The sequence below is a fragment of the Anas acuta genome, chromosome Z (genome assembly GCF_963932015.1).
Source record: "Anas acuta chromosome Z, bAnaAcu1.1, whole genome shotgun sequence".
Lineage (NCBI taxonomy): Eukaryota > Metazoa > Chordata > Aves > Anseriformes > Anatidae > Anas > Anas acuta.
In genome coordinates this window covers 47121309-47243514 of record NC_089017.1, presented here as the reverse complement: position 1 = coordinate 47243514, position 122206 = coordinate 47121309, and the positions used below count along the sequence as shown (strand labels likewise).

Below are 122206 nucleotides of genomic sequence, written 5' to 3'. Positions count from 1 at the left end.
CCTTTTTGGCCAGCAAACTGACTTGTGCAGATTGCAATAGGGAGTCTCAGGATTCTCTGAACACTTTAATTCTGCTCCTGGCCTTGCACTGTAAAACAAAGCTGTCAGGTGGAAGGCAGCGTTGTTCCAGTCGCTTTGCTGTGAGGAAAGGCTTTGGGCAGTCCTGACACTGCAGGCACGCCACCACAAAGCCACTGAGACAAGGATAATGTGCCTGGCCCCCATGCTCAGGACAACACATCTCTGCGGCCGAGGGGAAAGCACAGTGCTGCCTCATTCCCCATTGCTCCCTACCAACACCAGGGTGATCTCAGCCTTTCAGTTTCCCAGCACCAGAAACAACAAAGAGAGACAAATCCTGTCCTCGCAGCAGAAAAGTAGGTCCAGGCATAAAGCATGATGCGTCCTGGCCTGGAGCTTTCTCCATCTGGCTGCCCTGCTGGCAGTAAAGCAAGGGCGGCAGCACCGGCCAGCCTGGAGCCTCCATCCAGCAGCATCACCCCGTGCTCCTCCCAACAGGGCCATGTCACACGGAGCTCACAGCACTCTTCCTAGCCCAAGCACCTTCTCTCTCACTGCTTTCTGCTCCACATTCACCCAACCCAACCACTGCCATGCTTGCTTTCCACCCATGCCACCCTGCAGGAGAACAAGGCTCTGCCCATGCTTCCACCACCTGGTCCCTCAGGTCGCGCTGAGCCCTGGCCCGTCCATCTCTGGATGCACACCACGAAGCGTGGCAGCCCCAACAGGGCAAGGAGGAGAGCTGAGGGGCTTCACCCTTCTCCCAGCCTCTTCTGAGGAGCCGGGCACTTGTCTGCCCCCATGCTGTTTTGTCCCATCTGCTTCGTGTGCCTCTGAGGCCCCAGGAGCCAGCGCAGGGGCACGGTCTGCGGATTCCCCATCTGTGCCACATCTGAGCTGGCTAACGCAGCGGAAAAAAAAACACCCAGTGTCTGGGTCTCCGAGGAGGTGATTTGCGCCGTCTGCCTCCTCCCAGGCAAGGCTGAGGTAATGTTGGTGCCGGCCAGGAGGCAGCTGGAAGAAAAGACACTTTTTTGGTGGGGGATGTAGGGGCTGGTACCACTCTACTGCACGCAACTGCTTGCCGCCCAGACCTGGGCGCATAGGTGGCAGCTGCGGATGCTGCACTTCGATTTGCCTTTTTTTTCCTATTTGTGTTCAGTTGAGAAGAATTTGACATTTTCTCCCTGGGCCTGGCTTCTGGCCTGAGTCACCCAGACGTTTGGGCTGTCAGGAATATGCTCTGTGCCATAAAGCTGGGAGAGGAGAGTGTTTGCTGGCTTTGGGGAGGATGATCCACAAGCCTCCGCCACGCTGGCATCTAAGTGAGTTTGCTTCACTGCTAGGGAGGGTGATGGGATTTGGCACCACCCGCCCCGAGGTTTGCACAAGGGAAGGCGATATTTCTTGCACCATCAATCATCACTTCTTGCACCAGGGCCATATTAAATCCCAAAACATTACTATGAACAGGCACTCATCAGGGAAATGGGACGTTTATAGTGTTTTTATGAAGGAAATTATGTTTTTTTGTCCAAAAGCTTGATGTAAGTTTTCAGTTAGCTACATCAAAAAATGATTGCAGCAAAAGCTGGCACAAAAAAAAAAAAAAAAAAAAAAAAAAAAAAAGCAGTTATGAGTGCTGTCATATCTACAGAGTGCTCTGAATTGCTTAAGGATTTAAGTTCAACCAAATGGCATGTATTTTAACACAGAGCAATCTAGGGGGAAAAACAAGAGGGAGAGAGGGAGAGAGGCAGAAATCCAGCAACCAACCTTTGTGGAGGTGGCAAACAGTCAACTCAGCATGAATTTGCAGCCTGGTTTAGTGGGTAAGCTGCTGCAAATCCCACAGCAAAGGGCACTGACACCACCCCCAGGTCCCCATGCCGCCAGCTACCAGTGGCAGCAGGAGCAGCGCAGGTGAGCTGGAGACATGCAAAATGTGAGGGCAGGCGACCCGGCTGCCAGACCAGGACACAGGAAGCTGGAGGTGAGGCCAGGAGCTGTGGGACACGACGGGTGGCAGCATGAGAAGCTGATGAAAGCACCAGGAGGGATGGCTGGATCGCACAGGGGAGTCGTGCCAAACTGCACAAGGAGATGCTGGGGGGGGATGGTGGGGCTGGCATTGCTGTGACAGTGCCTGTTCTGGGCCTGCTGGCACTGTCCTCCTCCCATGGCTGCCCAACACAAACATTGATCTTATGGGTCAAAAATTCACTGCCGAAAATACCTTCTCTCACAACCCTACCCCCTCAGAAATAAAAAGAAAAAAAAAAAAAGGAGTATTTCACAATAAGTGGTCTGTAAAGAATAACCAATGCACAACCTCTGTAATCTTTTGGCTATAAAGGTGCTCTCTTGCTCATTATTCCCCTCTCACGGGGAGATGAGAGGAGTACAGGAAACTCACTTCCAATTTATTCCTCCTCATTCAAAGGGGAAAAAACACATGTAAGCCATCATCCAGGTGCTCGCCAGAAAACAGCTCAGGACATTGCATTTCAAATCAAACAGAGATTGCCTCTTTCAGTGGGGGAAAGAGAAGGCTAGCAATAAAATAATAATAATAATACAAAAAATAATAATAAAAAAAGAAAACGCCACCAGAAACACCATTACCCACAGATGGAAATACTGAGTTAATCATTTATTGGATTTTCTCCTGTGTGTCTGGACTTCTCTGGAAACAGCTGCGAAAACATATTTTTTTTTCTTGTTTTACTCAGAAGAACAGTCACAACCCTTTCTTTCTGACTTAAGCCTGGAAAAGTAGCTGTAATGGCACAAGGGGAACAGCAGAAACGGAGGTAAGGTCCACACTAGGAAAGAGCTGGGCATGTGAAACCTTTCTATTATTTTTAAGAAAAGACAGGCAGTGGTAATAAATCATTACAGTAAAGTCCTGGGTGGCAGCCATGGCCGGTGCACACATGGCAGGTTAGCTGGTGTTGTTGTGGGGAGTGGTACTGAGATCTGTGCCAGCATCATCACGCTTCACCCAGTTCTTTCCTTGCAGATTCTCCAGCAGGGCTGGCTTTTCACTCAAAACGCCTGGAAATTTGTCTTTCAGGGGTTAACTGATTCTTGCCTTGCTTCTTCCCCCATTGACAATTCCCTAGAGTCTCGCCATGCCCAGGACTCTGGGAAATGTGATTTTTCCAGATCCTCCATCTCTTCTCTCCAGAGATTTCACTTCCCTCCCTCCTCCATCTGACATGTTCCTTGGGAGGAAAGGAAATGACAGACATTCCCTGCCTGCACAGCCAGATAGTGATATTTGCCCTTTAACTGGACAATATTAGAGCTTTTGATGAGAAATCTCATCCATCCTCTTTGGAGATCTCCAATCTGACATTTCTCTCTGAAAAACCTCACAGCACAGGTACCTCCCCTGATGTGCCTGTCCTGGTCCTTCAGAAACGTCCTTGTTAGCCCCAGCAAAACTGGACGACGCAGAAAATCCTGATGAATGCCCTGCTTTGTAAGGTTCATGGTTACCTCCTGGGACTCTGCTGTTATTTCCTCTCTTAATCTTTTCCCTCCCTCACCTCAATCAAATCTCTTTCTGGCCTTCTCTTCAGCAAAAAGGGCTCCAGATCAGCCTGTCAGCACTGGGTCTGTCCCTCCTGAGCAGGCCACTGGTGACAGCTGAGAGCACCCTTCCATTTCCTGGGCCTGCTGGAGAGCTGGGCAGGGAGGAACCTTATTGAGGAATCTTATCAATGTGTATAAACATCTGAAGGGAGTGTGTTAAGAGGAGGGGGCCAGACTCTTTCCAGTGGTGCCCGGTGGTAGGATGAGAAGCAATGGGCACAAAATGAAGTACAGAAATTCTCATCTGAATATGGAGAAAAGCTTCTTTACTTCAAGGGTGACAGAGCACTGGCACAGGTTGCACAGAGAAGTTGTGAAGTCTCCTTCTCTGGAGAATACTCAAAACCCACCTGGACACGATCCTGTGCAAGGTGCTCTGGATGACCCTGCTTGGCAGGGGGGTTTCTGTGATTCCAGCACTGACAATGCATCACACCAGCCCCACAAGTCAATCTGACACACACAGCTGGACTAACAACCAAGAGAAGAAAGAATGTTTTCCATGAACATCAACCTCATCTTAAAAAGAACTTTGACACTAAGGAAAGTCCAGAAGTGTTCAAAAGTGCACTCAATCCAGCACACACAGGAGGGGACCACACTGCATTTGAGCAGAACAGAAAAGCTCCAGGTGGTCTTTTCCCCTCCAGAACAACATATAGGATTCTGCAGAATGATATCCTTTATAGGAAAACCTTAGCCAGTCTCACATAAATCATTCTGGTCTTGACCTCCAAAAAGAGATGCCAAAAACTGAAACTGTATGGTATGTCATGATCAAGGGAAACTTACATTTCAAGCCAAGGTACTGTGGCTTTGTGTTTTTGGTTTCCTGAAACACTGGGATCCTCCTGTAAAATCCCCCTGTATGGTTTTCCCCAGCTCATGTGTGCCTTCTTTCTTCTGCCACAGATTTTTCAGACTCGACTGGGACTGCACATCAGATACCAAGCCACCGAGAGTGGAGGGGAAGAGAGGGATGTGCTCAATGGGTTTTTATTTTATTTTTTTGGTAGGGTAAGTATCACCTTTTAACAGTACTAACAGTGTGTGGAAAAACAGAGTCTGAGGAGGATTGCTGCAGCTAAGGCTATGACTTCATTGGTATGCTACAAGCAGCTTTTAGAGTCAGGCAAGCATAAGACACCACCCCACAGTCCTCTGAAAATGGGATCATTATGTCCCACAGCTCTGGGACAGCGATGCAGCAGGCACTACCTGAAATGCTACAGCTGCAGAGTGAATTAATACCATTGAGAATGAAGCTATTAAAATCAACCAAATAAAGCAGCCTCACCATATTGGAAAGGTGACAAGAAGAGATGGGTTGGCCATCTATGTTTCATCTCACTGTCTTTACCACAAGCAGCAGGACTCTGCTTCTAATTGGACATGAGAAATTCATCCTCATGCAGGTATCGCCTCTCATTTTACTTCTTCAGTCCAACAAGCAGAATGGAGCTCTTTAGGCAAGTGAGATGTCAAACAGCCATGTTCAGCTTTCTCCTCTCCTTAGACAGAACAGCCATGGATGTGGGTAACAAACGACTACAAATGACCCTGTTCATCCACATCCCTCCTCGGATCTCTCCATACAGTGAACACACATGAGTCACAAACAATGGATGCAAGGTTACAAACAGACAATTAAGCAAATTTCACTTGGACAGAGCAAGCCCAGCAAGTGTGGACAAATTGATACTGATTTTGGTTGGAAGGGAAAGGTTTCTGCAGACGGTTCTCTTGACAGATTTTCTAAACAAAGAAAGACACAGATCCCACAGCAGAGAACAGAAGCCAAAGCCAAAGAAGACCTGAGCCGAAGGTATTATGTGTCCCATGGGAGAGTGACACCAGAGACAGGTCACGGTACCAGGTACAACACCATGACAACAGCCTCCAGTTTGCAGCTCACAGGGCTCTGTTGTCAGCTGGGGGGTATTGTATTTTCTCCTCTCCATAGCCCTTTTCCTGGAGGCAGTCTGCCAAACAAGGGGACTGCAGAGCCTGCTGGGTTAACATCGGCTTTATAGGGTCATATAAAGAGATTAAAAGCCCTAGGGGAACAAGAGCCAACAAGGCCATTCCTGGGAGGATATAGTGAGAAGCGAGGCATAGCTTTGCATCAGATGATGGGAGTGTATGCATAAATCACACACTGAAACTGTATGCAGAAAAGGAGCCACCAGAGGAAGACCTTGGCCTCTCTTCTCAGGCAAATCCCCTACAGTGTTTACTGGTCCTCTCCAAAGCAAGACCCAAGACCTCCTTTCAAACCCTTCTATGCTCTTTCTTCCCTTCCCAGGTGTCAAGCCCAGCATGTATCCCCTAAATTTCTACCCTCTCATGTACCTCACCATTTCCTCACAACACCAGCTCCTCACAACCCTGGCCTTCTACAGCACTCAAACTCGGACCCCAGCACAGGAGCTCTCAACTCCTCTGTACTCTTGTTTCATACCACTGCTGCCTCCTTAAGGAAGGGTCCCAGCCCTACTACCGTACATTTCCCATTTCCCACTCCCTATCTCTCATGCAATCACTTATCTGCTTAATATTGCTCTTTCCCTAGCTAGTTATTAATTTCCACCCTGCCCCTGGCCAGAGGTCAGCACTCCGTCAGTGAGATGGGAACACAGACTTGACAATCAGCATCCCTTTCTGCATAAGCAGCAGGAAAGCTGTAGGAAGCTCCCACCCACCCCACTTTTAGTCCTGACCACCATCTGGAAGCTGTGCCAAATGCCAGATCTATCCAGGCCCACTTTGTGCAAACAGAGTGCTCTACTCAAGAAGCATTACTTTCCATTTCAGCTTTACTTTCTACATTTCCCCCCCAAATGAATTGCTGCCATCACCTTTACTCCTACCCCATCCCCACCCTCCTGTAACTCAGCCTTTATTTTCCACCTGCAACTGGATGAAACAGCTCCTGCCTGTTCCTGGGCTAGCACTCAGGATTAGTTTTCATGATTTCCATACATCTTCCTCCACACCCTAGGTGGCTGTACTGAAAGCCAGGCCAGCAGGCTATAAAGCATCTGCCTCTTTTTGTCTCCTTACTTTTAGGAAATTCTCACCTGGACTGCAGAAGGCATGAAATGGACTACACAGTGCTCTAGCATACAGATCCAATCTCCTGTGAAGTGGGTTCTATCTCAACAACTGAGGGCGTCGGTGGACATTGTCTGTCATTTTCCATTCCATTCCATATCACTCACCATCTCCATGTGGATCCAGATGAAACTGATGGGCTGCTCCTTACTCCTTTGAATCCAAAAATCCTCCTTTGCTCCATTTCTGAGAGTTTGATTTTTTCTCCTTTAACATCATACTGAGTCTTTACAGCTCCATAAAACCAACTTTACTACTCCATAACTATCCCAAGTTCAAATCCAATTCCAAATTCAGCCCAAGGGAAAAAGCCACTCACTCCCAAAAACGTGTTCCTATCCTTCAAAATTTTTTCCATTTATATTTCAAATTAGGATACTAGATTTTTGAGAGCTGGTGCAGAAGCAACATGCTGTTTCTTGGATTTCAGAAGGACTTGACTCCTTGCCTGAAGAACACATTAGATTCCTGTTTTCTGAGAGAAATAGAAATGAAAAGTTATGCATGGTGATGAAAATATAAGTCTCTGAGACAGTTGCAGGAGATACAAATTTGGGTTGAAAGTCTGTTGGAGTCAGGGAAAGCTATCGCTTACTGCATTGGCCTTTGGAGCCTCCTGTGGTTCAAAAAATGTTGGATTTCTACTGGCTATCTTAAAGTTAAATTTTTAGTCTGTTTCTGATCCTGCTAAGGACATTTAACCTTTACTGCTTAGGGCAGTAGTGACAAACAGTCAGCGCTGCTCAGGATCAGGCTGTTGTGCAAGTGTTTTCAAGCGCAAGACAAACAATTGTTAATTATAGTTTTTCATACTGGCAGACTTCTCTGAAGTCCAGGGCACACACTCATGAATTAATCCTCCTACTTCACCTGGTAAAAAGGCAAACCCTAGCATTCTCACTTCTCAGATGAAACAACTGAGGTAGAGAAGTTAAATGACATGAATGACATGATCAAACCACAGATGCAAGCAAGTGTTAGAGTCAATATGAAAGGCCTGCTCTCTGCATGGCAATAAACCAGATGTCTTTCAGCGTGGCGCCTCTCAGTCAGTCCCTACTAACTACATGCTTCAGTCCCGCTGCAGGTAGTTACTTACCTGCATGAAGTTAACCAAGGCACACGAGTGCTTTATAAAACTGGAACCCAAATATCCCGGATCCATACTCACATTTTCAGACATTGGTCAAACACAATGCTGAGGCAAGAGCTCCAGCACATTTACCACAACCATAGCTCCACGAAATTGTCAGACAGCACAACTGTCTCAGGAGCCCACCTTGCTCAAGTGAGCCCTCAAGGAAGGCCTCCGTTTCCCTGTGTTGGCTGAGTCTGAGCTGTTGGAACTGGATGGAAAAAGAAGAGAACGATCTACTGCAGCACTCAGGTTTGTCTCTACTCCCTCCCTGCTTGAGTAAGCAATGCCTTTCAATCAGTGAGCCCAAACAAATAAACCCAACTCACAACTCGGATTTGAGTTTGAAGGGATTTGCTGAGCTGGATGAGAGCTCTTTATGTCTTTGAGTAGGTCAGTATTTGCTGATGAGCTAGCAGCCCCCTTGGAACCAATAAAAGACTGGTTTCCTATATGTAAAATAAAAAGGTTCACTTTTTCCGAAGAACTCCTCATGCAGCAGTTTTTTAGACACTCCTATGAAATGCAGCCATATTTACACTGGAGGTTAGCAACAGCCAAGAGAACAATAGAAAACCCTTCTCCTTCTCATAATGGGAAAGTGATTATTGCCAAAATAACTTGCTTAAATGATGGACTAGCTTAATTAATAGCTTTGATCTCAAACAAATGAAAGCAAATACTGCAGGCTTATGATAATCCAAAATATCCATATCATATGGTGGCATGGCAGCAATCCTTCTACCTGCAGGAAATGCAGGGAATCTGTTTTTGAAATGCAACATGAACATTTCAACAGGCAGTCTTTGTACAGAAGCTATGGGCCTCAAGCTATACAGCAGAACTTGATACAGCCAGAGGATTTGCAGGTACCTCACCAAGGATGTCTTCTGCATATAAAATATTCAAAGACATTAAAAGAAGAATTGTGCTATGTGCAGTAGGGTCACCTGGCAAAAAGAGACACCCAAAGATCCTTTCTTTTTTACATTTGGAAAGCCATGTTTGAAATTAATAAAGGCTGGAAGTTCTCTGGGATCCAAGGGATATTTTACAAGAATAGGGAGTGCTTGGCATAGACTCCAAAAGTCCCCTTTGGCCCATGTGTGTTCATGGAGATCTGGTAGAGAACGCTGGTGGAAGTGAACAGACTGACGTCTTCTGTCCTAACAGCCAGTGCAAGCATGAGTTTTCCGATATATCAGACCCTGTAAAAGGTGTGGGTGATGGTAATATGGTAACATACGTACCACACAACCTGTTGCTTATGACTAATGCATCTGTAGCCACCAAGATCTTCTCTAAAGTTGACAAGACAATCCACTGGTCAAAAACTCCCTGCATGGAGTGGAATCATTCCCAGGGGATGGGACCATGTAATTCAAATGATTTTGCTGTGACTGGCTGAACAAATATGGGGAAAACTCACAATCTTGGGATGGATTGGAGAATGAAAGCCACCCTGAAGAGCAACACAGTGGAATGCTTTCAAATACCAGAGCATATTGCAGTAAATAAGGTACACTAACAACCACCCAAAACTGTTCATACAGCTACAGTTTACCCTGTGGTACAGGAAAAAAAAATAATAAAAAAATAAATTAAAGAATGGTTTCTAACCATTGCTTCTTACCCAAAAAGGTCATAATTAGATGGGAATGACATTTTCAAGAGCTGTTGTTTTGCTATGAATCATATGAAAAGGAGACATTATTAGCTGTCCTGTAAGGCAGCACTTTGTACTGTGATTCTCCTGTTCTAGCTTTGCCATATCCTTCAACCCATTGCCTTAAATTCTCCTACTCCCAAAAGAAGGCACTGTCACACGCAGGAACCAAACCCAGTCCTTCTGAAATCAGTTCTGTTTTTCAGCCACAAGGCTGGTTTCAGCTCCTGTGCCCACAGGCTGCTGCTGCAGCACTGAACATAGGACTGGAAAGTATTCAACCAGACCAGCCAGGGAGAGTTTCATATTCACTGTGTGTCCCTAGGGAGTGTGCTGGATTTCGTCCCTTGGTTTTTGAGGTGAAGACTTTCTCTTAAGTGCCAGACTTGACCAATTCACAGGCAGTTGCAGCCTGATTAAACAGTGCTCTTTTTATCCCAGTTTTCTAAGAAAACAGAGCTTACGGGGTTACGCTACCTGTTATCTGTTTGTTCATCTGCCCCACCTCCTGTAGTATCTTTTGAACCAGTTAGCTAATTTCAAACAGAAGTAGGACAGAGGTCTCGGGGAAAATTAAGTTAATGGAAATCAGCACTTGATCAATGCTTGTTCTGCAGAAAAGACACGGAGAAGCACGTCCCTTTGGGCAGCAGTCAGCATTGGCTAGTGGTATGCACATTTAGGCAATATTCTTGCCTGCTATAGGTATTCACAAAGACACAAATGGAAGATGGGAAACACCGATAGAATTGCATAAGGTTGGGCTATAAAAGCGAGTCCATGGGAATGAAGAGTTCACGTAATGTCACACTCGTTACTACTGTTGGTTGAAGCTCCTTGCGATTTGCATGCACCACTGTCACAGGGGATTATTGGTGATGCAACACCAGCAACACAGCAGGTCCCTTTGAAATGCTACTGGCTCTAACTAGAGGACTTCTAAGAAAAAGAAGTGGCTACCTGGCTACCTTCCCTGGTTACCAAAGTGCAACTCATTAGTAAATACCCAGGGTGCTGCCCCAAAGTCTTGATGGTGCTTAGAGGGTGGGCCACAAGTGAATACATTACTCAGCACTTGGTCGAAGTGTCACCATTTTACAGAATGGCATATTTATTGTTATTGCCCCAACATCTGTAGTAATTTCTCAGAGCAGAGAACAGAGATCCGCCACTTCCCTGCTGGTTGCAGAGTTTCTTAGATTGTCTTTCCATTGCCTGCATGCCTTGTGGACTACTACTCTTGTGTCTACAGTCCAGTTTAAAAAAGGTAATCTAGCGCATACTTGCTATGTAAATGCATGATCACCATTTCAACCATTCCTAGTAATTCCAGGCCTGGATATCCTACTTTTTCCTGGCAATCTTTTCAAATGTTTCACTATCTTAATAAGTGGAAAACATCAGATCAAAATTTCCCTTCCTGTAATTTCAGCCTGTGGCTTTTATTTTATCCACCATAGACAAAGAGAACAGATTACACCTTTCTGTCCTGAAGCACTCTTGTAATTACCTGAATAGGGATCTCATAACCATCAGTACTATCTTCTCTAAATTAAAACAACATTGTTTTTTGTTCAGCTTTTCCTGTACACCCTGCTGCCTGTGTTGAGACAGACCTACCTGCTGGATAAAGCAAAAATGGAGAAGTCTACGTTCTCATTAGAGGTGAGCAGTGATTACTGGAGCTGCCTGTCACCAAGTATGAGGAAAATGTTCCATGCTTACAGACCACACATTCTGGGGACCTGGAGCTAGAAATACCTGGTTTCAAAGCCAAGTTCTGCTTTTGCCAGTCTGTCTGGTCCTAGGCAAATTGGATACCAGCGCACAACTCCTTCACTTGACAGACAGGTCTAGAAATAACAATTTGCTTAACTTAGCATATCATGACCAAGGTAATATAAAGTTGGAGACTGTGCAGATGTTGTAAAGTGTGGTGGAAGAGCTGATTGTTATGACAGACTTCCATGCTGATAGGTGTTCTCTCTTATAAGTTATTTTAAAAATTTTGTTCTGAAATACTACAGGTCTCTAAAAAAGATAGTTCTTCAAGACTGATTACATCAAACTGCTGGGATATCAGTAGCTTCCAAGTAAATACAGTGACGTGCAGGACTTCAGAATACCAGGATCCTATTGGTAAGTATTGATATTTGAAGCCCTTCACATGAATGACTAAACTAATTTGCCTATCATTGCTATGACTCATGGGTTTCCTAGTGGAAAGCCGATTCTGCTGGGAGGATTCTCTCTAAAATAGGTGTATTCCTGCACCCTAAGGTGCTTATAACATAAGGTGCTTATGAGTATCAGAATGCTTTCTAGTTCAGGCTGCTATTTTTAATTTTATTTTTATTTTTATTTTTTGTCACTGCAGCAGAAATCTACCTGGAATCACTTAAATGTTTACTGCCATTCAAAACTTTCCCTCCAGGTTGGAACTTCATATACAATCATTTTCCTTTAGTTGTGTTGGTCAACAGACTATTTATCAATGGTTTTTATGCAATTTTATTGACTTCCTAACATTAAAAAAAAAAAATAAAAATGTAAGGAGGTAAAAAGAAGTACTTTTTTTTTTTTTTTTTAAAGGAAATGGGCACTGATGTACATTACAGCGTCCAGGTGATCAAGTCCACCTGCAAATGTTTTTCACATTGCATGTCCATTCAGTTTGTACCCGCCTACCTGCAGTTTATTTGGGTGCTTTATTCATTTCTGCATGATATCAGGAGTGCTGAGGTATCTCACAGCTCTTGATGCCTAATACCACTTTAGAGATTGCTTTGAGAAACGTGGTGGCAGAACTTGTCTGTTCTGCTCCCAGTTTCCATCTTCTTAGCCTATCAGTTTATTTAGCCAAGTTATATCCTGCTCAGCATGTTCGACCTGTGCTCACCATAGCTCTCTCTGTCAGATGAGGTAGTCCAGCCTTCAGCTGTGCTTTCATTACACCAAGATACAGGTGGAAAGGAGAGATGTGATGAACAGACCGTGCTGGCCAGGTGCAGAGGTAGATGACGAGTTCTGCAACAGCTGCAAATTTCCCTGGTGTGATTAACAGACCTGCAGCTCATTACCATAAACAGCAAGAGCACCTCTTGAATTTTGGAAAAAAAAAAAAAAAAAACAGGTGAACTTCGCATTGAGTGGTACCAAGAAAAGCAGTTTTCTGGGGTGTCAGGGAAGAACAACTAAGGCAGGAAGAGAAGCCTATTATCAGTACTCATTTCAATCTAACTACAGGGAAAGGAAGCTACAAAAGAGGTTATTTACTGCAGACTGGAAGAGGGAGACAACTTTTCTAGGCATGTGGGACAAGACTGTGTTTCTACAGGAAAGAGATCTTTATCTATGCAAGGCATCAAAAAATAGAAGAGAGAGGTGAATTATTGGAGTTGATAATTTAGCCTTGCTCAGAAATCTAACCCATCATTTTGGGCTTTTTTGTTCAAAGCTTTCCAGGCCTCATTCCCAAACTCAGGAGATGAATTAAGGCAGAGGAGCTTGCTCACAATAAAATGACTGGCTGCCTAACTAACCCCAAGGTGGCCATACACAGGCATCATAGAGTTCCTTTCATTAACTGGGACTTGTGCTGCAGGCTACGTGGGACAATGCCATTTAAGTAATATTACTGGTATTAGAGAGAGACTGAGATGAAGAACAAAATACCTAGAAACCGCATGTTTGCTGTGTGCCACCACAGACGGCTCTCCACCCAGGTTAAGCAGGCCCACAGTAAATCAGCCACCCTCTGATGCTGCACGGATCTCTGCTGGGGCCAGGCTGTGCTGGGCAACATGAGGAGAAGCGGCCAGCTGGTCAGCCAAGTCACCCCAGCAGCACAGACAGCAGTAAGACTGACGGGATGTACTCGTCTGAGAGCAGTCTGCTTGCATTCATCTCCTATCCTTGTTGGGAGAGGGTGAAGGAAATCACCCAAGCAAGGAAAACAGGCCATATTCGCCTCCCCTGCCCTCTTAGGCCTTCCTAGGACCATGCCCGTTCTCCTCACCTGATCCAGGTATGGGATTGCAAGAATACCTGAAAGGTGCTTTCCACAGCAAACCTTTCTGTGTTGGAATCTATCTTCCCTTATCAAATCTGACAGAATGGGTACTTTTGCTTGTCTCCTCCATCACAGAAGGCCTCACGTCAGGACTCAGGTTAGGAGGCACAATGTTGTTTCACCCTCAGCTGAAAGAACCCTGGTTTTCTTTGGGTTAAGCATGTACAGCCTGCTTTCCTAAGCAGGCAAACATGACTTTAGATCACACGTGCAACCTGTGCTTGGCCAAATCCTAGAGAAAAAACTCATTTTACACCTCCAGAAATAAGCTTATTGTATGCAGCAAATAACAGACAGCAATAGAGAAATGTAGCTTAGGAAAGAAAAAATGGGTATTTCATTTGCATCTTTTGTAGGCTTTAATTTTTCAGGGGAAAATGTTAATTGAGCTAATACCTGTGAAGTAAGAAGTCAACCCAGCTGGGTATTCCCCATGTAAACCTTCATCTGCATACTCATGTCAACTCCTTTCCCGCACAGACCTTACAGTTCTCAGCTGCATTGTGCTTGAAATACCCGCAGTGGCAGAAGCCACCGTATGTCACCCCATCTGTGAAAATGTGCAAGCAGAGCATTGTTTTTTGCCTAATCAACTGGAAAGGGATTAACTAAAAGGAGTATTTAATTCTCAGATTTTAAAAATATCACTCATAAAATGCAAGGAGATATTCTGAGGTGAACAACTGTAATTACAGTGGTCAGGAAATAAGCACAACACATTAATAAAGTCCTTGAACTTAATACTTATGAGCTATTGATAAGGAAGGTTTTTTTTTTGTTTTGTTGTTTTTGTTTTTAAATCGGAGGTATGGAATAAAACTGTTTTACTATACAAAAAAAATGAAGTGATTAGAGGATTTCAATATGTGTGTCATCTTTAACATGTCCCTTCTTCTAGAATCATTATAGATTTCCCAGGGGCTACAAAAAAAAAAAAAAAAAAAAAGAAAAGAAAAAAAAATCATTTAATTGAGCTTTTAAGAAATATGCCTTCTATAAAAGAACAGGGAACACATCTGAGTGTTTTCTTCTGTACTTAATTCAAATAAACAGAGTGGTCCATCACTCAGTTTGTGCTATAGGTAGTTGGGTACTTGCAAGATGAGTGGAGAACATCTGATACCGTAAAATTTGTCTCCTCCTGGTGCTGATACAAACAATGACAAAAGGCACTGTGACACCCAATATCAGGCCCAAATGTTTATGAAAATGTATCACCATAAAGCAGCTCTCTAATTCCTTTCTAGATAGCTGTAAACCCCTGCCTTGCCGTATATCTTCTTCCCGAAGATCTAAGAGGCCAAGACAGCTGATGGACTCCACCCTGGCATGGTCAGGGGTTGCATCAAACATCAGCGCATATTCTGGGTGTGGAGTGGACAAATGCAGAGTGTGGACAGCAGGGACCTGCTTCCCAGAGAGACAAAGCACTGCATTGCCTTCTCCAGCAAAGGGAAAACATGACATCACTGACCAGAAACCTGAAGATGACTCTGGTTTGAGCATGTCCTCAGGCCCTGGCCACAAAGGAGCAGCATGGTGACTCTCACCAGTGGTAAGACAGGGATGGCACTGGTTTGGGTAGGTATTCCCATTGTTGACACACAGCAATTAACTATATACAATGCAGATTGTTTCGCTAGGATGAAGGTTGCAAAGTGACCGGGAAAACCATGGAAGAAAATACTGAGTTTGGTAAGCTGTCACTCAGATTTTCATATGGAATAGCTGAGAAGATGGAAATGAGAAGCTATTTACATGTACATGTTCTGGCCTACTGGGAAGACACCAAGAGGCTACATTATATTCAGGAATGCTGTATTGTTCACAAACCAGGAAATCACTCACTGCTTGCTCATCCAGGATCAGAACCACTGAGATGATGTGCAGCACACAGAATGAGAGATTTGTAAGAACAGGGAAAGTCTGCATGTTACACTTAGGCTAAATAAGCACCTTGTACACCTGCCTCAAGTTCTGCCAATGTCATGGAACTATTTAACCAGCTGTAGTTTTAAAAGAGCAGCAAGAAGCCCTATTGCTTGTACACTTGAAAATAGCCTTTCTGTGGAAAGAGCTTAAGCAGAAGGTTTCATGGAAGAAGAGAAGGAAAGCTCCTTGTTTCATCCTTTACACAAAAGGAAAATGAAAGCTGTGATTCACAAATTGGAACATCCTGCCTAGTGTAATAAGGACAGGTATCGTGCTTTCTCAGTTTCAAGAAGAGCTTAGCACTGATTTGCTTTCTTTGCATGTGTTTAAGCAAACATCAGAAATGAAGTTAGAGCTGCTCCTGCAAGTGTTAATGCCTTTGGTACAGATGGTTACCTTTATCTATTATCACCACCTCCAATTAGGATATGAGAGAGATAAAAGATATTACCCAGTGCTTGCACACACTCACAGGTCATTTACATATAGATCAGACTACAAATGTTTCCCTGTGCCATGGGAAAATGATAATCGATTAAAATGTTGCATGGAGGGAATACAACACATAAATGCAGTATAGCAACAAATCACTTTCTTGCATTTTGCCTCCATGGAGCTTTGGCTTCCACTGGTAACAAACATTTTAATAAACCATTTCTGCCTGGGGATCACTGGCAGCCACAGCGGCATGAATAGAAAACAGTATTTGATTCATCAACTGTGGACCAAAATTAAACATTCCTAACAGGTATTATGCAGCACTATTTCTTTCACAAGATCAACACTGTCGTTCCCATATGTCCAATACTATCTGTGAGCTGCGTTATGTCTGCAAAACACAGCTCCTATTCACCATTTTATGGAATGGTAAACAGCCCCATAAGTAGCAAACAGGCTGGATATACAGTCCCCTCACTCTGCCACGGTGGCTCTGCATCGTCTGTTTTGAAAGAAGAATATTCCCCTGGACTTCTAGAAGAACGTAAATGAGAAAATATCAGGAAATGTGGCAAACTCATGTTTGAGGCAAAAATGTAGAGCTGAAAGAACAGCTTTCTTAACAAGTTTTTTCTTAGCCACTTCATTAGCTGAACTCACAAACAGTTTTCTCAAAGTTATGTCTGTATAAAATCATTTGTCAAATAGTTTCAGGGAATCATTTTGGGCCTACAAATGAGTTCCACTGCTGTTTGTTGTACATTTTTCCTTTGCACTACATTGAACTGTTTTGCTCAAATAGAAAAATCACGTTCTTTTTTCTATTCCCTGACTACACCAAAGAGGTTTAAAATCAAAGTGTCTGTTTGACTGTTCAGGTTAACAAGAACAAAACCTGCTTTTTATGACTACTTGATTGAAATCCTGGTTTCATTTCTGACAAAGAAGCAAACACATATAAAGTTGAAATGATAAAACTTTTACAAATGTAAAGGAATCTCCCAGCACAACATGGCTATGAGCAACATCTATGCAACCATATGTTAAGATAAACAAAGGAAGACCTTAAATATTATGGAATTTGCCACTCATTCCCTGCCCTCAGCGGAAATACAATTTGTTTGTAAGTGGGGAAAAAAAAAAAAAAAAGAAAGAAGGAAAAAAAAAAAAAGATCTGAAACAGGCAATTACTGCATCAGCAATCACACTTCATATGTGCTTCTGCTATAGAAACTATCAAAATGATTCATGCCATGCTGCAAAAATGCTTTATTGTGTATCAAGCTCAGTGCTTTTAACATAAAAAATGTAACCATGGGTAACACTTGCACGTGTACTTACAACGCACTAACACACAGTGCAGATTCTTCATTTTTTCCACACCACTCTCTTAACGTGTCTGCTAAAACAACTTTTTCCTTTCTCATTTTAATTTAGACCATATTTTTTCCTGGGGTTGTTATTAACAAAAATTGCCTGAAATCAAGAGAAAAACCATGAAAGCTCCACACAGAGTAGCACAAGCAAGGCACAAAGCCATGATTTCCCTCTTCACCTTAATTCCATTATTAATTATATTAATTATATTGTTATTATTGTTATTGTTGTTGTTGTTGTTATTGTTGTTGATTTTGTTGTCATTGAAGTTGTTGTTATTGTTATTGGCTTTCACAGGCCACCCTTCACTGAAGCAGGATGTATATTTATTTGTTATTTATAATTTATCTTTATTATCAGCTGCACTGACACCAACACTCCCTTTGGGCCAGCGTTCAACCCTGCAGAGTGAGTCGGTCATCTGCTTGAGGGCAGGAAGGCCCTGCAGGGGGACCTGGACAGGATGGATTGATGGGCAGAGGCCAGTGGGATGAGGTTCAACATGGCTATGGGCCGGGTCCTGCACTTTGGTCACAACAACCCCATGCAGCGCTACGGTCTTGGGGCAGAGTGGCTGGAAAGCTGTGCAGAGGAAAAGGACCTGGGGGTGCTGGTTGATGCTTGCCTGAACATCAGCCAGCAGTGTGCCCAGGTGGCCAAGAAGGCTAACAAAATCCCTGCTTGTTTCAGGAACAGTGCAGCCAGCAGGACCAGGGTGGTGATTGTTCCCCTGTGCTCTGCTCTGGTGAGGATGCACCACGAGTACTGTGTTCAGCTTTGGGCTCCTCACCACAAGAAGGGCATCAAGGCCATAGAGCATGTCGAGGCTGCAAAGCTGGTGCATGGCCTGGAGCACAAGTCCTGTGAGGAGTGGCTGAGGGAACTGGAGGTTTTTGGTCTGGAGAGGAGGAGGCTCAGGGGAGACCTCATTGCTCTCTGCAGCTGCCTGAAAGGAAGGTGTGGGGAGCTGGGGGTCCACCTCTCCTCCAGTGATAGGACCAGAGGGAATGGCCTCAAGTTGCACCAGGGGAGGCTCAGGTTGGCAATGAGGAGCCATTTCTGCTCAGACAGAGCAGTCAGGCACTGGGACGGGTTGCCCAGGGAGGTGGTGGGGTCACCATCCCTGGGGGTGCTCAAGGACAGGCTGGACGTGGTGCCTGGGGACGTGTTTTAGTGGTGACACTGGTGGTACAGGGATGGGCGAGGAGCTCTGGGAGCTCTTTCCCAACACCTCTGCCTCTGTTACCCTACGATTCTGACTCCCTGGTCCCACCCCCGCCCAGCGGCCGCCCCGCTCCGGCCCAGGGGCCGCCCAAGGGCCCGCCCGCCGCCACCGCCCGCCCGCCATGCTGCCCCCGGGGCTGCTCCGCCGACCCCTGGCCGCCGCCGCCCGCCTGTGCGGGGCGCGGGGCCGCCCGCAGGTGAGGGCCGGGACGGGGCCGAGGAGGGAAGGGCCGGGCCGGGGGACATTTATGTGGCGTGGATGGGAAAAGGGCTCGCCAGCAGCCCTCGGGAGGCTGCCAGCAAAGGGCAAGGAGGCAGGGGTTAGCAGAAGGAAGCAATCTCTCCCCAGGCGCTTGCTGCTGGGCGTTTTTTGTGCCAGCGATCTATAAGCTGTCAATACCGATGTAAGGCTGTCATTAGGAAGCGTGGTGCAGTAGCTGGTTGTAGATGGGTAAAAACGCGATGCAGTCTGGCGAGTGTTGGGCTGAGCAGTGCCAAGAGAGCGATGCTTTAATGCAGAGATGCAAGCTGGTAGTGACATTTATTATTTTATGCAGTTGCACGCTGTAACTCTCAGCAAAATCAGTAATGGGCACTGGTTTAGTCAGCACTCTGCATTAAAATGTTAAATGATATGAAGAGTTAGCCACCTTTTTTTTCTTTCTTTCTTTTTAGAATCATAAATTATATTTACATATCGAAGGCATATTAAGAAGCGTATTACAGGGGGTGCTCATCAAGATGTCTGGTTCACTTTTGCATTCACAAGCAGCCAAGGCAAGAGCACGCCCTGCAGAGGGCAATGAATGAGTAACCTGGCAGGCAACACTTCCCCTGCTCCCATTCCTGTTTAGCTGGCCCTTGTCGCACGTGCCGTGGCAGAGGACTGGGTCATGGAGGCATACCCTGGTGCCACTGGTTCTGGGAAGACCCCATGAGACCCTGGTGAGGAGAGAAAACCCCTTCTTTTTTAATGGGTAATAACTAAACAGCTCATTTTGACAAAGGACGCGTGACGGTCCATTGCACTGCCAAAAGGAATTGCAGCAAATAGTGTACATGGGAAGTATTTCCAAAGGAAAAAGTCACAAGGTACTCATGCAGTGGAGGTCATGAAGTATTCCCTCTCCCGGTCCCTATTAAACAAACAAAGAAACTAAACAACAAACAAAAACCAAACACCTGTGCCTCACTGTAAAACAAAACAAGAAGTCTAGAAATGAGACAGAAGGATGGTTTTCTGGCTTGAGAATGTTTGTTATTTTTCTTAACATTTTCTCTTAGGTACTCGCATCCCTTGCTACAGGTCCCAGACAAAATAACGGCATTTTCTATGAAATTCGCACATACGATATTAAGCCATCGAGGATGAAGGAGTTTGTGGAACTGGTCAATAAGTACTTCCACCTTCGCACAGCTCACTCAGAGCTGGTGGGATTCTGGACTGTGGAGCTGGGAGCGATGAATAAGGCTGTCCATGTGTGGAAGTATGGTACGCTCGGCATCCCTCTACGTGCTCCGTGTGCCAGCGAGGGGACTGCTTATGTGGCTGGTGTTTGTTGCTCTTACGATAAGTAACCAAGCATCAGAAAAAAAAAAAAAAAAAAAAAAAAAAAAAAAACCTGTTACCATACTGATTAATGGAAAAAAAAAATGTAGGACAATTTTGACTTGTTGGGATGAAAGGATTACAGCTGTTCCTACAGGGTGGTCTTTGTGCCTCGCAGGTGTATGAGATGAGCTGCCGCAGAGTGCTTTTGCCTGTGGTAGGTGTCTTGCTTAGGGCCAGCTCCTGAACCACAGATGTCTTCACAATCTCAAAATGGATGGAAGAAAGTCTGAGATGTCCTCAATAAGATAATGCAGATAACTGCAGACAGCATATATGCAAGTGTCTGTATGTGTTTACACAGAATCATGCACGTATCATTGTTCCCAAATCTTAGATGAGCATGGTTCAAGTTTAGTTCAGTCACTCGCCTAAAACAGAAGAGCACACGGTTTGTGTGGTTAGGCTCCTGAAGCTATGCTGTGCTGAGCTGGAAAGCTGCTCCACCAGCTCTGTCATCCCACGTGTGTGAAGCGCTCTGTTGCTGCAGCGATGGTTGCAACAGGCTGCTGGTACTGTAACCAGCTTCGTACGTTGTTGGAGTCAGTGCTGTCTGCCACATGCATCTGTGGTTAAGAAATGTCTTGCTTCTTAGAATTTTCTGCCCTATTCTGTTGTTCCTTTTTCTAAAAAAAAATATATATATATATATATATATATATAAAAAATCTGAATAGTTTCTGAGAAACTTTTTAATGGAAAACTAAGGAAAAATAAAATTATTTTTATTTCATGGTTATGTTTATATGTGTAAGGTTCAACATCCTTTCTCCTTGTCTCATCAGCCCCCTTCTTAAATGTTGTTAAGTAATTAAGAAAAACTGTTACATTTTTCCTCTGAATACCAAAATACTGATATTCCTCAAAGTTCTTTCCAGTCTCTCATGCTACATCTTTCTCATACTTGCTGATGTAGCATTAAGTACATTTTTTCATATTTTTTCCCCTTTCTTACAGATAATTTTGCCCACAGAGCAGCAGTCCGGAAGGCGCTAGCCAATGACAAGGACTGGCAGGGAAAATTCATCTCTCCAGCCCTCACCTGTATAGAGAAGCAGCACAATGAAGTTGCTTATCTGGTACCCTGGTGTCAGCTTGGGAAACCTTCAAAAGAAGGGGGTGAGCTTATCTTCTCTTTTACTGATTAAAGATACTGATGCTGACTGACTGGCTACCAAAAACAGCTTAAAGTTTAAACCAGGTATTACACAATTTTATAACCCTTTATGTAACAAGTGCGTGTACACACACTCTGAAAGAGGTGACATAGTACAGATGAGGTAGAAAATTTTTAAGAATGGCTTTGTACTGACTTGTGTCAAACCTTTGTCAAACTTTTTGTCAAAAGCTACAGCCCCAGTTGTAAGGCTGTAAAAAGTTGTGTGAGTCACATAAACAAACATGCAGAATGACAACTCTGTACTAACATTCTGAGCAGTCATCCTGGACTCCCTTTGTCCATCTGTTAGCAAGAGGATGTTTCCTGGAAACATTTAAAAAAAGATTGTTCCGTATCACAGAGGTTTTTCTCATTTGTCAATTTTTATTTTATTGCTTCTTTTGCGTAATTGTTTTTAAAACAAGGACCCCCAAACCTACTTTTTAAAGGTACGTATAAGTCAAGCATACTTTGTAGTTCATAAATCAGGTTTAGATGTCCTGTCTCTCATGTCCTATCTCTCCATATTTTCTTTCTTTCTGTAGCAAATGTGACCGCATGCTTACTGAGAAAAATTTGCAGACTTTGTAGTCTGTCACCTGGAATAATGTCAAATAGGCCCTGCTTTACCCCTCAGAATATGTATGCATACAGTAATCTTTCTTCTTTATTTCTGAGAGATTATGAATTTTATGCTGTGTTACAATTGAATTTAAAAGCAGTCCAGTTTTCTGTTGAAATTGGGTACCTGGCTATTCTAACACTTCATTCACATTTTAATGTTTGTACTTTTTAAATCTCCAGCCTGTATTTGGAGAACAGTACCAGACAATACATTGCCATACGACAATTGTCCAGATTCCTATTAAAGTGTTAGCAAGTGTGATTTAGAGTAACGATGTGAATGGAAAGGAGGCAGGTAACATGTCTTTTAGCAAGACCAGTTTTTTGGGATATCGTGCTGTCTGTCTGCAAACAAGGCAGATTGTTTAGCAGAGCAGAGATGGCAATCTAGTCATGGTCTGCTGTTTATGACTTCCAAGTCTTGATGCAACCAGCTGCCAAGATTCAAAGGTGTTTATAATGTCATAAACCAGCTCCAGAAAACATCACTAGTCTTAGAAAAGGCCACCTCGCATAGTTCAGCCATCGCAAACCTACCAAGTATAAGTATTTGTGATTTCTGCAAAGTACATTGAACTGCTGTGAATGTTCGTGCGACCATTTCCCTTTAAACTGGGCTTTGTGGGAATCCTTTTGAACCTCTGGGTCCCAGAGCTTTTATGTAGACTTCAAACAGTTCTAGTTGAAGAGCCACTTCCCTGTGCTCCTCTGGAAGCTGTGAGATGATGTGTGTGTGGGCTGGGAGGAAGGGGGCAGTTTTGTGGGCTGCCCACCCCAAATGGCATGGAATTGCAGTGCCGGTTTCACAATGACAACATTGTGGCTGTGAAAAAATGAGAAACAGCACGTATTAAGTTTTATTTCCTTCCTCGAGGTTGTCTTTGTCTTCTCCTCCAGGTGTATACGAGTGGGTTACTTTCCAGATGAAACCTGGTGGGCCAGCTCTGTGGGGTGAATCGTTCCAGGCTGCAATCAATGCTCACATCAATACAGGCTACACTAAGCTGATTGGAGTTTTCCACACAGAGTACGGGTTACTTAACACAGGTACAAGTACTGCTCACTTTCTGATAAAGATTTGGGAATGGCGACTGGGGGAGAAGGGGTGGGAAAAGTGGGAGAAACCCTTGTCCTGGCTCACGATTGGATGGCTTGATAAAAAAAAAAGTTGGTATGGATCACAGAAGTCCTGTAAACAGTCCTTGAACCCAACGTTGTGTATTGGGTTATATGCTTAAGCCAGATGGTGCTCTTTTAAAAGGTTCTTAGATCTGATGTTCAAGAGTCAAACCTTTCAAAGGCTCAGCAACAGATTGTCTCTCCACATACTCGCCTGGTGAATCGTTTCTGCTAGATGCAAGGCGTGAGAGGGTGGAAAACTAGGACGTGCATATGGTATTACAACAGTAACAATATTTAGCTGCCTTTATTTGTACTTTTCAGTCCATGTGATCTGGTGGAATGAGAGCCCAGATCACCGGGCAGCAGGAAGGCACAGTGCCCATGAAGATGCCAGAGTGGTAGCAGCTGGTAAGCGATGTTGGCGCTCACTGCTGGTACTTGTATGCATGCTGAGAAAAGTATTACTCCTCATTGGATTTATTTCCTAATTAAATGTGTGTTTCATTGCAGTACGGGACAGCGTCAGGTTCTTGGAGTCCCAGCACAACATGCTGATGATTCCTATGGCATGCTCACCCCTGAAGTAACCTTCCCCTAAATGATGTGACCAATGGCAGAAAAGACAAGATGAAAGCACCGTCAGCAAGTACCGTCATATGGATCGTCATACCCTCATGAACTGTGTGGTTTGTTTTTCAGTTTACAGTGAATGGATGCAAAATGCTGATACACCAAAGAAAATTAGTAAAATCCTGCATGATAGTTTATGATGCTGTTTCTACATCTCCAGGAATAGAACATGAAAATTAGTTTTGCAGCTCTTGTAATTTAACCCCTCACTTATTAAAACTTTTCTGTGTTTACTAATAGGACCCACTAAGTAAAGTGTTGTTTTCCAAAGTTACAATTCAGGGTGGTATCATTTTCATAATGCACACTGGCGACTCTTGTAATCACTGCATCATGGGTATTACATACTGTCTTAAGAATGAATGCCCCTATATCCTCGTAACATGGTTATGTTTCATCAGACATCTCATTGGGGTGCCTTATATTAATTCTTCGTAATGTAAAATTTCAGTGTGGCTACAATTGTGCCAAGGAGGTGCTGCAGTGAAGCTGGTTAGGTGGCGTTCTGATGGAGTCTGGCCTGACTACGGTCCTTTCATTTTGTATTCAGTAAGCACTTCCACAAAGCTAGCTTTGAGGAAGTATTTTAATACTTATTTAGGGTGCTAAAATTTACAATCTTGTATCTCAAATTCAGCGCATCTATACATGCTTACATTCTTTGAAATAGTGTCTGCCAGATTGTTAAAAGCCAAATAAATTTGCATAAAGAATGAAATCTTAGTGTTTGCACCTCCAGCTCTTTATGGTTTCGACCTGTGATAAACCCCATTCTCCCAGGCACAGCCTTCTGCAGGTTTTGCATTCCGGTCATCAGCAGGCCTGGTAATAGCTGCTCTGGAGTCACTAAGCTGCTGTGTGATTTGCTGGAGTAGCAGCAGGGCAGCGGGCACACGGGGTGAGGCGTCACTTAGATTTTGTGTACAGTGAAAAGCACCCTCTGCTGAAATCTGAAGTTTATTCACTGACCTGCGATAAGCAACTGAGTTCACTTTACCAAAGTATCTTTGTGCAATCTGCCTAATGATGATTGTTGCTCCTGTCAAGTGCATTAAGGTCTCATCGAAAGCACTAGGAAAAAAAATATAACCAAAACGGCTGCAGGTAGTTGTGCTGGTGTCCAAGCTGAGTGGATGGGATCCAGCTACTGTGTAATGGAGTGTTAAGAGGTCACAGATCTTTACACCCACCAGTCTTCATCCTTTCTCCCCATGACAGAGGGACCTCTAGCGTTCTCAGGATGGACAGCAGACTAGTTCAGAGACCCCTGCCTTCTATTTTACAAATGAACTCCTAAAGGTATAAATGACTGATAAACCATCACTAGCACACTGATTTAGACTGTGGTCTTGTAGCAGTTAAAAGGGGACCATTCGTGTTTCTTGAACAAAAACATGTCACGAGGAATTAATAAGACTTTTTGCACACAAATGCAACAAATTACTTATATTTATTAACTGACATGAAAAAACAGCAAAGTATTACAAAAGGACTAAAATTCCATAATAAAACTATTCTATCACAAACACTTAAAGTGATGAATACTCAGAATGTTGGAGATGCACTTTATTCCAAAGTTTGTATTTTTTGTGGCACAAAAAGTTGATGAATAAAGCACACTACCCCAGTTGCAGACTGAACACTATTAAGGCAGCATAAACAGGTAATTTTAATTGGCTTCTTGAGAATAATTTTTGAGAAGAGTGTAACTCAATGAATTTGTTGGATTCTGGAACTTTGATATTGGTAGAAGAGGCAGTAAAAGCCAACATTTTTAAGTCACTTTTCCTTTCAGCAATCAGACCATTGTTCTGCTTTCATTTCTAAATTGCTGTTCAAAATCAATACGTTATTAACTTGAGGGATTGTCCTTTAATTTGATGTTAGCTAAGGTATTTCAGAGCCTTTATACACAAACATGACATTCTGCTTTGTCAGTGAAAACAGGTATTGAATAGCAAAGAGAACGAGCACTTATCAATATAGTTGCACCTTGCTGCACCTCTGTGATGGAAATATTCTGGGGTGCATGCCTGACAGATGATTTGAACATCCAGATAGGTCTGTGGTTCTTAGAAGCTCTATTTTTTTTTTTTTTCAGGATTTATTGGAAACCTTTTTACTTAATAAATTAAGAAGCTTGAAGTAGCTTTTGCGTTTCAAATCTTGGACCACTTCACTTACTTACCTGAAAATAGCAGGTGCCTCACAGTAGTATGTAGGAATACTTGAACTTGCTCATCAATTATGCATGAAAGTAAGACCAGACCAAAACGGGGCAAAATGAGCTTCTAAGTAGCACTTTTCAAGGGTGTATGCATAAATGACACTTCATAGACCAAAGGTGCCAGAACAGCTTTATTTTTTTTTTACTTAATACAAGGCAATTAGAGTGCCTTTTAATACTTCACATAACAGTTATTAGCAAATACAAATATATATACTTTTTTTTTTTTTTCGCTTTTAATGAAAATGTCCATTTAAGGATTTAACTCAGAAATTTCAGTTGTGAAATCTCACTAGATTTTTGCAAAGTTAATAGATATTCCAGTGCAAAAATAGATCCCATTACAGATAGCATAAAGTGCTTGGAATGAAGGACCAACTATAATTCAGGAGGCAAGGATAAGCGCAAAGTGGCGGTTTAACCATGGGGGAAAAGTGTAACAACTCTTACTGAAATACAAGTGTACTACAAAGAGGGATGCAACATTTCAACAGTAATACAGTTTAAAATAAGTTAACACCTCAGTGCAGCTTCATTATAATGAGTGGTTCATAATCATACTGTATGTGACTAGAGTGATTTTTTCCCTATAAACTGTTAATAAGGGTAGACAAATTGTTGTCTGGATTTACTCCATGACAAATCTGCATGGGAACTGTATTAAGCTGTCTGTTCAGTATGACTACAAACAAAATGGACTGGAGTTGTGAAACAGTTCAGTTAATATCCATGTTTACTGTAAGGTTTTCATCACAGATACCAGACTACCTGTGGCAGGGTATAAGCATGACAGTCACAGGGCACAGGAACCAATAATGTCTTTTTGGCCAGCTAAGGGAAAAATAAACTATTGTTTCCTGCTAAATTAATCACTTATATGAACAAAGAGCAAACCACAGCTCTTTTTTTTTGACCAAATCTGAATCCTCCTAGAACTTGTAGTTTTCTACGTGCACTAGATCTGTGCAGTGCAAAACGTAAGCCCTTCACTTCAGTCTCTATGCTGAGATTTTGACTCAATTCTGATTTCTAATTACGATTTCTAGCAGTGGTAAGTCTTCAATACATGCTACTTATTTCACTGATAAAATAACCTACCAGCAGCCTGCTATAGAAAAGTCATGGCTGTAGCTCAGCTGCTTGGTAGTTGTTCTGCACCTTGAAGTTTGGTGCATACTCATCCTCATGGGGGCAAGGATGCCATAAAGGTAATAACAAAGCATGTTTTAAGTGAGGTATAACAATCCCCGTTACTCTCCTTTCTATCCCCTTAGCAATATACAGATAAAAAATAATTAGTATGAAAAAGGCACTTGAGCAGAACATGTAGTAAGCTATTAACTTTATCCCAAGGTAGAACACAGCAGGGACTGGGGACTTGTGCTAAATCTTTAGCTGTCTATGCAATAAAAATGCTGAATTGGTCAATGTTACCACGTACGCCTGGAAATACGTAATCGGCCTTAACACTCATTCCAGCCTCCTCGCTGCTTGTTGGGCTGCTATGGGCATTCACAGAAGAAAGTGGTCCGTGACTCGTTCATGGCGGAGTAGCGTTAAAAACTAGTGCAGAACTTGTACAGGTACTTAAGGCAGAGGCACGACATACAGGAATAGCCCAGGAACTACTACACTTGGGTTCAAACCACATACTGAACCTATTTCTGAACTTTGTAAAAGCAAGACAGAAGGGCCCGTAAGCTTATTAACAAAAGCACACTCTCCCACAACTGTTCTACAGGATGAACAAGAATTGCTTGTTCTCACCACATCATCTCCCCTCTATTATTAATCTGTCTTTGTAAAACTTTAAAAACTCACTGATGCAATTTGTAGCACTACTACTTTGAACTATCTTGTTCAAGACAATTTTTTAATGAAGCAGTTTCTTGCATGAACAAGGGTGTGTTCTCCAGTTAGGGATCACCTAATGACTGAAACTATACTGCACAACAGAAGTACAAACTTGCACATTAATCTAACATTATATTAGCTTCCAACAGGGAAAACTTTAGGTCAACAACTTGCAGTAATTCCAGATAACAGGTTGATTGCAAGAACGTGGAACTCGCCAAGATCATGAACATAGCTATCACTGAATGGAGAACGAGAGCACAGCATTGCAGGCATAATGTAAAGAAATACTGTGGCTACAAAGATCAAGTGAAAGCACTTTCAATCCCTAATTATGCTACCTACGTATTTAAAGTCATATAAATAATACTGTTAAAAAAAAAAAAAAAGACCTACATTTCTAGTTTTATCTGGCAAAGCCAGAAATGGCAACACTTGTGCTAAGCAATAACTTTAGTTGATGGGTACCTTTCTGGTGCAAAGCAGGGGTTAAAGAGCAAACGTTACGTATCTGAGTGACGTATCATGATTTAGAACTTGCTCTTGGTATTAGCAGCTTGTACAACTACTGAGTTTGCTGCTGTGGTCAGAACCCTGCTTCTCACCCACTCCCTTCTGCTAGGTGTTCATGCAGCTGCTGCAGTACCTCGAAGGAGCAGGAGAGTACTCAGCTACACAAAAACCTAGGCGGAGTAGGTTACTGGTTGTGATGCTGGTGGGACAATCCTGTGCATTTGTAGGGTTCACAGTTCTACATATCCCCACCCTCTAAAACAGATGTATGGATATGATGGCCCATCTCTTGCCATCCCATCTGCACAGCACTGCTTTGTGGCCCCAGATTTGTCACCGACTGACCTACACCAGTCTAGGAAAAGAAGCTGGTCAGGTAAGTTTTTACAAATTCAGGCCACAAGGCTGGCAACTTTTCTTGCCACCGACTGTCCCAGTGCATTCATTGCCAGCAATGGATGTAGCACCAGGGAATTCCCACTCCTGACATGCATGTTTTCAAGAGTGAAACATGCATGTCTTTAGAATATCAATAAATAACCACTGGCCATGATTCCTTAATGAACAGTTTTTTGCAACCCTAGTAAAACATACTGTACAGGACAAGATACAGTATGGATGAAAGCCCGCAGCATCTGGTGGGTGCTTTACCACAGCTTCACAGAGTTGTACTGTAAATGAGCTAAATTCAAGTCTTTCACTTAAGAACAGTACAAGACGACTCCACGAGGCACTGCCCCTAAAATGGAATTTTGTTTTCATTGCATTGAATTGCATTGCATTGAATGGTTATCAGTAGAGTGTCCAGTTTCTCTCCCTCTAGCTTCTTCTTTGGGAGTAACCTATCCCCAGGCAAAGGAAGTTTGCATTCTGCTCATCACTTCTTGGCTGAAATTGGCTCACACGCAACTTTCTTTTACCTTCTCATCTTGCAGAAAGGAATTAAGGATTGCAATGTCTACCACAGTTTGGTTTTTGTGCAATGACAGGTCCTTAGTGTGGTCGTCGTCACTTTGGTCCTTAGCAAAATTTACAAATACCTGCAAGGAAAAAGGCCATGTGTAACATCAGTCTAGATTTTTGTTAGTTCAGGGCCCTTTATACACTGGGCTTTCAGGACTATACCTGGGATTCAGCTCTACAGCTTGCTGAAATGCTCTCACAAGACACGACTGGAAAATTGGTAGATTTATTCCTACCTCTGCTAATTTTGGCACACTGGCTACTAAAAACTTACTTGGTCAAGTGTGGTCTGAGAAACGGAGTAGTCTTCTATGTGGAGTCTCTTTTTGTTCTGGGAGAGAATACTGAATATTCTGGCCAGGGACGATGGTGAGGAGGGAAGCTGGTACTGCAGCATATTCCGATGCTTTTCCTTTAGGACACTTCCAGGGAAGGCATGCCCAAAGAATTCCTCAACAGGCTTCAGGTCTGGGTTTGCTCCTGCAATGCGCACCACGATCGTGTAACCGTCTCCAAACCTGTAAACAAGAGGGCCAGCAGAGCAATTCACATCAGTGGCTTTGAAACAGATGTGCAGCTTAAAACTCAGCAGCTGTTCCCATAGCCAGAAAAGCCATGGGAATGCTGCATGAGGGATTAAGTCTGACTGTATGTCCCTAAAAATGCGTACTGTGGTGGAAGTGAAAAGAAAATAGATACCTGTTCTTTAGATGCTGGACGCTGCCCAGGCACCTGAATCGCCCATTGACCATTATCGCCATTCGAGTGCACAAGGCTTCACATTCTTCCATGCTGCAGAAAGAATTAACTTCCTTAGCACTGTGAGAAGTGCTGCGGGGCAGAGCAGCTGAGCGTAGCTTTGCATCCAGCCCCAGCAGATGCAGTAGTGGTGGTGTGACACAGTTGGGTTGCTACTTGCCTGTGAGATGTAAGCACCACTGATCTCCCCTCTTTGATTACACTCAGAGCACAGTTCCACAGGAAACGACGTGCTTTGGGATCCATCCCTGTTGTTGGCTCATCCTGCAAAATACATAAAAAAGTAGGTTATGCTGTTCCGTTCCACCAACAAACGCCTCATGTCTGACATGACCTGGCCATTCTGATTATGCTTATTGGAAAAGCTGAAAATAACCAAGTTTGACTCATTTTTTAAAACGAGAAAACAATTTATACTCAAAAAGATGGTTGCTAATTTAAAAGTTGAAGAACTAAGTGCTGTTTATTTTGCAATTATAATATGTTGAAATAGTCAGTTCTAAACAAGTTAAACTCAGCTAGCTCAAATTTAAATAGAGCAGTAGACTACTTCTTTCTATACTATGAACTTTACTAATCCTAAGGTTTATTCTTCATTTTAATATAAAGACTCCTAAAACATTTATTTCCAACTTTCATTGAATTATTAAAAACACAGGACTGATTCTCCTGGATGGAAAGATTTGCTTGTGCCCAAAAACTGTAAAATGCTGCAAAATCATAATTTTTTGTAGGTATAGAAATTGTTGCAGCAGTGGTCGAGATGCTACAGCAGTCAGTAGTCTGGCATCATGTTTGAGACCCACATTTCCCCAGTGATTTTTCAAAAACAGAAGCCAGGAGGCACGTTATAGTTTTAACCTACATTCAAAGAGGGAAATAAAGATTCTCTGCTTACATTTAAGTGACTGATGACATATTCAGACATTAGTTGGTCATGAAATATTCAGCCTTCATCTAAGCTCGATTTCTCTGTATTCAGAGGAAAATATTAACAAGCAAAGGTTGCAAACTCACCAGAAATACCACAGGTGGCCCTCCAATGAGGGCAATTGCTGTGGAGAGCTTGCGCCTGTTCCCTCCACTGTAATTGCCTGCATATTTTTCTCCATACTTCACAAGGCCCAGTTTCCGAATTGCCCATTCGCCAACCTAAAAGAGACAGCACAACACCCTCTTGAATTGAGCACAGCTACATTTACACAGTGAGAGTTTCTTTACAAGCTTTAGCTTCAGAGTGATTTTTCAGAAGGGCCCTTATCTGATGCTCCAACCTGGCATGGATCTAGGTTTTGGAACACCGGGTTCACCTTCAGATCAGAAAATATAAAACCCTGCTCCTGGGAGCCCAGGAAATCCAATGGCTGCACCTCTTAGTCAGCACAAAACCATGGAATATTCTGAGTTGGAAGGGACCCTCAAAGATCATTGAGTCTAACTCCTGGCTCCACATGGGACAAATTAAAAATTAAGCCATATTTCAGAGAGCACTGTCCAAACACTTCTCAGATTCCAGCAGGCTCAGTGCCATGACCGCTGCCCTGGGGAGCCTGTCCCAGTGCAGGAAGCAAGCACACACTTCAGCATCAGCTGAGCATCGGCACAGAATCAGATGATGCTGCCCAAACCATCAGACACAGATGTCCTGCAGCAGTCCCTGTTCTGCAGAACCCAGGACACAAATGGTGAAAGCTGCTGACAACCCAATGAGCCAGTATTGAACAGGGTGCTGCACAGCACTGGCAGCTGTCAGTATCTGCCTAAAGACTGTTAGCGTAAGCTTATGTGTGAACGCTGAAACAGGAGCAATTTAATGACATGGTGCGATGACTCAAAAAGATGCAGACCACCACAATACTGTGTGTGTTGTGGGGAGTGTGCATGCAAGCAGAACAGTTAGTCACGGGGGTGGTCCCGTGGCGTTTCATTTACCTTGCAGACTTCTTTCTCTGGAACACCTCTGAGGAGCGCAAAGAACTCCAAGTGCTCTCGCCCTGTCAGCAGCTCATTAATAGCATCAAACTGCGGGCAGTAGCCCATGTTCTGATGGACTTCTTGGATGTTGGACAGAATACTGTAAAAGAAAAACTCCCTTTGTTAGGATTTTACAAATACACACCATTTAGATAATAAAAAGAGGAAGGTGAATCAGTGGGTTTGGAATCATTGGACTAACAAAAATACAGGATCCTAGAAGTCTGTCTTTGCCCGATTCTTTTTCTTTTCTTTTTATAGATGTGACATTTAACCATGGCAGGGCAGGTATTTAGAAGTGACTAGCAGATTAAATACACCTTCTTAAGTCGCTGAACTACTTGAGTAGACTCAGCAAAAGGCTGAAGCAGATACCAAGAGCTCAAAATTGAAAAGCGTGGCAGCATTTATACTTGCTGGAAGTGAAACAAAGGCTGTGAAGGTTGAAGGAGTAAGCAGCAAAGGATTTTTTTTTTTAACACAGAGCAAGGAAAAGATGCATGGTCTTTCACCTGTTCCCTTTCAGGAAAGCTTCTCCTCCTGTCACATCTGTATCACCAGTTAGCATCTTGAAAGTGGATGATTTGCCAGCACCATTTACTCCCAGGAGCCCAAAGCACTGGGGATATAAAAAGAGCAAATGAGCACAGGATCTGAGAACAGGGTTCAGTCACTAATTTTCACCACTGACAAGATTGAAGGTGACAAACTTGACTCTCAAGACAACCTGAAGGGGGACTTGAGTGCTTTTTCTGAATAAACTTCTAGACTTTCATTTCAAGCATAAATCTTTAGGCTGGGAAAAGGAATGAACTGTGGTGTCACCTCTGTGCAGTGCCACCACAGTGCATCTGTGCTAAGCCTTGGAGGGTGCCATAGTTCGGCCTCTGGTCCTAGAGGTAGCAGAGTTCACTATCATCTTCAAAGGCAGAGAAAGGCTGAGTGATAAACTGCTTCAACTTCCAGGCCATTCCCTTTGGTGCAATTTGAACATCACCTGCTTCTAATATCACCCTACTCTGCGTTGTGCTTTTAAATACTCCAGTAATACCAAAGCAATGGGTTTGACAAATAAGCTTACCTCTCCAGGGGGAATTCCAACACAGATTCTGTCAACTGCTGGCTTTCGCTTCATTCTGTAAATCTGAAAACAGAAGAGAAAAAAAAGGAACAACACTGTAAAAGAGAACTATAACTACAGCCATACGTGTTCAACACTTCAATATTCTCTGATTCTGATTCCATTAATCTCTGAGTGAGGATGCCGGTGAACTGCATAGCTTTGCTCCAACGTGTCTTAGAAACACAAAACTTTTATTACCTTTGTCAGCTCCTTGATTTCTAGGATGTCACTCTGTCCTCCTCCACTAATTATTCTCTGTCTCTCTCTGTTCACATCTTCATCTTCATCATTCACAGGAGGCAGCTTGGCATAGACAGGCCTGCAGAGAGCAACATGGTAAAGCCTCAACAGAATGTGACAGAGCCTCCACAGTTCACCTCCTCCCCAGTTCACAGCAGACACCAGGCAAAACTTCACCTGCCTGCTGTGGTGAGGTGGAGCAGACAACCTACCTGGGTTTGATGAAGAACCTGTACTGGATGAGCACGGTGATGAGGAAGAACACGACACCCTCCACGGCCATGGCAAAGAGGTTTCTTCCCACCAAGTCCCATGACAGAGGGGACACAAAGCGATTCTCACCTGTGAAGGTAAGAAGTGCACAGTCACCGTTCCAGAGCAATGGGAGCAGGCTACCATTTCTTCCTGCAGAGCTCACCAGGTCAGGCAGTGTGGGCACTGGAGAGCAATCAGTGAGAGGAGGGAGGGGATAGGCTACACAAATTCTGGCTGCATACACACTTCTTGCTGTAGCACAGTGGGGGGTGGGCAATTGCTCTTAGATGAAGGTGATGCGGGCCCTGAGAATCCAGCCTGACAAAGAATTGTTGGCCCACCTTATCATGAAGCACAAGACTCAGGCCTAGCACTTGCATCCCAGAAAAAAATAAAATAAAATCCAGCTCTCCAGAATCTCTGCGACTCCTTTCACTTGGCCTAATGATCTTCTCCATGCATACTGACCTCACGTATTTTTAATTAAGGCTCCTAATAACTCAAAGTACTGGGGATCTATCTGCCAGACCTCCTCATGCTCAAAGCCTGAACAGGACAGCTGAGGAGACCTACCAGCTTTGGTCAGCTCTGCACTGTAAACTGTACAATTTCAGTTCCTTAAAACTCAGAGGAGCAAAGGGTGCTCGTCTGCAGCAGACTCAAGTGTTCCCTCTCCAGTTCATGCCACTGTGCCTGCAACACACAATTTCACTTACCAAACCTCTCCAGAGCATCAGCCATGGCCTGGTTTTTCACCATGTCAATAAGTCCACGCCCCAGGCAGAAGTGGGGGAAGATGAGGAAGACGGACTTCAGGATGTCATTGATGTTGTTCAGCTTCTGTTAAGACAAAAACAAAGTGCCAGTGAGCCATCTGAGTAGAGAGCAGCCACCACCTGCTGAGTGTGACAGCATGTTGTGAGTGAACATCCACAGCCCACTAGCAGCACTACAGCCCCACAAAAAATCAAGGATTAGAAATGTTCTGCCAAGAGCCAGTTCCAGGGCTCCTCTGGACGGTCAATGTTGTTCTTTCTTTGCTCAAGATGCTATTATCACCAGCAAACTATACCAAGGACAGATTTCTCCAAATGCTCACAGGTAATGCTAAAAGGCAGTGCCTGCAAACAGCAACATACAGAAACGCTACAGGTTGTGGAGATGACGTGTGTGGTTGCACAGCCTGGTTGTCTCAAGTGGCTTTGAGTAGCCACTCCCCAGTCAATACTGGATGCTGTAGTCCTTTGCCTTCGCTATTTTCCATTTGTATTAACCCACAGGTCTGACTGACAGCAGCCTCTAGAGAGGTTTCTGTTCTGCCAGGCACTTATCTTCAAGCAAGTGCATGAGCTAAAATAGGCCTTGTGACAAAAGGGACCACCATCAAGGACTGCTGCCTTGTGCCCACGGCAGTGCAAATGTACCACAGGCAGTGGTACCATCAACAGGTTAATCCCACAGGGTCCTTTCCCTCAAGGAGTACTTCCCACCAATATGTGACACAGAGCCTGCTAAGATGTCTGGTGTTGAGGGAAAATCACATCTTCCCCAGGAGGTGCCTGGCTCTGGAAAAACTTAAGTAAGGTGCATAAATTCACAATACAGTCAGAGGGACATTTACCACTGGAGGCAAAACCAAACTGAGTGCTTGAAATGGCCTCCAGTAGACAGTAAGTGAGTAGGGGCAACATGCAGGAAATTCCATTTAAACATAGGAAATGCCCACGTTTAAACCCCTGCAGTAACTAAGGAGCTTCTGGGGAGACTTACATTGTTGGTGAAGAGCTCCAGGACAAAGGTGGCCACGCTGCCATTGATGCCAATGAAGAGGTTCACACTTGTCAGCACAACGTATGCGGTGCTGGGGATTTTGAACACAAAGGAGGCTGGATACATCAGAGGGGTGATAGACCACCTGCAAGAGGAAAGGCAGCACCATCAGATAAGGATCTTTCAAATCTAAGTTCCTTCCTAGTCATTATTCTGAGGAGAAATCCCTTACCCATAGAGAAGCAGAAGAAGAGCCAGTACAGGCAAGTTGGAGGAGGATACATATGATTTCTGCTGGAAGCAGATGAAGATGATGATGACTAGCGTGGCTGGAACAATGTAGTTGCACTGGAAGGTGAAAAAAAACAACAGCTTTAGATTTGTTTCTAGATGACAAAAATGAAGGTGTCTTTCTGCTCTGAACCTATGATTTTCAACATCCTGTAGTGTTCTCAAGGCCACTTGCAATGGGAGACTCTTAGTAGTGTCACATGTGTGAGATGCGGTGTAGTACATATGCATTTACATTTCTTGCCCCCCCTTGAAGCAGTTAATAGTCTCTCAGGGGTTCTGGACACCATGGGTTGAAAAGCCTGATTTGAATAAGCAGAACAAGTGGCAAACAAACATTCTGGGGCAAGTATTTTAAAGTGACATTAAAAATGCCAATGCTGCAGCTTATGGTTGTCTTCCTATCGTCTGTTCAGTGTTCTTTGTCCCAACATAGTCCCAAGAGGCAGAAGTCACAGTTGTCCACTGAACTAATGTTGTGCCCACTGGCCCCAGCTACATTTTACATTTCAGTGGACACCCTGCAAACACAGGATCGAAGACAAATTAAGCACAGTCACAAAGCACGGTTCAGCCCTTACCATATCCCAGACAAAGTTGGCAAGCCAGTAGATCACAGGCTTCACACCACTGATGAATTGCAAGTGCTTAGCCTTGCTGACACGTTCCTGGATGAGGAAGACCACAAAGCTGGCAGGAACAAAGGACATGGCAAAAATCACACAGATGGAGACTAGGACATCCACAGAGGTGGTCATCCTGGACAAAAAAAATAAAGAAAGCAAAGTGTTTGTATGTTGGTACTGGCTTCCTTGAGATGAGGTTAGGCAGCTCATGCAGGGCAGTACAGAAACTGGTTCTCCTGCTGCTGCCCTTGTTTTGCAGGGTAAAGGATTACCACACCAGGACATGTTAACTACAGGGTTATATGATCAAAGGAGTCCATACAGCTTGTAAGCACCTCAAAGACAGCACGAAAACCTGGAGACAGGTTGGTAACTTCAGCACGATAGCCTACTTTCTGCTTTCCTCACCATCACCCTATGTAACTTTGTTTCTCACTTAATGCACTTACTGGGGTTGGGATTTTTTCGCTTTTGTTTTTTAAGTTCAAAGAAAGGTATCTCTGACTGTCACCTGCCATCACTGTGCTCTTAAGATTTGACAGATGTATCTGCATACAGCTTATGACTCCTGATTCAGCTTGTGAACTCATCAATGCCTCAGTGATACTGAGTAAGCCCTGTGCATTACTGCATGCCCATCAGGCTGAGACAGCAGGTAAAACTGAACAGGATCTATCGATTTGTCACGTGGTGGCACTTTGGGACTAATGAATGACCACATGCATGGCAAGTCACCTTCTGGATATGGCTGAGAAAGGAAAGGGGCAGTTACACTGTTGAAATTCCCCAAGCAGCAGTGGATTAGAGGATTTCACTGTTTTTTTGAAGTTACAACTTCAAGGAACTACACATAGAAAGCTTGCATAGCACTGAGGAATAGGGAACTACCTTCATATAACAAAGATGTTCCCTTTCATTCTGTGACCTCTACAAATGCAGCTGCCTAGGGAGGATCTGTCACACTTTGGAGATAAACCACTGAAGCTTTGAGAACATAACAGTGTGGAAACAGTGGTGACAGGTTCTTTTTACACTATTTACACCAGCTACAGAAAGAGAGTAAGTGACTTATGGAACCCTTACAAAACCACTGCTGTCTCTTGTGTGCTGGTTATTCACCTTCCTTGAGAGGTGAGGGGTTCAACTAGCCTGCCCAGACCACAGAAAATTAGGGGAAGCATGGTAGAACCTCACTGCCACAAGCCACTGACTGCCCATCAATGATGCTACAGCACTGCACACGTTGTCAGCTTCCAGTAATCAGCAGCTGATGATCCCAAACCCATTTATATTCACATTAGGACTTACAGAGCCACTTCAGAGAGCTGCTGCTTGGTGAGGTTGAGTGGGTGATTGAAGGCAGTGATCCCATAAGCACTAGGGTTTTTGCCTTGCTGCAGGTTGGCCCGAAGGATGGCATTGTTGATCACATTTAGGAAGGAGGCAATGGCATGCCAGCCCTTGTTGTTGAACCACACCTGCAAGAGACCACATCAGCATCAGAAAGGCACCAAGTATATCAGCCACAGAACAGACTCCTGAGCCCTGCAGAATGTCCCTTCCTATGTTGAGGGTATGCAATTTCTTTCTTCTTCCAGCCAGCTTGCTCAGGGACCAGACATACAGTTTGACCAATAACCATTAGAGGCTGCTGGAAGCAAGAGCATGTGCCTTGAAACCAAGCCACTGATTCAGCACAGAACTCGTTCTGAGCCTTAGGCCTGAACAGGGACAAACAGATTTCAGTGAAAACTGTAAGAATATAATCTGCATCTTCTCCACTAGCAAATGATTTAAATGCAGAGAGCTCTAGGCTGCATAGTTGTCCAAGGCAAACTGCTGAGGCTTTGCTAACTAAAAATAAGCCCTGGTTACCAGAGCTTCAAGCAGCAGGCACAGCAGTGAGGATGCTTGATTTACCTTCACGTTGTTCTTTGTATCCAGGCCTTTCATGAAACTTGCCAAGCTGTTGAGAAATCGATCTCCAGAACTCCCCTGCAAACAGCAAAGAGAAAGTTACTTCCCCTCTTTTCTTACATCCTGCACTCTGGGGGTCACCCTAGGTTTTTCATGGCTCTGACAGTTTTCTTTCTAGTCTGCAGACTGTATCCTCTGAGACAGAGGTGGTAAGAAGGTTAGAAAGTGCAGCTTTCCCCTCACCCTTTTCCTTTCTGCAGTCCTACCAATAAGAGAGATCAGCCTTAGGCCTGTTTTGTTGTAGCTGTTGTTGTTTTTTGGTGTGTTTTTTTCTTCTACCCAGTGACAAGTATTAAACCAGGGTTGCAGAAAATCTTCAGTGACACCACAGCCCAGAGGCAGTCTCAGAAGAAAGCAGTGGACCAAGTTCTCTTCTGAGCCAGGACGGACTTGGCACAGAAGAACTTAAGTGAGGTTTTACAGGAGCTTGTTAAGTCCCTGAGGCAGCCTGCTCTTCTCTGCCACACAGCACTCAGAGGTGGCTGTAATCCCCATTGACTTGCAGATGGTGTTGGGCAGAACCTGCATCAGCAATGAGGGCTGTGCAGCTGAGTGCATTCCCAAGCCTTCTGCTGCTGCCCAACACCAGCCTGGAAAACCCCAGCTGAGAGGTGACGGGGAGAAGCCACTGCTAACACACAAACTATTCTCACTTTACACTTTCCAAGCCACCTCCCAAATAACAGAACTCTGTCACATGAACACAATCTGGGTTTATGGGAGACAGCTACTCACCTGTGCTAGCTCCAAGATTTTCTTCACCTGCTTAATGGCATCAGTGACTTCATGGCTTGGAGGAAGCATGAGGGAACTGCTGGCTCCCAAGGAAAAGCCACCATACCTGGGGGTACAGATGGAGAATGAAGCACACATCTGACTACACACCTCCAGAAAACACCACTTCTTCCTTCCCAGATGTCTCCTTTTCTTGCACTACAACCAAGGCACGTGTCCCCACTCTTACATAAAGGACAAACTTTGACCCTTCCACTTTGCTACTTAGCCCTGCTGTCTCCCACCCCTTATTTCTAGGGTTAAATTATCAGTTTATGACTACAGTGTGCTGTTTGTAAAGACATAGACCATGTTTAATGAATGCAGCTGTCCTCTGCTGCCTGTGCAGGCAGAGCAGGACATTCCTCTGTTTTCCTTGCTTGCATAAACAGCACCTCCTGTGAGACAGCATTGGCTGATCCTGTGAATCCCTACAAGCCAGGACTGCTCTCCATATAAACCAGGCAGGTTTTCCAGCAGTGTGCTCTGGGATTGTCCCAAGAGTATCCTTTGAAGTGTTCCTGGGACACTTGGCAGTTAAAAGCCATGCACAATAAACTATGAAACGGGGCGGAGCTGTCCTGAGAACCTTGCTCAACACAATGCACAGGGGGCAGTGGAAACAAACAAACTAGACAAAACGTACAAACTCACCTGAACTCATTCACCCAGATCTTATTCTTTAAGCTGCAGAGACAGAAAAGAAAGCAGATGAGTTACATATGGAAAAAGAGGAGACAACCCCTACTAGTGCTTCAGGCACACAGCCAGGGAAAAGGGTGCAATACACCCTCACATCTGGCATACGATCTTTAAGGTCCCTTCCAACCCAAACCATTCTATGGTTCTACGTCCCACCACTCCTCTCTGGTAAAACTCCTGGGGTTTGCACCCCGTTTTTCCCATTACTTTACCCACAAGGCTCAGGACATGCCTGCCTCCCCTCCCCAATGCCTGCCATAGCATCACTATAAAGCAGAAACACCTGATCAGGATCAGGACAGTCAGAGGAGCTAAGAGTTTGGGTTGCCAAGACCTATTTGGCTGAGCTGTGAAGCATCCCGCTGACAGCACACTGTGTTTGGTGGGGAGGTAAGGGACAGGGCATGTTAACAGCTACCTTTTTCCAATGATCTGCGCGTAGGTCTTCACTAGATAGTCTGAAATATTGCGGCCTGTCAGATTCTGGAGGATATCAGCAGTGTCTTGTTCTCGCTGGTGTCACCGGGGAAACACAGATGAATATCCATTAGAAAATGCAAGTGCCAAATCAGATAAATTTTGTTCAGTACTGTATAAAGTATTAATCACACCCAGCCACTCCGCTCTCTAGGACCATCCCACACTGCAGGACCCCTCAACTCCCTCCTACCTGTGGGGGTGGCAGCCCGCCTGCACCAGGGGGACACACAGGCAGCATCTTCTTGATCTTCTCATTGCTGCACTCGCATGATGGGGAAGGGTTCTCCATGCTCCAGTTGCCTTTCAAGATGTCCAGGACTGACTGTGGGACTGAAGCAGTGGTCCATTCCGTCTGCCCCACGGTGCAAGGAGTGTCTCTGTGTCAGGACAGAGGTAAGGCAACCGTCACCCCCTTTCCCATCATCCAGTGAAGATGAGCTGCAATTCTTCCTGCCTAGGCACAAACCAGCCTGGACTCTGTATATCCTTTCTACACAAGTGGCCCGGATCTTCAGTGATTTGCCCAAGGCCATGCAGCAAGACAGTGGCAGAGTTAGGAAATACCACCGGTGCTGCTTGGCTCTCCATCCTGTCTGCTGGTGTTTGTGGGGGTGCTAACCTGGATTTTTTTAGTGCAGCTGGAAACTGAGGATTGTGTGAATAGGTACAGTCAAGAGTAGAAGGTGATCCTGCCAATTGCAGGGGTGCTGGAATTAGATAAACTTTAAGGTTGCTTCCAAGCCAAACCGGTCTATGATTCTATGACTAGGTTCTTTTTTTTTCCTTTTTTTTTTTTTTTTTTTTTGGTTCAGAACTGAACAGTAATTTGAGGGAGAGACTACAGTCTCCCTTTTGGCTCCATCAGTAAGGACTTGCATTCAGACCCTGCTCCCTTACTATGCCAGGTGCTGGCACTTTCTAGAAGGTTTTGAGCATAAAAACGTTAATGTAATTACAACCCTTTTGGTTTAAATCCTGCCCTGGCCATGTGTAAGTATCATTCCCTGAAGCTGACTAAATCTACCGAGTGACCAGAAGCCAGGGCTGGGCTTCCCTTTCCCAGCACTGAGTTCTACTTACGGGATGGAGTGTCCTTGCATACAGCGTGTCCCAAAGCCAGGCTTATTGAGAAGGGCATCCAAAAGCCTCTGAGTGCCTGCATCTTCTGGAGCATCATTGCTATGGATATAGAAGACAAACACCACCGGGTCAGTGGGTTAACACACATGCAGCAAAAACAGCGGTGGAGTAAGGCTGAGAACACAGTGACAAAGCTCAGGAAAAGGATATGGGTGGAGGTTTCCCTTTGAAAAACACTTGGCCTAGGAGCACAAACACACTTCTAGTCTACATTTATTTTTCTGCACAGCATTACTGGTCATAACACCGTTCAGAAATGGATATGGCCTTGCTAGTAGTTAAGGATGGCAGTTAAAGGTCCAAAAAGGAAACACCAGCATTCCTTTCAAATTTACTTCTGAGCTAACCACAGAAAGCAAATTTAAACAATACAGTAAGGAATTCAGTACTTGGTAACTTAAGTTAGCAGAGAATAAAACAATTTTAGGATTTAGCACTATTTCTGTGCCAAAAAGAACATACCTAATAAAAGTATACTGCTCATCGTACATCCAGGGCTGCAATTCCAGGCTGGGGTACTTCCCAAAGGGAGGAACGATCAGGCTGAACATGAGAGCAATACACACGAAGACAGCTGGCAGCACAATCTGAAATTGCAAAGAAAGAGCGAGCATTTTTAAAGTGAATGTTCCAGTGGCATCATCAGCTCCAGGTGAGTCAATGGATCAAGACTTTTTTTCAAAGTTTCCCAGGAAGGTCTTTGTAAATTACCATGGCTTCTCTAGATATCAAGACAAGGCCTATCCTGACATGCAATCATGTCACTCATGTGGCATGCAGAGGACTCAGACCCCACTTGCTTCTCTTAAGGTATAATTTGGATTTGAATCTCATTTGTAAGAATTCCTGTGCAAGAATACGTGGTAACCACTTGGTTATCCTCTACCTCCTTTCACTTGCACAAGCCCCCTTTTGCTCACCTGAGCGAAGAAGCCTTTCCGGCTTCGCTTGGCAATAAGCAGCCTCTTCCACAACAGAGCCACGAACTGCTGCTGGGACAGCTTCCAGCCCTTCATCTGGTAGGAGCCTTTCCCGTCCATGCCACTGAGAAGGTCTGTCTCTCTGGATTCTGCTGGCAAGAAGCAAGAAACAATTAATTACAAGCTCACAAAAATATACCCTGGGCAATTCTGTGCTGGAGAAACAACGTGATGGCTGGACCAGTTACTCACTCACAAAAAAAAAAAGAGAGCAACAGGTTGAGGAAGCAACAGAAATTCACAAGAATTCCTTTATAGCTGTATCTCCTTGAACCTTGATAGGAGGTTGGAACAGGCTATGGATACTGCAATGCCTACTAAAGACAAATAAGCCACTAATCCTTTGGTACTCTCAGCCTTGTAATCTGCAATATTTATAATGTGAAAGAGTGTCCACAAGAAGAAAACAGGCTTGGGAACCCTCAATACCTGGATCTATGTCTGAATCATTAGGGTCAAATGCATCATCTTCTGTAAATGGACGAAGGCAGCTCTGTCTGTCTCCAAACGCACGCCTGTTCCTTCTGGCTGGCAATGTCCCATCTGAAAATAATGCAGTTACGGTTAGCTGAACTGCTTCCACTGATCTCCAGTTAGCACCAGAGAAAGCAAAGCAGTATTGTTTTCATTTTACATGATGCCCATCTGTAAACCGAGGAGCTGAGTTGGAGTGATTCCAGTACAGAAAAACCTAAAACCATGACTGTCACTCTGCAAGGTCATATGGTTTATGCACTATTCCATGTGTGCTGTCCTAGAAGCTTCTTCCAGTGCACTGGACATCTAATTTATTTATTTATTTATTTATTTTTATTATTTTTCACTAAGCCCAGAAACTGCAGGCTGTTCTCACCAAGAGAAAATTATTGTTTAATATGCACATGACACTAAGCACAACTTGCTAGCATTAGTTTATCAGGAAACACTGCCACAAGCATTTAGTTCAGTGAGCTGCTCTCAGGAAAAGAGAAAGAGGAAGTCAGAGGGTACTGTGACCCTGTCAAAAGTTCTTCCTACTCCTCAGAGTAGACAGCAGTGTCACTCAAAGTCACAACACACTCGGAAACTTGAAACTGCACTTTTCCAAAATGACTGTGCTGTTACTCAGTAGACAGAAAGTAACAGTAAACAAGCAGACTTTAAGCATACTAAGAACAGCTACTTTAGGTCATGAAAGCTCTCACCACAGAAGAGCTCTGCTTCAGCCTGAAATAGGGGCAATCACACCTGGGCATATGTCACTGTATAGCTGGACACATTGCCATACACAAAGGTCACCCACCTGTCCAAGGCTAACAACTGAAAACAGGAACGCTCCTCGTTTGATATATCAATTACATAATTTCTTCCCCAGGAAGCTAAGCCCTGCACTGAAACATTACTCCTGAAATATCTAGGCTCTGTCAGACATGTTCTTAAACAACACAGACAGGGTATACCCCTCCCTGAAGTCTCCCTCAATACTGTAGGAGACAACTACACTCACCTGAGGTTTCTGCATCCACACCGCTATCATCAGCCACTTTGAGGAAGATCTGAAAGGCAATGGTAAGTGTCAGCGAAAATTAGAAGGGATGCAATATTGTGGGGACTCCTTCAGGAAATGCCATGACAGAGCCTAAGACTGACATTCATATCATGAGAACAGAGGATACAGACTCTATCCACTGGGTGACTCGAGCATGGACTTTCTCTTAGCTTCCCCAAAAGCACAGGCTGTAACCACACTGCAGTTGTTCCACCTTTACAACATCAGTTCTCCATATGTCTTAAATGAACATTATTTCCTGTATCTGAGAGAAACACCTTGGTACTAAATGTGTCCGAACACAATCACAAGGATCAGCCCCCAAACCCTGACACGGGCATATGGCCGTAGGGTTTCTGTAAACAACAACCTCCAGTACTGAAAATGCATGTTTCCGGTTAAGTGCAGCACAAAGCATCCCTAAAAACACCTCAAAGGTATTTACACAGTCATTAGAAGCCAATTTGGGGCCAAACTTTACATGACAGACATCTCAGTGAAGTGCAACTGAGTACAAAGGACCTAGCTTGCCTGTATTACATTTCCATTTTTATCACAAATACTTTAATGGTACAGAATAAAATCCATTTTGGAGAGGAGGACAGAGCTGCTTGCTCCACAATAAACAGGCAACTATTTACTGGAAGTGGAGACAAGACTGCCTTGCCCTTGTTCCTGACATAGTTCACTAATTCACTTCTGTGGTTTAAGTCAAAAAAGAAGCTTTAGCTCACTCACCTCCTCCAGGGTAGTTTCAGAAATGCCATAGCTGGAAATGCCGAGGTCAGAGAGACGGTCATCAATCTCATGGAACAGCTCCACAAAAGCTCCCTCTTTAGCAGCTTTGTATGGCAAGACATAGGTTAACTCATGGCCAATGTCCTCCACCAGTCTGGCCTCAGGAACATGTTTTGTAATGAGATTTGAAATTGCAGACACATCTAGAAGAACCAATGAAAAAGGTAGCATTCATCTTTTGACTTTGTTCATTATGCAGAAAAATCAGCTCAGCCTAAAATAATCCTGTCAGAAGCAAAGGAAGGAATATGGGACTTCTCTGGAAAGCAGCTCATTTCCAAGGAAAATCTGACTTCCATTTATTTTTAGCAAAGACTTGGACCTAAGTCTGGTTATTCCTTTCATTTGTAGAATGTGAGCGACCTATTATGTGCTACCAGCAGCCTTGCAAGTCATATTGCTAACAGGCCTAGCAACTATGTCACCTTTAGCTATTAAATCTCAAGACAACATGAACTCAAAGTGGCTCACAGGAGGAAAATGTTCCTGTATTTATGGATTTAAAAATGCTGTGTCTGTGAACTTGATAACTGTCCCAAGACTGTAGCTACACAGGGACACAAATTTAAGGCAGTTTTTCAAGGTCAAAGTATGAGCAATGTTAGCACTGGGACTGAATGTTATCTACTCTTTTCCCGAGCCTCACCTATTGTCAAGGTGTCGCTTTCATGGTCACTGCCAAGGCCAGCATCAGAGCTGCTCTGGGAGACACTGTCATCCTAGTCACAAAAAGAAAAGAAAACCGTTAAGCAATGTTTAGTTAGAAAAGGGGCCTGTGTAGATGCTACACTCTTTACAATTCCAAACAGATGCTGCATCATGCTAGATACTCCACAGAAGAGTCAAAGTAAAGGTGACATACTACTGCAAAGGGCTAAAATACAAGCAAGAAGTCACATCAGTAGATTTAAGTATTACAGAAGGGTGCATTTCATCTATCTTGTCTCTCTCCAATCAGCTTTGGAAACACTGGTGTTGAAATAAACTCTATTAGAGGCATATGTCCCATGCAACAATTTAAATAGCTGTAGTTGTCTGCCATGGCACCTACAAAAGGAACCCTTCTTTTTAAGAATAAGGGTTTTTTCTTCAATATATTCTGTCATGTAAAATCTCAAATGCTGTAAGCCTAAAATTTCGTGCAGGAAGAAAGAACATAAGCAGGAATGGTCAGTTGTACCTTTTTCAGATAGGACACTGTGCTGCTGCTGTTTCGACAGGAGCTCAGAGAAGAATCCACATCCTTCTTGACCAGGGTCAAGTAATAGCCTGTTCCCAACTGGTTCTTCAGGAAGAGAGAAGAGCCAACGCAGCAGAGCTTGCCATGAGAAATGATGGCAATCCGGTCGCCCAGAATGTCTGCCTCATCCATGTGGTGTGTGGAGAGAATGATAGTGCGGCCTGCAAGAAAGCAAAGGAAGACACTGGCATAAAACAACCATACCCAAGCTTGCAAAACAAGAAAGGCCATGATCATCTGGGTTTTAAAATGAAGTTGCATAAGAGCTTTCTGACCCAGGTTGAAGCTCGTTTGTACAAGGATAGCAGTATGGAAAAGGTTCACAATTGCTGTCACAGTTATATTCTCTCCATTCTCTACACACCATTGCCCTGCTTAGCTGAAGTGGGTTAATTTCATGTCAACAAGCATGGCTGCACTATGACAGGACACTGCTGCAAGAAAAGGGTGAATTTCTGGCTTTACTATTCTCACAGTACATCAAGGGGCTTTGTTCATGAGCTCTGACATGAATAGGATGAGAAATGAGGACAGGTGAAAGATCAGAACACGCTTGTCCCACATGCTCTTTGTTCCTTCCTCAGTGCAGGCAACAATAGAGTTGCAAAGACACGTTGCTATTTTGGGAACAGTCACGAATCAGAGATTTTCTTTTGCTTCACATGACAGATTTCATTGGGAGTACAGAAAAAGACCACATACCTTGCCGATACTTCAGAAGCAGTTCCCATATCCCTCTGCGGGAATAAGGATCCACCCCAGCCGTGGGTTCATCCAGAATGACAACCTTGGAGCCACCCACAAAGGCTAAGGCAACCGAGAGCTTCCTCTGCATGCCACCTGACAGGCACAACAAGAAAGAGGAATTCAGGCTGACACAGAGAGCAGGAGAACAACAACAAACGCAGCACAGCGGAAACTGAGCTCTCCAAGAGAAAGCAGAATTGAATACTGAGAAGACAGTGCTGCTACTGTTTCAGGCCTTCAGGGTCCCATAAACTGCAGGACAGGGGATAATTCATTGGGATGGTTTTCCCCCAGCGCTGCCCAATTCTTCTTCTACAGCAAACCACATCTTGCAACCCCCTCTATAAGTGAATTACGTGTATCTTTGCTACATCAGCAGTAGCAAGTTTCCTGCTTGGAGGCCTAACTGTGTTTGAGGATATGGAGCACAGGTCTTTAGAAGCCTGAACTACAGCAGGAGGTCCCCAAGAGACTCGCTCCTGTGTAAGTGCATCAGAGGCAGCAGTGAGGAATTATTATATACTCGTCAACCTCTCTTATGTTACACTCTTCTCAGTGAAGCCAACCTGAGGCCATCTACACTCCCTTTCCAAGGACAAATGTGCAGTCTGTGAACATGTTGACTGAGACAAAGCAGTCTCAGTCCCCAAGTATCTGGTACAGAATGACACAGGAATCCTGGCATTCTGGAACAAAACAGAAGAACACTCCAGGATGTCAGCTGAAGTAGCAGAAGTTGATATAAAAAGTGCACGTGCTGTTCACAAACAGCACGTGACTTGGAGGTTAGGTTATGGTCTGAGCCACCCTCACCTAACCCCATAAAGCCCAAACATACTAGTAAGCACTTGGAGAACAAATATCACACGTAGCTTTATCACAGGTATGCAAATTCCATGGCTAGAGTGGATGCCTGTGTCACGATGGAAACAAGTACAGAATATTCATAGAAAGTGATTGACCTTTTATGGTATCAGCATGAAATACTGTAAGATCATTACGTTTCCTAATTTAGATGATTAGGTACTTAGTAAATACCTAATTTTTTAAGTGTCAAGTTGTATGGTAGCCTGCAGAGGATCCAGCCTTAACTGGAAGATCCAGACGAGATCTGTGATGCAGCCTCTGCCAAGCTCTCCTGAGGGAGCTACTCAGAAATGTAAAAGCTGCTGAACCTACCAGAGAGTTTGCTTGTCCTGGCTTTCAGTTTGTGAGGCAAACCAACATCCATTGCCATCTGCTCCATTTCCTCTTTCACCTGCTTCTCCGGCAGCCCTTTGAGCCGAGCATAGAACCAGATGTGCTCCTCCACAGTGAGCCTGGGGAACAAGAACAAACTCAGGGCACAGCTGAGAGCACCATGCTGGGACACATCCTTTGCATTTAGTGTTACAGCAAGCGCATTTGTCTGCTAGGGAAAACATCTCTTAAGGCTGAGGTTTTAGACAGCAGCTACAGATTGGGTGTGCTCAGCTTGGGCCTGATTTCAGAGTGTGACTGTTCAGCAACAATGCAAATAATCCTCCTTTAGAGAGCTTGACAGTGCTTAACACCCCAAACCAGTAGGCTCAGTAAGTTTAGTGTAGCAGATTTCCTCAGAAAGAGGAAAAAGATGAAATTCTATGCTCTTTTTGATAATATGTAAGCATGCACAAACACACTAATGAACAGAATGTCCTTCTACCACTCTCACACCACCATGCTGTCAGTCACCCTCCCCACAGCTGAAGATACATCCATCCTAGCTGGAAGCACACTAGTGTCTCAGAAGGAACCCAAACACCAGTTGGATAACAACAGCCCTGCATCTCATGGATGCTACTCACAAGTCAAACAGCACATTGTGTTGTGGACAGACACCCAAGTTTTGCCTGATGGTGCTGAGCTCGGAGCGGATATCTTTGCCCAGGATGAAGGCAGTACCCGAGGTTGGAGGGAACAAGCCAGTCAAGATGGACCTGAAGAACAAACAAAACAGATATGCAGGTTCTACCACTAATAAGTGGCTGCTGTACATGCTAGGATGGATCAATGAAGAGCGGGTGAAAGCCCTTGGGAAATCCTGCATTAGGGAAGTAGACTGACAAACATCTCACTAATGGATGAAGAATTGGCTCCAGTGGTTTTAACACAGTGATCAAAGCACACCCACATGACATTGCTTGAAGGAAATATCTTTTCCTCTAAAAGCTTCCCATCCTTTCAAGCTCAACTCATTTCCTTATACTGATAAGTCAGAATCACAAATGGGATTACTAAAAATATGCTGCCTGCCAGCAGATGCTTTCAGTCACAGTCTGAACTCCCTCCAGTTTCAGTCCCCTTTATCTGTGCATCTTCTGAGGCAGCTGGAGTAAATAAACAAAGCTCAACTGAAATCAGCAGAGCATCATCAGCAGAGCCCCACTGCAGTTGTACCTGCACCATATTGATAGGTACAGTAGCATTCAGAGCCACTTCCCCCACTTCCCAAAAGTATTATGTTGATCTTACATGGTAGTGGTTTTCCCTGCTCCATTATGTCCCAGAAAGGATGTGATCTGCCCTTCATAGAAGTTCAGCGTGAGACCATCTACAGCAACTTTCTTGCCATCACGATAAACCTTTATCAGGTTCTGGATGGAAACACCAAGGCTCAGATGCACAGGCTCTTCCTCCTTGCAGACTGGAAGGAAAACAGCAAAGTAGAGGCAGATTATTTAACTGTGTGAGAACTCTAACGAACAACACATTCCTCCAAGTTTGTGGAGATCCATGGAGAAATGAGCTATACAAATAACTGGCCACATTTCTTTCCTAGTTACAGGAACCTTCCATAGAGATTGCCCTTTAGCTCTCTTCACTCTCTTGGCTTCAACTGGAGGTTAGAAATCTCCAGTGTCACCAGGGTCAGTAAAAATGAGAGAAATCTCAACTTTGAGGCTGTAGTATCCACCCGGCTAATTACCTTGGGTTTACCTAGATACACACAGCTGATGAGTGTACCCAAACTGAGAACAAATGGAAGACCAATTTCACCTCAGCCACGCAGTCCTGCTGCCCGTGAGCTCTGCTTTCAAAGAGGGAGACCCCAACACTGCACTGCAGAAGGGCTCCTTTATTTCCAACACTTACCTTCTGAAGGTCCCTTCTGGTCAGGATGAAGGGGCTGCCTGTCCTGTTGTTCTTCGCCAAACCAATACGACTTTGTGAAAGGGAAGTACCAGGGCCTGGGAATTCCATACTGGCCTAAAGAGTGGGAAAACAAACAAACAAACAAACAAACAAACAAATAAATAAATAAATTACATGAGCCCAACTGCAGCAGACCATTTTCCCAAGCTAGCTGTCATAACATGAAGGCAAGTATTTTACCCCCGTAGTAAGCCTCTATGTTAGGCAGGACTAAGGAGATATTTACTGATGAAGACACTGCCAGTCTTCAGGGTGAGAACAATCTCTTTTCTAAAATTCTGTTTTAGGGTTAGAGGTCCTATGCTGGAAGGTATTAAACATCCACATGTGGTGCTGATATTCTCAATGCCTCCTATGGCACGGTCTATGGAATTAGCAGTTCAGAGAAGGGAACAGTTGAAATGCACCAAAGCTTTTGGGGCTATCTTAGCCACCACCACAATGGGGCACTGCCTTTGTACTGGGAAACAGACACTGATAATAGCCACAACAGCCTCCCTGTAATGCTGGTATGGAATTTTCCTCTATGACTTTTCTGCAGCTCTGCTTAAAAACAGGCCCATTTTGCATATTGTCAAAGGAGTAAGGCAAGAGGATGCATGTGAAAGTGTGAAGGTATGACCCTCACACAGAAGCAGACCTCACCTGGGAAGACAGACTCAATGTACCAGGTCATGACCCCATACAGGAACGTGTCAAACAACATCATGACAGCAGATGTGGTGATGCTAAAGCCATCTTCTTCTAGTGGGCTCTCAAAGAAGTTGTCCCATTGAACACCAACTCCTTGCTCTTCAAACAGTGCAAAGTACTCGCAACCAAAGCCAAAGGCTACTGGAGACAACAGGCTCTGCAAATGGGAGGCATGAACACACATCAAGTTTTTCACAACTCCTCAGCTCTGGGAAGATCACCTTTAGTGCAAGGCTAAAGCAACCTAGTTCAGAGACCTTACAGGAAAAAATTAGTCCAAGGAGCATCACTAGAATCACTAGAGGGAGTGGCAGACTCCATTTTTGTTTTGTTCAAATAAGTAAAGCCTGAAATCTCTGCTGGACCACCACCCAGAATAAGTTTGCTTCTCTATTCCTTCCATTATTCTTTGGACTTTAATATGAGGGAAGACACCATTAGGCTACCCTTTCCAGGCAGGTGAGGAGAAAGTCAAACGGTTCCTACAGCCCTGCTTATCTGGTGGTACAGCACAACAGCATAAAAAGATTAAAAGAGCTTCACGTAGCTAAATTACTCCTCCTACCAAAGCCAACAAAAGCTCAGCCCTAGTAGCTTCTTACGCTGGAAAATTATCCTCTCATTGCCCCCTCCCTGCTAATTATCACTGTCCAGCTAGAGTGCTGCAGTATCCTTGAGACTTACCGCAAAGATCTTGAGTGAGAAGCTGACATAGTCCTGCCAGGCAACACACAGCACATAGGGAAGGTACAGTGTGAAATACACAATACCCCCACAGGCAGCTGCCAGGTTGGCCCTGGAGAACACGGTGCTGATGAGGAAGCATTGGAGAATGGTCACAACAGCGAAGATCGAGAGGAAAACAAACACCACACTTGGGTCGCTGTAAGGTAGCAGATTCCCCATCTGGAAAGTGAAGAACAGGCACATCAAGCTTTGAAAGGGCTCTCTAAAATGGCTCTAGTAGAAGCAGATTCTCAGCAATGCTGCTGAGGGGACGGGGACACTGGGCTGGCTGCAATTTGCACAGCAGCATTCCCTGAAGTGAGGTGCTACCAGAGGTGCATTTTCAAGGGCACTGAACCTATCACAGCACATCCTGCAGTTTTCAGCAAATCATCTCTGTTTTAATTCCAAAACCCTGCTCCCAAAGATCAGTCAACAACCACTACCTCCTCCTCAATGTGCCAATTCAGGCCACTACACATCAAAGCTCTGGATTCTGCTGTCACAGACCAAACCAGTGGGCTCACCTTGAGGATCAGCACCAGCAGACCTGCACTCATCAGGAGAGGAATGAGGCTGCTAATGAACCAGCTTAGCCAAAGGATGCCATTGTCAAGGCCCATAATCCTCATTGTCTCCTTCAGCCGGGCTTCCTTCTCATACACAATGCCCTTAATTATCACAGCCACTGAGTAGATCCAAGCTAGAGTCATGAAGAGAGGCATGGAGCGGCTCATGACACGCAGAAATCTGAGAGCAGGAAGAAAAGGGACAGAAGAACAAAGTGAGAAACATTAGTGTGACTTTGGGTGCCACCCAATGCTTAGCAGAGCGTGGTGATGGCTAAGGCTTCACTGCACAAAGCAGCCCAAGTGTAAACCATGACATTGTGTCAGTGTCTCACCACAAGGTGAGGCCGATGGGTCTAAAGCACATCACCAGCCCTGAGTGGGAGCTGGAGTTGTTGTTCTCACTCAACTGAAGAGCAGGTTCAAAGAGAAAAAAACAAACCAAGTGAGAAAAAGCCCATGCCTCCTAAGACAGAATGCTCCTGGGAGCTTTTGAAGCAGCCTGTATACATACATGTCATCCACGTAACACGGATAGGGCATCTGCTGCACATAAACTCCTGTCTTCTTCTCCGTGCCTGTTTGCACCCTGATGATGGCCTGTTCTACCACATCCTGCAGGTAGGCAAAGCCTCCCCAGACGTAGCGCATGTCCTCAAAGGGGTCAGCACGGGGACCAGGATCCCAGTACCTGCCAAGGGAACAAGACGTTTCTGTTAGAAATCCTCAGTCAGCTCAACCCCAGTAAAAAATTGTGTAAAAGGCAGTATGCCAGGCCTCACCCATCCTTGATCTTGTTGGTCCTTTCCACATTGTCAATGTCCATCCGTATCTTGTATTTCACATGCTGAGGGAGCTCTGTGCTGTTAGGAGCTATTTCAGTGAAGACAATACCAGCCCAGAACCTTCTTTCATCCAGAAGCTGCAAGGACTTGTTTATAAGACGGACTTCTGTGGCCACAGGCTCCAGTTTGTCCAAGTTGACACACTAGACAGGGACAATTTTGGAAGTGTTTATGGGATCAGATCAAACCAGAACACACTTTAAGTTCAGGAGGGACAGAAAAGAGGTAACTCTACACCACTAATATCAGGCCCATGAAAAGGCTGTAGCACTGAAATATTCTGCAATGGCTCACAGTAGCCCAGCAAGTTGCTAGAGATGTCTTTTTTTTTTTTTTTCCCAGCTTACTGGTTATCTCCAAGTCAAACAGGTGTCCCTGACAGATAACCCAAAGGTATTTTCTGTACAAGAGGTTAGGAAGCATTACAGTAGTGACTATAGGATTCCATACAAGCATCAATTTTCATAGATGAGATTTTATTTTTGCTGTTACCAATAAGCTAGGTCTGACTGAAAGCCTCTAAAAATCTGTGGATGACTCACAAAGGCTTTGGACCAGGCCCCCGAAAGGCCAAGACCTGCTTCTGTTTGCACTCATCTGCCAAGAGAAGTGCGTAACATGTAGAACAAGTTCCATTATTTGCTTCATCTTTCTCAGCTTAAAGAAGCTGCTAGCTTTGCTGCTATCCTCAGCTAAAACCCCAAACAGAAATATGAGCTGTGACACGGCTGCAGTGAGCAGCCACTTTCAGTCGTCCAGTAACAACAGGGTGGGAAACCACATGCAATGGCCAAAGCAGGAGCTTCAAGAACAAGGCCTACAGTTAGGTTCCCACATCTATATTTAGACTCCCGAATAAATAGTATTTTCTAACATACTTTGCACTTGGCCCCACCAAAGCGTGGTAATTTACGGAACAGGGACTGAAGAAGATTGATCTTCCCTTCCCAGGAACCACCCCACCACGTGAGTGGAGTCCAAAGCGCCGCTGTCCCCCAGCTCCCTGCCAACACTACAGCACGATCTCACCTCCATGAAGCGGGAGATGGTCTGAATAGCCCTGTCTGTCTCATTGAAGGCATCCATCCAGGTGTACACCGACCCGTTATCTGTCTCAAACTCCTCGGGATGCTTTGAGAGGAAGCGGGCAATGTCCTCCACCGTCCAGTTGGAAGCCGGCAAGTGCAGGTCCCAGAGAGCTTTGCCTTTCAGCAGCGTCTGTGGATATTTTAATCAAAGAGGAAATAGTTAGGTTGAGAATTGCTGTTGGATCACCCCCTTGTCATGGAAATTAGCATTACTGGGAAAAATGACTTAAAAATGCACTGGAAGCACTGATGTTAAACCAGAGCTCCCTTCAGCACCCGCAGCCAGCTGCCCACAAGGCAGCTGCGGGATGGGGATGATGCCCGTGTTTCAGGTGGCAGCGAGCAGCAGCCCTCCATAAATGCTCCCCTCCAGCACCAGCCACCTCCAAGCCCCAGGCACTTTGCCTGGCTGTCAGGGGGTCTCATTTCTGTCCTCTGCTGCTGAGTGCCAAGCAGGTCACTTTGTCACCCTGCGCTGATGCTCCCTGTGCCACTCACACCCTCTTTTAACTGCGCACCCTGTATTTCCCCAGGGAGAAGCTCAGCCTGGGGGTGTTCCCGACAGCTCTGGGCACCTCTCCTGCCGAAATGATGCACTTCTCCCAGCGCAGCAGCGAAGCTATCGGGCTCGCTTCGCAGGCTGGCTTGCTGTCTCCTTGTCCTGCCACTTTTTTTCCGTGGAGAGGGCAGCAGAGAGCCACGCACAGCCCCACGCCTTGGGAAAACTCAGCTAGCGCTGCCCAGCCCCGGCTCAGCCCTAGGTGGCAGCCACGAACCGGGCTCCTCAGGCAGGAGAGAGATGAAGGAGACGACAAAACCCATCCACGCCTTCCCTCCTCCCCACAAGCCACGGGGTTTTACACCAGCAAGATACGGAGCAGGAAGAAACGTGCTCAGCAGAAACGCACCTGGCTGCCCAGCGGCCCCCCAGCTCTGCAGGCTGCTCCGAACAAGTCTCTGGGATGGAGAAGGGGCAAGGCACAGCCAGAGGCTGAGCCCTCCAGGTAATAAATAGAAACACCAGAACCAAAAGCCGGGTGGCTTTGTTATGTGCTTTTCTGTTGTGTCACCGAGGCTGGCTGAAACAGCCTTGGACAGCAATGATGTCCTGCCTCTCGGCTCTCCCACCGGAGACAGTGCTGTTTTCACGTGGTTTAGCTCCTAGCTTTTGGAGGGTGGGCTGTGGACCCACTAGGTATATATGTAACACCCTGCACAAGTGCAATCCAGGTAGGAGCACCTGGCAGTAAAGCAGAAGTGAAAGCTGTGGGCAGTAATGTAAGGGCAGGTAGGAAGGCAGCATTAACTGTAAGAGATAAAGCTAACCTGAAGGGGAGGGAAAAACAGCCAGCACAAGAGAGAAAACTAAAAATCATAACCAATAAAAACAGGAAATGGAATTTCTGCCAGAACAAAGAATGAAGCTGAGAGGTGCGGAGAGGAGCGTCCCCATGTGCAGCTGTTAGCAACAAACCCGAAAGCAACGGGTCACATGAGTTACAAAAACAGAATCACAAAGTGGGAGAACAGAACAAGCCAAGCTGACAAAGGAGAACATGCAAAAGGGAAATCCGAACAAACAGGGATGCAGGACAGGCTGCACGACGCTGCCTTTGCGCACTCGGTCTCCTGAGGCTGGCCACCCCACCCTTGCTCTCAGGAAGGGCACCACGCCTGCAGGCACAGGGCTCAGCCTCATCATGTCCAGCAGCAGCATTAACAGACAGTAACTCCTGGGGGCACGTCCCATCCTCCCTGGAGTCAGCAGCTGCATTAGCATCGGGCTGCAAGTGCCAGCAGTGAGTGGGAAAAGCAGTTTTCCTCTACTGCAGAAGGAAATACACCAAACATGTTCCACACCGAAGGAAGCTGGGAGGTGACAACCCGTCTCCTGACAGCACAGCAGTCTCAGGGACTTGCAAACAGCAGAGTGGAACAGCCCCAAGCAGGCAGCTGTATGTTTTAACCTACTGCTGAGAGCTGTACTGCATTGCTAAACCCAACAGGATGCTGCCTGAGAGCTGCCCAGGTGTTCATAATGCAGTACTGCTGCGAGCAAGAACCGCTGCAGGTGACCGCAAAGGAACTTCTGCTACTGCACCAGTACACGGGAAGAGACCAGACTGTTGGGAAGACCAAGAAGTAAACACCAGAGCCAGCAGAGTTAACAGGATGCATAAAATAAAGAATCAGTAAAGCCTAAGGCTCATTTAAAGCACAAAAACAAACAAAAAAAGCCAGCAACATTCACCTTTCAAAAGACACAACTGCAAACCAAACCAATAGCCAAATCCTGTCTCTGTCAGCACTCCCTGCAGCAAGCAGTTCAATTTACAATCAGTGGGCCTGATTCTCATCTCTCTGCTGCCAGTATCTGCAGAAGTAATTTTAATAAAGCCAACAGAGGCACAGGAGTAATAAAAATGATGTCTTCATCCTCTCCGGTATGTCTTGTTTTTGGGAAGTGCAACAGGATAGGTCAGGGACTGTTCTGCACATCATTGCATTGGGATCAACAAGGAATGAACTTCAAGGCTTAACAAACCCAGGGAGATCTCTGTGTAACACCTGTGCTATAACACCCACCCAGCTGCCAGCAGGAAAAGCTCCTCTGCAACTGATTTTCTGTTGTGCTGTTACAGTTTTACATCACTGCGTTTCCAAAGACATCAGTGCAGAGGTGCAAGACCCACACCTGAGCTACACCTGAGGGAAGCAAAGTGAACTAAGCCTCTTGTACTTTTAATAAGCAGATAATGCCCTAGTATTGAAGGTCTTACATTGGGCACAATGCTCTGGGGAGCCAACAGAATAGCAGAGTGTGTCAAATCCAAACAAGGCTCCCAATCCTTTCTTCATGGTCTTGTACACGTAACACGTTATGAAGTGATCAGCTGCAGGGTGATATTCCCTCTTCCCCCATAAATACTCAACTATTACTAAATTAAGCATACCATACAAGCCAAAATTATTTTTTTACAAGGTTTGTGCCAGGTGACCACCAGGCATCTAGGTTTAGCTCTAAGACAATAACCATTTAAATCTGACTGTACTTAATGGGGCCTGAGGCCACCTAGCACATTCCAGGATCTGATCTAGGTATATGGTGGGTCATGAAACCAGCTGCTCCAGAGAGTGCTTTTACAGAGGAGTGCACAGCACAGGCAGCAGAATATGTCACCAACTCCACAAAAATACCACCAGCCAGATATTTGCGCAGAATTAGGGCAACAGTGTGGAAGAAGCAGCACACTTCCCCGCAGAGGTAGATTAGACGCAGCTGTTAAACGTGGTCTGCTCCTGTTTCTGGCAGGATGTTACATGAAGGAGTGTCCAGCAAGACCAGTACAACCACAACACGTTTCAAAAAGGGGGTCACATCCATTATCTGCCCAGACTAGCGCTGAAGTGCTATCTAAAATAAGTGTTTCATGACTTATCGCAGAAGACGATAGTAGTGGTTCTGGCAAGAACAGCATACTGACCCGAATCAGATCCATTTCCTGACTGCTTTCCATAAATGTCCAGATCTTCGGGCTTATCTCCTCCCACATCCCCCCGAGGTCACGAAACACACCCAGCTCCTGGAATGTCCTGTTCACCTGTCGGCAAAGAGAGGAGGAAGGTTATTCCCAAAACCTGGCTCAGATCCACAGCAGGCTGAGAGGGTGCATTGACCTGTCAAGTGAAGTACTGAGCATTGCTTATATTCAAAGAGCAACAGCTTCCGCAAGGGCAGGAGTAAGGAAAGGCATGTGCAGATTGGAAGGAAAATTAGAAGAGGGAGTGAAGATGGCTGTGGCTGAGCAGGGCCTGCTTGAAGGACTGCTCTTAAGGCTTGGTGGAATTTGGAGATGAGGGGCACACAGAGGCAGCCCGTCCCCATGTGCTAGGAGAGTCTGCTAAGGGGAACTAGAGAGCACATTAGGTAAACTGCTATCAGAAATGGTTAAGGATCAGCTGATCAGCCTGCAGCGGAGGAGAGAAAAGACATCTGAAGGCATATCAAGGTCTTTCCCGGTCTCATATCCCACATCAGAGCTGCAAATCCTGTGGGTAATCACAAAGCACCACCACAAATGTCTCCAGTAAGGTGTAGACATGGAGTTCAGATGCCTTTTCTCTTCGAGCCTTTGGCATGGGAAGTGAGCGACTATGGAGGCTGTGCTTTGTGGACAATCATTTCTAGGCTTGCATCTGGACCCAATTTAACACAGAGAAGCTTAGCTGTACAGCCAGAGCACATACCTCACACTGCGTATCAGAGGATAGGGTTAGAGTTACCTCAGTCATGACCTTCCTTATGGCTGGTGTGTCTGGAGTGTACAAGACCTTCCCAATCAGCAAGGGTTTCAAAGCCCTCCAAATAATTCTGGAAAGCGGGCTGGATTCCAGGTTCTTCATCAGCTCGTTGCAGTAGGGTGCTGAGGAGGAGAGGACGGGGTGAGTGGCTGAATAGCACTGTGACAACTGCAGAAGGCACATGACCCACTCGCACGCACTTTAAGGACGGTCACAGCTGAAAGCAGAGCAGCTGTCACAAAACAAAAACCCTCCTCTGCTGCAAAGCTCCACAAAATGCCCTTTTCAGCCTGAGCCTTCACCATCTGCCCAGCAAGCATGGAGTACCTGCAGAGCTTCCAACATTAATGGCATATTCCATGATTAACACAGCCACATTTATCTGCACAGCCCATGCAACACGCTGCATACCCAAATTTGCACAGAAAAGGCCAGATTTCCAAAGACCGCATGCAACTGTGCTCTCCATTCCCTTCAAGGAGGTCCACATAGCCTTCAGTGGACCTTCTGCAAGAGCATGTGTGTACTTTTCTTGAACAGTAGCAGGTATGCTGACCCTCAGGATCACCTGCTTTCACCCGTGGAAGTTTAGAATACAGCAGTCGTTACAGCCATGGAATGGATGGGACCTTAGGCCACGACAGGGTTACACTTACTTGTGGAGTTATCGTAGAAGTTGGTTACATCATCTTCAGTGTTGTTGCCTCCGAACAGCGCTTTGTAATTGTTGTCCTCGTACCAGTTGAGGGATTTAATTTTGAGCCCTCCACCTTCGGGATGGCCACACACAATACGTGACACAGCCTGGTAGATCTGCGTAGAGGAGTTTGATGCGTTCACGTTGGTCAGGAACATCACCTCTTGCCTCATGTCGCTCCAGCTCTTCATGCTCAGCAACTGGAAGGGAGTGGGAGAAGAATGGAGACAGGGGTAGGAACCGGATTAGTGAAGGGAAAAGATCCTGCCGTTCTCCTTCAAGCCACACATCTGTTTTCAGACAGATGAGAATCCCACTGGATGTACAACTAACAGGAGAGACCAGAGGAAGTGTGTTTCCCCCCACCACTGTGGGAAAACGTGGAGACCACGTACTTATTGAGCTCTTTATTCTACATTTTCTCCTTCAGTGTTGTGGTGGTTCCTGCCTTTCCTGCCCTCTCACATGGAAACCACTTCTCTGGTTGCACAACAGCTCACATTCCAGCAGTCCCCTCACTCCGGGGTGGAGCGACTCAGAAGAGGGAATAAGGAAACAACACGGAGTGGGAGCAGCTAATCAGACCCAGCCTTGCAGAGCTGCAGGCCCCAGCGCTCTGGCAGTGTCACCCGGCACAGCCCCACCAGGGTCAGCAAGCCTCCTCAGATTTACACCAGGCAGAAAGTTTGACCTCCTAGACCAGCAATGTTGTGCCTGCCCTAGCACCTCCCTGCCCCTTTGTCAACAGCTTTGCTGAAAGCCCAGGAAAACAAGCCCAGCTGCAGCCTCAGGCCTGACCACGGTGTGTGCCTTTACTCCACAGAACATGAAGCCAACCACGGTGAGAAGCCTTCTCCTGCCCTGCTCGTTCAACACCAGGCACGGAGATGCAATGCTCACGGCTGGAAGGGAGATTCTGTACTGCAAGACACATTTACTTGTTGTGGCAGCTACCTGCAGGATCTGTCACCAGCAAAAGCAGCAGGTGGTCAGCCTATGACACTGCATCGATGTCTCCATGCTCAGAGACATGGCCAGGCTCACCACAAGGAGAAAAATGATGCACGTCCATGAGCACTGCTTTTGTGCTACACTGGACCACTACCCTCAGGCTCTCTGGCTGGAGAAGCAAGAAAACAGAGGTGTGTCCGTACACACGAAAAGTCTGTTTAGCTCAGTAACCTCTGTGATGGTGACAGTAAGTGGATGTTAGGAAACAAAAAAGCAAGGCCAAGAACAAACTTCCCCCAAGTAACCTTCCAGATTCCAATTATTTTCAGCTCAGGGAACTTCTGTCTATTTGCTAACTCACAATGAATGTCTTCCATGGTATTTGAACATCTGCAAATATTTAGCATACAACATATCACTGGAAAGAACCTCCTCTCCCTCTCCTAAACTTGGCTACTGTTAGCTTCACTTGGTGCCACACTTTTTGCACAGTGAACATTCAGTCCCTATCTCTTTTTCTCTGGGCCACTCAACTTGACAGACCTCTGTCATATCCCCAGCTCATCTCTTTACCAGGCTGACAGGTCCCAGACTGCTCTCTTGTTCCTTACGTGAAAGTCATTCCACTTCTAAATGTCCCCATTGCCCTTCTCTGAACTTTTTTCAGGTCTGATACTGAGTTTTGGAGACAAAGTGCCTTGCTCTGTACTCCGTATCAAACAGGAGGGCAAACCACAGATTTGCATAGTGTCATGGTAACATCTTCCACAGTTGGTTCCCTATCCTTTTCTAAATCTTTTCTAGCATTTGATCTGATTTCTTGTCTGCTACTGAATATCAGGTGACATGAACTGTGATGCTCTTGCTGTGCTGCCCAGAATAGCGACATGCACTAATAAGGGCAAGCAGAGCTGCTGAGACACCTATTTGTAATTGCTCCTCAGATGCATCTCAGAAATAACATTAGATGGCCCCAATTACTCTGTTTTTGGAGTCAGACAAAGCCCTGCTGCCAGGTCTGCCGTGTCTTAGTTCTGTCACCTTTGTTTAAATAAAATGGCAGGTATTCAAGGTCTAGGACAGTTGGCAAAGCTGGTCCACAACAACCCCTGAAAGCAACGGTGTCCCATAATAACTCAATGCTAATTCAACCGAGGCAGGCATACCCAGGGTCTCTGGCCCTACCCTGTAGGTAAACCTGGCCCTTTGTGTTCATTTGTAGTTCCGTGCATGCTCTAGAAGTGCCAACATCTGGGCAAAAAAAATCTTGATGCTAAACAAGAGCTATTTTGTGTCACATACACAAGGAGCCTCTATTTTTAGCTGCCTGAAAACACATGACACATTGATATGATAGAAGACAGCTGTGAGAACAGCTAAAACCTGGGGATTCAGTACTTGTATCCAGACTTGCTTCAAGAGTACTTTCATTTCCTCACTGCTCACTGGTGCCTTTGTCTGCACCCTGGTGCCAATCAATCAGGCTCCGCAGATTCAGGGTGACTGACAGGGCGCCAACATCGTAGGATGTGAATGAAAAAGAGAATGTAAGACAACAACTGTACTTGGTTAAATATACCCAGGTGGATTTTGGATTTGATGTCTCCCAACCCAAAAGGCCAAGGCTGCACTTCAGGCATAACAGTGTGAGTCTCCAATTCAAAGGGATGCCTTGGGAGGTTTTGGTACTTTAGGTAAGACAGTTGAATTTTCTTTGGTAAACGTCCACTGCTTTAGTTAAAGTGCCATCAGCTCCTTAGGACAGGCAAAGGAACAGAAACAGAAAGGGTAGCTAATTGCCACAAACTATCTTGCAGAGGGATTGCATTAACAAAAGTATTTGTTATTTTAAAAACAAAGTTTGAGCAAGCAGCTTTGTTTCATCTTTGGCACCAGCAGTTTTACGATAGATGTGCAGAGCTGCTCCGTTCACACCACTGGAAGCAAATATCTCACATGTCTGAAGCGTTACTGAACTACTCCCAGACATCAGACCTGGCTCCGTGTTTCTTAATAGTTGCCCTCGCTCTCAGAGTTTAATCTGCCCTCCTGGGTTGATTTAAAGAGCACAGGGACACGGACCCAATCAATCCCCACACTAAGAGACAAATATTTTGTTCAGACTATTCTCTAATTAAAATTCCTTGCTAGAAAGGCTTCTAGACGTGGCACAAACAATAGCTCTCTCCACCCCCTCAAGCTGCTGCCCTGTGAAACAAGGGAGCAAGTCCCTCCTTTTCACACAGAAATCAGCCTGCCAGACAATAAGAAGTAACTTTCGGTCAAGCCATCTGGAGCAGCTCACGCTGTACGCAAAGGAAAATGCTGCCTTTGTTTGCACAGTAATAAGGCAGCATAAAAGGTAGTCCTACCCAAAACAGCTGCCAAGCAAAAGGCACGCTACCCTGGGACATTTTCAGCCACATCAGCAAACTGAATGTCACATGGTTTCAATTATTTTTATCCCAGACAAAAAAGAAGAAAAAAAAAAAAAAAGAAAAGAGAAGAAAAAAAAAAAAGAAGAAGAAAAAAAAAAGGCAAGCTTAAGTGACGTAACGGGAAACAGCTGTAACCAAACTCTTAAGGGCAGCCTCCCTGCGAGCAGCAAGAGCTCTGCCGTGGTCTGAAGTGCAGCTGATCCGGGAATCATCTTAATTTCACTGCAGAAGGCAGCCAGAGGCAGGTTCTGGGGCTCTGGGGTGAGGGACGCGTGCCAGGGGCTGCTGGCTGGCACGGCGCTGGCTCCCGGCGGGGTGGGAGGGGAGCGCACGCTGCTAACCCCGAGTGACCCGCTCCTCTGCGCGCTCCCCGGGGTTACTGCCGTTCACCACGGACGGACGGAAGGCTCGAGGAGGAGGAGGCTCAGTTTATTGTTTAGTTTAGGTGCTTGTGATCTCTGCTAGAGGGAGAGAGAATGTTTTTTTTCGCCTGGTAGCAGCACGTCGAAGTCGGAGCCGGGCAGAAAGTGGCTAAGATGTTTCTGGCTCCAAAAATTAAAATTAAAAAAAATTGGGGTTTGGGTTTCTGACTCTTGCTAGGCACGCAGGGCTTTATTCTTAATCCACCGTTTCACCTGCAAAAACAAATACAGTCTCTACAATGTCACTTTGCCTCTGCAAATCCCTGTATTTTGCTGGAGCCTTTCTCAGCTGCTGCTGTGATGCCACTGCATTGGGTGCCCCACAAAGATCAGAAAACAATCTCTGCCCCCAAAAGCTACTTATCCAAAGACAAAGAGCAAACAGTACCGTGCAGTTTGCTCAGTTGTAACATCCACAACACCTCTTCCACATGCCATACCCTCACCAAACCTAAGAACAAGTATCTGCAATACAGAAACGCACCTGGCATGGTTGGCAACTGAGTGAAAAAGCTGAAATGGAGGCAAACCTCCACAGGTAGTTTGCGAGCTGCTGCTAGTCAACAGATGTATATTGCAAAGGTAACTGTTGTGCCACCGCTGAGAAAGTAAACCCCACAGAAAATGTAACTCCCGTGCCTCCTGGGTGTACCCAATCTTTTAGCCACATGCCTAAAGATTGGTGTCCACGGTTTGGTGTTCTGTGCACCAAGGGGTTGCACAGCAGGTGCTGCCTCTGTCAACATACAGGGACAATAGCTGTAGGATGGTGGGGAAATTCGAAAAACAGCAAGGGGCTTGACTTTGAGTTGCACCAAGGAGACTTGTGCTTCTTGTACTCGACCACAGGCATGGGCAGCCACCACCACACCAATGTATTCTTCTGACACAAAGGACACACTTACCTCTTTAACAAGCTTTCCCAGGCTCTCTTTCAAAGCCTCCACAGTTTCTGACAGATCCCGCAAGGAAGAGTTAAAAGAAATGTGTCTCTGCAAGAGATAAAAAGAAGGTGGGAGTCACTGACAGGCACCAACCAACGTGGAAATTAAACCATTGTAGACATCCTTGTAGAGAAGAATAGTTAGGACTGCTTACAAAGCAAAGTGATTGACGGGGAAGACAGGCTCTCTGTGCAACCTTGAACTCAAGCAACCCCAGGCTTCCGCACCCCGTAATGCCATGGAGACTCCACAGCTTCCAGCTCAGAAATCCTGCTGCACAGCACATCTCACCTTCAGGTGATCTTCATCACCTGAGTCCTCCCATCAGGCCTGTGCATTTTCAGACTAAACCAGTGGTGCATTTTAAAAGGACCAGGTTCCATAAAGCAACAGCACCACAAGAGAAATAGTGACAGGTTTCTAGAAGTGGAAGGCACAGTTTCTTCCCGGAAACTCCATTTGCTCTAGCAGTTGCTTGACCTGGGAGTCCCCCTGAAGACAACTCCCTGTTTATACCTGCCCTCCATGTAACATGGGGGGGCTGGGTTTTTCTTTTTTTTTTTTTTTTTTTTTCTTCTGTTTTCTTCTGTTTTATTTCTGGATAAAGTTAAAGCACTACCTTGTATGAGAAACATTTATTGCAAGAGAAGCATCAAGACTCTTTAGCCTAATGCTTTGGACACAATCCTTCTTTCAGAGGAATGAGGATTAAAATCATTTCCTAAGATTTCACATTCATAGCTACATGTTACAGCATTGTGACACAGAGGAACAGTCAAGACCCTTGATTTTAGTACAAATCTTTTGGGCTGAAGCCTTTCATTTTTTCCATCCTTCCCAAGGCAATTGCTGGAAGCAAAGTCTGGAGTCTTTCACATGCTCCAGCTGACTTGCTGAAGGGTAGTAAGAGTTGGACGGTGTCAGCTGGTGTAACTGGGCACTGTTCCACTGATCTGCTGCTGGGATATTTACACCTAGCTAACTTTGCTGAGTGCTCAGTTCATGCCTGCTCCAAAGCCAGCTGTAAATTCAGGGAGGCTTTCTAGCGTCTATGAATTTCTACTGAACACAGACCTTAAGGTTCACATAAACCAAAACACATCAGAGCTAGAAGAAAAGCAATTAAAACTCCCCACAGGCTAAGATCTTCAAGCCATTTTAAAGGAATACACACAGCAAATATCAAAGCTACGTACCTGCACTACCACTTCAGCAATGAGATGAAGTAGGAAGTCCTAGATTCGTGCATACTGTAAGACAAGCCCGGTCAGCTCCATTACACTTCATCAAGCTCTATGCAGATTTGCATTGTTCGGTGCATTCAGAAGTGATTCAGGGACAGGGTGGATGAGGAAGGGTTTTCTGATGATACTAATTGGTTCAGAATAGTGAAAGTCGAAAGCCAATTGCAAAGGATTAGTGAAAGACCTCATGTTGACACACTGTTATAAAGTGCCAGATGAAATTCAGTGCTGCAAAGTAAAGTACACAGGGAGAAGACAGTTCTACCTCAAGATACCCCGGGATGGTTCTGAACTAGCTAGCACCACACAGAGAAGAGATCGCAGAATTACAATGATAAGACAGGTCAATATCAATATACATCCATGGTGCTTTCTTTTCTCTCAAGTACTATGTGCAATTTTGGATCCTCCATCTCCAAAAGAACACAAGTACAGAAGAAGGCCACAAGTATGATTTTAAGATACAAATGGCTTCTGACAGAAGAACAAGAGACCACAGTTCTTCAACAGAAATCTTATTGACAAGCAGAGGATATGACAGGGGTCTGTAGAATTAGTAGTGGGATGGAGAACATGAATAGGGCATGATTGTTCACTGCACCTCATCACAGAAGAACAGAGGGCTTCCATTGTAATGATTGGTTTAATACAAACCGAAGGAGCTACTTCACACACAACCCAGTCAAAATGGAGAAATTATGTGCACACTATGCAATGCTGAAGGTAAAAGTTAACATGGGACTGAAAAAGGCTAAGAAGAATTCATGACAGAAAAAAAAATACCAGGTTTCCAGGCTTAGCTGAAGAAGTAGTGCTGTTGGAGTAGCACGCAAGGGACACCGGGTTGAATAGGACTTCGGTCTGAACAAGTATGTAAGCCTTATGAGATTCAAGTTTTCAAATCTGGCCCTGAAATGTCATCAGTTTCCCTGGAAAAGAACTTTTTGCAGTGGCTCTGCGTAGTTCTTTACATTCAGAAGTGTCCTCTAGATTCAGCGCTTCTCAAGTAGGATTGGTCCCAGTGTGACAGTGTATTTTGCAGGTGTCTGCACTACAACAAGGTGGGGGTAATGGCTCATTTGCTGGTGAAATGCTGGAAGACACCACCTGTCTTTTCCTGGCACATGGTGGAAAGACAAAGTTCTAGCAGGTTTTGAACAGAGCTGCCCCGTACAATTACTGTGCTGGTGGCTAGTAAGTTATGCCTTCATCTAGTCTTGCCTTTTAGGGCATGCAAATGTCTTAATATTCTGCAGCTACCCAATGCACTAAGCACACGCTGTGTGCTCGCATGTGCGCACTTACAGGACACAATACACAGAAATACTCGAGGTAACTAGAGTTGACTGCCCAGTCAAGACAAGCCTTAAATAAACCCACCTGTCAGCTCCTGCTAGAAGGGATGGAAAACTCTTTAACATACACGAGAACACATCCGTATTTGAAGTGCTGGGAGGTTATAACAAAATTGTCACTTGCTGCAGCGTAACAGCTAATTGCTTCTGCTTAAGAGACCACTGCCATGTTTGCTTTGAAACAGTTATTACAATTTTACGCTGATCTTAGTGGAAACTGAGCACTGAACTTTGCAGAAAAATCACATGCTTTGTGTTTCTGCTTTTGTTTCCTGGGAGTGGAAGTCCCAAAGTACAGCTGCTTGAAATCATGATATCATTGTGCTTGACCGAAAACACTCAAAAGAGCAAGGAAAGCCACAAGTTTAGTTGCAGCATGTATTTACATTAAGAGACCTTTTCTAAAGCCATTTTTTTTCAACTGGAATGCATTCAACATTCAATGCTTAGTTCATGCTAACCATATGACAAAATACCAGCTGCATTATGAAGGGAAAAGAACAATTGGAGTTTCATGTGCTCACCCACACTCCTTCTAGCACCACTACAGTACAGAAGCCACAACATGTTTATGGCTTGTTATAGACCCACACCACTGGAAGTGAATGTGGCAAAGCCCTTCTTAAGCAGCACTGCTGAGACAAAATCCCACAAGGCCAATCTGAAACGTCTCTGTCACTTAACAGTCTCCCTCCAAGTTGTTTTTGAAACTGGGGAGATTTGCAGAGGTAAAAGTTGTTGCACAGACATGTAAGTTTATGCTATAAGACAGTCCCTACCCATCCACACCAGTCGGTTGGGACATCTCTGACTTAATGCCATTGCTCTTGATAACCTTCCCCTGCCTGTACAGTTCTTCCATGGGACAACTCCTGGCCTAGCACAGAGAGATAGCTGAAAATAAAACTTGTCTGCATGGAATTAGAGGTTCTGTTTCTCTGTTTTTCTCCAACCAGCTTCTCCTGCCCCACTTTAGTCTCACTGAATACACCCAGTGGAAGGCAAACCTTCCACTGAAGACAAGCTGTGCCTGCAACTGGCTTGAACAAAATGTACTACAGCCCATTGTTCTTATTGTTGGCCAAAAAGGCTTCAGGGAATGAGTGGGACCTAAAAAAAAGAATCTGACTTTTATAAACATTTGTTGCTTCTAGCAGATCGAATACTCCCTTCAAGAAGGAAAGCTGATCCTTTGCCATGGCACCCTGTGATCACTCCCAGATTTTCTTCCATCTAAAAAGCCCTCCCCAAATAGGTTCTTACAAAGGAGGTAACAAGGAGGCCTACCTGAACTTCCCCACCATATCTCTACCATCCTGACTCTGTTTTCTCACCCTACAGGAGTAGGGTAAATGAAAGTCACACAAAGGATCAGTGGCAGAGCTAGAAAGGCGTAGGTAAAAATTTTAATTGGAAATCCTTTATCTTAACTGTACTAATCCACTTTGTGCAACACTCAGTGTCTGTTCGGGATAGAACAGATGAGCAGATATGCAAAGACAAGTATTGAGTTTTTGCCTTCTTTTTCAGACCTCCTTTACAGTGCCATGACATTCAGAGCTCACACATTTCACTGTGCACCTGTTCTAATTTGCTTTTTAAAACTCTGCTCTCTTCGTAATTCACAAAAAAAAAAATACTGTTTTGTTGTGAGTTACCTGAAACACTTATTGTTTCCCTCAGGCTGCAAAGGCACAAACACTTTAAGATGATAGAAGCATGTGTTGACACAGGGGTCTCAAGCCCCCTCCCTATACACCCTGACCACTTGGTTCCCAGTCTTATACCAACCCCCCTCCATCTTTCTGCACAAATGTTTGTGTAACCATACAATTACATTAGTTCATTCGAATCCAGGTCAATTCCCTAACGCAATTTGCTTATGGTCTTGCGGAGGGAACAACAAACAGGAATGTATAGGGGCAAGAGCACGCAGGTGGATGCTGGCCTGCATCTGCCATATGCAGCACACCAGACATGACAGCCACTTGAACAGCAAAAACTTCCATTTTACTGTTCAAGACTTTAGTGTTGAACTTACACAGTTCTTGTACATTTTTCCAAGTCCTCGTCATTCCAGTTATATCTACCTAATTATATTAAGATGTTTTTTTTCTCTGCCTCCCCAAAAACCAGCAAGCAGAGCTTAGGTCTCATCATGTGAGCCAAATACCTGCCTCTAAATTTCTGTTGTACCTGCATCTGACTTGGCCCTTACTTTTACTTACTGACATCAAGGGGATTAAGCCAAAAATTAAAAATAAATCTCTGGGACAGTCAACTTGTTGGCATTGGTTTGCAGGCTCTGTAGTGGATAGGGTGCACGCTAGCTTCAGCGTGCTTGTCCAAGATTTGACCCCACTGCCTTTAATGATAAGCTATTTGTCAAAAGCCTTCTTTGTTTAAGAACAGAAAGTTCTCTCTTTGTTCCAAGATGTTACTACAGGTCAAGGCATTTTTTTTTCAGCCTTTAAAGCCACCAAGTTTCAAATGTATTGGTCATGATCCTGATGTTATTTTAATCATTTTGCCTGGCCATACTGAAGCAACTTGGTTTTATTTCACTCACTGAGCCATTACAGCAGCGTTTACTAGTGGATAGCATGCAACATTTTTCTGAAGAAACCCATGGACCTCTACTGGATGGTGTACAATATACAGCAGGTTTAGAACTTCTGGCTTCAGGCCTTGGGCTTCTCTGAAGCCAGGCTCATGAGCACAATTCTCAGAAGTCACCCAAAATTGCTCTTAATATCTCTACTTTGCTGTTGCCAAGTAGCACTATCAGAGTAGCTTATGACTGCTTTCTTTCACCAGTAAACAATACAGATGTAACAACAGAGACATAGTATCTGCTTCTGCCAGCTCAATTGTAGAGACTTTCAAACATGAGTAAAAACAACCTGGAGTCTCCAGAGGGCCCAAAAGGACGATGATGAATGGTGCTAGCTGGTTACTTTCATCATGCTCAGTTCCAAAAACTCTAGAGACTCTGAAAGATTTGAAGTGAATGCATGCATATACATCGAACTGCACAAAAGAAATTGCTTATAGCCATTTTCTGTTTTTTTTTTCATTTTTTGCTCATTTTTGTTACGAGGATGGTTTCAGTAATGTTACCTCATTTCTTAATACTCATGATTAGCTTGCTCTTCCAGCAAGAAAGAAAAAATGCAGATGGGGGACACATGGCAAACAGAAAATGATCTGCAGAGAGAACTGTCCACTGTGCACTGCACTGAAGAGTAACATGATTCCGGTACTTATTAATGACCCTCTTTGACTGGGGACAAAGCCAAGCAAGTGGTACATGACTTTCTGTCCTGAAAGGCTCATCAAATCTGGAAACTCACACAGCCAAAGTGTTTATTTCTTTCAGTGCACACAAGAGAGTGTTTGTTTTACTGGGTAACAGAGTGGGTTCTGTGGTCCCTTCTCTCTGATATTTCCAGCACTAGCTTCCTCAAACTTTTGCTCTTTATCCAGATATTGTGGGCATGTAACAACAAAACATCACTGGGGTTTCTTAGAATAAGCGGCTAAGTCTGCCCGGACTGCAATCACCCCCTGATTGACACGTTTTCCTTAATTTCAATGAGTTTTGGAGCACTTGCTCCAAAATCTGTTTAGTTGGTCAGCCTTTCAAACAGGGTCTTTAACTGTTGACTCCTCTTCATATGAATTAAACCTGCTCTTGGCGAGGAATTTCCGCACTCTACATACAGCCCCTTGCTAAGTGCAGAGGATGACGGTTTTAGCACCCAGCATGGGCCGGTGTAACATCTGTGCTCATTTCAGCTGCGATACAGCTGACCAAAACACAGGGACAACCCATCATGTTTGTTACTATACCGCATAAATATTTTCCTCTTGACAAACTAAATCATAGCCCACACACATTTACACTATGCAAGTAACACTGCAACGGAAAGGGTAGGAATGACAGGAAGAAGCAACTTTGTTCAAGCTTCAATGATAAAGACCATATTCTTTCTTAATGCCAATAAACAATTCACTCTGGAAATACAGAGATAAATTCCCAGATTGAAAACATCACAATGTCAACGATAGCTTCTCACAAGTTCAACTATTAGACTCACCTGAAGAGGCTTCAAAGGATTCAGGTTAGCACGGAAGGCTTGTTCGGCTGCAAGGAGCTTTTCCTTTGGTAAGGCGCAAAGGAAGGCTTCAGAGTCCATGGCCACTGACTGATTTTGGATTGTAAGAAATTCAGACAGCATTGAGCTATTGCAGAGATCTCGCAGTCGCATTCGGTAGCCAGACACTATGACCTAGAGAAGTGAGAAAAGCATATAAATCTCCCTACGTGTAAGAGTCATAGAACAAAGCTGGTCATCACCTAGACAAAACTAACCATTCATGACGTTTCCAGATAGAGGGAAGAGGGCATTTTTCTCTACAAGTTGTACGGTCCTGACCCACACGCAACTCTGAATTCCAAGAAAAACATGTTTCCCTGCAGAGTACGTGCGGGAAAAGTCCTGGGGGACACAGGTCTCTCTCCACTTCCCTGCACACGTGCTCAGAGCAGCGGTAATCTTGTCCTCCACAGCAGCCATTTTCTCCAACCAAGGGTACACGCATTGCCCAATATTCTGTCTTCTGGGAACTGAGCCACAGGGACAAAGCAAGGCTTGTGACCAGACACAAGTCTGGCAAATATATGTGAAGGGCAAAAGACCTATGTCCCCAACTCCTTAGTTGTATCTGCCAGCTACGTTTTCAGTGTGGTTCTGGATCAGGATCACCTTCTCCTGTAGCTCTTGATGCATCTCTTTACTAGCAGCCAAGATAAACATTCTGCAATGTTTCGGGGGCAGATAATGTACCAGTGAAATAAAGAATAATCTTACTGACTGCAACAAACGAGATAAGATCCTCAAGTCTTCTTTTATGGGCATATTTTTACTTAAGGTGATGGTTTGCTTGTGGATGAGGTTTACTCATCCACAAACAATCACCTTGTTTGTGAAGGAAATGCGTAAAATTGCTCTGATTGATCACAAACACCTTTCAGCCCTGTTAGGCAAGTTTATTTCTTTAATAAGGTCAATAAAACATCTAGGTTTGTTCAACAAGAAACAGGTGCACAGCAAACAGGTACACGCTTCAAAAAAGTAATAAACACAAGGAAAATCTGAAATCTTTTTGGAAAGGATATTTTGTTTGCCTTGGGGCTAGAGAGAGTGAACAATTTTATTGTGAACACACAGTGAACAAGAGCTTTACAGTTTATGCTTTCTGTTCTTTTGTAATACCCAACATGCATTGCCCAACTTCCAGCAAAAACTAAAGAGGATTGATCTACATCCCAGAAGAGTTAACAGTTTCTGCGTAATGCTGGTAAGCTTGAGAATTTTCTTGTCTTTCAAAACCAAAAGGGCATCAACAATCCAGGGGGAAAAAGCGCACTATGTTCAGAAAACAAGCAGATGGAAATGATATGAGAGGGAAGAGATTTATAATGCAACACTTATGCAAACCTTTAACTTTAGTCTGCATCCACATGCCAAAAATAGGATGTTTCTATGCTGCACACTCGGCTGAATACACAGAATAGCTCCTGCATCAAGAAGTCAAGACTTTTTAGAAAGATTTTTTTTTTTTTTTTGCCAGCAGCGTTACTACCACATGCTGTAAAAGGGATATTCCTGTGAAACTGGAATGACACTCAGGAGCTGTGGGCTCAGTCAAAAATAGCTTCCCTGGGTGGATATACAGAAAACCAGTGTCTCTCAGTGCTCACTTAAAAAATGAGGATGAACAAATCTCTAGTGTCTGACCATCTATTTCACTCAGATTTCAAGCTCCTTTGGATAAAAGATACTCTTATCAAACACAGCCCATCCATGGCTCATGACCCTAACACAAAGGCCCTACCTACCCTTCCAACCTACCCAGTCACATCTAGCTAATTCTTTTCAACATTTTTGAGCCACCTGAAGCCACAGTGTCTCCAATAAGCAAATAAATGGCAGGTTAGTTCCCTAGGACTCCCAAAATGCCAAGCTCATTTCCAAGAAAGCAGTCACAAGTGACTGTTTTAGGTTCACAGGTCACACTGTCCTCTCCTGGGACTGTCCCTGTTGTATAAAACAGGGAGATTCGTGCCAGGCAGCATACACCCTGGCCACTGTTATTTACTCCTCACTGCCATTGAATGGGTCACGCTGCAGCCCAGACCAGGACCTCAGCCTTTTTCCCGCAGATATGGCCCTACTCCTGCCATCCGAGCCATGATCCAGCATGTGATCACACAGCTGCCTGCCCACTGGTGGTCTGGGCTCCTTCCAAACCCCATGGCCCCTCAGCATGCCCCAGGAAGCAACGTGCACATCTGGACAAGGCTTTGGCCAATTTTATGCTTCTGTAGCGTACGTGGTGCACTGGATACATGACCCTGCTTAGGACACTGGAGTACATTACAGTAACATCAGCGAACTTTCTCCTCAGAAATTCCAGTTCCCTACTTGCTTACAAACTGTAATGCTGGGCTTATTAGGCAACTATAGGGCACCGACAGACTGCAGGAGAAGGCTGCATTTACCGTGAGAGGTTTGCATAATCGGAATTGGCCTTTCTGTACAGCCTTACGTGAGAGAAGCTGTCACCCATTTATAGATTTGTCATCTATTTTTTTTTCACCTTTTTTTTTTTAGTACAACTTAACTTGTAGGAATAATTATCAAACTGCACTGAAAAAGATGGCTGGCGAGAATTCACTGAAGAATGAGACACTATGTGGAAGGGGGGCAGCAGCTGCACCTAGAATCTTAGACTGGCTCGGGTTGGAAGGGGCATTAAAGATCATCCATCTAACTCCAACCTCCCTGGCACAGGCAGGGATGCCACCCACTAGATCAGGTTGGCCAAGGCCCCATCCAGTCTGTACTCCTGTCTGGGACTGCCCTGACTCAGGTGCAGCACTAGCAACCTAATTAATGTTTCACTGGGTGGAAAAAAAAGAAAAAAGAAAAAAAAAAAAAAAGGATGGGAAATAGGAAATTCCGTTTAGCCTGAAGGGTACAAGGCTAGTTTCTTATGCTAATCAAAACATTTCCTTGTGGGTCTCAGTGTCTTTTTATGGTTTACAACCAAATAAAACAGTAAGTTGAGGGTAAGGAGGAAGAGAGAAGCAGGGATTACATTTTCCTCTCTGTACAGCACCTAGCACAGAGGGGTCCTGCACTGTGGATCATGGCACTATAGTTAAACAAACAATGGACTGACCATTATTTTAGTGGTTGAAAGTGCTCTTTACCTGCTGGAGCTTGACCTCTGCGTTCAGTAGCTCCTCTACTGCAGATGATGGCATGGACACATTATGATAGAGGAAGTCTGAGAATGTCTCGTTGTCAACCAGGAAATCCCGAAGTTTCAAGTCTGAAAAGTGACAAAACCAGCAACATTTTGGTCAGGGCAAAGCCAAAAGGAAATTCATGTGAGAGCTCTGAACAGGAAAAGCAACAGCTGACAAATAGGGGAGAGGGGATTACGCAAACAATAGCATAAAGAAAGCAGGAGCTGCTAGCAAAATGCTCTGAAGCACAGCAGCTTTGAGAGATGTCAAACTATGATGTCTTGATCTCAAAACGGGGGGAGGGAGGGATTAAAAGCAACTTTATTTAATACTTAAACTCAATTTGCACACACTCTCCATTAGTCAGACACAGAAGCAGCAAGGGAGACTAAGCTATAACCCTGCACTGGGGTGAAATCTACTCCAGCATTAGCCTTGCACAAAGACTCAGGTTCACATAATCCCTGTGCTCTTACTGAATGCAAGACTCAGCTGGTACATGGACCATGGAGGGACTTAGTAGTCCGTATTTAATTATGCTAATAGTAACTATAAGATGTACTCTACAAAACTACCATATGTACTCTACCACAAAATATTTCTAAGTCTGATGTGTGCAGACAAAAAGAGATCAGCTCATATAGAACTGCATGAAAACATAGGAACAAATCTTAACCACTCTGGCGAAATTTCTGCAAACACTTTTTTTCCGTTTTCTTTTCACAAAGTTTCACCTTCACCTTCCATCTCCCAGTTTTAAACAAATGCATATCTCCCTCACAGCAGATGCGAGCCATCTGGAAATTACAAACCCATGTACAGTATTAAAGTTCACAAGCCCGGAGCTTAAGCAACTGACTGCCCCTCATGCTGTTTCTTTCTTTCGAGAGGCCAACTCGCTTTTCACTATGCTTAAATAAGTGGAGACCAGGGAAGCAGCTATGGCAGGGAGAGCCGAGAGAGGAGGCCTGACGGGATTTGCTGGGGTGAAGATTTCCAGGTGATGCTGAGCCCACCAGCAGGGCATCACGCTGCTTTGTCTACTCAAGGAAGAGCAGGATGTGGGAGCCCACAGCCAAGATCGAGCCCTGACAGGAAAAGTCCCGCAGGCAGCCCTAGGAGTAACAGGCGGAGTAACAGCAGCTGCTGCTACCCCCAACATTTCATTTTTTCGCTTCACCAGGCTGGTGATCCCTCCTTGTAAACCCACCCTGGGGCAGAAACCCCATCGCCCGTGGTGCCAGGCCCAGCCCGGGCAGGCTGTGGGCGCCCCGGCAGCAGGCCACAGGCGCTGCTCCTGCGGCACGAAGCGCGCCGGGTTACTGTCGGTCATCGCTCCCTCGTCCACATCTCCAGTTACAAACGCCCTGTCGCCTTCTGGTTCCGCGCGAGCAGCCGCCGCCACCACCACCACCCTCGGCCGCAGTGATGCAGAGGTTACTTCAGGACAAAGGCTGCTTCCTCGCCCTCTGCGTTTGCAGGAAACCTCGCAAGGAAACCACCCGCCGCTGCTGCCATAACGTGCGGCCGCCTCACGCTGTCCTCCTCCCCTGCAGAGGCTAAAGCAGCCAGGCCTCAGTGCTGCTGAAGGAAAACCTCCCCAGCCCCATTCCTTGGCTGCTCCTGAAAAGGCACGAGCTGCCCGAGCGCTCCTGCAGCTTGTTTGTTTTTTTGGTGAGATCATCAATGGTTCAGAGACTCGGATGGACAAAAGGGTAGCTGGCTGAAGGTGCCCTAGCATGCAAAGTTCAGATGTTTGCAAGATTTTTCATGTAGTCTGTCCCTCTTCGGAGCATTTTTCAAGTTCTTCTTAAAGGGGCCGTGCACCTTCAAAAAAAAATATCAAGCAATAATTCCCCTGTGTTTCAGAATCCTCACTGTTGTTTGTTTGAGGGGAGAAGAGCAAATGCACTGGGTCTGCTTGCGAAAGTAGGATTTTCTTGGTCAGCAGCAGACTCTGTAGGTAGTTGTAAGAAAGCAACATGAACAGTGCTTGGACTCCCGCTGGCCTCTCTGTAATCACCATGGGGAGGAACAGCCTGCCATCCTTCACAACTGTAATTAACCCGTCCAGGGTTAACAGGGTATTTCTCCCCTTCCTTTTTATCACGCTGAGTATTTTCAGACTTGCTCGGCACTAGAATTTGCTGAAAATCAAAGCTGACTTCTAAGGCAACTCCTTCAAATGCCTGAAGGGGTTTTCATCATCATTTGGAAGAAAACATGATGGGAACAGAACATAAAGTTACCAGCACGTGAAGTTACCAGAACTGCTTGTGGGATAATACTTAGCTTCCAGCTGGCTGGGCATGAACCTATGCTTACTTGGCCATATCCTTTGTGTGCCTGAGACCACACGTGGAAGCTCTGTGAGACCAAGGGGCCAAATCCAAACATCATGGTCCCACTGCACCACCCCAAACAAACAGACAGCCTCTCTCTCTGTGCTTTTTTTCTCCCCCACCCTGTCTGGTCCTACTTCTAGCACTCACAGCTCAGTGTCTCATGTCACACCCCCAGTCACAGAGGCACGCGTAACAGCTCGCACGTGAAGCCACAGAAAAGCACTGCACACTGCAATCAGTCTAAATTCCTGTCCTGGGTATTTCAAGAAGATGAAAGTTAATAGATCTTTCCTCTTGAAAACAGCCATTCTCCTCCAAGGTTGCTTGCCCACAAGGGTATGTGAAATACAAGAGCAGTAGTTGAAAGAACCACCCCAAAAATAGAAAACAAAAGAAACAGACAGGTCTTTTGAAGGCTAGTATCAAGCTTACCTAATAATGCAAACATTTGGAGTAGAAGAACACATTTTACAACCAGAGGCCAACTACTGTAATATTTTCCTGCCATAAAAGCTCAGACACACTATCAAGTTACTCAAAAAACGTGAGGCAAAATGTCAGCTCGAATGTTATTTAACTCGTGTGTCTTCTCTCACTTGAGACCGACGAAGAGCACTGGTATGGTCAGCTATTGCAACCCAGCTGACACTCAGCAATGCAGATGCAGCATCTGTACAGCACGTCAGAAAGACGTTCCTCTGTGTTTTACTGATGTGGATGGACAAACTTTTCCCCTCTCCCTTTGCCTCCAACAGAAAACCAGGACTGCAGGCTCCCCTCACCACCACCACGGCAGGGTACAGCCTCCCAGTCAGCAACTCAGGTCCCACAAGTCAAGATGAGCCCCAGGCACAAACGTGAGGTCAGACTGAGCCACCACGCTCATAGATGATCAGATCTGATGTCAGCCCCTGCCATGATTTGGAGGTGGGATGGCCATCTGAAGTTACTGTCTCACAGCAGAAGAAATACTAAGGTAGATGGTGTTCATGGTAGCCTACCTTTGTAATTTCAGCCGTGACAACAAAGGAACGAAAGCAGAGCAACAGAGAACAAGAACAGGGGCTGTGCTTATAAACCATGCAAACCACCTCATGTCAGCAGGCCCAGCAGGACTGATGTGCTGAGCCTTGTTCTGCCAAGCTCCAGCTTGGGCACTGTGTAGCAACAAAGCAGGACACCGTCCCCATCTGTTTGAAGCAAGCAGAAGTCCACTTCCCCTGTGGGGCAGGGAGAAATGTCCTCCCTACAGTCACGCACAGAAGTCTCCAGCAGAACCAAGAGCTCCCAGAACTGGCGGTCTTGTGCCTTAACCACAAAACCACCCTTCCTCTCTGAAATCACAGGTCAGAATTAAACAATCACACATGGCAGCACTTCACGGACACTGACTTCATGAAAGACATGTCCTTCCTGTTGCTTCGAACTGACGCAGGGGGCTGAGCTGTGGGCAGGGAAAACAGAAATTCCGGATTTTCATATTGAAGACCATCTCCTTCAGGACTGTTTTAAATCTGTTCAAGATTCAGAGTTTCCTAACAGCCCTTCCAGCACCTTCACCCCCGAGCACAGAGCCAGACTGGTCCCTTCTGGCTTGAGAATCAAATCATCATGACAATAATAGCAAGAAAAAAAGTCTATTCGAGGCGCTCAAGACATCCATATGAATTAGCAAGAAAAACAGAAACTCCATGCTTGCTACGTTATTGGTTGAGCCGAAGTGCAGAACAAAATATGTCCACTATAAATAATAGCAAGTCATTGCTATGTGGGGTCATGAGAAACATTGCAGATAAACTAGTCTACTTTCCTTCTAGATCTGGACTGAAACACTGATTGTGCAGTGAAGAAAGTGTCCATGGTTCATATGTTCTCCGCAGCCAGAGGTTTTTACTGTCATCACTCTGGAAACACATCACCAGTTACTTTCACAGGCTCTAAACGCAGCTCAATGCAGGAAAGAGCAAGGGAACCAACCCACAGTGAGGAACCTGTTTTAATTTGATCCTCTTACTATTAGTATGACCATGACTGCTCCCAGAGCAAGCAGTGACTATTTCCAGCAAAACTGAGAGGATCCACAGACAAGTGAGAAGATTAAAAATGTGCAGGTTAGAGAACAGGACTGTTCTCCATTCCTTCTTGCTTCACTTGGAAGCACAATGGGCTCATACCTTCCTTTCAAAATTTAATTATGCGGTGTCTTTTAAAAATGAAACAATAGGGTAGAAAAACAAAACCCCACGGAAATTGTGGCTACAGTTTTCATATCCTGAGCACTGCCTTCTAAAAATAAAAGGCATGCAAATCTAGTTCAACATATCTCAGTGTACCATAGAATACAGAGCTCACCGGGTCTGACTTCAATTTGTGGGGTTTGTGCTCAAAGGGTTTGTTCTCCATAAACTGTAGTAAACCAGACTTTCAACCAGTTTAAAACTAACTTAGGCTGACTGAAAACAATCTGACAGGCTGATGTACTGTTTATTTCCCAGCCTCACATGCCGTAAGTCCCTACAAGGAACTCGGTGAAGGAAGGGGAAGAAGGCGATTCATGCCATGCTAATTTAGAAGCTAGGAGGAAAACAGGGCAGTGTGTCCCATCTATAAGTGTGACTATTTATCTTCAGGGAATTTCAGTCCCTACTTACGGAACATTCAGGGCAGAAAACAATTATGTTATTTTCTGGATATCCATTGTGGTTAGCAGATTTGCTACCCTTTGGCTAAGCCTGTGTTCCTCACAGCCAAGCATCAAGACAACAGAGAAGCTGTTGTTAAATTATGACCCTTTATTTCTCATCACAGAGACTGTTAATTGGGCAACCCAATCATTTTCACAGCAGCTGCATCAAAGCATCACTGCAAGATGAACCAGCAAGACAAGACAGGACATACGAAGCTGTAGCTTTGTCAGAATGAGCATGCTTCCATAAATGCCCAAACGAGATACCAGGAAGGGAAGTGGGATTCATTGTACCTGGTTCCCCGCTGGAACAAAACTGCACTTCTGCAGAACAGGCGGTAGGTGCACAGTGCCTCCTCAGAGCTTTCATGTGAAGGCAGTAATTCACATCCACCCACACCAGCCTGATCATACACCTGCCCATCATGCCTGTGCAACCCAGCTCTACAGTGCCTTGGCACAACCAGAAGACAAGATGAGAAGGCTCCCTGGCCACAGAGCCCTGCTTCACCCAGGGCATTGCTTCTTTCCCACTCATAGCCCCAACAACAGGACATATTGCAAGATACCAAGTGCATGAATGGGCTACCAGCAGACCAAGAGCTGGTATCAGCTCCTGCAGCTGAAAGTATGTACAAGTGGCACACATTACCACCAAGAGGACTCTGGCTGGAGACTTACCTTAACAATTAGCAACTCCTCACATGGGAAAAGGACCAGAGCAGACAAACCAAGTGTGCTTGCAGGATTAACACTTAAGACTAGAATTTTGTGCTAATTTGTCAGTGGAGATTATGGGAAGTGTTCCTCAAAAATACTTGACAGGTGCAGTTAAATGACTCCACTGATTTTCATACTCATTGCCTGTCACTGATTTATAGACGAAAGGAGCCTGAGGCTACTTCCCATAAAAAGAGGCTTTCAAACTAAGTAACAGTGGAACAGAAGGGCTCATGAATTGATGCTTACTCTGAGGAAATAGAAGTCTCCTGATGTTGGAGTCTGTTACAGTATTGTACCACTCTGAGCCAACAGCCCAGATCTACAGCGTGAAAAAACCTTCCAGACGACCCACTGCTGGGCTTTGGCAAGGGGGCAAATTTTCATTTGCCCCCATTATAACCCTAACTTCAAGCAACACATCGGGAGAGCATGATGTGATGCATGGTACATACATACAGGTATTTATTAAAAACCAACCAACCAAACAAACAAACAAAAAGTACTGGGGTTTAATTTTCCTTTTCCTGTAGGCATCCCTTGCCCCTGGTATGGTGGGAATAGCTCTCAGAGCTGCCTGTATCCCTGCTGATACTGACAAGTGCAAAACTGTTCTCTGAACAAGTTAGACGGCTGTGCCCTGATTTGTTGACAAGAAATCAAGCAGCTCAGCAGGCCTGTTGTGCAGGACCTGCTCATGTGAAAACACAAGCCTAATTTGCTTGCAATCGAAGTGCTGTTCCTTCTGCAGCCATGGCTTGATGTGTTTTCATGGCAGGCTATAGGTCCGTGCTGTGTCCATCAGAAATGTAACAGTGCTGTCTGTGGAGACATTAGATGACACCCAAGTGAGCACCATTTAACTAGAGCCCGAAATCTTGACATATTTGCTATGTCAAATTTCCCTGGCAAAGCGTGTAGTGAGGAGGCAGCCTCCTGCCCTTCTCCAGCAGCTAGGATAAAGGTACATACTGTGCAACAGGTCCCCTCTTTCCACCGTGGAGAACTCACTTCTCTTGTCCTTCCCACTTGTTGTGTTGGGACCTATAAGTTAGGGGGTGAGTCTGAGGTACCAAGCAGTGCTTGGATAGCCACAACAAACAGGCACATCAGAGAGATCCTGTGTGACAAACATGCCAACAGATAGCCTCTGCATCAAAAAGCATAGGCACAGGACACAGAAGTGAAAGCGACATGGTGGCCAGCAGCAGTCCTGTGAACAAACGCAGCCTCCAGAGCTTCCGTCTCTGAAGGCACACATCCACCCACACCCACACCCCCTGGTCTTGTATAACACCATAAAAAAGATATTCTCGCCTTTTCCCCTGCTGCAAACCAAACACTGTTATCAGCACAGACAACTGTGAAATACAGTTTTCCAGTAAAAAAAAAAAAAAAAAAGTTACTTGTATTCAGGTTTTGTACAGTACAATAAATGAAGCATGCCTGCAGAAAAAAAAAAATCAAATACCCCCACTGTATTGTTTTAAAAAGCAAATTCTGAGCAGGGTTCCAGAGTTCACAAGGCAGTTATAACTGGTTGAGAATTCTCCTGTTTCACAAAATAAGGATAAACTGCTACACTGCACATCTTCCAACCCATGAATTGGCTTGTCAGCTATACTGATGACAGACCTCAGATCTGACCAGATAATGATACTTCATTATTACAACAAAATGATTTTCAGGAGTGGTATGTAGAAAGTTTTTGAGGCATGTACAGGCTATGGAAGATCTGTTTGTCATATCCAGCTCAGAAGAAAAAAAAAAGATACTTGGCAATACCTGAAAAGTGTTTCTAAAGAGCCTGAAGGTAAGGGTTGGTTGCTAAAAATAGGGTTTGGATTTTAACTGCACTAAGAACATTATGCCCTAGGTAACATGCAGATTTTGGATACGCCAAAACATCAGCTCAGAGATACAGTAAAATATATTAAAAAACAATAGGCAGGCTGGAAACAAATGGCGTGGTTTGTCCAGCCACAAACCTCTATTCCAATGGCAAAGACTGGTGTGAGAATACATGGTGTGACACTATGCTATCAAAAAGTATGGACCTCAGCAGAAGTTGAAAGTAGGAGCTGTGGCCAATGAAGACCCATGCCATTGTTGCTTGCACTCGGACAAATGACCTTATATTCAGTGGAAATTCAAGTCACAGGAAAAGGCAGGACTGGACATTTTAATCAAATGACCATTACTAATAGCGGAAGGGCTTTCATGAGCTGGATATGTGAGCAAGCATCTGGGAAACTGCTGGTTCAAATGCAGACAGAAAATACCTGTATCAGAATAGCTTCAGAGCCCTGAAACAAGCAGCCAGAACCACCCCAACAACGCTGGGCTGCTTCTGACTTCTTGCAGCCCGGCACCATTGGAAAGACTTCCCTCACAAGACCAGTATGGGTAATGATGAATTATAAGCAAAATAACAGGCAGAGCTGCCCAGAATCAAAGGAGCCTGACTGTCCTGCACTTGCATTGTTTAGCTTTGCACAGAAAGATGAAAAAAGAAATAGCCACACCTTCCCTGGGTGTGAAGCCTCACTCGGTCTTGGCTCCCTTCCTCTCTCTTGACAAGGATTCGTAGAACCCAGCTCACATCTGGCTCAACGTGATACCGAGTCTGCAGTCAGCAGATCACAGTGCATCTTGTTTCCCCACCTGTCAGGAAGAAGTGTCACTTCTGGATGTAGTGCCAAGCCCTAACGCTCCCTCATTTACTGCACAACAGCAAAAGCCAGCTCTAGAACAAGGAGCTTCCTAAGGTCAAACCAACCCCAAAGGTAGCAAAAATGGAAAGGATTCACAAGAATCAGCCAATCACTATATCCAGCTAGCTTAAATGGGCACTCTGCCTACTTATTCTCAACACATACCTATATCTAAATGATTTCAAACCCTTGTGATTGTTCCTTGTTTCAAGTTGGTTGGGTGTTGGAAAGTTATCCATAATGTAGTTCAGTTTTGCTTCTGAGCTCCAAGTCCAAAGGAATGAGAAAATCAAGCTTCAGCACTGGAACAACAGAATGTGCTCTGTCTTGCTCAGGGAAACCTTTGCAACCATTCGGCCCCGTTACTAACATTAATCAGACTGTTGAGCAACAGCACTTCAAAATAGTTAAAGAACTTTCTCAATCTTTGAGAAATGTGGTTTGAAAACCAGATACTTAGTGAATATGGCTTGCCCAGACTCACGTAGTAAAGTTTTGGGTACAGATCATGTCTCTTGCTTCCTGTGCTGCTGTTTACAGCAGGAAGCTCCCAACAGACCTTGCCTTGGTAGTCTGAGGAGCTCATCCTTCCGTTTGGCATCACTCTGGACTGGCAATATACTAACCATTCCCTCCCTTCTGTACTGGCAGAGCTTGCCAGCTGAAAATACAGCTTGGAGTACTTGTGGGGGCACTACTGCCTCCTGTTTCACACAGAGGTCAGGAGCACTGCTAGTAGACGCAACAAAGGGCAGTGCCATTTTCTGGTTGAGTAACAGGGTCCTGAGTACTTCAGAGTCACAGACCAGTGCACTTTAGCATAAGAAAAAGTGTGTACTGCTGAAGAAGGCTTGTGCATTACTTATATGGACACCCTGGTACAATCCTTCTTTGACTTTCTTCAGGTAACACTACAATGTGACTTGCAAAGGAAGTAAATGGATTGCATAGCTAGAGGTAATTGTGGGCTTAAAGAATTGCTTTGTCTTGATTTCTGTTCTCTGGCTTTACAGCACTAGAGTTAATGCTTTCCCCAGCTTCTGGGCGGTGGACAAGTGTGTGAACAGAGTGGGAAAGAGGATAGGTGAGCAGAGATCTGATGGATGCTGATTATGGCACAGATCTGTCGCCTTATTTTAAGGAGAATTGTTGGGACAAGGTGCTTTCATGTCTACATCAATCCCTTAAAATGCAGTCTTCCATTGCACTACCCTTAAAATTAAAACTAAATAGAAAGGGGATGAACCTTGAGCTATTTATAGAAATGTATGTCACATATCAGCTTCAATCTCCCTCATATATACCTCAGTATGGACAGGTCGGCATAAAAAAGCCTGAGCAAGATCTTCAGCTGAGCTATGTTCCACAAACCTTTCAGAGCTATACCAATTTTTCATCAGCCAAGAATCTCATTAGAGGCATAAGCAATATTAAGTTTTAACAAGCTGGGTTAATTATTACAACTCTGTTTATACATAAAAATGCGCAACACTTTTGTATTCTGGAGCACTTTAATTTATCTCAAAAGTATTTTTCCATAACTTTGCATGTTTCTTGTTTACAAAGTCTGATTCAAGCAAAAAACCTATAATCTGAAATAAAAATTCATCTCTTAAACAAGACATAACCACTACTTGATAATACACAGCAACGCTAAAAAAAAACAGAACTGCAAATAAAGAATGTTGCAGTCTGTTGAAGCAGCAAAGAAGTTTAGCAACAGGAGGTAGAAAATGTTGTTTGATTTTAGCCAGGATCCTGACATTGACAGTCACTTATTTTATGACCAAAAATACTTAAATAGAACAGCATGTGTTCCCTGTGAAAAAAGCAGCCTACAAAAATTGAATTTTTATGGATTTTCAAAGAAATTGGTCAAGCAGTGTTCTTGCCTGGATAAAAATGAACTTTGATTCAACATCAACAATATTTCAAAGCCATCATCTTTTATTGCATCCTGACTACATTTAAAACTATGTCACATCCTACTGTGTTGTAGAAGGAGGACTCCAGTTCCTTGGCAGCTGTTTATTTATTTAGCTCACAGGGATGCTGTAAAATTGGGTAATAAATAAATGTTTGTAATGATGAAAAAAAAAAAAAAAAAAAAGATGAAATGCATTATTACTAGAGAAGGCTCCAAAGCTCAATATTAACTTTGGAGATATGGTAGGTCAGATCAAAATTACGTACTCCAGCCTCAGTACCAAGTTGGATACAGAGGTGGACACGGCTTTTTCCAGCTGTGGCCATTTCCTAATAGCCACTCTCATGAGAGCACAAAGACAAGGAAATCCCCTGGGAACAGCTGCACTTTTCACCAGAGGACAGTGGTACAAGTTCCCTAGGAGACTGTTTTCACATCGAGGTTGGTGTTAGCAGCCTGTGACCCTCCCGTCTCATCCAACCTCAGCCTGTACCTTAGATAAACCAAATGTGATCTTCCACAAATCAGGCAATTTATTGAAATTCTGAGATTAGAAGTCGCTGAGAACAAACCCAGAAATCGTCTCAGAATGGGGAATGGAGAAAATAAATGCAAATTGAAGTTAACACTGAGAATATGTTTTCAGCAACATAATGCTGGTATTAGCAAGCTCTGCTGATAAGGTTGCATTAAAAAAAAAGAGTGAGATAATAGGAGAGTGTGAAAGGTGTGACTGTTCATTTAACGCTTGGTTTTACTTGGTGATTCAGAACAAAAGTCAGTGTTGACAGACCAGACTGAAGAGTTTTACAGGAGACTAAAGGAAGCACCCAGAGCTCTCCCACAGTGTCCTGTTTTGGCAGCTGATATTATTCATGCTGCAAGAAGCACAATAAGCAATTCTTGTTTTCTTTATCTTTGTGTCTTTCTCTAGACAAATTAACATCAAGATAAAGCCAGTGTCTCTAAGGTACAGTGATTTTCTAAAATTTGTTGTAGTAGCTGTGCTGCATATTTTAACTATGGGCACTGTTGGTTGCCCCGCAAGTGGTCAAATTGTTTGGTGGCATCATCAGGTAAGGTGGTCTTAAAGTAACCAAACTGTCAGCACTGTCCTTCACCAATACAGACCAATGGCGACATCCTTGTGATTCCCCTTGCATGTTTTTAACATGGTACACACACTCCTTTATCATGGGAATCCTAGATGTCTTGCTCAAGCTCTTGTCACTTACAGCGCAAACACTAAAGCAAGGCCAGATGTAATGTGACACTGAATGGATGTTCTGAGCCACACTTTCAAAGGTACTACAGTCTTTCTCTCCTACATCCACATGTATGCATATTCTACCTAGAGTGCAAGCTGGAACAAATGTAAACCTCCCACTTCAAAAGCAGAAGGGAAGTTCAGCTACAAACACACAGGCACCGAAGCCCAGTTCTGCAGAATCACGAGACAGTGATGCACATTACGCTGCCTCTGTTTACCCATCCCAGCCTCTAAGTACAGTCATGTAATAACAATGCTGTTACCAACAAAAAATCTCTGAAAGTTCATGGACACCCCCACGGGAAGCAAGGATAATTTTCCTGGTAACAGATTTCACAGTGCAGCAGACCTTGGTGCCTAAACCTCTAACAGAATTATTTTATTACTTTAATCTTAGCAGCAGCTTCAAAACAGCAAGGGAAGCACAAGCAGACTCCAATGGAAGTGGTAAGTGTACAAGTGTGTAGTTCAGCAAATACTGTGCCATGTCACTAAAAATGTTATAGCTAACAGCACAACACATAATTTGGGCTGAATACCACACCAAGAAGTCTTCTCAGTCTTGGTACCTATCTTGACTGTCAGTCTTCCTGCTAGAGTTTAGGACAAAAACATAATGAACCCTCTGGATTCACACACAGATGCTGCTCGCTACACCTGTAGTAAGGGACTTGAACTTCCAAGAATGTACTGGAAATATTTTCTACTTGTGTCTGCTCAGAGGCTCGGTGCTTTCAAGGAAAAGGTAATTAGGCAAATGTGGGAAAACTGTGCATATCCAAGTCTCCTCTCTGATCGACACAGCACACAAAGTAAAACCCTTTGTGCAATCTGAGTACCCAGTGCTGGCGGCTTCTTCCACATGCTCCATATTACAGACTGCATCTGACCAAGGCAGAATCATGCCTGTTCACACACAGTCCTGGCTCGACACTTTGGGCTGGGAGGGAGCAGCAGCCTGGAGACCTCCAGGAACCCCACACGGGGTTCTGCTGAGGGTTAACGCAACGAAATACATAAATCACGCTCAACAGCTGGCCTTCCTAGATGCCCCCAGGAGTCAAAATCTCACCACTGTTACCACAGAGCAGTGGTTTTTGTCGGCATTTTCCCCAGACTGAAGGAAAAGCAAGGCCTTGTGCGTCATTATGGAGCACAGTATCAGAGAACCCAGACGTGTATTTACTTGCTGCCATGAGATGCCAGGAATGCCACCCTGCAACCACTGGTGTACGCAGGTGTTTCCGGGGATGAAGGCCACCTGGACATACGGTTTGTTAGTCCTCGTTCTAGCCTGGCTGGTTTTTGCTAGGATCCTTCCCAAGGTAAGTCAGGGAGTAAACCAGCTTAATTAGGGAGATGTAGGCAGGTGTAAGAACCGATCCAAATGTTTAGCTTGAGGGTGTGGGGCCATTTTTATTAGGGAGAAGACACCAAGGAGGGAGCTATCTATCACCTCAAAGTCATCTAGCAGATAATGCAGAACATCCTGTTTCCCTGAGCACCCTAATAATCATCCAGCAGGTCACATACCACCACAAAGCCTCTCCCAAGGCCATTGTTCAGCCCTAGCCCTCCACCATTCTTGAAATAAAAGTAGCCCTACTAGCTCTGACTGGACAGGCTGAAAACTCCTTCAGCCCCAATAGGGGCTGTGCAGGACCTAGAGTCCCCGAGGTGCAACACTGGTAGAAGATGCCACCCAGCTGATGTTTCTCCTACACCACGGGTAATACTAATCTAGCAAACAAGCAGGAAAGGGAGGGCACGTATAGAACAACAGCCTGAGATATGATGCAACTTCTTAGGCGATGTTTGTTTCCCTCTGCCTATTTCATTACTCCCTTTTTGTTTAGTTGGGTTGGTTTCAAGGAAAATAAAAACATGCCCTTTGGGATCACTGAAAACTAAGAGCAATGAAGTAAATACCAGCTAGACTGGCTTACACGTGCAACTGTTAGCAACAACAGGGAAGGTGGCTTTAATTTTACCTGTTGATTTTTATTACCCCATAGCACCACAGAGCAAAACATTTGGGAGCTTTGTATAGAGGAGAAGGAAACAAAGAACACATGCCTCAGAGCAAAAAGGAAGGTGTATCTCCACCTTCCAAAACAGAACAAAAGCTTATTTCTTGTAAACACTTTATCTTCAACGCTGAGGACAGTTGCCAAGTCAGTACCTATATCCAATGAGCCAAGCCTATAGTGAGGAGCAATCCCAGCAGCCATGTCTTGCTCTTGGAAGTGCTGTCACCAAGGTCTTTGACTCTGTTCTGATTTGTACTCTGCCTTATCATATGAATGTTGAAGACCTTGATGACATTGTTGGACAGAGATGTAACAAGTGCTGGGAAGGAGAGGGCACCTGGCACCTGCCTGCAAAATCGATTGCATTGCACTATGTGTGTGCATGCACGTAGATTTCACTGCTCAGGGATTGCTGGAAGCTGCCATAAACAGCAGCCCCCACACAGCCTGACAGCCACCGGTGCTTATTTCCCTCTCACCACCAGCCAAAGCTTCATCCTGGCTAGAAAAGGTGCCACATGGAAAGAGGGTGGGCTGCTCCCTAATGGCCACATCCTCCCGTTTCAGCTGGACAGCAGTTCTGGAGCTAGATGCAGCAGAGAACAGGAGACAGTTCTCTAGTTCCTGTTCTTCATAAGATAAGAGGTGATCCCTCAGAAGTGATGGAGGCACAAAGTCTGTTGTCATGAGTTTAAAGCTCTCCCTGAGCAAAATCTCAGGGTCCTGCCTTGTGTCTTTAACCAAGACTCCTGACTTCGTGACACCTGTGTAAGTACCCTGACATCTTAGGCACGGATCCCTTCCCCAAGGTTCACAATGTGCTTAATGTCAGATCAGATAACCCCAGCAGCACCACCTTGGACATTAGTTTGTCAAGGCTCTTTTTGAAAACAAGTTTGAAGTCAAAGGACTTTGGCAAATGATCTCTTAACTGATTCAAACATCTGGAGCCAAACACAGACATGCATACTCTGCATAATATTAGAACAAACCATCCCGTAGCTCTAGCTTTTACGCTAGTAACAGGAGGTCATCCTGAAGCCTGTTTTAAAGCCATCAGGCAGCAGTGAGAAGTGTGTGTGGAAGAGGGACATCACACCAGCCTAAGAGAGGAAGAAGGAGCTGCAGAGATGCCAGTTGAGCCCATAACACCAGGTAAGAAGCATACAGTTACTCCCTGTGGGGAAATGTGAGCTGCGAAGCTGTATTTGGCTGCATCACTGATTGAAGAGGCTTCAGGTCCGGGCCAGAACTGGAATGGATGAGGTATTACTTTTTTATTATTATCATTATTAACTCATCAGGTAATTAACCCTCCTGCTAATTGTGGGAAATGCCTGTACTAAGGCAGGCAAAGGAACTTTCTTCCTGTAGACCGCAGTGGCTGTATTTACTCAGAACATCCTTTCAGTCTGGGAGGCTCTCTCACAGCTGACCTCTCTCTCTTACAGTCTGCTTAGGTTCCCAGAGTCACTGAAATAACCCAGAGACCGATGGGTTTAAGCTACTCCTCACACCTCTGTCAACAGCAGCTGAAGGGTTCATCTGTAGTTCCCTTCATTGCACAGGGATCTAACCATTGCTAAGGATAAATACGCAAATACTTGTAAGATTAGAGGATGCAGTTTTATGCATGCTGTCAGAGAATGAATCAGGCAGCCAAAGCGTGGGCAGCAGGGACCCCCAAGCTGGTGGCTTTGTAAATGAGCATATCATAAGAAGGACAAACAAGCACAAGCTTTGTTCCCTACAAGCCATACCAACAATGGACAGTCTGTCCTTCCAATGACATGGAGGCTTGATTATTTTTTTTCCACTACACATTTGAAATACTTTATTACAGAAATACAATCTTAGATGACTTGTCTGATGCTTATTTTTCGCAATCAGTCCAGTAGTCTTTGTAGTGTAGAGAAACACGAGACTTCTGACTAGACTCGCACAATACTCCCTATGCAAAATGTTTCTTGGAATCACTCTGCCCCCTCAAACCTTCCCAACAATGATGCTCCAGCTTACGGCTTCAGTCATATTCTTGCAAATGTTCACATTTGATGCTCTCTGCATGTTTCAGTACAAAACACAAGCATTGACTTTCTTTGGTACAGTTAATTTGCAGATAGTACTGCAGAAATTAGATGTAAAACCTGGTAACAACTTATGCTGTTCCCACTGGTAGGGCTTGTTCCCATAACACCGAGTTAAACCAAGGGTTTATCGTGTTCCCTTCAACGTGTTTTTAATCTCTTCTTGAGGAATACAGTCATCCTAGCTCATTTTGGCTGTGTTCATTATCTGTTAATCTCTGCGCAATGGGCTCACCACATACCTACTCCCCCTTAAATACTGAATATTTAGGTAAAAGGATGGTGGTGCCACTTACCAGCTGCCAGAGTAAAAAGAAGGGAGCCTGGCAATATGGACAGACATTGGTCCTAGGAATGAAGGGTGTCCCTTTTACATAAAGATACAGGTCAACTAACGCCAAAAAAAAGGCAGTAGGCCACACTAACACCTGCAGATCTGATCTCATCAGGATTCTGAACAGCCCTGAAGGGGAGAGAGGATGGTTATTTATCCAAGACAATCCCCTTTGCATCTACCAACCCTCCAGTAACAATATAGATTATTTCAAAATGACCTGCCGTGTACTGAGCAACACGAGAAAGAATATAAAAATGTTACCTCTGCCTCAGAAGTATGCTCAGGCCACAGACTTGTGAAACTATTCGTATCACACCGGGCCAATATTCTTCTTCCTGGAGCCTACCTGAACCATACTCAGGTGGAAAGAGCTGGGAACACCACAACTGTAAAACCAGGGACAACTTTCACCAAACTCTAAAATACCATCAAGTGCTTGTAGGTGAAGGCACTCAACAGCTGCATCCCCTGCTCTGTAAATATTTCTTCCTAAACGGTTACTTTCCAATAATCTCCAACTATTGTTTCCAATAGAAGCAGGCAGTACCAACAAAGCAGCCAAGAGAAATAACCTTTGAGAGAAGAGTACCCCAAAAAACTCTAACAAGTTGCCATGTCAGTGAGGCTTGGCAATACATTCTCCAAGACTGGACAAAGCTGTTGCAAGTCCCAGCTCTACTGTAAGCCTCCTATGTGATTTCACACTACTTAGTTACTCATTTCCATGGAACAGGAAGCCATGCCAGGCATTCCCACATCAGCTAAAAATGGCAGGATCCTCAGTTGCTGGTGTTTTTTTTTTGTTTGTTTGTTTTCCACTAACGGGGCAGTAAGAGCCCGTAAGACAAAACATTTTGTTCTGGAGCTTGTCACTGAAAATCCTGCTGGACAGTAGCAGAGAATACAGTACCCTACACCAAACGGTCACAGGGAAAATAAAAACTAAGAAGGGAAATGAAGACTTCATAGTCAGATAATAATCAGCTCTGAGTTTGTAAACTCGAGGCCAAGATCAGCTTTTCCTTATCTGTCTTCCTTCAGCTCACTTCCTTCTGCAGCTTGTAGAGTAAAGAGGTAAATTCTAGCTCTAACGGGTTCATTGCTTTACTGGCAAAATAACTAGTGTTTTCCAAACACACGCTACCTAAACTTCTTTGAGAAAGTCAGCATTTTAAATCACTTCAGCGGGCTGAGGATTGTAATTTCACATCCAAAACAGCTGCTATTCTTGGCATTCAGACCTCCCCTTTCTCTTCCACGGAAGAATCTAAAGAGCACACAAAGCTTTGACATGGAGAGGCTTAAGTTAATTCTGTAGGACTAGAAAGGTCTGATGAGCAGCAAGTGGTAACCACGCAGCCTCCTATTATCATATATGTCAGAAATTCACACACATAGAATTAACCAGATGAGAAACACCAAATGTAGGTGGCTTTTTCTGCCATGCCATTACCTGACCCAGAGGAGTTTCCCAACTTCCGCAGTTTTCCCAAGACCTTTTGGACATCCTTTATGCTCGTGTCCTGTTGGCTGTACAAGAGTAACCTCTTGGCATCTGAGAACAGGCGGGAAACACTGATGGAAGATACGGGAAAAACAAAACAAAAAAAAAAAACAACCATCAGTCATCAGCTCAGTGAGCCAGCATCCACAGACACAGTTTTACATCCCAATTTCAAACTTCAGTCCTTTCAGTTATGCCACTGCCCTCTTCAGTACAATGAGCCCTTTCTTGGTGGTCACCCTTGGGACAATTAAGGAGCCTAATAAAAGTTGTCTGTTAAAGTAGGGTCAAACAAAGTTACACTGGTAACCTCCAAGCATTTGAAAGCAGTTCAGACTTGGATGGAGTGGTTCTCCTGCTGCTTGTAAACTGCTCCCTCTGAGAACTCAATAATGTAAGTGTGCCCTTGCTCCTTTTCAAATGCTTTTCCAGGTTGCAGACATCTTTTATTCTGCTTTAAGCCTAGCTAGCCTGACAGTACAAATGCAGCAAGCAAGGCAGGGTACAAGGATGCTGGCCACAAATGGAGCTTCCTGCAACACATTAGCCAGTAATAACTGACAAAGAGAATCACCCAGACCCTGCTCTTAAGCTGCTCTTAGTCTCTCACTCTACATTGTCCATCTCGGAGGTACATTAGCCAGGTAATGGGGGTTCCTTGGGGAACAGAGTTTGCACCTTGCCTTTTTATGGGCTGATTTCTGAACACTTAGTAAGAGAACAGACCCAGCCCTTGCCCTGGCAAAGCTCTATTCAATGAGAGCTTCAATTGCTTGGACGCGGGGATACACCACAGCCCCTCTGAACTGGGAGCTGGACAGATTGGTGCTTGAAATGGTAGCAGAATTAACTGGTGACTTCAAAATATCCCTTTTCCATACGTCCCCCTAAGAACAGAGATTAGGAAAAAGCAGTCAGACTAGACTCACATGGAGGCATTGAAGTTTCCAACAATACCAGGGGATTCCCCAGGAGTTGGGTAGCGGAAACAAGGGTTGTTGGCATTGCAGATGATCCCCTGTATCCAAGGCAAGGTTCCAGCTGAAGGCATAGCTTTGTTTGGGAAGTGACCTAAAACCAAAACACAATAGTTAGGAGACAGACACAAGACAAAGCAGATGTCATGCTATGTAGCAGCAGAGGGCAATGGCAATCCTGTCCTGGTTACTGCCTCAAATTGCATACAAGAGAGCAGAATGGTCAATACCAAGATGGTTAAGTACATGTTAACTTCTCCATATAGCTCTGGCCTCCTCCACTTAAAAACTACACCATGTTAAGGCTGTAAAAGCTCTCTGCTACCCTCAGTCTTGCACTATTGTTTTTGGCCATGCTGAAGGGGACATACTACTTGTTGAGGAACACCCATGAATAGGCAGCTCCAAAGCCTGGCAATATTGACCACATGTACGCACATTACTTTCTAGCCAGCCAGGCTGCTCTGGATTAACATGGTTATCCAACAAAGGGGACTGTCCACAACGACAGACCAGGTCAGGATCTTGGTTCTGGAGACCCTTAATGCTCAGACCTCTTGGTTTTCAAAATCATCTCTCACTTATAAGCACCACAGACTCCAAGCAAAAGGTCATCACGTGTGGGGTGCCTACATTAGTTTACCTGAGATAAGTATGTCATTGTTCTCCCATAATTGCTAATTTCCAGACAATTCTAAGATTTCAGAGTTCCTGAAACACTAAGGCATCTGTCTGCCAATTTCAAGTCTTTCCAATAAAATTCAACTCTTGCTCTTAAAGACCTACTTAAGGCATACCTTAACATTAGCGTCCTGTTTATGTTATGAATTCTGGTGAATGTTAAAACAGAAAAAAACTGCCCATGGCAGAGCTCCACCAGTACGCCACTCGGGTACTTGTGAACCCCTCAGCCTTCAAAGAAAGGCTTCTCTCACACAATCCCGCAATTGAGAGGGCTTGTCACTCTGCTTTCTGCACATGAATTCACTTCCTTACCCCAGCCCTTGGGAAGGGAGGCAAGCATCTTTCTTGCATAGGGCTTTGACAATGACACCCACAATCTTCCATCTGCTTCTCTCTAAACCTCACTCCTCTCTAAACCTCACTCCTTGGTGCCTGCCTCCACAGCCACAAAGGCGATACCAAGCCCCTAGGAGAAGTCTGCTGAGATCCAACAAGGCTGGTTGGTACAGGTGGTGGAAAGAAGACAGGGTGCTTATCAGTCTTCCCTGCAGAAAGCCAAGGACTCTGTCCAGGAGAAAGGTGAGGGAACCAAAGGTTCATTGTTTCCAGTACCCAGGGGACTACTTGTTCCTAGTGTTCTTTTTAAAATAGAAAAGCTATTTACCTGAGCTCTCTGGCTTTTGTTTCATTTCTGGTTTTTGTTCTTCTTGGCAGAGGGGTATGGGGAGGATAAAAGAAGAAAAGTGCTAAGATGTTTAGATTATTTTCCTAGAATTTCTAAAAGAAACACCTTCTCCTCCATGCCTTTTACTTTACATGGATAAAAAGTAAAATAAAAAAATAAAGAGCAGTATGAAAACAGGAAGAGTGCACAGGAATTCATGGTAATTTTCTACGTACAGTGAAGCATGTAATGGCAGTTTCTCAAAGACTACCGTGGAATCATCCAATTTTAAGACAGCAGAGCTACTCAGAAAACACAATATATCAGCACTCCCTTTTCAATGGTATTGCTGCAAACATCTAGCTTTTCAATAGATTTTTTTTTTCTGTTGGGCTTTTTTCTTACAAATGAAGCACATTTTGAATACCTCAAAAGACCACAGGAATGGAAAAAAAAGTCAAGCTCTACAAGACAAAGTCAGCAATTTTGCTCAATGCTTCTTCTGGATATTTAATTGCATTAAAACAAAATGCTAATGATATGAAAGAAATACCAGAGAGCTCTTAGTCTGAGATGCCTTCTCTGGCTCGTCTGGTGAAAGCCATACAGCTATCATTGCAGAGTTAGCAAAATTTTCCCCTGTGTTTTCAGAAAAAGGTTCCCCACACCAGACCAAGCTGCTGGAAATAAAAGTCCTGTCTGGAAAGTCTGATTACAGAAACAGTCCAATTCCTGGTTCTTCTCCTTTTCATCAAACAGAAAAAGAGCTGAAAATCTTATCTGTTTATTAAAAACATTATGCCATCAAATAACGAGGGTATTTGGAGGTTGCAAAGCACCTGCACACAGCTCTGCTACTGCTATCGTCAGGCATTACCTGCAAGTCATTTCATAACAGCAGACAGTGCTGCCATTACAGATAACAATCCTGTTTCCCTAAAGGCATCCACAGGGTTGCCACAGAGTTCACCACGAACTCAAGGTTTCCTTCCAGTATTATCTCTGCTCACAGTTCAGCAAAAAAATGTTCCACTACAGAATGCATCCCTATCTGTCAGCATACGAGCTAACAGTGAGTGAAACCAATCCAGATTTCAACTACAGGACTTAGCTTTCTTTTTGCTGAAGGCTTCTCAGAACAGGAGAGGAACTAGATTAACCATAGTGTGAATTTAAGAGTTACCAGATGCTCTACCCTCTGTGATTCTTGGTGACAACAGTGGGAGAAGGCAGACAAAACAATATTAGTCAACAAAAATGGGGTGGAAAAAGGGCTGCAGGTGAAAGACCAAAATGAAATTCTATTTCTGACACCAGGGTGCCAGACCAAAGGACATAGAAGGAGGCTAATGAGTAACAAACCCAACATGAGCAGCTATGAAAAATCGGCTCTTTCTGAGTTTGAGTCTATACACTGCACTGCCACAGCTGGGAAAAATTACCATTGAGGCTGCTGCAGTTATTTATACCATCTGAGTAGACTGCCTATTGCTTCTCTTGCTTCTCTCCAGTTCCATGTCCATATTGCAGGTATTTCTCCTAATGCCACTGTAATACTTGGTTAGGAAAGGCAACTCAAATGTCATGCAGCAAAGTACAAGATGGCATTTAGAGAAGCTTCAATTATCCTGCCAGCCACAGCAGAAAGTGGCTTAGGCAGTGCATGAGACCAGCAGTGTCCAATGCATATAGGGAAACTGCAGACATTAGCACTTCAACCTTGACAGGCTCCTTGCTAGCTTGAAAGCCTAGCAAGCAGCATAAAATGCCCCAGCCGCGGCAAAGAACCACAGGGTAAGTGCTGTAAGAGCTAGTTCTTCACCTATTTTAAGAACGAAATACTTCAGATTGCCCTCCAGAAACATGTTGTGCTGACCCTTAACCCTCACCTTGTAGTAATCAGGCAAAGGAAAGATAAACAAAGAGCTCTTCCATCGTCAGCTGATTGCAGCATGAGGTCGCCACCAATCACAGTAAGATGAAGCATAATGCTAATAAACAAGATATGCTTCCTAAATCAAACGGCAACCAACACAGAGGCCTAATGACAGCCATCCGCAGGGCAAGAATAAGCTTACTCTGAAGGAAAAGCTGACGTGTGCCCATTTATGATGTGAAGAGAAAAATACAACAGTTTTCTTCGCAAACGTATGGCTGCTGAATCTACTGAACACGGAGCTGATGGTGTGCAGTTAGAAGGAATGGAATTGCTCCTCTGTTGTTTTATGTAATACATTAGCCCACATTACTGCCTGAAAATGAGATTGCTTTCCAACAGATCTGAACACTGCTTTCTTTTTATGCTAAGTCACATACGGATCAAGGATGAGAAATAAGGCTTAGGTTCTGTGTGGGTTTTACAGACTTGTCACGCTCCCACAGCAAATTCTCGGCTAATAGACTGTAACTGCAGAAACCAAGGAACACCGAGGAAAGCAGGAGCAGTGTACAGTCATGAAGCTACATTAACGTGTCAGAACAGGCTGCAGACCCCAAGATGGAAGGAAAGCAGCCACTAAAACTTCCCTGAAGATTACTGAGAGGTATGCAGCCACTACCCCTGCGCTTTGTCTCTTGCCAGTTGGCGTTGCTGCCTCCTAGCCATGGAACAACCGCTCTGGGAGCAGCTGCAGCATTTGGTACTTACATTCATGCTGTTCGTAGGGCGGATATGAAAGTCTTACGGAGATCAGGATGAAGAAGATAAACAGAGGCCAAGCAACTTCGATCAGCAGCTGGAACTGGAAACAATAAAGACAAAGTATTAAGACGTCATATGCAAAATACGGGACAGAACAGAGTTTCCAGTACAATCCACTTGTAAGTCAGGACAGCTTTCCAAGCATGGTCTCGTGTCCTTTTGGCTATGCATTCCAGGACCAAAAAGTTTGTTCCTACTACTTCAGAAGACACTCTGTGAAAAATTAGTCTTTTCTTGTTGATATGTGACAGTTACAGACCTGAATTGGATGTGCTTAAGAAGGGTTATTTTTGGCTTTTTTTATAGCTCTTTTCGTCTCTTGCCTGCAAGAAATTGCCCAATTAATCTTCCCAGCAATTAGCCGAATTTTTGGCCTCGTATTTTAGAGTTAGTGGGAAGTACTTACATCTCATCCTCACAATAAACCACTCAGCTTCTACCCTAACATCAGGGATGAAAATTGTGCCAGTGTATAGCTATGCCAAATCTTTCAGTTTCTCTGTTAGGGAAGTATATTGTTATCAGGAGAGCAAAGCTACTAAGCTTATACCTAGTTACCGTTCTGTTCTGATGTATTTATGTTTCCAAAGGCAGGCAAACACTGCTCTGGGGTACTTACACAGAGAGTGTCAGGTAAAGATAGAAAGAACTCAGTTATTTAGAGGAATGAGGTGAGGATAGAAGAAAAGGCTACTATTAAATGCAGAACATTTTTTAAGGAATTGAAGCACAGCAAAACTCCTTAAAAAAGTATGTGCTACATCCCACAGAAACACAGAGAAAGCAACACTTCAACAGAGCTCCTGGAACACAAGCAGAAGTGTTCCAGGCTTGAGCTTCACCAGCTATTCCCTTTCTCCTTCCAGGAAGGCTGCCTAAACATGCATCTCGGGTAAACCACGAGACAAAGAAAACTGAAAGCTTTTTATACTGCTACTTCTTATGCTTTGGGGAATGGAAACCGGAATGCTTTCTTGGTGAAGAGAAATCTTTTCTCCTTTGCTGGAATAAAACATCTTTTCTAATAAGATATCTACGTCACTCTGACAAGCCAGACGGGTAAGACCTGCACTCCAGTGGAGGAGATAATCCCCACACAAATGTGTTTTCCTGTACTACACCATTAACAGCTAAAATTAGGCTCTTGACATTCAACACAGAGCACTCCAATCAAACTTGGAGGTGAGATCTCTTGACTACTGTACCTTGAAAAAATTCTCACGCTGTAAAATCAGTATGTTAAAACAAATGCCATGATCCAGCAGAGAAACCATCTAGGATGCCTCTTCACAGATATCATTAATGGCTGACATCCAGCCACATGGTAACTGTACCCAGAAGTGAAAACGGAGCATCAGAGCCTCCCAGGCATTTCTGGTAACAGTGCCCGGCTCTGCAGGATGAGTTTTGAATACTGTTTCCCACCCGCTATTCACATGCACATGTTATATGGCCATTGGATAAGGAAATGCACTGAAACCATGCTAACAAAGGCACCACAAAAATGCGTCGGTAGTCTAATTGCACAATCCAGAAGGTAACCACGTGCAGGCTGCGTGCAAGGTGCTGTTTGCCTCCGCATACGTATATGCACATGTTTCTGGCTTTCCAGAGGTAGTTTGGACTGGCTGTATTTTAGAAGCTGAAGGCTGCTACATCACAGCTGCAAATGAAATGCTACTCCATCAGATGTGGCTGGCAAATGAGCCTTGCATGGGGTCAAACTTATTGCATCTGCAGATTTTCAGTAGAGAGTTTGGTCTCCCTGGGCAGCCTCTTATGCTATTCAACAAAGAAACAAATCTTTTCCTTTTGCTCCTAGAGTTTAATAGGTTCCTTCCCATGCTGCTTCCTGACCTTCACGTGACAGCAATTATACCACCGCTTTTCATCTGCTGGAGCTTTTGCAGAAGAGGACACATGGATTTTAAAAGGGACATGCCTCTCCCAGGTTCCTGCTAAGAAGATACCAAAGAACCAAGTCTCCTCTCCCACTGTTTCACGCTTCAGTGACCAAACCTGCCTGGTGAACAGCAAAATGAAGCTTCGGTCTCCTGACCCTGCTGCCACCCCTGCCCCATCTGGAATTGAGGAAGGAACATCCCGTTTGCACACAGAAGGTGAGTTCAGAGGCAGCACAAACTGTTTGTAGTTTTACTAGGCTAGTTCCCAAAGCATGCCCAATTTACACCAGTTGGCTGACAATGCTGGCTACTCTTAAATATTGAAATCAACGCTGTGTCAACAGGAAATCTGTTGAGCAAGAACTAAACTACCACCCCATCTCACTGTCAGCCACCCTCCCCATCTTCATGGTCCAGTTTCCATGGGGGGAGAGCTACCAGCGCTGACCAGTCTCTCCATGCCAGTTTGAGATGACTCCTGATCTGCAAGACAGCAGGAAGAGATAGTGCTTTTACACAACAGTGACCCCTGAACATGATTTTTTTTTTCCCTGCTCTCCCCCATACGCTCCTTCCCCCCACTCCAATGCTGTTGGAAGTTATCCAGTACAAAGTAACGCTTGAATTGCACACGTCAGGCTGAGCTTTGAACCCAGCTTTCGCAACACAGACCAAACTAAACTCACAGCACCAGAGGAGAGAGTTCAGTGGGAAGAAAAGGCTAGCCCACGCTTCTTGCAGGGGAAAAAAAATCAAATTATTTCAGGGCTACATCTTCAGTAGGTACAAACGGGTGAGCACCACTGCCAGCAAACCTAGGTGAAGGACAATGGCCTTCTAACAGTAGAGCAAACATGAATGACTGTGCAGACGTCAGAGCACCATGGTGAGAAGAGAGGTTCTGCCATTTCCTTGCCATTTTTTCAAGTGGCCTTCCCCTCTATATCTGCAGGTAAAGCCCACACTGAAACCATTAATGAGCAAAACCATGGAGATATATGCAGAATGTGTGATGAAGGAATGACTGGGGCCCTCACTGTGAACTGACTAATAAAATTGGTATGGAATAGACTATAAAGCACTGGTCTTTGGGCTACTCAATGGGAAATTGATACAGAAGCTGGCAAAAGGTACCAAGAAATAGCTGAACAGATCCAAGGTCATGACAAAATTACAAGCAGGAAAGTCTTTTTCCACCAACATGCAGATGCTTCGTGCGTTTTTGTGGCATTGCCAAAAGTTCTCTATGAACTTGTGCTGCCCAGCACTCTAGCCTACAGTTACTTGATGGGACATACCATGCTAGACTCAGACCTCTTCAAGTAACCTTCAGACCTGATGCGTTAATTTCATAAGGTCCAGCCAAAACAGCCACCATCCTCAGCATAAAACTCAGCTCCTCTGAAGTCTCCTCCTAGCTGAACCAGTTTAAGCATTGCTCCAGAGGATACAATCTCCTGCAGTTCCCCCAGGCTCATAAAGCCAGTTTGGGACAGAACGGGAGTAAGACTTCTAGTAGCAAGGGAGGAAGAGAATATTTTCAGCTCTGAGAGCCTAGGTTACTTTGGTGGTAGTTGAGAACAGCCTGCACTTTTAGGAGCTGCAGCTACTTCTGAGACTACTTTCCCCAGCTCCATTGCAACATTTTTCTAAATTATGAGGCAGTTCACAAGGTTAGGATGCTGACCTGTATGTACTTCCAGAAAGCAGGCAATGTCATTCCTTAGGGCTGGCACAGCCCACAGCTTATCAGCTGGGCTGTCTTGTCATGGGAGATCAAGGCTCTTGGGTAAGCACAAAAACATGCAACTTGCACGGAAATTCCCGCCACCTTGATAGCACTGCAACCGTGGAGCTTACAGGAAAAGTCTAATCTGGCACGAGTCCCCTTTGTCTGATTTTATTTAAGCACTGTAAGAATAGGATAACTTCAGCTCTGAATTCACTGGACACCAGTCCTATGACAAGACCCAAACATTTGAGCAAAGACCTCACAGACCGTTTGAATCTCCCCTAGTGAAAATGATAGCTGTCTCTCTCTCCCATGTGACTCTGAGTTTCTAAAACGACCCAGCCCCAGCCAGCTGGCAAACACCCTGACATTTGCAGGGTTCAGAAAGCTTATCAGAGAGACCACTTTCCACTCACCACCTCGGTAACTCGTGTTCCCTTTGCATTCCCTACTCATACCTCCTCAAGGTCAGACCTAATGGGACAGTTCCTCTGCACAGCCCTGTTCTACAGAACATGCCCCAGTCCAACACAGTTGCCTCCAAAATTCCTGGAGGAGAAACAACACGCCTTCTGTGGCTTTTAGCTGTCTGCAGGAGTTACAGCATGCTGTGAGGTCTCATTGATGAGAAGATAAAAAGCTTTGAGAAGAATATGCTGAATTCACGCTCTTGTGCCCCTGTTGCCACAAAGAGAGACTCCTCTTGCATACAAGTAGATTTAGTAGCATGGTTTAGTGGTGGACTTTAGTACTAGGTTAAAGGTTGGACTGGATGATCTTAAGAGGTCTTTTCCAACCTGAATGACTCTCTATAAGACTGTCTACCCAAGCAGGTATGTTTCTGCACTGCTAACAGATGGCGGGGCCTGCACTGAAACCGATCAGAACATGCCTTGGTAGAAAAGCATCAGTTGCCTGGATTCCTCTCCACAAAAATCTGAGAACATGTCTCTTGTCAGCCATGTAAACTACAACACCTGTCGGAAAGGTACACAGCAGGTTTGGTTTGAGATTTGAGACACCTAGATACAAGAATTTTTCTCTGTGTTGCTTTACAAGCAAGCTAAAAGCTACAACCTAAGACCAAAAAACCCTCTGGATAATACTTACAGTCTGTCTTCTTCTATAGGTGAAGTTCTTCCATAGCAGCAATCCCAGCTGCGTCCAAAAAGCCATCGCTCTTCAGCAACGCCTTGCTCCTCTTGTGCAGCAGCAGCAGTATACAGCAAGGAGGTTGTGGCTGGGCATTAACTAGAAAACAAGAGCTGAAAGGGAAAAGCTGTGTTAATACAGGAAATGCAACAAGACACAGAAAGGCAGAGGCTGTGCCCTGTGAACCCATATAACCCTGCAGCACCCCGGTGCGTTCCCCATCTCTTCCTTCTTACCCCGTGCACTCTGCCCAAGCCTTGTGGGCCCAAGTAAACTCAGATTTAGAATCACTGCCTATTGCTTCAGAGCTCCAAGATACAGAAGAATGAAACACCTGCAAGAAAGCTATTTCCCTTACTCTCCCCTCCAAAAAAAAAAAAAAAGAAAGCAGAAACAGCCCAGAAGGGGGAAGAAACCATAGGCTTTGAAAGCTAATTTAGAGACTCTGTGAATGAGGTTGAACCATAGAATTCTGACCACTGTTGTTTTTTGGTTTTTGTTTTTTTTCCCTTAAGCTTCTTTCCATATTTATTTTTATAATGGTGAAAAATGTAACACCAAATCAGGAATCCTTTTGTTTGGAAGTCCAATCAGCACCGCAGCTTGTAGGACAAAATGCTATGCAATTAACAGGCGAGGGAGAAACATTCATCTACTTGAAATGAAGAGACTAAGAATGACCCTACCACCATTTACATTTGGATAAAGTGAATGGAAAATCACTGTTGAGTCAGTGTCAGGTCTTGCAGCCACCTGGCCTCCACATCTGTTGTGAATACTGTGCATTCATTATGCACCTTGTAAGACTATGAGAAAGTATAAAGGATTTAAAAACGCATTCATTTTCTTTGGTGGCTTTTAACAATTACATGGTATAGGCTTGGGTACACAGAGACTTCCAGGAAGGCTCAGATGGAAAGGTGAGCTTATAGTAGATTAAATGTCATTAAACTTTTTTTTTTTTAAAGAATTAATTTAGCATAGCTTAATTTACTTCTGAGTTTAAGCCACTTCAGAGTAAGAGCATTTTCATTCCATATAAGTGTCCATGCAGGACTTTGGCTAAATCCACATCAAATTAACTCTGATTTATGTTCCTGAATACACTCTGTTGACAGGCTCAGTGTTAACAGGACAGCTAGCAACTGATCCAAACACACTAAGAGATAACCATTCCCTCTAACATCTGTTAAAGTGGGAACACACATGCTTTTGATTCAAACATCCCACATACCAGTATCTGAGCCTTATGATTCAGAGTTGCATGCCTGATTGCAAACTGCACTGAAAACATTTTGAAAATCTGTAAATGCGCTAGGAAATTAAGACTCCAAGAAATGCTCTGACCAGTCCTATACAGGTCCAAGACTGGATTAGAAATGGTAATTCCGGATGTGAGCTTTGAGTTAATGAATATTTGCTGCCTCTATGACTTGCCCACAACTAAATCCATTATTACAATGACTTGCAGATTAAAAAGTTGTTTTACAGCATATGCCTGTGCTACAAAAAAGTTTCCCTATCATGACAAAGTCATGCCGAGTGCTACAGACAATTACGCTGTAGTATCACAACAGGACAACAGTGCTTCTTTATGCCAGTTTAGGGAAGCAAGAATGATAACAGACGCCTACAAAAACCTACAAATTGAACCTCATGTCAGTACCCAGGCAGCCGGGTGTACAGTCAGCATGGGTTCATTAACTACTGCTATCACTCACTGAAATGACCTGTGCCCACAGCAGCTCCCCTTCACAGGTAGATGCCCAGCAGATCTGGCAGGACAGCCTTCCTCCCCCAACACTGTGCCTCCCTCTGTTTGGAGCACCCTAACACATTCCAGATGCATGCACATCTGGCTGGTAGATAGTGATTTCCCAGACATACTCAGAACGAGGCACTGTAACACCTGATAGCACATACACAGTGTTAAAAAAAATCCCACTGTAGCATCCTATCAACACTCTGCAACAAACTACTTCCTATTTTTTTCCAACAATTACAAAACCCCACAAATATAAGTGCCAGGGGAAGGATCAAGAGAGCAGGAAGGATCCTAAGGAGAGCCAATGAGACCTTTAATTCTGAATGGAAATACACACAATTCATAAAATCACAGAATTTCTTTGCTTTAATATCCTGCATAAAAGTAGAGTAAAATTTGAAGCCATCCAGAGGGTGTTTGAGCTAGTCACAGGGTATATCTGGTTTAATCCATGCCAGTGAAAATCCAGATGTTGGTGCTTTGCAATTGTAGGCAGCCCCCAGGATTCAAAATACAGAACTACTGCTCTATAGAGGTTGTAGGGTTCGCATTGCATTAGCACTCTGCAGTGAGATAAGGGCATATATGTGCTCACTTAACACACATCTCTGCTGATCAGCAGAAACCTGTGCAACTAGAAGGACTCAGCTATGCCTGCTTAGATTGCAGCTCTCCACAGTTTATCTAAACCTTATGGGGAACAGAGCAAATGCAAAGGCTTTCAAATCAGGCTAGTTAGTCTAGATACAAGTTTCAAGTTAGGAAAAAGATATTGATTTGTTACAACTGTACTGGAAGATCGGAAAATTTGTCCCAGATGTTGACCCTACTAGCTAAGTCTCTACATGAAGCCAAAGGGAAAGTCCTAACTCTGGATAGTTGCCAACTGCACAAAACTTGAAGCGTCTCCACTTGTACTTCTTCCCAGCCATGTTGGGATGACAGCTTCAGAGACACATCTTTGCCCCAGTATCTCTTACAGAGTGGGCTACACAGGTTTTGTTGGTGCCTAGAGCTGTCTCTGATTCTGATCAACAGAGGCTGACTTATTTGGTTCACTGCTGATACAAGTTAACTAGGTCCACCTGAATTACTAATGCATCAAAATGCTCTGCAAGCTAAGAATCTCAGAGGAAAATGGGTTACCTCTCCTTCAGATGTTCTGGCTGTCAGAAAGTAAGAACTATAAAGCAGCAACACAGAAAACTGTGACAGACCCAACACTTCCCGCTCAAGGAGCTGAAGTCCACCTATATTTCCACTCCATACTAGCCTGGGAAGTTCAGCACAGCTGGGAAACCCAACTTGCCATTAATTACTGCAGTGCCAAATGCACAAGTACCAGCCAGTTTTCCTTTTGTGTTGCACTTATGTAAAACTTTCTGAGCCAACAGCAAGCATCAGTGATCACTCCTGACACTTACCCACAACCCTCTAAAAAAGCAATGCCATTTCTGTCTAGAACAGTGGGGATTTAAGCCTGCCAAGACTGGGCCTACCCTTTGAAAGTGCAATCTCTTGCTTCTGTAAATCTGTGCTCCGTGAGAGCAGGAACAATTTCCCCAGCTGTTAATAAGCAGCGCAACCTGGTTGTGTAGAGGTCTTTGCTGTAGACGTACACCTTGCACACCCAATCCTCTTCATTGTGTGAACACTGGAAGTTTTCCAGCAGAGGTAGGTATCCATGCACAGCAGTTTTAAGCCTAGGGGCAATAAACAGGTTTGCTTCTCTTCATCACCCAGCAATCTGCTTTTGTCTAGCTCTGCTTCAGCACTTCTCCACCTCTTCACCAACACATGCAACACCGCTGCATAGCTTAGGCAACATGGAGCACACCAGGGGAGGCTCAAATTGCCTATAGCTTTGGGATACACCTGGCAGCTGTCTGGTACCTCAGGTGCAAACTCTAACCACCATCTTACTACAAATAAACAGATACCATCAGAACGGGCTGTCTGATAATTGAAACAAGCAAATGGTGTTTGGAGTAATGTCCTGAATCCCACCACATGCCCTGTGCAACACAGATAGAGCAACGAGCATTCAGTTAACCATACAGCCAGGCAAAAGGATCAAAGGGTCACCTTACGTTTAACCAGCAAATAAATTCTGGGTATGCAGTATACAGACCTTCTTGCATGCCTTACCAACATGCCACTTAGACTTGCATACACTTAACGTGCTATTTACTGAGCATTCCAAATTTTCTCAACTCATGACAAAAAACACACAGGAGGAATGAAGCAAAGGCATCTAGATATTCCCCCATCTTTTGATAGTCTGCCTCACATCCTCTTCCCCAAGGGAAGCTTACCCTTCCAATTATAAAACAGCTGTTCAACCCACAGAAAACTGTGGGCACCAGAGGCAGGGCAGATCAGCCTGCGTGTACCTTCTGATCCAGCCTGGGGTTCCTCCTGCTTCGACCCTCAGAGAGCTCTAATAGTGGGTCAGGACCCTCTCTACCAGACCAAGCAGCCACAACAGCCACCTGCACAATTAAAGCACAAGAGCCCAAATGCTTGTCCCACAGACTGCCTTTGTATATGGCACTTCTCCCCACTGCAGAAACCCTGCAGAGGTTCCAGACCTGCAAGGCTGCAATTCCATCTCAGTGTGCAATTCAGAAAATTACTCCTAAGAGATAATTACACTATGGGGCAAGCTCTGAAAATGCTGACAACAAAATACACACTTTGACCAACCCTTTCTTTCTAGATCAGTGCTACCCCACTCTTTGGAAGTAGAACGGCTATTGAAAAGTCCATCAGCTGGTATGCCAAGAGTTTGCAGGTCCAATCAGTCTTAAACACAAAGCTATGTATTTTTACAGCTGTAGATTTTAAGAGGGGAAAAATGCTCAAGTGGCAGAGAACCAATTCCCTACCCCCATGCCTGGTGTCTGTACTAAATAAACATAAAACAGCCTTCAAAAGCAGCTTTCTGCAAACAATGCAGCTGTTTGCTTTCTTTTGGGGGCGAAAAAACCTTTTCCCTAGAGAAGAAATCACTATTTAGACAGTGAACAAAGCAAACTTATCAAACCTTATGAGACTGGAACATTTCAGGATTCTGGCAGCAGGCTACCTTCAAGGCTCCAGCACCGACTTAAACCCAGCCCTGGTCAGCAGAGCTAAAAGCTTTTTTTACCCATTGATGATGGTTCAGAGGCCTCCATGAAAGCAGTCAGTGGCTTCTGTCCCACCCTGTTGGTCAGATCTCCACATCATAAAAGCTACCATCATTGGCAGCACTCCACAGACCAACCAGCCAGGGGGAATATCAATCTAATATCTAGAGATGATGCCCTCTAAGAGAAAAGAAAATATTAGCTGCTGTACTGCTGCAGCCAGTCCTGTTCCTCTACAGTGAGCAAACCTGGTCTAGCACATTACTCTATCTCAGATGAAAAGCTGTAGATCTGCTTAATGCCATTAGCTTTTTTTACAAATATCTATCAAATCAAACAGCCACTGTTTGAAAGAAATGGGAAAAAAAAAAAAAAAAAAAAAAAAAAAAAAAAAAACCACGCCATTTTTGAGCAGAAACAGTCCTTTCAGGGAATGCTGAGAAATGGCTTAACATTTCATTTCCTTTAGGTAGGTTAAGCTGCATTTCGTGAAGCAAACAGTATCATGAGCCACGTCAACTCTGCAAAGCCCAGACCCAAGAGCAAAGTCCCCCAGTTCTCCATATGCCACCAAGCGAGAGCAGGTCCCCATGACGGCCACGAGCAACAATGGCAAGAGAGAAGTGTGTGCCTCAAGCATTGACATTTTGATTTAAACATGACAAACCATCGGAGAACTAGTAGCCCTTCTGTTTATTTGGTGAATAGAGGTGCAGAGTAAGTCAAGAGCTTAGAACGAAGCCAGTGTCTCCCTAATCAGGGTCTAACGTGCCCTTGCTCTGCAGGACACCTAGACCTAAGCTTCTGGTTTCTTCCCGCATAGTAGCTACAGCCAAGAGACTTACACAACCACATCCACCTCGTACAACCTGTGACTGTGCGAGGCAATAAGCAATTCTCAAGACACAAGCATTAATTCCCCTCCACCACAATATCCATGATTTCCAGAAAGGGATAAGCACTTTGCTTCTACACAACTTCAACAGGACTAAAGGAATTGGAAAAGCGGCATTAGTTACAATGCTGTTGAGATTAGGCTCAACAAAGAGCAGCTGAGGACAAATGCAAACAATTACTTATCCCACTGTGAGGGATCTAACTGGAGATAATCTCCACAGCAGAAACAGACAGTGCATGAAGAATCAGGAGTAAATGTCCATTCTAAAACCAAAATAATTCATGCAAAGTTTGCAAGACTAATAGGCGCAAATCTGACATTCACATCTCTAAAACCTTCAAGAAGTCAAAAAAAAATCATTAACTCTTGACTATGAAGTCAAAAAAACTCGTTACTATGAGTTAAAAACTACATAGACAAGAAGAGAAACTGCACCCAAACAATAATACTCTTCTAGGAATAACACCATTGCTCTTTTAAAGTCGCCCTTTACCTCAAACAGCCTGAACTATGTTACAACAAGATGCTATCAAAAATGTTAGCAGCATGGTCAGTTCAAGCAACTCACCCCGGGCCACAACCAAAGCATAAGCAGAGATGAGAATACAACTACCAGATGCCACACGTCTGTCTCCCAGTTTAAGCACTGCTAGACTCTGTAGCAATAGCGAGCAATGCAGGGTCAGCAGAGGAGGTATGAGCTTTGAACCTGCAGCCTGCTCTCTGGGACACAGGATCATTATCAGCAGAGCCACACAGACACTAAAACGCACGTCTTTCGTAACTTCCCAACAGAGGACTTCCATTTCTTTCCCATTTGCCAGAGGAATATCGGACAAAATTTCCCATTCCATCTAAAAATTCATTCAATGAGAAGTACTATCCTTCTCAGAATGACCCAGATCTCATCACAGGGTTTAATCTGACTGCTTATTGTTAACGATGTGATTGGAGAGCTTCTGGGTCAGCAGGCAAGGACTTAATTAGGACCACAAACAACAATATTTGGGTGGTGATTCTTGGCAAGATCCTCCACTAGTTTACATCACTTTACACATACTGACGACCTGGCTTTATGTTTGGTAATAAACAGGTTCTGGCCTTGTTCTCCAGCACTTACTAAGGCTGCAAGCAACTAGAACATTGTTTTCAACTTGGCCATCTGTCTGACCTCTGAATAACAACGATGCATATGACTGAAGCACTTTAAGATCTAGCTTTCATGGTAATAATCCACAACCAGTTTGACTCACTTCCCCCTGAGGAGCATGTCAAGTCTCCTAAAACCCTCTAAGGAGAGTGCCAAAGTATCAGTAGGCTGACTAAACATTCTCATGGAATTCCACCAGTGTCCAAACAAAACCAAGACACTGCATTTCACTTATCCACAGGGTCCTTAGGGCAGCATACACACAGCTACAAAACACCAAGTAAATGACTTCCCTTTGTTTAAGAGGGCTGAACCTCTTAAAGAAGAGACAGCTAGTAGAAAAGAACTGCTCCTTTTAAGAACAGCAGGACAAGAAAATAGCTACTCACAACCTGCATTAACTGCTGCTATTAAAACAATTAGTCCTGTAAAAGAGACTGGTACTGGGTTCTGCCTGCCACAGCATGAATTACAAGAGGAGAGGGAACCCTAGACCTTGTTCTGGCAGGAACTGTTACAAATAAAATGTGATGTTAGGGGCAGAAATCCAGCACCCCAAATATTTAGACAAAATTGAAAGGGGCTTCTAAAAGGTACCTAGCCTCAACGCTAGGAATGAACAGTTGGATTTTTCAAAAGCCAGCATATTAAGTGCTGAGTAGCTCAAAAAGACCAGCTATGAATCGCTGAGCAGAGATCGTTATGAAAGCCTGCGGCCAGAATGAATATCACAAGCACACAAACTGCTGGCCATGAACTCTTCAGATGATTTTGCTTCCTCTTTCTGACCAAGCTGAAGTCCCAAGGGGTATTTTTAGGGCACAGGTGGGCCTGTGCCTACCAACAAGAAACAATCCATAAGAGGTAGTTTGCAAAAGACCTGAGCACTAGCTTACAAAGTATTCCATAATATAAATTGGACTAGATTTTCCAAAGTCTGCAGTGCCTCCTTAGGCATTTACAGGAAGCCATGTTTTTCGACATGTTTTTAGAAGCTTCCCTTGTGACAGAGCATACCAAGCTCCTTTGAAAATCTGTCCCAGGTCACACAGGAGCAATGTCTTCCTACCAGAATGACCACAACAACTGGTTCTCCTTACTGCTAGCACATTCAGGAGGCTCACTGGTGAAAACAAGTGTGTTTCCCATGCAGTGGAAGAAGTCAGGCTTGCACGTGCCACAGTTGGACTGGCCCAAAGTAAGGCACATGCAAGAGATTGTGTCACGCACTACAGCAAGAGCAATTGCTTAAGTGTCAAGTATAACACTCAAATAGTCGTCTGTTTTACCAAAAAAAAAAAAACTTCCACTGGAACGTTGTGAAACACATGAAATATTTCAACTTTCCTATTACACTGGACATCCATACTCTCCCCACACACCAAAAAAAAAAAAAAAAAGAGGCTGAAATATAGTCCATTCTCTGGTGAAAACAAACAAAAAGACGATTTGCTTTATCACGGCCAATGTCCAAAAATCCATAGTCCATATTAGCTGATTTTTTTTTTTTTGGCTCTCATAGAATGAGCTCCTCTCTGTAGTGAGATCTAGAAATAATAGAACATCCTGCTAAAATAATAATTGCGACATTTGAGCTCAATTCATGCCATTAAGCTTTGATCTCTGAGCAACTATAGCATCGTCAGTACACAGCCTGCAAAAAGCTGTGTAACACAGCCTCAGTCACTTTTTCCAGCTGATGACGCATCCTATTTAAGGACGTTATCTTCTCAAATAGGAAAAAAGAGGAAGCATTTCATGTAGCAAAAGGTACCGTTTTCTGCATGACAGACACCTTCAGGGTGCGAGGAAAGACAAGGCACCCCCCAAGAAAGTCATCAGCCTACTCAACTTTTGGGAAAAGAAATTGGTGAGCTCAGGAGGTCTTAGGCAAGAAAACCTCTTCAGCCCCACTCCCTGCTCACTGAATCACTTTATCCACACAAAGCAGCTAGAGATCTGTCTTTAGAAAGTGTACACTGGATAAGTGCTCCACATTCCTACCCTGGAGTGGCTGAAGCACCACTGGGGTGTTTGTATCTTCTCTTGAGCAAAATCACCACACCTTGCAGTGTTGCCATCACCTTCATAAGGACTTTTTCGGAAGGCAATGTCTTCAAAGTCTTGTTTCTGTAGCTTGCTCTTGATCTTGGGAGAAGACAAGGTTACAAACAATCTTGGCCCAGCACAAGATTAAGCTGCAATCTGAGATGTTTGTCTGCCCTGTAACATCCAAATAAACTTTACTGTTATTTTCTTCATGATCTTTGCCATCTGGGAGCAGCATGTCGTGAACCAGCACATGTCCGGTAAGAAAGCAGAATGCAACGTGGCTCATACTGTGGGAAACATCCCAGAGGTATCTTTGGAATTCATTAGTGCAAGGAATAAACTGTCTGTGAAGCCTGGTACCTACACAACTGCACTGATATCTGTCACACAGGTATAAGTTACAGCAGACAAAACAAAAAAAGTTCTCTGAACTATGCAGAAAAGAATCAGCCAAGAAAAAGCCTCTAGCACAATGCAAGGAAATGACATTGTCAAAAAAAAAAAAAAAAAAACAGGTGGCAAAGGCAGTATTTTGCAACAGATGTCAGTTTGAACTGTTTGATCCTCGAAACCCTACAAGACACCGTCCCACAACATGACTTCAGCTCCCACATCACAAGCCACCCAACAATATGGATGTAGAAACTAGTAATTCACTAGAGATAATAAAGAGGTGTCCAAATGCTTTTGAACGTAATGAGCATTAGCTATGAAGAGGAATGAATTTCTGCTCAATCTTTGCAACTGATACGGCTTTCAATAACCACTTATCTCTAAGGTTATTCATAGAGGAATAAAAAATAATTGGCATAGATGATAAGAATGGAGGCAGCATGCCTGTTGCGGCAGGTGTGGCACCGGGCACCTCGCCGGGAGTGCTGCCAGAAAGTTGTGTGCAAAGCTTCCCCTTTTTGCCTGGTTCACAGAAACAAGTCGTTCTGCACATTTGTGTTCTTTAGCTCCAGCTGTACAACTCACACTCCTGCGGCTAAAGCTCCAATCCTTAGGGTCAACAAGACAGTTAGCAGACATGTAAAACACACAAAAGTATGCTTATTTTAATATAATACACATACTGATGTAACAGAGACAAGGATGACCGAATTTGTTCATATCCTAAGTTACATCTCTTCAAGCAAGATTCGGGACAGAGATCCATTAGTTTACTTGCACAGTTTCAAGGGACTAAATCCAGCAGTGAAGAGCTGTGGTCTACTCAAATTGAAGCAAAGGACTAACAATTCAAAAAAAACTTCAGGTAGGTGCAGAAGTGGCATTAAACACCCAAAGGGAGAGAGTAAGCTCGTAAAAGAAATGTAAACAAAATAGTTTGGCAAGTTGTTAATGGAAATGGGACCCAAGCCATACATTTTCTGTGGAGCTTAGGATATTCTTAATGATGCTGAGAAAGTTCCACTGGAGTCAAAGCACACTCCCACAGACAATCTAATTGGCTGCAATTATGTCTGGTTTTATATGTGAATACAACTGGGAAGAAAAGATACAGCTTTCTTTAGGATGAATATTTCAATATAGGTTTGTTAAAGCTGGTAAATTAGGTGGTAAGAATTGCTGCTCTAATTTAATAGGGTAAAGAACATCAAGAATACTTTAAAACAAATAATTTTGATAAAAAGCACATTGTCCAGTGATAGCACAAAGACTGAAATGCAAGATTAATTTAGTTTCATGAACAGAAAATGCTTTAAGAGAGGACTAGATTTTGAACTTGTGCTCCACTGCTGCTACTAGAAAGAAATGGCAATGTTTCTGCACATACAAAAGGTTGCTGCCATTTCATTGTTTGGGTGAGGGGAGGTTTTTGGTTTTGTTTTGTTTCATTTTTTAATACATTTAAATTTGGTCCTAACTCTGCTTAAACCATCAGCCACAACAAAATTACAATTATGGAAGCATAATCACAACATTGGTAAGAGGAGAAACAGGCATCAACATATCCTAAGAATATAAACATACCCCCCATGAATACATCTCTCAGACAAAACACATGTATGATTTTTGCTTGTTTCTTTTGAAGGCACAAGAACTCACCTGCAGAAGTACAAGCTATGTCTGAAAACATGGGCTTTACTACCTGGTTGCTGACATGAGCAACACAGCCGACAGTCTTTAAAAGCAGACACATTACAGTGCTGTAGCTGAGTAAAAATACACTTTTGCTTTTACCTTGCAGAATATAAGGTTTTGTGATCTCATATTTATAATGATATTAAGATCAATTAAGGGGAAACAGCAGCATGTCATCACAAGACAGGCTCTGTTGCTGGAAACCAGGTTATCCTGGTCCTGCTGTTGTCACCCAGACCGCCACCGCTGTTGCTCTGAGACCTTACACATGGCTTAATTTTGGCTTTTACTTACAGCCAAGAATGCTAATGAACATTAATTGCATAGCTTGCGTTCCAGCTCCCAGTAACAGCCTTTCACTGGGACATGGGCTAGTAAAACTGCAGAATGTTTCAGGGAGCCAAGCAAGTAGGCTGGTAGCTGGTTTTGGCCACTTTACCTTCCACGCAGCCCTGCCTGCTAGAAAGGAAGCCAGACCTCCAGAATGATCTCTGAACCATGTGGTCAGGGGCTCTGACTTTGTTTGCTCTTTCCCAAAGAACGACCTTGCTATCTAGCCCAAGCCAGAGCAGCTTTGGAAAGGCTCTTCTGCTCTCCTCTTTTTGCCTAATGCCAATTGTTCCCTAACAAAGTTAACACAACACAAACGGATCTCTTATTGGATTAGATTGAGCTCTGCTAAGCAACACTCCTCCAGAAAATAACAGAAGAGGAAAAAGGTCAGCTTGTATATGGATATTTATGCCTTTCAGACTGATGTACATTCTTCTTATAATCCACGATCAAGCCTTTTCACTAATAACCCAATAAATCTTAAGATCTGAATGCTCCTATTTTTCCTACAGTGTTAGCTTGTTGTGTCAGGAAAGCTGCATCAACAGTTTTCCATCCTACTCTGTCTCTCCCTCAGTCCTTGAGGCAAGCTCACATGTTTTCTGCCCTATGACAAGTGCTAAAAAAGACAGGTCTAGCTTTGCTGTTTTTTGTTCATTTGTTTGTTTTATTAGAAAAACAGATCTAAAAATAGGTAAGAGGGTATTCCAATCAGTAGTTCAAATCATAGTAATTTTTTCTGAGTCGTTCTGTATGACTTTCCTACAGCCAGTAGAAATAGAGGAGTATTTCCTACATTATAGGAAATATTTGTATTTTATTTTTGAATAATAGCAATCATCTTCTACAAGTAAGAATTTTACCATGTTATTTATGATCTTTATTCTTAATATCAGTAATTGCAACTGTGCTGGATAACCACACAGCAAGCTTTCAAGAATTCAGGATTCAAATCTTCAGCAGACATAAGAACTTCTACCATGTCAGTCCCTAGCTGCCTCAGATGAACTAGGAAAATCCAGCATATATGTGTGTGTGTGTGTTTTATTAAACAGCAGGTCCTGACTCTGGCCAGTCACAGCAGGAGTCATCAAGAATAAGCAGCCTAATAGAAACATGCTGGTGTTTGGTCAGCCATGGCCTCCGGACTTATTTCAGGATTTGGTGTGTTGCCCAGCCTAAAAGACCTATATAAACACCAAGGGTGCTTGCTCCAAGGTTACTTAAACAAAGGGGTAGTCTGGTTCCCTTTCTGCCCTGCTCCTGTCACCATCTTTGTGCTGGCACCAGCGTTCACGAACCCACACCAAACCCCTGAACACAGGATGCCGAAGCTAAAGTAAACATTTTCATCCCTTCTATCCCTCCGTGAAAGCACCCCCAGACCCAAAAGCTCAGAGAAAAATAATAATTTCAAGTTTGTTCACTGGTTGGTGAACACCAACACCAGCCCAGAGGGTGAAACTGATAGGGAGAGATGAGAGAACAGGCACTTGGGGGGAAGTTAACTGGGTCCATTACCAGCGCAGCTGCAGCCCTCAATTACTTTGGATTAAAGTTCTGAAGAAACCACACCCTAGGAAATGTTGTGCCTGCGTGGTGCAACACACGTGATAAACACTAGCAGCGCTGATCCCATTCTGCCACCGAGGGATGGGTTCGGGACCGATCCTCCTCCTGTTCTGGTTTGTGGGCACAATTCTGCCAGGTGAACTACCAGCGAGAAAACAGGCTCACAGAGAGGAAGGCAAGGGAGGACTCGCTTCCTGAGCTGTGTACACTAGATTCATCTTTGAGAATTTGCATTTTTAATAGTCATGCGTTTTCAATTTCTGTAGTTCAGCACTTCACCGGGAACCACTCTCACCTGCACTGCAACGGCAGGTGCTGAATTTGGTGCTAGGCAAGGTCTCCGCTCACGTCAATAGAGCTGAGCCACACGGGTTTTTGAAAACAAATTTGGCATGACAAAAAAGGTTAGCCAGCAGCTGCCTGTGGCAAACCCATTTATAAACACGCCTCTGTCTCGCTGGGTGAAAGGGACATTAAGTGATTTTCAATATACCTGCTTACACGACAGTCCAGCTGAACTTGGAAGAAATCTGGAATTTATATCTAAAGATTGCTGTAACTCCTGTAGACACCAAAACCTTACACAGAGCTGCACCCAAGGTGCTTGTTTCACACAAATAGCATACGGCTAATTGAACTTCAACAGTAATTTCTCAAGGGAAAGTTACTGTGAATGGCTGCAATGCTGGACCACTGCCCTGTAACAGCAAATGTGAGCCACTGTGATCTCTGGCAGCCCAAAGCCAGCACATACCCACCCATCTCTGCAGAACAACCATGGCGAGCACACTCCTGTCTTCTAAAGTGAGACACTCTCAACTTCAAAAGTTCAATTTAAGCTCTACCGCACAGCTCTTGTTTCCAGGCTGCAGACCTTTTATCCCCGGTTTGGAAAGAGCCAACTTCCAATTCTCACCATAATCAGCCCTAGTGCACTGTGACAACACGATCAACGCGGCACGGGTTGCGAGCGAAGGCATCAGACTCCTGCCTGTAGCTGCCCAGACCACACCAGATACATACAACTCCTGCCCAGACCACACCAGGTACAGATTGAGGTACCACATTTTACACACATGAAAGTTCAGATGGGCGCGATGAAGGGTGATGACCCAGGAGCAGCATTTACAGCTGACACATCAGCAACGCTGCAGCCCCAGGCAGCTCCCTGCGCGATGCTCCGGGAGAACCTGGGCACACGCTGCCACCCGTCCCTGGTGTGGATGTGAGGATGGAAACCTGTGCCAACCAGGACCAGACCAAAAACACATTCGCGCTGTGTGTTTATTACCCTAACCCCTTTCAAAACTGAGCGAGACTGCTCAGTTCGGAGAGCCTCGAGACAGCAAGCCGGACCATCTGTTGTTAATGGAACATCCCCAAGACGTGGCTGTTCCCTGCTGCACCAGCAGCAACCGATTTCCAAAGGCCACCTCCTAACGGGTTTGTAATGCATTAATCTATACCCATAATTTTGAAGATGGGCACCAATTCAGCTAAAAGTGCGAGCACGTTTTTATCCCCCTGGCTTTTGTAAGGTCTACTCCAACACACTAGAGATCAACTTCGACCCTCCAAGGAAGTTGATTACCCTTAAAATCTCCAAGCACAGCAGCTGGGGGTGGCGGGACAAACAGCTCATGTTCAAAACAGACAAAAATACTGTTTACTGTAAACTTTCGATTTACAGTCAGAGTATCTTTCCTCTGATAGACTGTATGCATCTGAGCAGTCAGGCACGTCCCGCGCTAGGCAGCAGTGTTTGTAAGAGGCTGATGGCAGCCTGTAACATAGCAGAGCGCAGACTTCACAACAGCCTGGCACGCAGGAGCGGGATGTGCCGCCTGCAACTCAGCCTCCTGCCCATCACAAAAAGCTGCGGGATCGATTTTTTTATTTTTACACTCCCGCTCATCCCAAGGCCCTCCCCGCCCCCCGACGTTTTATGGATTTCCCGTAGGTATGAAGGGGATGGAAACCCTTCCCGTTATCTTCTAGCAGCCCACCGGGGCTGGAAGGGACGGCGAGGCGAGCCCCCCTCCGCCAGCGCAGCCAACCCAGCGTCGCTTCGCTTAGGACGAGCTACAATAAAGTGATCACAAAAAAAAAAAAAAAAAAAAAAAAGTAATAATAATAAACAAACGCACAAGAGGGGAAGAAGAAAAAACAAGCCGCACTGTCCCCCTCCCAGTGCCCTGCCGTCCCGCAAGCCATCCTCCGCGCCTCGCTCCAGACACGCTGCGCGCAGCGAGAAACAAAAAGACCAAAAAAAAAAAAAATTAAAAAGGGGGTAAAAAAAAAAAAAAAGGACACATTCGCTTTCTTCCCCCCTCGCTCTGTGCCGGGGCTGCCTCCCCCGACAGCTGCCCGCATCACGGCTCGGCTCTGCGCATCCCCCCGACCGCCCTCCTCGCCTACCTCCCGGGCCGGGGGGCCCTGGGCAGCTGCCGTGGGTCCCGTCGGTCCCTCCGGGAGCCGAGCCGAGCCGAGCCGAGCCGAGCCGCCTTGCCCCTCCGCTCCGCCTCGCTCCGCTCCGGCCCCGACGCCGGCCCCGCTCCCGGGCGGCCGCGGCCCCGCAGCGCCTCTTATAGGGCGGCGGCGACCGCCCCTTCCAAGGCCGGGCAGCGCCGGGGCTTCTTTCTCCCGTCCCCTTTTTTCTCTTTCCCCCTTTACTTTTTTTTTGTTTGTTTGTTTCCTCTTGCATTTTTTTATTTTGCTTTTCTCCTTTATTCTTTCTTCTTTTTTTTTTTTTTTTTAATTTTATTTTTCCCCACTTTTTCTCTCCGGGGGAGGGGGTGAAGGAGAGGCGGGGACGCGGCGATTTGCATGAGGGCGTGCACGTTGCAGCCAAAAACAAAACAAACCTCGAGGCTCCGCCCGCACCGCACGGGTCCGCACAGCGCCTGCTGGCCCGGGACGGGCTGCCCACGGTGGGACACGGGTGGCGTGGGACCCCAGGGCGATAAGGGTGGAGGAGGCCCGGGGACCTCCGAGGAGGGTTGTCGCCGGCTGTGCCAGGTCCAGCAGCACCGGGACACCCCCCCACACCGTGGCTCTTCGTGGTGAGGAAGTGGGCGAGGAGCTGCGAAAGTTAGTGTGCTGCTACCTACCCAGAGACAACGATGAATTTGGACGAAATGGTTCGTGGTGAGACTGGGAACCACTCCCAAACCTTAAAAAAGCTCCTTCCTGACAGTGCCCAACTTCTCCAGCTTGGGACAAACACAAAGGGCAGCGTGTTGGAGCCCCCAGAGGAACAGCCTGCGCTCCTCGTCCTCCCCAGTGGGCTCCTCTCCCAGAAACACACCAGCCTGCGCATCACCCTTTCCAAAATTTTTGTCAGGAGCACCCAGAAACACTGCAATTCGGTCTGCAGAAGTGTAGCAGTGCATCTCCAGTGTGAATGAAAACATGTAACGCGCAAAAGACAGGCAACTCTAAATTATGGTTCCCACTACAGACATAATGCACTGCCATTGCTCATCTGCAGTGAAGTCATTGATGTTATTGTGCATGCTGTTAGTGCCTTGCTTTATTATGAGCAACCTGTATGATACATGGTTACTGAGGGAACTGTACGTTCCAGTTTCTTCACTTCTGTTTCGATTCTCAGCCTACAGCCATTGTATTTCTTCGAGGAGCGCAGAAATACAAGGACCTGAAAGCAAAACTCCAGAGAGCGCAGAGTGACTGTGATCTGAAATAATATTATCCACTGGAGTGTCATATATAGTAGTAAATATTCAGATTAATGGTGCAGACCCTTCTGCACTGAATAAACGCAGACACATTTGTTTCGGCAACAACCCAAGCTCCTTCCATCAGTCACCATCTTGCAGAGCAACTCAGGGATGGACAAAATAAAAACAGACCCATTTTCTGATCCCAGGTTCCCCAGTACCACTGCTGCACACCTCCACTGACTTACATGGACTCACTCTGTACATTCATCTGGTCACAAAACTGAAATAAAAATTAGGTCTTTAATGTAAAAATACAGCCATGTGTTCTTCACTATATACTTCACTATATACTACATCTTTCAATTTTTACACATTTCCAAACATTTACTAGATCACAATTTTGAATTGTCATATAAATTAACGTCAGCATGCTTTCTCAAATACAGTGAGAAAGAGTACATTTAATTTATTATCTGCAAGGCATAAAGACTCATCCCATGCAATAAAGAGTCTGAATAGAGTGGAGTATGCTGGACAGGGTTTTCAAAACAATTTGTGACCTGACATCAGTGGAAAGTGTGCTATGTGAGCACTGAAAAGGGGCTGGAAATTGCCCTGCTGCTGTTGTCTCCTTAAATCAGATTCCTTCAAAACGCCATCAGAAGACTGGAGTTTTTTAATTTTGTAAATCAGTGTCTGTGTCAACTGTTAAAGCATTTAGATATCATCTTCCAGTAAAGCACTTAATAAACAGCTGTTCATCAGAAGCAAATGGAATATTTGATTTAGTTTGCTAAATACCTGTAAGACGGTGAGAAATATCTTTGTGCACCACTGGATAGCATTTTCCACATTTACAATTTCTTGCATGACAGCACAGTCAGGTTACTGAGAGGCAAGCTGTGGCGAACCATTCAAGAAGATAAACAAGGAAAGGGAGCATTGATAGATCCAATGGCTAGCCTGTACACACACCAAGTCCACAGCTAAACCAGGAACAGATTTTAATAAAAAATCAGTCTCCTGGACTGACAGTATTTCTATTTGGGTGTAGTTTTCAGAGTGGATGGGCACGTGCAGCTCCTATAGATTTCTCAGAGAAATTTGTACCTCCCAAGTCTTACACCCACAGCAAGCATTATGTTTGCTTTTGTGTCCCGTGAAAGGTGGGATAGGTTTGTTGCAGGCGAAAGAGTTTCAGTCAGGGAATTGTGCTCAGTTTAGTCTATTACCAATTAACACAAACTTCCAGGTACTGATTCAGAATATGGAGAGAAAAAAAAAAAAGAAAAAAAAAGACATGAATAAGTGAACACTTAGAGAAACACCTTTCAGATACTGAGAGGGGAAAAAAAATACATAAACAGTCAAACCCTTAGGGAAACACCCTTCTGTCTTTTCCCCAATCTCTATTCCAGTTACACACCTCTTCTACCTCCTTCCTAGTCTCAACACCCCTTGCTTCCAGTGGGTGTTATGCCCAATCCTTCCCAATTTCTTCTGTGAGGCACTGGGTGAAGAGGGAGGTTGGGGTCAGTGTGTAATGGTTTCTTTCTGCTGTTCCTTGCTTCTTAATTTCCTCCACTGCTCCCCACCTCTTACTGCTTCTCCGTGGGTCCTTCATAGGCCACAGTCCCCTCAGGGTAATCCCTGCACAGTGCATCCTTTCAGTATTATGTCTCCAGCCATGTCCCCAAACAAGTCCCCTCCCATACGTCCCCTCCACTTACTCTTCCGATGTCTTCCACTCCCAGTGGCTGTTGCCCTCACTCAGATACACGTGAGCAGAGGTGCCACATGCTGTTCCTGTTGGTTGAGGTTTGGGTATGCAGTGGGTCATTTTCATCCATTTCAGAGCTGGCTGGAAGCAACTGCCTGTGGCTGTCACAGCACCTCCTGGCCTCCTCCCTCGCAGCCCCCTGCTACTGAAAGCCTCCAGGAACGGCCGATACACAGCTCTCATGACATGCTCTTCTACACTAGATTTGATCTGCTCTGCTTTTCCAAAGGCTACTCCTCTTCCTTAGCCTGCACCCACACCACAACCTCATTTTTTCAAGTGTGGAAGATGCATCCCACACTGGGGTCCAAGGCTGGGTGCAAGGGAAGACTTAGAGAGCTGCCAAAGGGACCACAACTACTCCAGAAGGTTACAGGGAGAGGTCCTAGACTGTGTGAATTGCTGTTCATGGAAAGGACCTTATGTAGAGGAATGAAGGAGCTGGGTTCTTGCTGAGGAGGAAGTTGTTTCTCCGTGCTTGTAATTTGTAGAAGGCATGGCACGCCATTGTTGAGCCTCCAAGATCGATGGCTCCTGACATCAGGATGCTAGAGAAGTCCCTGGGCTTAGTCAGTCACACCAAGAAATGCCTTGGTATAAACAGAAGAGCTCTGAGACAGATTTCAGATATAAAGAATGCCAGTTCGCAGTCAGCTGTTGAGATGAAGTATTTCATCTGGAAATCCAAACTCTTTTTAACCCTAAGTGAGTTAGTTTGGACTTAGTTCAGGAAACAGGAAAGGTGTAAGATTAGTAATACTTCTGGTTAGGAAATTACTTTTCAAAGAGTTATGATCAACTCTTCTTTGATTAGTTTACAGTTTTGCAGCACTTCAGGACTCTTTTCTATTGCATTGTGGGGTACACATTGAAGATTAATCAGCATTTCAAACATCTGCTCGGTGTTGTTTTACTTTCTCCCTTGATTTGCAATATCTGAGTCAGCTGAGGTGCCAACTTTCATAAGGCCTTCCTGGAAGGAACTTCCTAACTTTTAGTAAGAAATAATTGCATCGTTATTATTTTATAGCAACCTAAACTTTCACTGAGCATCCCGTCTTCAATTTGTATTTCCTAACATGGGAGTTAGTCACTCCAGCCCGGTTTACAACACAGTGAGTACAAATGACAGCACCTTGCTGTTTACTGCAGCCTGCCACGCTCACTTTTTTTTTTTCTTCCTATACTATTCACAGAAAAACAGGTAACACTCATTTGATCTTTAAAAGACGGTGTTCCAGTTGGAGAGAAAGAGAAGTGGTTGAGGCTTAACAAGCCCTAGGTACTCCACTGTGCCCTGAATGGGGCAAGCTTCGAGGTGTTTGTGCCATGTCAAGTACTGAACCTGGGAAGCTGCTGCCCTTGGGACCAAGAACATTGCTGGCCTGTCTTAGTGCCTAGTGGAGACAAAGGAGCTTGTTTAATTCCCTACATCCTTCGGTATAAGCACCAAACTGCCTCTAATAATCAATAAGATACATCTAAGTTTTTTAATAAAACAATATATTGAAGCTCAGACATGACCAAGTAACAATTCAAGCAGTATGGGTAATATTTCTTAACGTAACATATATTTTGTTTAAAAAGGATGATTTAAAAATGTCATCTCTTGTGAAGGTTAGTTGCCAAATTACTGCTGTTATTTTAAGAAGAGGACCCATTACCACAAGCATAGCCTTGTCATTTCTCACAAATGCTTAGCATTAAATGTAAGCACATGCCAAATTACATCTGCAGTTATTATAGATAAGGTGGTGTGAGGCTCCCTGTTAACAAAATTACTACATTTTGGATGTAAAATATACATACAGCCAAATACTTAGCTGGTAAAAATTCTTCAGCTTGCCAGAAATAAGCTGATTTTCCCAACCATGAGTCTAACCTATAGTTTGAAGAGCAAAGAACATAAGTAGAGTTGCCAAGTAAAATATACCTACGGTAGCAATTCTAATTTTACACCAACTTTATGCCTTCCCCATATTCCCCAGAGGTATACCTTATAATGGCATGCAGCATGTATAAATTTTTGTGCTAACATTTCAATCTTCCTCTGTGCAATTGTCTACCATTCAAAAATTATCCCACACCAGGGCTCCTTTAGAAATGTTTCAGTGCACATTATGTGTACTCTGCCATTCAACTTTTACAGGGACAGCCTGGCCTGCACAAACTAGGGTTTCTGTGCCATTAATGTGATTGAACGGTTAGCAGTGGAGAGAGTAAAATGTCAGTGTGAACAAAGCCCATACTTTAAAAAATTGGCACTTCCTCCCCAGTGAAAAATGATTATTCTAATAACATCCCCAGTGGGTGGAACAAGGAAAAAAGGCTTCATCACAAAGCAGAAGTGGTCTGGTAGACACAGGATCCAATCAAATGCAAATAAAGCCAAATAAAAGGATGCAATTTGGCTTTATCTAACCTCAATTTAGGTACTGATGGACAAATTTTTACTTGTGTTAAATGGACTGGCCAGGAGGTAAACTTCACCAACTTAACCCCTGAGGTGTGAGCTTGAATGGCTAGCATTCCCTCATGGCCAGCCAAATGCCATTTTGTATTAGTTGTAGTTGCCCATTTCCTTACACAATTATTTAAGAGAGATCAAAAATTGGCCAATCAAAAATCCTTATTCAATCGGTTGCTTGTGAAACTCAGTGCGATGTTTACCTGAGTAAGGGCTCCTGGACTGGAGCTGATACTACAAAAGATTCAGCCTTTTACATACGGAGGACGTGTTAGAGTAGCTCCATAAGTCGGTGGAGATGTGTGCTTGGGAACTGGACCGCATGTGCCGGCAGTGCAGCTGCAGACCCAGCCAGTCCCCAATCAGCAAACCTCCTGTCTACAGCCCTGCAGCTGTA

The 122206-nt window shown here is 44.5% G+C and overlaps 2 protein-coding genes and 1 long non-coding RNA gene across 5 annotated transcripts; 2 read left to right on the top strand and 1 right to left on the bottom strand.

The window, feature by feature from the left end:
* Positions 1-2710: 2710 nt before the first annotated feature.
* On the top strand, positions 2711-9324 carry LOC137848628 (uncharacterized). The gene is made up of 3 exons (XR_011091454.1): positions 2711-2837; positions 4537-4641; positions 6694-9324. It is a non-coding gene; the product is annotated as an uncharacterized lncRNA (long non-coding RNA).
* Positions 9325-18636: 9312 nt separating this feature from the next.
* Positions 18637-24449, top strand: NIPSNAP3A (nipsnap homolog 3A). Its single transcript, XM_068668055.1, has 6 exons — positions 18637-18779; positions 19867-20074; positions 21149-21310; positions 22872-23021; positions 23418-23504; positions 23607-24449. Exons 1-6 carry the CDS (start codon positions 18705-18707, stop codon positions 23681-23683), a joined length of 759 nt encoding a protein of 252 aa, XP_068524156.1. The 5' UTR covers positions 18637-18704; the 3' UTR covers positions 23684-24449.
* Positions 24450-25157: 708 nt separating this feature from the next.
* Positions 25158-116459, bottom strand: ABCA1 (ATP binding cassette subfamily A member 1). 3 transcript variants are annotated; one of them, XM_068668052.1, is made up of 50 exons: positions 116298-116459; positions 100849-101003; positions 96049-96142; positions 92006-92147; positions 91026-91147; positions 73418-73539; positions 70236-70427; positions 63498-63584; positions 58741-58981; positions 58067-58206; positions 57268-57384; positions 53724-53912; positions 52632-52837; positions 52364-52540; positions 51808-52030; positions 51239-51460; positions 50507-50711; positions 49802-49915; positions 49181-49352; positions 48514-48645; positions 47867-48006; positions 46643-46780; positions 45881-46101; positions 45347-45419; positions 44641-44843; positions 43861-43909; positions 42804-42917; positions 42315-42466; positions 41857-41981; positions 41335-41433; positions 40445-40631; positions 40193-40287; positions 39727-39759; positions 39034-39139; positions 38242-38316; positions 37630-37799; positions 36277-36454; positions 35637-35752; positions 35405-35549; positions 34351-34474; positions 33592-33721; positions 33338-33458; positions 33098-33160; positions 32529-32635; positions 31975-32116; positions 31060-31194; positions 30203-30306; positions 29983-30075; positions 29558-29801; positions 25158-29360 (listed from the first exon to the last, which is right to left on the bottom strand). In XM_068668052.1, exons 2-50 carry the CDS (start codon positions 100912-100914, stop codon positions 29220-29222), a joined length of 6786 nt encoding a protein of 2261 aa, XP_068524153.1. In that variant the 5' UTR covers positions 100915-101003; positions 116298-116459; the 3' UTR covers positions 25158-29219. The 3 variants fall into 3 exon arrangements, with proteins under 3 accessions (XP_068524153.1, XP_068524155.1, XP_068524154.1); XM_068668054.1 differs by having other exon boundaries at positions 42315-42463; XM_068668053.1 differs by lacking the exon at positions 116298-116459 and adding an exon at positions 107253-107377.
* Between the last annotated feature and the right edge of the window lie 5747 nt (positions 116460-122206).

Excerpts from the sequence above, each read along its gene's own strand:
- NIPSNAP3A (XM_068668055.1), top strand. The coding sequence starts at position 18,705 with ATGCTGCCCCCGGGGCTGCTCCGCCGACCCCTGGCCGCCGCCGCCCGC. Across the intron at positions 18,780-19,866 it reads GGGCGCGGGGCCGCCCGCAG|GTACTCGCATCCCTTGCTAC; the intron begins GTGAGGGCCGGG and ends ATTTTCTCTTAG. Across the intron at positions 21,311-22,871 it reads GAAACCTTCAAAAGAAGGGG|GTGTATACGAGTGGGTTACT; the intron begins GTGAGCTTATCT and ends CTTCTCCTCCAG.
- ABCA1 (XM_068668052.1), bottom strand. The coding sequence starts at position 100,914 with ATGGCTTTTTGGACGCAGCTGGGATTGCTGCTATGGAAGAACTTCACC. Across the intron at positions 52,541-52,631 it reads ACCAACAAGATCAAGGATGG|GTACTGGGATCCTGGTCCCC; the intron begins GTGAGGCCTGGC and ends TTCCCTTGGCAG. Across the intron at positions 46,781-47,866 it reads CAGGACAAGCAAACTCTCTG|GTGGCATGCAGAGGAAGCTC; the intron begins GTAGGTTCAGCA and ends TGTGCCTGTCAG.